At 46.5% G+C, this 144,179-nt stretch overlaps 2 protein-coding genes and 1 pseudogene across 3 annotated transcripts in view; 2 read left to right on the top strand and 1 right to left on the bottom strand.

The window, feature by feature from the left end:
- Nucleotides 1-15,997, top strand: part of DUSP5 (dual specificity phosphatase 5) — a 17,261-nt gene extending 1,264 nt beyond the window's left edge. Inside the window, exons 2-5 of one of the 2 annotated variants that reach the window (XR_008846484.1) lie at nucleotides 6,333-6,469; nucleotides 9,409-9,628; nucleotides 12,677-13,313; nucleotides 15,855-15,997. Coding sequence is in view for 1 of the 2 variants with exons in the window: in XM_056531154.1 (XP_056387129.1) it covers nucleotides 6,333-6,469; nucleotides 9,409-9,628; nucleotides 12,677-13,083 (764 nt within the window). In the remaining variant the exon portion in view is untranslated. Of the gene's footprint in view, nucleotides 1-6,332; nucleotides 6,470-9,408; nucleotides 9,629-12,676; nucleotides 14,882-15,854 lie in introns of those variants that run through there. The other variant, XM_056531154.1, reaches the window with a different exon arrangement.
- A 23,283-nt stretch (nucleotides 15,998-39,280) lies between these two features.
- SMC3 (structural maintenance of chromosomes 3) lies at nucleotides 39,281-94,574 on the top strand. The gene is made up of 29 exons (XM_056528976.1): nucleotides 39,281-39,586; nucleotides 41,807-41,882; nucleotides 44,055-44,093; nucleotides 46,238-46,305; nucleotides 46,775-46,846; nucleotides 46,943-47,022; nucleotides 48,891-48,969; nucleotides 49,913-50,030; nucleotides 50,111-50,286; nucleotides 55,272-55,352; nucleotides 55,455-55,619; nucleotides 55,778-55,899; nucleotides 56,124-56,337; nucleotides 56,687-56,790; nucleotides 58,030-58,129; nucleotides 58,443-58,603; nucleotides 58,843-58,984; nucleotides 64,699-64,849; nucleotides 76,819-76,971; nucleotides 78,328-78,479; nucleotides 78,623-78,781; nucleotides 80,844-80,951; nucleotides 81,060-81,168; nucleotides 84,305-84,552; nucleotides 84,787-84,999; nucleotides 85,083-85,274; nucleotides 85,505-85,682; nucleotides 86,076-86,182; nucleotides 94,130-94,574. The coding sequence occupies exons 1-29, from the start codon at nucleotides 39,572-39,574 to the stop codon at nucleotides 94,199-94,201; spliced, it is 3,654 nt and encodes a 1,217-aa protein (XP_056384951.1). The 5' UTR covers nucleotides 39,281-39,571; the 3' UTR covers nucleotides 94,202-94,574.
- Nucleotides 94,575-139,412: 44,838 nt separating this feature from the next.
- On the bottom strand, nucleotides 139,413-139,574 carry LOC130283730 (U2 spliceosomal RNA; annotated as a pseudogene).
- Between the last annotated feature and the right edge of the window lie 4,605 nt (nucleotides 139,575-144,179).

The following is a 144,179-nucleotide window of genomic DNA, read 5'->3' as shown; positions in this document are numbered from 1 at the left end:
ATATATTCAATAAACAGAGACCCCTGTATATAACCACATGTCTATCCACACTGTGTAACCTCATGTCTATCCAGAGACCCCTATACATTATATCCACAGACTCCTATTCCTGCCTTTATATCTATAGAGACCCCTATACATTGTATCCAGACTCCTATTCCTGCCTTTATATCTACATAGAGACCCCTATACATTGTATACAGACTCCTATTCCTGCCTTTATATCTATAGAGACCCCTATACATTGTATCCAGACTCCTATTCCTGCCTTTATATCTACATAGAGACCCCTATACATTGTATCCAGACTCCTATTCCTGCCTTTATATCTACATAGAGACCCCTATACATTGTATCCAGACTCCTATTCCTGCCTTTATATCTACATAGAGACCCCTATACATTGTATCCACAGACTCCTATTCCTGCCTTTATATCCACATAGAGACCCCTATACATTGTATCCAGACTCCTATACCTGCCTTTATATCTACATAGAGACCCCTATACATTGTATCCAGACTCCTATTCCTGCCTTTATATCTATAGAGACCCCTATACATTGTATCCAGACTCCTATTCCTGCCTTTATATCTATAGAGACCCCTATACATTGTATCCAGACTCCTATTCCTGCCTTTATATCTATAGAGACCCCCTATACATTGTATCCAGACTCCTATTCCTGCCTTTATATCTACATAGAGACCCCTATACATTGTATCCAGACTTCTATACCTGCCTTTATATCTACATAGAGACCCCTATAGCTGCCCTCATATCTATAGATACCTGCTATGTCTGTCGGGCTCTGGTACACAGGTCTATGTATATGCAGACACCATATGCTAATAATATTAATAATAAAAATACATTTTGTTACATGTTGCTGATTCTAGTACCGTAACATTATATCACGTATAAGATCCTTCATACCTGTCCGGATATTATATATTATGTAACCTTATACTGTATATATCTATGCAGACCTTCTCTGATACAGGATCTTGTATAGACTCCATATACTTACCCTGATACAATACATTATGTACCCACACACATATATATATATATGTATGTATGTATGTGTGTATGTATATATATGTGTGTGTATATATATATATGTGTATATATATATATATATATATATATATATATATATATATATATATATATATAAATTTCCTATACATACATTGTTCTATATTCTGTAACCTTAAAATACAGATACTATATACCTACCCTGATCCTGTCCCTTTATATCTATACAGGCAGACTTACTGTGTATTATGTTCCATTATATCTGTCTTTATACAGAATCTCGTATCTACTTTGGTACTGTATACATACCAATCCATTATATCTGTATATATCCATTCATACCTAAAATATGTAGTTGTGTACCTGTATGTATATACGTCCCCCTATGCCTCCTCTGAAACTATACATGATATAGCAGTGTTTCCCAACCAGCCTGCCTCCAGCTGTTGCCAAACTACAACTCCCAGCATGCCCAGACAGCCAAAGGCTGTCTGGGCATGCTGGGAGTTGTAGTTTTGCAACAGCTGGAGGCAGGCTGGTTGGGGAAACACCGTGATATAGACACATCTCCTAGATCTACCTCAATACTGTGTATGTAACCCATATGTTTATACCTGATCCTGTATACAGACACCCTGCTGCACTCTATATAGGATCCTCTCTATTAGAATGTACAATGTATCTCTGTATTAATAATTAGTTTCCCTGTGAATCTTCGTTCTGACTCAGATCCTGCATTCTCAGTTACACATCGCTTTACATTTCACAATAGTCTCATCGCCCTGATGCTTCTGCCCAGAGGACTCGTCACCCTCGCACCAACCACATACACCCCTTTGTGCTTACACTATGGTGCCCGGAATAGGCATTTTAAATTTTTTTTTTTATTTGTTTTTCTCCTTTTTTTTATATTTTATTTATTTTTAATGTTTTAAATTTTTTTTATTTTCTCTTTTTTTTCTCTCTTTTTTTTCTCTCTTTTTTTTCTCTCTTTTTTTATTTTCTCTTTTTTTATTTTCTCTTTTTTTATTTTCTCTTTTTTTTATTCTCTTTTTTTTTATTCTCTTTTTTTTTATTCTCTTTTTTTTTATTCTCTTTTTTTTATTCTCTTTTTTTTATTCTCTTTTTTTTATTTTCTCTTTTTTTTATTTTCTCTTTTTTTTATTTTCTCTTTTTTTTATTTTCTCTTATTTTCTCTTTTTTTTATTTTCTCTTTTTTTTTATTTATTTTCTCTTTTTTTTATTTTCTCTTTTTTTTATTTTCTCTTTTTTTATATTCTTTTTTTTTCTCTTTTTTTTCTTTTTATTTTTTTATATTCTCCTATATTTTTTTTCATTTTTTTATTTTTTTTTTATAGTTTATAATATATAATATACATTCTCTATGTACTGTCATTCTCTGCTCTGCCCCTTCTTCCAGAACAGTGTATCCCAACCAGGGTGCCTCCAGCTGTTGCAAAACTACAACTCCCAGCATTCCCGGGCATGCTGGGAGTTGTAGTTTTGCAACAGCTGGAGGCACCCTGGTTGGGAAACACTGTTCTGGATACCCAGCTCTGCTTTATATTCCCCGGTAGTAAGCATTGACTCCTGTACGGTGTTTGCAGATCTCTGGAGCCATTCAGTCCAAACTATGTTAATAGATTGTACATGACATTTTAGGACATTATGATCCCATTATGTGTGATTGATCATCACCGCTTGGCGCTCATCATATCTCCAGTACATTTCGGATATTTATAGAAAGGACAGAGGTGACTTGTCATAGAGATTGTCGGCTTGTCTGGGTTGGGTTCTCCTTCCTACTGTAGCTCATCTGCTTATGTAACTGTCCTGTGCGGATCTTGTAGAGCAGTGTTTCCCAACCAGGGTGCCTCCAGCTGTTGCAAAACCTACAACTCCCAGCATGCCCGGACAGCCGAAGGCTGTCCGGGCATGCTGGGAGTTGTAGTTTTGCAACAACTGGAGGCACCCTGGTTGGGAAACACTGCTATATCATGTATAGTTTCAGAGGAGGTATTGGGGGACGTATATACAAACGGGTATAAAACTACATATATTAGGTATGAATTGTTAATTACAAATATAATGGTACATATACAGTACCAAAGTAGATACGAGAGTCTGTATAAAACCAGATAATGGAACATGCTGGGAGTTGTAGTTTTACAACAGCTGGAGGCACCCTGGTTGGGAAACACTGATCTACAAAATCCGCTCAGGACAGTTACATGCTGGGAGTTGTAGTTTTGCAACAGCTGGATGCATCTGGTTGGGAAACACTGATCTGCAAGATCCGCACAGGACAGTTACATGCTGGGAGTTGTAGTTTTGCAACAGCTGCAGGCCCCCTGGTCGGGAAACACCGATCTAAAAGATCCACTCAGGACAGTTACATGCTGGGAGTTGTAGCTTTGCAACAGCTGGAGGCCCTCTGGCTGGGAAACACTGTTGTAGATTATCAGGTCAGGTTTACAGGTAGCAATATGTATGTCTGGAGAAGCCATAACCTAATGGTCTCCAATACAGTCATATGGCCATTCCTGGCGCAGTAGTATTGGGGGGGGGGGGGGCTCCCCTATGGGTTCCTATTCTACGGTCACATCTCGGAGGTCAGTGTGACATTGCAGTATCTATGTGATGAGGAGGGGGGGGATACATTGTATCCTGTACAGGAAATCCAGTTCCTCAGCCCCCACCGCAGATGAATAGGAGTCAGGAAGAAGCGTCTGTTAATTGAATCATCTCATCCATTAGACAGCTGCCATGTCCCACAGTGGCCCCCACCCCATAACTGGTGGCCGGGACCCCTGCAGCTTGTTAATGGGGCAATAAAGTAATGGCCCCCTGAGGCTTCTGCTCTCCGCCGGGCTGGGTTATGTGCAGGTCATGGGGGGGGGGGGGGGGGTCTGTGTGTCACCTCCGCCATGTAAATGTCTGAAGTGTGATGGTAATGGAGGCTGAACACAGGATTCTGCACTTATCTGCCTGAGCCTAATCCTTTACCCCCCCTCCCCTCCCCCCTCGCTCCTGTCTGTCCCGGGCACTACTGCTGGGACTGCATCATTTTTAAAATACTTTGTTTTTATACACAATTTATTTAAAAAAAAAAAAATATATATATATATATATATATATATATATATATATATATATATATATATATATCTCTATCTCTGCAGCACTTCAAAATTCTATTCAATTCTGCAGCCTAATACATGTATAGAGAGTGAGGACCCTGATCACAAGAGCTTACAATCTAAATAAATGGGGGGGGGGGGGGGGGGGGCAGCACAAGTAGTGAAAACCCTGCTTGCAATCTGAGGTATAGGACGCAATAGTAAGGACTTTGACCACAAGAGCTTACAATCTAAATAAATGGAGGGGAACTCGAGGACTGAAAACCCTGCTTCCAGTCTGAGTAGGGGGTCAAGTCCTGATAAAAAAAAAAGTGTAGAAACTCTCCCAAGATTTCAACTCAAGAGCTGGTCCATGCTAATGGGAATGGTATTCCTGCTGTTGGGGGGGAAAAAGTGCAGGAACTCAGTTCCCACGTGTTCCTGCAGGACTTGAGCCCTGAATCTGAGGTCTAGGTACACAAGTAGTAAGCACTCTGATCCCAAGAGCTTACAGTCTATGAGAAAATAGGAGGACACAGATGGTGAGGACCCCGCTTACAATCTAATGAAAACAAGAAGTGGGCACAAGAGCTTACAATCTGAGAAAATAGGATTAAGACAAATGCAGAAAGTAAAGCTGCCATCCTGAGTATTGTATCTGGCTGGTTATATAGATCTTCATCCTGACATATTCCATTTAGGATCGGACTCTGTAGTCGGGGGATATCTTACAATTATTGCTTAAAGGGGTTATCCAAGGAAAAAAAAAAATATGTATGTGTGTATGTGTATGTATATATGTATATATATGTATATGTATATGTGTGTGTGTGTGTATATTATTCAACTGGCTCCGGAAAGTTAGGCCCGGTTCACACTACGCGAGCGGAGATTCCGCCTTGCGGCCGCTGCCGAAAGTACTTCGGTGCTAGGGCCGTGGGGCACTGAGCAGTCACCATTGACGGCTATGCAGTGCTCGTGGAATCCGCGCAAAGAATGAACATGTTCTTTCTTTGCGCGGAACACTTTCAGCGGCGGAAATGTCCGCCGCTGAAATTCCGCAGTGTGAACGGGTCTCGCGGAGACCCGTTCACACCGCGGAATTGCGCCCGGAAATTCCGCGGCAATTCCGTAGTGTGAACGGGGCCTTAAACAGATTTGTAAATTACTTCTATTAAAAAAAATCTTAATCCTTTCAGTACTTATGAGCTTCTGAAGTTGAGTTGTTCTTTTCTGTCTATGTGCTCTCTGATGACACGTGTCTCGGGAACCGCCCAGTTTAGAAGAAAATCCCCATAGCAAACCTCTTCCTGAGACAAGCAGAGATGTCAGCAGAGAGCACTGTTGCCAGACAGAAAACAACAACTCGACTTCAGCAGCTGATAATTACTGAAAGGATTAAGATTTTTTTTTAATAGAAGTAATTTACAAATCTGTTTAACTTTCTGGGGCCAGTTGATATAAACATAAAAAAAAATTTCTCCCTGGAATACCCCTTTTTAAGTAGCAAAACTACAACTCCAAGCATGCCCGGACAGCCGAAGGCTGTCCGGGCATGCTGGGAGTTGTAGTTTTGCGACAGCTGGAGACACACTGGTTGGAAAAACACCGGGTTACAGTATTGAGTGTGTCCTAGGACCACAAGTCCCAGGACATCCCCCTTGTTTGCTTTTTCTTCTGCCATAAAGTGATCTACCCCCCTCCTGTGATGTTGTGATTCCCCAGACAATGAACTCGATGGCCCCTTCCCCTGGAGATCTCCTCCCTGTGTCCTGTTACCTTCCTGCCCCCCCCCCCACCACCCCCAAGTCCGGGAGGTAAATGCTAATCACATCCTCTCCCCCCTGGCAGCCACTTATCCCCCCTGAGCCCGGATTAGTGCAGGACATATGGCCGCTCTGTGATACGACAGGAATAACCTGCCCGGCCTCAATTTGCCACGGCGCAGGAAATTATAGCCTTCCGTTCCGCCGCCACCCAGCAGATCCCCAGATAATAATCACATTTCGCTCCGTCTTATTCGCCCTTACGCTAATCTACCGATAATCCCCCATGCCCGGTGTAATCATTATGTAAGTGTTCCCCAGGACGTAGCGGTTGTAACATTTCCCCTCCCCGGGAGGAAACAATGTATCAGTTTTAACCTGAATGATCTGAATTGTGTCTTTGTAGGAGGGTACGAGTCGTTTCACACGGAATATCCGGAATGCTGCGTCGACCAGAAAAGTTTATCTCAAGAGGATAATGAGAGCGACAGAAATATCCGGTGTGAGAAGCTTTCGTCCTTCCAGAAGCCGTCCTATGATGAGGTGAGGACAGAGGCTTTTAAAAAAAAAATAATAATAATAAATAAATTGCTTGGAGTTGTAGTTTTTCAACAGCTGGAGGTACCCTGGTTGGGGAACACTGATCTACATCACTGATTTGCAACCTGTGGCTCGTTAGATGTTGCAAAACTACAACTCCCAGCATGCCCGGTATTAAGCTTCTTCCTTGCAATACAAGTCAAACTCACTCTGGGAGAACTGCAAATTATAGATTAAGCCTTTTTTTTTTTTTTTTTTTTTTTTTTACCAGTGTGTCTAGCTGTTGCAAAACTACAACTCCCAGCATGCCATATTAAAGGTTGTCAGGGCAGAATGGGAGTTGTAGTCTTGAAACATCTGGAGTAACCTTAGCTGACCTGCAAACATCATTACTGCAGTGCTTGATCTACTATTAAAGGGGTATTCCAGGAAAAAACTTTTTTTTATATATATCAACTGGCTCCAGAAAGTTAAACAGATTTGTTAATTACTTCTATTAAAAAAAATCTTAATCCTTTCAGTACTTATGAGCGTCTGAAGTTAAGGTTGTTCTTTTCTGTCTAAGTGCTCTCTGATGACATCTGTCTCGGGGAAATGCCCAGTTTAGAAGAGGTTTGCTATGGGGATTTGCTTCTAAACTGGGCGGTTCCCGAGACAGGTGTCATCAGAGAGGATTTAGACAGAAAAGAACAACCTTAACTTCAGAAGCTCATAAGTACTGAAAGGATTGAGATTTTTTAATAGAAGTAATTTACATATCTGTTTAACTTTCTGGAGCCAGTTGATGGATGGATAGAGGTGTGTGTGTGTGTGTGTGTGTGTGTAATGTGTGTATTATGTGTGTGTGTGTGTTTGTATTATGTGTGTGTAAAAAAAGTGTTTAAAGTTTTTTTAGTTTTTTCCCCTGGATAACCCCTTTAATACTTCATCGCTGACTGTTTTCCAGCTTTTTGGTGATAAACCGATCCATTACAGTAGAGTGATTGTAATGATGGGGCAGGTTTGACGCATTAGTAGGAAGCAGGGATTGAAGTGTTAATGTGTGACTGACGCGTCTCCTCTCCGGGGATGCGGCGTTGTGCTGGGCTCAGCTACGCTTCCGGAGATCAATAAGAGCCCTCGAGGCTTCCTGCTCCAGGATTAGACTTTGCTAAGGAGATGGACTGGAAAGAAGAGATGACTTAAAGCAGCGTATGGGCTGTGACTCATCTCCTGCCCCTATAGACGGACACTCTATACCCCCCCCCCGGCCGCCCCTCCTGTAGATTGTTTTTACCGCTGAATTATTGATGGCGGACGGTGAATGTTTCATGACGTCTACGTTGTAACAGATTGTCGGCTCTTGAGATCGGTGTCATCGGTTCTGTTTCGGATCGTTCTTTATGCGGTGTTGAAAGGTTAAACCATTCGTTACGATTTAAGATGCATTATGGAGTCTGTTGCTGTGTACGTCCGCAGGACTACAACTCCCATCAGCCGAGGCAAAACGAGCAGGGGTCAAGTCCTGGGGGGGGAAAGTGTGGCAACTAACCCAAGATTTCCACTCAAGGGCTGGTCCTGCGGGACTCCAGCTAATGGGAATGGTGTTCCTGCTGTGTAAAAAAAAAAGTGCAGGAACTCAGTTCCCACGCGTTCCTGCAGGACTTGAGCCCTGATGTCAAGGCAAGCTTGGGAGTTGTGGTCTTGTTTGAGCTCGGGAGCTGCAGATTGGGTAATGCTGTTGCGTTACTACAACTCCTATCCTGTAGCTTTCAGGGCATGCTAGGCATTGTGGTCTTAAAGGGGTACCCTGCCCCTAGACATCTTATCCCCTATCCAAAGGATAGGGGATAAGATGTCTGGCGGGGACCCCCGCGATCTCCCTGCTGGACCTGACATTCGGTTACAGCGCCGTAGGCTCGTGATGTCAGGCCCCGCTCGTGTCTTCATGGCCACGCCCCCTAAATGCAAGTCTATGGGAGGGGGCGTGACAGCCGTCACACCCCCTCCCATAGACTTGCATTGAGGGGGCGTGACATTACGAGCCTCCGCATCGCCAGTCATTCGGCACAGAACAAAGTTTGCTCCGTGCATCGGATGTCTGGGGTGCCGCCGCAGCGATAGGACTCCTGCGATCAGACCTCTTATCCCCCTATCCTTTTGAATAGGGGATAAGATGTCTAGGGGCAGCGCACCCCTTTAAGGCTGCATTCACACTGCTGGCTGTCTCCGGCAGTGTGAAGCTTGTTAGAGATGAGCGAACTTACAGTAAATTCGATTCGTCACAAACTTCTCGGCTCAGCAGTTGTTGACTTATCCTGCATAAATTAGTTCAGCTTTCAAGTGCTCCGGTGGGCTGGAAAAGGTGGATACAGTCCTAGGAGACTTTCCTAGGACTGTATCCACCTTTTCAGCTTTCAGGTGCTCCGGTGGGCTGGAACTCATTTATGCAGGATAAGTCATCAACTGCCGAGCCGAGAAGTTCGTGACGAATTGAATTTACTGTAAGTTCGCTCATCTCTACTGATGTCCATAGACTGAGGGGGACAAGCAGACTGGTCAGGGTTGATTTAGGGAAAGCACCCCAAGTGTCGTCATGCCCTTGATTCAGAAGCCAGATTTGAAGAGGTAGTGTTTGGGATTGGCTGCCATCAGACGAGCACAAACCATTCCAGCTTTGGCTAATGGAGGAAGTCGTATAAGGCAGTAACGTGGGTGAAGCCGTGGGCCTGGAGATGGGAGGTCTACGTGGGCTCCGTGTGATTCACTGGCTTATAATTCTAGGGCGCTGAGTTACAGAACAACCTTCCATATTTAGAACGTCTTTTGTTTCATCATAGTGAGGGAGAATTATTACTCATTTCATCCGTAACCCACTTGGCCTCGGCGAATATTCAGCGCTTTGTCCTCTGAACCTTTTTTTGGGTTACTTTAAAATACGATTTATATTTTCTGTCTTCCAGGGCAGCCCTGTTGAGATCCTTCCATTCCTGTATCTCGGCAGCGCTTACCATGCTTCCAAATGCGAATTCCTGGCGAACCTCCGTATCACCGCCTTACTCAACGTCTCCAGAAAGTGTCCGGACTGCATCAAAGACAAGTACGATTACAAGTGGATTCCGGTGGAGGACAACCACAACACGGACATCAGCAGCCACTTCCAGGAGGCTATAGACTTTATAGGTAAGATTCTGAGCGGGTACAGAACACAGCTTCTACATCTATACCAGGGTTTCCCAACCAGTGTCCCTTCAGCTGTTGCAAAACTACAAATATTGAAACCCATAAACCCTACCCTTCCCTCCACCAACGTTTTCTGTTGAGCATTACAAGGCTCTATACCAGTGGTCTCCAACCGGCGGACCTCCAGATGTTGCAAAACTACAACTCCCAGCATGCCCGGACAGCCGTTGGCTGTCCAGGCATGCTGGGAGTTGTAGTTTTGCAACATCTGGAGGTCCGCTGGTTGGAGACCACTGCTCTATACCAACAGGGGTGCCTGCAGCTGTTGCAAAACTACAACTCCCAGCATAACACAGCTTCTACATCTACATCAGTGCTTCCCAATCAGGGTGCCTCCAGCTGTTGCAAAACTACAAATATTGAAACCCATAAAGCACTACCCTTCCCTCACCCAACATTTTTCTGTTGATGAGCATTACAAGGCTTTATACCATTTTTTTCCCAACAGGGGTGCCTCCAGCTGTTTCAAAACTACAACTCCCAGCATGCCCAGACAGCTGTTGGCTGTCCGGGCATGCTGGTAGTTGTAGTTTTGCAACAGCTGGAGGCACCCTGGTTGGGAAAAAATGGTCTATACACCAGTGTTTTCCAACAAGCTGTTGCAAAACTTCAACACTCACCATGATGGAGTTGTAGTTTTGCAACAGCTGGGGAGCCACAGGTTGCAAAATGGTGATCTAGAGAAGTTTCCCCAACCAGGGTGCCTCCAGCTGTTGCAAAACTACAAATATTGAAACCCATAGAGCCCTACCCTTCCCTCACCCATCATTTTCTGTTGAGGAGCATTTCAAGGCTTTATACCATGGTTTCCCAACCAGGGTGCCTCCAGCTGTTGCTAAACAACTCCCTCATGCCCGGACAGCCTTCGGCTGTCCGGGCATGCTGGGAGTTGTAGTTTTGCAACAGCTGGAGGCACCCTGGTTGGGAAACAATGGTGTATATACACCAGTGTTTTCCAACCAGTGTTGCAAAACTACAACTCCAGCATGGTGAGAGTTGTAGTTTTGCAACAGCTGGAGGCACCCCGGCTGGGGAAACACATTCTATACGTTCTGTTACTATAATGATGGGTCATATGCATTCTATGAGTGACTTCTATAATGCTCCAGATACTTGCCACGTGGTTATAATGACTCTGGAGTGAACTCTACCTTAGTCTGACCAGACCATCAGGGTGGACAACTGTACTTTATGACGGCAATAAGGGTCAAGGTGCTATGTGGGGTCAGCGCTGGGTTAGGGAGGTGAGGAATGCCTGTTTTTACTACCTGCCCTATAAAGACAGCTGCTCCCGGGGATCTCAACGTCTTTATGACTGCCGGCCCCTATTAATTAAAGTTTATTTCCCCTTCTGAGGCATTCCCCGAGGGTGGGGGAGGGGCACATTACAGCTTTCTAATGACAGGAACTCCTTCTCCATGTGTCCTTAGTAGCCAATAACTCCGGCCATCTCTTAGAAGAACAATAGTTTTTTCTGCTGGATAATAAAAGTGAGACGGAGATGACCCCCTAATTATTTGGTCATTAGCCCTGCGCCCTTATTGTTCATGCAGGTGTGCTGGGAGTTCAGACTAGGGCCAGGACTACTTCCTGTAACTTTGTCCTTACTAGAAGTTAGTCCTATGTTTTGCAGCATTTTGTACTCTTCTATTGGACGGCATTGGTCACGGAACACGAATAGACTTGACGCCAACTGCCATTTAATCCAATTTTGCAACCACTTCTCAGGGTGCCTCCAACTGTTGCGAAACTACAAACCGCACCATGCTGTGAGTTGTAGTCCTGCAACAGCTGGAGGCTCCCTGGTTGGGGAAACTCTGGTCTACATCATTTGTTTTGCAACCTGTGGCTCCCCAGCTGTTGCAAAACTTCAACTCTCACCATGCTGGAGTTGTAGTTTTGCAACAGCTGGAGGCACCCTGGTTGGAAAACACTGGTGTGTGTGTGTATATACCATTTGTTTCCCAGACAGGGTGCCTCCAGCTGTTGCAAACCTACAACTCCCAGCATGCCCAGACAGCCTTCGGCTGTCTGGGCATGCTGGGAGTTGTAGTTTTGCAACAGCCAGAGAGCCACAGGTTGCAAATTAGTGATGTAGCACAAGGTTCCCGACATGCTGGGAGTTGTAGTTTTGCAACAGCTGTAGCCACCCTGGTTGGGAAACAGACTGTTGGGTGAGGGAAGGGTAGGGCTTTATGGGTTTCAATATTCCCAATCTTTCGGTTCTGGCAGCAGACTTCTCGCCATTCCCAACTAACCTCTATATATGCATGGCCCACTTTATAGTCCCCACTGACTTTGATAGCAGGAGGTCTCACTTAAAGGGGTACTCTGGTGGAAAACTTTTAATTTTTTTAAATCAACTGGTGCCAGAAAGTTAACCAGATTTGTAAATGACTTCTATTAAAAAAATCTTTACCCTTCCAGTACTTTTTAGCAGCTGTATGCTACAGAGGAAATTCTTTGCTTTTTGTCATTTCTTTAGTCTTGACCACAGTGCTCTCTGCTGACACCTCTGTCCATGTCAGGAACTGTCCTGAGCAGCATAGGTTTGCAATGGGGATTTTCTCCTGCTCTGGACAGTTCCTGATACAGGCATCAGGTGTTAGCAGAGAGCACTGTGGACAAGACCAAAAAGAAATAGCTTTTTGTAAAGAATTTCTTCTGTAGCATACAGCTGCTAAACAGTACTGGAAGGATAGATATTTTTTTTAAATAGAAGTAAAGTACAAATGTGTTTAACTTTCTGGCACCAGTTCATTAAAAAAATAAAAAATATATATATATATATATATATATAATTTTTTTTTTAATGAACTGGTGCCAGACAGTTAAACAGATTTGTACTTTACTTCTATTAAAAAAAATATATAATTTTTAATAAAATATATTTTCATTCCACCAAATTATCCTTGATAACATATTATCAATTTAAGTGCGTGCTGATTTCTTCCCTAACCTTTTTTAATCTTCAATGTTCTCTTGCAGATACGGTCAGACTCGCAGGAGGGAAGGTTCTGGTCCACTGTGAGGCTGGCATCTCCAGGTCTCCCACCATATGCATGGCCTACCTCATGAAGACCAAGAGATTCCGCCTGGAGGAGGCCTTCGAGTACATCAAGCAACGCCGCAGCCTTATCTCCCCCAACTTCAGCTTCATGGGTCAGCTCCTTCACTACGAGACCGAGATCTTCCCTTCCAAACCCAGCGTCCCCTCGGTCTCCATCTCTTGCAAACGGGACACAGTGTCGTTCTTCGCCGAGGAGATGGACCTCGGGCAGCACTTCGAGGGGTCTTGTTTTTCCTTCCCAACTTCGGTCTTGACTCCTGTCCCACTCCGGTCTCCGGTGCACCAGTTAAAACTCAGTCCGATCACTGCTACGTCATCATGCTGATACGGGGGGGTTTCTGCTTCAATACGGACAATCGATGAACTCAATGTGCAATATATGACTGGTATCGCACCGTCCTGTGCGTCCGTACAGCTTGTGTCCAATGCTTTAATGACATTCACATTCCGACTACTCGGATTCAGCTGTTTACAAGTATCCCATCCTGATACGTGATATCCCTCCCCAATGTGCTTAGGTAGAGGTTACATGTTACCCCCATCACTAGAGCCAAGGTACAGAGTACCTTCCCTTCTATAACTATATATAATGTAACTTTACTTGAATGACCAACCCTTCCAAAGGTCTAACTAGTGACATGCTACTGTAGTGAATGGTATTGCTGCATGGGCAAGAGGTTTGTAGGCAGTTGCGAGCCGCCTGGCACGCTGTAGCCGGCCTGTGAAGACGTGGCAGGGTTGACACATAGGCGTTGCTATGTGTTGGTGTTTCTCACCATGGAAAGTAGGTGGAAGCCTGAGCTCCTCCCGGCCCTGCCTTCTCCTCTGGCAATTTCTCAGGCCATTGGGGGTGGTGGTGGTACTAGTAGTAGTTCAGACGTCTGCAGGGCTTCATTGCAACAAATTAAAAAATTTCACAAGGCAAGAGAATAAGCAAATTGCACGTACTAAATTCACACGAGGGTGTGGAGGATTATAATATATGGAACTGGAGAAATTATACATAATTCATGTATACAATTCACACCCTGGGGGTTATAATGGCTGGAAGAGCAGTGATTTGCAACCTGTGACTCCCTGGCTATGGCAAAACTACAACTCCCAGCATGGCTGGACAGTCACAGGCTGTCTGGGCATGCTGGAAGTTGTAGTTCTCCAGTACCCTGTTTGGGGGGAACCCTGTGCTACATCACTGATTTGCAACCTATGGCTCTCTGGCTGTTGCAAAACTACAACTTCCAGCATGCCCAGACAGCCTTCGGCTGTCTGGGCATGCTGGAAGTTGTAGTTTTGCAACAGCTGGAGGTATATTGGTTGGAAAACACTGCTACATCACTGATTTGTGACCCGTACGTAGCTCTATAGCTGTTGGTAAACTACAACTCCCGGCACGCCCGGACAGCCTTTTGGCTTTCCGGGTATGCCGGGAGTTGTAGTTTTGCAACAGCTGGAGGCACACTGGTTGGGGAACACTGCAGAGCATGCTATTTTCTGATCACTTTTATTGGTCAGGCTTCCCATACATGTAACCTATAGTGATGAGCAGCAGGGGCCATATTTGAATTCGAATATATTGACAATTATTCGTCCTATGGTCGCAAAATTTGCGATCTTTCCCTTTTTTTTTCCATATGAAAATTCGCATGAGAAAAAAAAACAAAAAAGTAATTACGAATATATAGCACTGTATTCTAAATATTTGCAAAATGCCGATATTCGCGATAAAAATTTGCATTACGAATATTCGTGTTCATCACTAGTAACTAGAGTTGTGCGTACAGTAAACTGGCTCGCGGCGAACCTCGCAGTTCGGCTGTTTATTACTTTAGTCTGCATAAATTAGTTCAGCTTTCCAAGGGCTCTGGCTGCCTGGGAAAGTCCGGGATGACAGTCTTAGGTCTCCCTAGGTCTGTATCCACCTTTTCCTGGCAACTGGAGCCCCTTTGGAAAGCTGAACTAATTCATGCAGACTAAAGTGAACAACAGCCGAGCTGCGAGGTTCGCTACGAGCCAATTTACTGTAAGTTCGCTCAACTCTACTAGTAACTAGAGATGAGCGAACTTACAGTAAATTCCATTTGTCACGAACTTCTCAGCTCGGCGGTTGCTGACTTTTCCTGCATAAATTAGGTGGGCTGGAAAAGGTGGATACAGTCCTAGGAAAGAGTCTCCTAAGACTGTATCCACCTTTTCCAGCCCACTGGAGCACCGGAAAGCAGAACTAATTTATGGAGGATAAGTCATCAACTGCCGAGCCGAGAAGTTCGTGACGAATCGAATTTACTGTAAGTTCGCTCATCTCTACTAGTAACCTATAGGTCTAAATGTTCCAAATTGCAACATTTGTATCCTCAGTAAAACCGATCTGCATCCTGCTGCTTATCGGCTGTGGCAAAACTGCGAGACTCGGCGTGCCAGTGCTCACGTCTTGCTGGGACTTGTAGTTTCACAATTGCAAACCCATACTCTTGATACATGACATAGCCACTGTATAATCAAAAGTATCGCCTTCTAGCAATGCCATAAACCTGACCTCGCGTTCCCGTCTATATGCGTAAACACTTTTTTTAAAAAATTTTTTTATTAAAAGGAGTTTTCACATTACACTGTCGTGGGGTTGTGTGGTAGCGGCGGCTTCTGCACCTACAAATGTATTGGACTAATGCACTATATATATTATATTATTATATTTTGTTGCAATAACCGAGCAATATACATCCTGAGAAGTTCCTTATCACTGAAGGGGGCATGAACCCCCTTAAAGCCTTTAGTTTGGCAGGCAGACCCACCCCCACCCCTGAATGGGTCTGTGCCAGTACTGAGAGGGTTAACACTGGATTGTTTACTTAACCCCTTGTCTGCCGGAGAAGGGGGGTTGACATTACTGTAGAATGAAGCTGTTGCTTGTTTGTTCTTCTTCTTCTTGACTTTTACAGGGTACAAGGCAATAATTCTCCTGTGTGTTTTTATAATGGGGGGTGTGAGCCTTCATTGTGCCAATAAATGTGTTTTTTATTTAAAATTAATGTCATGGTTTTTTATGTTTTTAACAAAAGAAGCTGCAATTTTTTTTTTTTCTTTTATCTGATACCATAGTCTCATCTCCAGGAACTTCAAAGGGCCCTGGGGCCCCTGACATCAGGTCTGCAGCTACAAGACTGGACATGCAGCAAACCAGTATGAAAAGGGAGTCGTTTTGGGGGATAATAGCCGGCCTTAAAGGGCCGGTCACAGTCTAGACTGGAGATTATAGGAGTGCGGCAGTGATATAAGAGGAGCGGCCATTATTCGCTATGTGTATCTGATAACTTGGGAGGATAGATTACATGGAGCGATGGAGAAGAATAAACCACAGTGTCCCTTTTAAAAAGAATATATGCTTAGAATTTCCCAACCAGGGTGCCTCCAGCTGTTGCAAAAACTACAACTCCCAGCATGCCCGGACAGCCAACAGCTGTCCGGGCATGCTTGGAGTTGTAGTTTTGCAACAGCTGGACACACACTGGTGTGTGTGTGTGTGTGTGTTTATATTAATATAATATAAAAAAAATATATAATTAGCAGATTCCTGCTCTGCAGGCTTTATCTATAATTTCCAGTTCTACCAGAGATTGACTTGTATTGCAGGGAAGAAGCTTAATACTGGTTGGGGAAACACTGGCTTAGAGTTACTGAGCCAATGGTTTTGCTGCTATTCCGTAACTATAACTCCCAGCATGCCCTGGTGCTTCCAACTGGTCATGGATACAAGGGGTTTCCCCATAAACGTGAATGGCTTACGAGTGGCTGCAGTAAACTTGCAACACGTGCGTCGTATCTCCTTGACACTAAGAACCAAGCAAATCCCTATGTCGTCCTAAAAAATAAATATATATATTTACACACACACCATAAAAACTTTCACCTCTAATATAGTAAGTAATACAGGTAGCCTGTGGCTCTCCAGGCATTCTGGGAGTTGTAGTTTTGTAACAGTTGGCAAACACTGCATTATGCCATCATATAGCTGGGATATTCCCTTTTGGTCCCCAACCCCCCCCAAATGAGCCAAACATCCAACCCAATGTGATGTTTACTTTATAATGATATTGGCTTCACAAAAAGGGAACCTTTACACATCCTACCCAAACAAGACCCAGAGGAGGAAGGAAAGAGAGGAAGCCGCGGACAGGAATTCCCACGCCATGTATTGAGTAATGGAAAAAATTTTTCCCCCCCCCCTATTGAAGTAAAGAGAGAAAAAAAAAATCCACCACATATGGAATATGAAAATTGCACAAAAATTTGTTCCTACTCATGCTATGAGTAAGAACCCATGAAGTTCGAAACCCGTCAGTTCAGTTCCAGCACTTTTTATATCTTTTTTTGTGTCTTGGATGTTGCTGTCCTGTTAAGTATTCCTTCTTTTTTATTTTTTTTTTTATGAAAAAACATTCAAAATCCTTAAGAATAAAGGAAGTTTTTTTTCAAATCAACTGGTGACAAAGTTAAACAGATTTGTAAATTATGTACAAAAAAGAAAGTTGCAGCAGCACTCGGTCAAAAAATGGAGGTTCTTAGCGCACTTTTTGATCAAAATGTGTCCCCCCCCCCCCCCCCCCCCACCTGCTGAGGTGAGTTATCATGTTAGGGTCCCAACCGATATGAGGCCACCTCCGCGTGGTGGATGGGGGGGGGGCACATTTTGATCAAAAAGTGCGCTAAGAGCCTCCATTTTTTGACCGAGTGCTGCTGCAACTTTCTTTTTTGTACATTTTGTTTTTGCCACAGCAGCGGGCACCTGTGTATTAGGTTGTTGTGCTGGCTATTTTTCCTTTGTTAGATTTGTAAATTACTTCTATTTAAAAGTCAATTCTTCCAGTACTTATCAGCTGCTGTATGCTCCAGAGGAAGTTGTGTAGTTCTTTCCAGTCTGACCGCAGTGCTCTCTGCTGCCACCTCTGTCCATGTCAGGAACAAATCCCCATAGCAAACCTCTCCTGCTCCAGACAGTTCCTGACACAGACAGAGGTGTCAGCAGAGAGCACTGTGGTCAGACTGGAAAGAACTACACAACTTCATGTGGAGCATACAGCAGCTAAGTACTGGAAGGATTAAGATTTTTATATAAGTAATTTACGAATCTGTATAATTTGCACCAGTTAATGTGATTTTTTTTATTTATTTTTATTTTTTTCCCCCTCCGGAGTACCCCTTTAATGGTATGTGCTGGCCCAGTCATCCATTTGTTCCTTTCTATTCACTGTTTTTATATGACGTTGAATGGTCTGATCTCGGGCAGCATTGTTCGTCACGCATATTAGTGAGGTTGTCGTTATCGTATTAAATACTATTTTCAGAGGTAATGACTAAGAAGTTTTAAAAAGAAGGTGATTCATCAAAGTAAAAATAATGGGTAAAGGTAAAGAAATTATAGGCTGGAGACGAGGGCCCTAAAGTGAGGAAATGTAAGCAAAGCATTGCGGAGCTATTAATATGTTCTCGGATGAGAAATCAGGCGATTACATCAAGAAAACGGACTGGAACCGAGGCGTTCGGCGCACATAAATGGATCAGCGCTGTTCTCCTGCGGAGATAACCCATGTAAGCAAAAGTGAGGGCCCCTGTAGACCCCCAATGTTATTTTAAGTAACAGACCACTTTATATACATAGCCGTATACCATCCGTCTTATAGACTGCTTGAAGTACTGACAGCTGCGCACCTGAACTAATAAGACCTCCACCTGTCATCTACAATGTATGGAGTGTGGGTGGTCCTGGTACAGTTTCCCAATCAGGGTGCCTCCAGCTATTCCAAAACTACAACTCCCAAACACGCACAGAATGCTGGAAACAACTGCATAAAGCATACGCTATAATCCGCACCATACTGCAAAAGTCAGCAATCTATACAGAAGTGTTTTCCAACCAGTGCAACTCTAGCTGTTGCAAAACTACAACTCCCAGCATGCCCGGACAGCCAAAGGCTGTCCGGGCATGCTGGGAGTTGTAGTTTTGCAACAGCTGGAGGCACCCCAGTTGGGAAACACTGCCCTATAATTACAACTTTGGGTGAGCAGGAAATTTTGCGGGGAGATTAGACTAGGGCTCCCCCCTATTTCCTCTTATCGGACTGGAACTTACAGCTGTAATATAGACGCTATGACGGCCTGGACAAAGGGGGACTCCGGAGAAAAAATTATTGTTTTCAAATCAACTGGCGCCCAAAAGTTTTGTAAATTACTTCCATATAAAAATCTTAATCCTTCCAGTACTAAGCTGCTGTATGCTCCACAGGAAGTTGTGTAGTTCATTCCAGTCTGACCACAGTGCTCTCTGCTGCCACCTCTGTCCATGTCAGGAACTCCTGGAGCAGAATCCTCATAGCAAACCTATCCTGTTCGGACAGTACCTGACATGGACAGAGGTGTCAACAGAGAGCACTGTGGTCAGACTGGAAAGACTACGTGACTTTCTCCAGGACAAACAGCAGCTAATTGGTAGTGGAAGGATTAACCACTTGGGGATGCAGGGCGTACAGATATGCTTCTGTTCCCAAGTCCTTAACCCCTTAAGGACCAGGCCATTTTATACCTTAAGGACCGGAGCGTTTTTTGCAATTCTGACCACTGTCACTTTAAACATTAATAACTCTGGAATGCTTTTAGTTATCATTCTGATTCCGAGATTGTTTTTTCGTGACATATTCTACTTTAACTTAGTGGTAAAATTTAATGGTAACTTGCATCCTTTCTTGGTGAAAAATCCCAAAATTTGATGAAAAAAATGAAAATTTTGCATTTTTCTAACTTTGAAGCTCTCTGCTTGTAAGGAAAATGGATATTCAAAATATATTTTTTTGGGGTTCACATATACAATATGTCTACTTTATGTTTGCATCATAAAATTTATGAGTTTTTACTTTTGGAAGACACCAGAGGGCTTCAAAGTTCAGTAGCAATTTTGAAATTTTTCACAAAATTTTCAAACTCACTATTTTTCAGGGACCAGTTCAGTTTTGAAGTGGATTTGAAGGGTCTTCATATTAGAAATACCCCATAAAAGACCCCATTATAAAAACTACACCCCCTAAAGTATTCAAAAAAACATTCAGTAAGTGTATTAACCCTTTAGGTGTTTCACAGGAATAGCAGCAAAGTGAAGGAGAAAATTCAAAATCTTCATTTTTTACACTCGCATGTTCTAGTAGACCCAATTTTTGAATTTTTGCAAGGGATAAAAAGGAGAAAATTTTTACTTGTATTTGAAACCCAATTTCTCTCGAGTAAGCACATACCTCATATGTCTATGTTAATTGTTCGGCGGGCGCAGTAGAGGGCTCAGAAGGGAAGGAGCGACAAATGGTTTTTGGGGGGCATGCCGCATTTAGGAAGCCCCTATGGTGCCAGGACAGCAAAAAAAAACACATGGCATACCATTTTGGAAACTAGACCCCTCAGGGAACGTAACAAGGGGTAAAGTGAACCTTAATACCCCACAGGTGATTCACGACTTTTGCATATGTAAAAAAAATATATATTTTTTTTACCTAAAATGCTTGGTTTCCCAAAAATTTTACATTTTTAAAAAGGGTAATAGCAGAAAATACCCCCCAAAATTTGAAGCCCAATTTCTCTCGATACAGAAAACACCTCGCATGGGGGTGAAAAGTGCTCTGCTGGTGCACTACAGGTCTCAGAAGAGAAGGAGTCACATTTGGCTTTTTGAAAGCAAATTTTGCTCTGGGGGCATGCCGCATTTAGGAAGCCCCTATGGTGCCAGAACAGCAAAAAAAAAACACATGGCATACCATTTTGGAAACTAGACCCCTCGGGGAACGTAACAAGGTGTAACGTGAACCTTAATGCCCTACAGGTGTTTCACGACTTTTGCATATGTAAAAAAAAAAATTTTTTTTTACCTAAAATGCTTGTTTTCCCAAAATGTTTACATTTTTAAAAAGGGTAATAGCGGAAAATACCCCCCAAAATTTGAAGCCCAATTTCTCCCGATTCAGAAAACACCCCATATGGAGGTGAAAAGTGCTCTGCTGGCGCACTACAGGTCTCAGAAGAGAAGGAGTAACATTTGGCTTTTTGAAAGCAAATTTTGCTCTGGGGGCATGCCGCATTTAGGAAGCCCCTATGGTGCCAGAACAGCAAAAAAAAACACATGGCATACCATTTTGGAAACTAGACCCCTCGGGGAACGTACCAAGGGGTAATGTGAACCTTAATACCCTACAGGTGTTTCACGACTTTTGCATATGTAAAAAAATATATATTTTTTTTACCTAAAATGCTTGGTTTCCCAAAATTTTTACAATTTTAAAAAGGGTAATAGCAGAAAATACCCCCCAAAATTTGAAGCCCAATTTCTCCCGATTCAGAAAACACCCCATATGGGTGTGAAAAGTGCTCTGCTGGCGCACTACAGGTCTCAGAAGAGAAGGAGTCACATTTGGCTTTTTGAAAGCGAATTTTGCTCTGGGGGCATGCCGCATTTAGGAACCCCCTATGGTGCCAGGACAGCAAAAAAAAAACACATGGCATACCATTTTGGAAACTAGACCCCTTGGGGAACGTAACAAGGGGTAATTTGAACCTTAATACCCTACAGGTGTTTCACGACTTTTGCATATGTAAAAAAATATATATTTTTTTTACCTAAAATGCTTGTTTTCCCAAAAATTTTACATTTTTTAAAAGGGTAATAGCAGAAAATACCCCCCAAAATTTGAAGCCCAATTTCTCCCGAGTACGGCGATACCCCATATGTGGCCCTAAACTGTTGCCTTGAAATACGACAGGGCTCCAAAGTGAGAGCGCCATGCGCATTTGAGGCCTAAATTAGGGACTTGCATAGGGGTGGACATAGGGGTATTCTACGCCAGTGATTCCCAAACAGGGTGCCTCCAGCTGTTGTAAAACTCCCAGCATGCCTGGACAGTCAACGGCTATCTGGCAATACTGGGAGTAGTTGTTTTGCAACAGCTGGAGGCTCCGTTTTGGAAACAGTGGCGTACCAGACGTTTTTCATTTTTATTGGGGAGGGGGGTTGTATAGGGGTATGTGTATATGTAGTGTTTTTTACCTTTTATTTTATTGTGTGTTAGTGTAGTGTAGTGTTTTTAGGGTACAGTCGCATGGACGGGGGTTCACAGTAGTTTCTCGCTGGCAGTTTGAGCTACGGCAGAAAATTTGACGCAGCTCAAACTTGCAGCCGGATACTTACTGTAATCCTCCGCCCATGTGAGTGTACCCTGTACGTTCACATTGGGGGGGGGGGGGGGGGGGAACATCCAGCTGTTGCAAAACTACAACTCCCAGCATGTACGGTCTATCAGTGCATGCTGGGAGTTGTAGTTTTGCAACCGCTGGAGGCTCCGTTTTGGAAACAGTGGCGTACCAGACATTTTCATTTTTATTGGGGAGGGGGGTTGTATAGGGGTATGTGTATATGTAGTGTTTTTTACCTTTTATTTTATTTTGTGTTAGTGTAGTGTAGTGTTTTTAGGGTACAGTCGCATGGGCGGGGGGTTCACAGTAGTTTCTCGCTGGCAGTTTGAGCTGCTGCAGAAATTTTGCCGCACCTCAAACTTGCAGCCGGATACTAACCGTAATCCTCCGCCCATGTGAGTGTACCCTGTACGTTCACATTGGGGGGGGGAACATCCAGCTGTTGCAAAACTACAACTCCCAGCATGTACGGTCTATCAGTGCATGCTGGGAGTTGTAGTTTTGCAACAGCTGGAGGCACACTGGTTGTGAAACACCGAGTTTGGTAACAAACTCAGTGTTTTGCAACCAGTGTGCCTTCAGCTGTTGCAAAAGCTACAACCCCCAGCATGTACGGACAGCGGAAGGGCATGCTGGGTGTTGTAGTTATGCAACAGCTGGAGGCATACTACTTTGGCTGGGGATGCTGGGGATTGTAGTTATGCAATAGCTGGAGACACACTGGTTTACTACTTAACTCAGTGTGCCTTCAGCTGTTGCAAAACTACAACTCTCAGCAGTCACCGACAGCCAACGGGCATGCTGGGAGTTGTAGTTATGCAACCACCAGATGCACTACTACAACTCCCAGCATGCACTTGAGCTGTTTGTGCAAGCTGGGAGTTGTAGTTACACAACAGCTGAAGGTACACTTTTCCATAGAAAGAATGTGCCTCCAGCTGTTGCAAAACTACAAGTCCCAGCATGCCCATAAGGGCATGCTGGGAGTTGTGGTGGTCTGCCTCCTGCTGTTGCATAACTACAGCTCCCAGCATGCCCTTGTTGCATGCTGGGAGCTGTTGCTAAGCAACAGCAGGAGGCTGTCACTCACCTCCAACGATCCTCGCCGCACCAGGTCAGTCCCTCGTCGTCTCCGCCGCCGCCGCTGCTCCTGGGGCCCCGATCCCAACAGGGGCGCCGGGGATCGGGGTCCCCAGCACCCGGGGTGCACGTCCCGCACCCGCTCACGTCCTCCGGAAGAGGGGCGGAGCGGGTTGCGGGAGTGACACCCGCAGCAGGCGCCCTGATTGGTCGGCCGGTAATCCGGCCGACGAATCAGGGCGATCGTGAGGTGGCACCAGTGCCACCTCACCCCTGCTGGCTATGGCTGTTCGGGGCCGTCTCTGACGGCCCCGATCAGCCAATAATTCCGGGTCACCGGGTCACTGGAGACCCGATTGACCCGGAATCCGCCGCAGATCGCTGGACTGAATTGTCCAGCGATCTGCGGCCATCGCCGACATGGGGGGTCATAATGACCCCCCTGGGCGATATGCCCCGATGCCTGCTGAACGATTTCAGCAGGCATCGGGGACCGGCTCCGCTCCAGATGGTTGCGGGGGGCCGGTAAAACACATGACGTTCTCATACGTCATGTGTCCTTAAGGACTCGGAAATGGAGACGTATGAGAACGTCATGTGTCCTTAAGGGGTTAAAGGGGTACTCTGGTGGAAAACTTTTTTTTTTTTTTTTTTTTATCAACTGGTGCCAGAAAGTTAAACAGATTTGTAAATTACTTCTATTAAAAAATCCTAATCCTTCCAGTACTTATTAGCTGCTGAATACTACAGAGGAAATTATTTTCTTTTTGGAACACAGAGCTCTCTGATGCTGACATCATGACCACAGTGCTCTCTGCTGACACCTCTGTCCATTTTAAGAACTGTCCAGAGCAGCATATGTTTTTTATGGGGATTTTCTCCTACTCTGGACAGTTCTTTAAATGGACAGAGATGTCAGCAGAGAGCACTGTGCTCGTGATGTCAGCAGAGAGCTCTGTGTTCCAAAAAGAAAAGCATTTCCGCTGTAGTATTCAGCAGCTAATAAGTACTCGAAGGATTAGGATTTTTTAATAGAAGTAATTTACAAATCTGTTTAACTTTCTGGCACCAGTTGATTAAAAAAAAATACGTTTTCCACCGGAGTGCCCCTTTTAATGACAGTAACGCTTTAACACCTAGACGACACAGGACACCCTGGTAGAGCACTATGCAAGACTGTTTTCTTAAAGGGGTACTCCAGTGGAAAACAATTTTTTTTTCTAATCAACTGGTGGCAGAAAGTTATACAGATTTGTAAATTACTTCTATAGAAAAAAATCTTATCCCTTCCAGAACTTATCAGCTGCTGTAGTTGGAAGTTGTAATGGACAGTGACTGAGCCTTTCCCTATTCTATAATTTCTATAGTTTCTTTTCTGGCCATTATTACAGCCGTATAAGAATTGACATCACTTGAATGTAATATGCACGCACACTTTATGCTATTTTACGCTTGCATTTTGTCAAGAGAGTAGAGGCCTGAATAAAATGTACATAATACAAGGGGGGGGGGGGGAGAACACTCCCATAATGTGCATAAAAATGCTCCAAAAAAGAATAAATAAATAAAGTAGAGGCTTGCATAAAATGCACATAATACAAGCAGAAAAAAAAACACTCCCATAATGTGCATAAAAATGTTCCTAAAAAGAATAAATAAATAAATAAATAAAGTAGAGGCTTGCATAAAATGCACATAATACAAGCAAAAAATAAATAAAAAACACTCCCATAATGTGCATAAAAATGTTCCTAAAAAGAATAAATAAATAAAGTAGAGGCTTGCATAAAATGCACATAATACAAGCAAAAAATAAATAAAAAACACTCCCATAATGTGCATAAAAATGTTCCTAAAAAGAATAAATAAATAAATAAAGTAGAGGCTTGCATAAAATGCACATAATACAAGCAAAAAATAAATAAAAAACACTCCCATAATGTGCATAAAAATGTTCCTAAAAAGAATAAATAAATAAAGTAGAGGCTTGCATAAAATGCACATAATACAAGCAAAAAATAAATAAAAAAACACTCCCATAATGTGCATAAAAATGTTCCTAAAAAGAATAAATAAATAAAGTAGAGGCTTGCATAAAATGCACATAATACAAGCAAAAAAAAAAAAAAAAAACACTCCCATAATGTGCATAAAAATGTTCCTAAAAAGAATAAATAAATAAAGTAGAGGCTTGCATAAAATGCGCAAAATACAAGAAAAAAAAACAAAAAAAAAACACCCATAATGTGCATAAAAATGCTCCAAAAAAAGAACCAAATAAATAAAGTAGAGGCTTCGTAAAATGCACATAATACAAGCAAAAAAAAACAAAAAACAAAATAACATTAAAAAAAACACCCATAATGTGCATAAAAGTGCTCCAAAAACTAATAAATAAATAAAACATGAATGAAAATTAGAGCACTGTATATGAATGCTACCAAAGTATTACACAGGATTAGTAAAATCTACCCTATATTTGGGGAACTCTGGTCTAAAGGACAAGATAGGCTGCTAAAGGAGATATATATATAAAAAAGAAGAGATGCGCTCCTAGTGGAGAATCATAAGGTGGGTTGACGTGTGGGCGTCTCTTTTGCACCTTACCGTGTAGCGTTGTGCTGAGGGCACAACACCTTGATGAGCTTGTAGACTCGCTGGGGTTTGTAGTTGAAAATACGGGCGGCAGCCTGGGCGGCCTTCACCGTGACCTCCAGGCCGTGGTGTAGCTTTAGTATGAGGAGAACCGAAAAGATAGGACTTGCTTAGCCCTTGGCGCCTATTCCTCAAGTACCGATTCCAGACGGTAGTAGTCCATAAAACAACTGGCCTATCAGCGGGGGACGCGGGCTCGGCATCCCCCGCTGATAGGCCAGTTGTTTTATGGACTACTACCGGCTGGAATCGGTACTTGAGGAATAGGCGCCAAGGGCTAAGCAAGTCCTATCTTTTCGGTTCTCCTCATACTAAAGATAGGCTGCTAGGACATGATGGGAGTTGTAGTTTTTGCAACAGCTGCCATAAATGTGCCAATTGGTAATCATTGGATTGCTTACATGGATGTTATACATGAGCATTACATCGATCTATTACAGTGGTCTTTAAACGGTGACCGGCCAGATATTGCAAAACTACAACTCTCAGCATGCCCGGACAGCCAACGGCTGTCCGGGCATGCTGGGAGTTGTAGTTTTGCAACATCTGGAGGTCCACAGTTTGAAGACCATTGCTATAAATCTACCCTATGTTTTCCCTGAAATGCTGACGCATTTCAGAGTAAAATGTGGTTCTTTGTAATGAGGAAGTCTGGTGGTATTTCATGCTCCTGTGCTTGGGGCAACATGAATCTTCAGACAGGTTCCCTGAAAACTATGACACCAGTGTTAGAGGGAAAAGATTGCCCCCTGCTGGCTGCTCTGTAACTTACTACATTGACTATGGTGAGGCGACTTTTGTCAGTGTTAGGATCAGGGATGCAGGCAAAAAAGTAATGGGATGACCCAAAACTATTCACATTACATCACTGTATTACCTTATACCGTATGGCTGGGCTTACACAAAGTACATTTTTTGGCTTGATTTCCATTTTATTTCCTGGAAAAATTGGTGCGTAAATTAAAATACACGCCAAATTTTACTGTGTTAACGCAGCCTATATATATATATATATATAAATATATATATATATATATATTTATATATCTATATATATCTATATATATATATATATCTATATATATCTATATATATATTTAGATATATATATTTTTTTATATATTTATTTATTCATATATTTATATATATATATTTTTTTATACATATATTTATTTATATATTCATTAATTTATATATATATATATATATATATATATATATATATATATATATATATAACTAAATATAAGTAAATATCAATAAATAAATATAAATTAAAAAAAATAAAATATATATATATATATATATATATATATATATATATATAAATAAATCATGAACATAATTCAGCAACGTAAGAGATATATATATATCTTACGTTGTTGAATTATGTTTATGAAAACTTTGCATTTTGGTTTTTCTCCAAACCGTTTTGTGACCCTTTATCTGCTCCTATGGACTCATGTAGTACATCTAAATAAAAAATAATAAAAATTAATAACAAAACCGCACCGCACCGCTGCTCAGCAAAAAAAAAAAAAAAAAAAAAATAAATATAATAATAATTTATACCTAAACAACAAAGATTTCTTTACTTTGTAATGGAGAATCTCTTGGGCAGCTAAATATTGCCACCTTGTGGTCACTTTCTGTCATTACTACTTGCATTTTAGATTTTACAGATTTTTTTTTTTGTATTTCTTTTTGGTCACTGATTTTGGATGTTTTGATCCTGCTTAAAAAATACATAAATTATACAGATAATGTGTGCTTGTCTGTACTCCTGACAATATAGAACCTTTAAGGCTGTGTTATGACATGATGGGAGTTGTAGTTTTGCAACAAATAAAAAAAGACACAGGATGGGGAACTCTGGTCTAGAGGTCTTAAGGCTGCTAGGACATGATGGGAGTTGTAGTTTTTGCAACAGCTGCCATAAATGTGCCACACCAACAGCTGGAGAGAAACAGATTGATAAACACTGGTGTAGAGGACAAAGATATGCTGTTATGGCATGATGGGAGTTGTAGTTTTGCTCAACTAATACTGGTCTAGAAGACCAAGATAGGGAGAAAGGGCATGATGTTGTTATAGTGAAAGGGCATGATGTTGTTACACACACGGCGCTGCTGTCCCCACATACACACAGCACTGCTGTCCCCACATACACACACGGCGCTGCTGTCCCCACATACACACACGGCACTGCTGTCCCCACATACACACACGGCGCTGCTGTCCCCACATACACACACGGCGCTGCTGTCCGCACATACACACACGGCGCTGCTGTCCCCACATACACACACGGCGCTGCTGTCCCCACATACACACACGGCGCTGCTGTCCCCACATACACACACGGCGCTGCTGTCCCCACATACACACACGGCGCTGCTGTCCCCACATACACACACGGCGCTGCTGTCCCCACATACACACACGGCGCTGCTGTCCCCACATACACACACGGCGCTGCTGTCCCCACATACACACACGGCGCTGCTGTCCCCACATACACACACGGCGCTGCTGTCCCCACATACACACACGGCGCTGCTGTCCCCACATACACACACGGCGCTGCTGTCCCCACATACACACACGGCGCTGCTGTCCCCACATACACACACGGCGCTGCTGTCCCCACATACACACAGCACTGCTGTCCCCACATACACACAGCACTGCTGTCCCCACATACACACACGGCGCTGCTGTCCCCACATACACACACGGCGCTGCTGTCCCCACATACACACACGGCACTGCTGTCCCCACATACACACACGGCACTGCTGTCCCCACATACACACACGGCACTGCTGTCCCCACATACACACACGGCACTGCTGTCCCCACATACACACACAGGGCTGCTGTCCCCACATACACACACGGCGCTGCTGTCCCCACATACACACACGGCGCTGCTGTCCCCACATACACACACGGCGCTGCTGTCCCCACATACACACACGGCGCTGCTGTCCGCACATACACACACGGCGCTGCTGTCCGCACATACACACACGGCGCTGCTGTCCCCACATACACACACGGCGCTGCTGTCCCCACATACACACACGGCGCTGCTGTCCCCACATACACACAGCACTGCTGTCCCCACATACACACACGGCGCTGCTGTCCCCACATACACACACGGCGCTGCTGTCCCCACATACACACACGGCGCTGCTGTCCCCACATACACACACGGCGCTGCTGTCCCCACATACACACACGGCGCTGCTGTCCCCACATACACACACGGCGCTGCTGTCCCCACATACACACACGGCGCTGCTGTCCGCACATACACACACGGCGCTGCTGTCCCCACATACACACACGGCGCTGCTGTCCCCACATACACACACGGCGCTGCTGTCCCCACATACACACACGGCGCTGCTGTCCCCACATACACACACGGCGCTGCTGTCCCCACATACACACACGGCGCTGCTGTCCGCACATACACACACGGCGCTGCTGTCCCCACATACACACACGGCGCTGCTGTCCCCACATACACACAGGGCGCTGCTGTCCCCACATACACACAGGGCGCTGCTGTCCCCACATACACACAGCACTGCTGTCCCCACATACACACACGGCGCTGCTGTCCCCACATACACACACGGCGCTGCTGTCCGCACATACACACACGGCGCTGCTGTCCCCACATACACACACGGCGCTGCTGTCCCCACATACACACACGGCGCTGCTGTCCCCACATACACACACGGCGCTGCTGTCCGCACATACACACACGGCGCTGCTGTCCCCACATACACACACGGCGCTGCTGTCCCCACATACACACACGGCGCTGCTGTCCCCACATACACACACGGCGCTGCTGTCCCCCACATACACACACGGCGCTGCTGTCCCCCACATACACACACGGCACTGCTGTCCCCACATACACACACGGCGCTGCTGTCCCCACATACACACACGGCGCTGCTGTCCCCCACATACACACACGGCACTGCTGTCCCCACATACACACACAGCGCTGCTGTCCCAACATACACACAGGATAGGGGATAAGATGTCTAAGTGCCGGAGTACCCCTTTAATGACATGGTATTAGAAAGTTGCTTCTAATACATTAATTAACAATATATAAAACATTTTTGTAATGACGGGTACTCTTTAACTACCGCTTGTTAGAGAGCAGAGTTCTTAACCCCTTAAGGACTCAGGGTTTTTCTGTTTTTGCTATTTCGTTTTTTTCCTCCTCACCTTTTAAAAATCACTACCCTCTTAATTTTGCACCTGCAGACTTATATGCGGGCTTATTTTTTGCATCACCAATTCTATTTTGTAATGACATCAGTCATTTTACCCAAAAATCGACGGCGAAACAAAAAAAAAAAAATCATAATAATTGTCCAACAAAATAATTAAAAAAATAAACATTTTGTAACTTTTGGGGGCTTCCGTTTCTACACAGAAAACTTTTCGCCAAAAATGACACCTTATCATTATTCTGTAGGTCCATACGATTAAAATGATCCCCTACTTATATAGGTTTGATTTTGTTGTACTTCTGGAAAAAATCATAACTACATGCACGAATATCAATACATTTAACCATGTCCTCTTCTGACCCCTATAACTTTTTTCCGCACACTGGGCGGTACGAGGGCTTATTTTTTTGCGCTGTAGTCTGACGTTTTTATTGGTACCATTTTTGTTTTGATCTGACTTTTTGATCGCTTTTTATTAATTTTTATATGGTATAAAAAGTGACCATAAATACTTTATTTTGGAATTTGTTTACGTGCACGGTTTAATTAACGATATATTGTTATAGTTCGGACATTTATGCACGCGGCGATACCACATATTTTTATTTACATTGTGTTGTTTTTTAAATCGGAAAAGGGGCGATTTGAACTTTTATTAGGAAAGGGGTTAAATCACATTTATTAACTATTTTTTTACACTTTTTTTTTTCTCTCGCAATGTTAAAGACCCCATAGGGCAGTGGTCTCCAACCTGCGGACCTCCAGATGTTGCAAAACTACAACTCCCAGCATGCCCGGACAGCCATTGGCTGTCCGGGCACGCTGGGAGTTGTAGTTTTGCAACATCTGGAGGTCCGCAGATTGGAGACCATTGCCATAGGGGCTATAACATGCATTGCACTGATCAATGCTATGCCATAGCATAGCACTGATCAGTGTTATCGGCGCTCAACTGCTCCTGCCTGGATCTCAGGCACGGAGCAGTGAATCGACGATCGGACAACGAGGAGGCAGGTAGGGATCCTCCACGTGTCCGTACAGCTGATCGGAACACCCCGATTTTACTGCGGCGGTCCCGGCCACCCCAACTTTCACTTTAGACACGGCGATCAACTTTGATCACCGCGTCTGAAGAGTTAATACTGTGCATCACCGTGATCGGTGACGTCCGGTATTATCTGCGGGTATGACCGACCGGATATGACTGGTAACCCTGCGTTATATCGCGGGAGCTGGCGCAGTACGTGAATATACGTCCTGTGTCATCAAGGGGTTAAAGCGTACCTTTCAGATCCCACAGAAAAAAAAATAAACTATTTATGTCTCTATCATCAATAGTTCACAAAAAAACGTGCAAATTACAGCTGCTCAATGTCTTCTCTAATGTCCTTCTCTTGCCTGCACTGTGATGACTCCTTCCTCTCCCTCACTCTGCTGACTTACTGCTCTCGGGAGCTTGGCAGCTCTGCTCTGTAACAGAGATGAGCGAACTTCCTGTAATTCGATACGTCACAAACTTCTCGGCTCAGCGTTTGCTGACTATAGCCTGCATAAATTAGTTCAGCTTTCAGGTGCTCTGGTGGGCTGGAAAAGGTGGATACAGTCCTAGGAGAGAGTCTCCAGCCAACCGGAGCACCAGAAAGCTGAACTAATTTATGCAGGCTATAGTCAGCAAACGCTGAGCCGAGAAGTTCGTGACGAATCGAATTACTGTAAGTTCGCTCATCTCTACTCTGTAACACTTTCCTCTCTGGTTTTATGCTGTACACTTACAATGATTATTGGAGATTGCCTGTACTCTACCACCAAAGACAATATGGTGAGTGTATAACTTACATCTTCCTAAATTAGTGCAAAGGTTTAGTGCTAAAAGTACAATGGTTTTTTTTATGCATACATTTTATATATTTTCCCGTTGTCATTCACATGTATCATCCTTTGGCAGTTCTGTAATGCTGGGACTTGTAGTTTTTGAATAGTTGGAGGTACAGTGTTTGGTTAACTTTTTTGCAGCAGTGTTGCCTTCAGCTGTATGCCTACAGCTTTTGCAAAACTACAACTCCCAGCATGCCCAGACATCCTTTAACTGTCCAGGCATGCTTGGAGTTTTAGTTTTGCAACAGCTGGAGGCACGTTTGGTAAAACTCTTGTTACAGCAGTGTTGCTGCAGGCTGTGTTCCTCCTGCAGCCTTGTCAATCAGCCATCTTGTGTGTGGGATTTTCAAAAGGTGGTTTTCTTTAGAGTACCTGTCATGATCTTGGTAAATGTTATAATCCTCCCAGGTCACTGCCCCCATCATGATAAACCACCCCCTGCCTTTATTTTTAATATTTTTTAGTTTTCTACCTTGATATTGCTCTGTATTTTCTGCTCAGTCTCATCAGATTCACAGACTGGGAAGGGGCGTTCCCCAGCAGGCTGTGACTTCATCTGAAACCATACAGGGGAGAACTTCCTCCCTCACTCTGCTACACAGCCCAGAGCAGTTCAGTGTCAGATGAGCTATGATTGGCTAAGGCTGGACCCCCCCCCCCCTGCTGGACCCCCCCCCCCCTGCATTTCCTGATTTTGGACTTCTGCCAGGCCAGTAGGAGTCCAAAGTCTGTGCAAGAGATGGTGGAAACGTGCTCTGGACAAATAGGGAGACACCTAGTGGCAGCTTTTTTTAAACACAAACAAAACATAGAAAACTTCATTTTTAAAAAAAAAAAACAAAGTACCGTATATACTCGAGTATAAGCCGACCCGAGTATAAGCCGAGACCCCTAATTTCAACCCAAAATCCCAGGAAAAGTTATTGACTCGAGTATAAGCCTAGGGTGGGAAATACCTCATCCCCCCCTGTCATCATCCAGACCCGTCATTAACATCCTCATCATCCCCTTGTCATCATCCCACACATCCCCCCTTCATCATCCCCTTATCATCATCCCACACATCCCCTTATCATCCCACACATCCCCCCTTCATCATCCCCTTGTCATCATCCCACACATCCCCCCTTCATCATCCCCTTGTCATCATCCCACACATCCCCCCTTCATCATCCCCTTATCATCATCCCACACATCCCCTTATCATCCCACACATCCCCCCTTCATCATCCCCTTGTCATCATCCCACACATCCCCCCTTCATCATCCCCTTGTCATCATCCCACACATCCCCTTATCATCCCACACATCCCCCCTTCATCATCCCCTTGTCATCATCCCACACATCCCCTTATCCCACACATCCCCCCTTCATCATCCCCTTGTCATCATCCCACACATCCCCCCTTCATCATCCCCTTGTCATCATCCCACACATCCCCCCTTCATCATCCCCTTGTCATCATCCCACACATCCCCCCTTCATCATCCCCTTGTCATCATCCCACACATCCCCTTATCCCACACATCCCCCCTTCATCATCCCCTTGTCATCATCCCACACATCCCCCCTTCATCATCCCCTTGTCATCATCCCACACATCCCCCCTTCATCATCCCCTTGTCATCATCCCACACATCCCCTTATCCCACACATCCCCCCTTCATCATCCCCTTGTCATCATCCCACACATCCCCCCTTCATCATCCCCTTGTCATCATCCCACACATCCCCTTATCATCCCACACATCCCCCCTTCATCATCCCCTTGTAATCATCCCACACCCCCCCTTCATCATCCCCACCCCCCTTCATCATCCCCACCCCCCCCCCCCCCCCTTCATCATCCTCTTCTCATCATTCGCCCTCAGTGGCCTTCAACATGCGGACCTCCAGAGGTTTCAAAACTACAACTCCCAGCAAGCCCGGGCAGCCATCGGCTGTCCGGGCTTGCTGGGAGTTGTAGTTTTGAAACCTCCGGAGGTCCGCAGGTTGAAGACCACTGCGGCCTTCAACATGCGGACCTCCAGAGGTTTCAAAACTACAACTCCCAGCAAGCCCGGGCAGCCATCGGCTGTCCGGGCTTGCTGGGAGTTGTAGTTTTGAAACCTCCGGAGGTCCGCAGGTTGAAGACCACTGCGGCCTTCAACATCATCCAGCCCCCTCTCACCCCCTTTAGTTCTGAGTACTCACCTCCGCTCGGCGCTGGTCCGGTCCTGCAGGGCTGTCCGGTAAGGAGGTGGTCCGGTGAGGAGGTGGTCCGGGCTGCTATCTTCACCGGGGGCGCCTCTTCTCCGCGCTTCCGGCCCGGAATAGAGCCGTTGCCTTGACAACGACGTATCTGCGTCGTTGTCAAGGCAACGTGACTATTCTGAGGCCGGGCCCGAAGCGCTTAGAAGAGGCCTCCCCGGTGAAGATAGCAGCCCGGACCACCTCCTCACCGGACCACCTCCTTACCGGACAGCCCTGCAGGACCGGACCAGCGCCGAGCGGAGGTGAGTACTCAGAACTAAAGGGGGTGAGAGGGGGCTGGATGATGTTGAAGGCCGCAGTGGTCTTCAACCTGCGGACCTCCGGAGGTTTCAAAACTACAACTCCCAGCAAGCCCGGACAGCCGATGGCTGCCCTGGCTTGCTGGGAGTTGTAGTTTTGAAACCTCTGGAAGTCCGCAGGTTGAAGACCACTGCGGGTGGGGGAGTTCACTCGAGTATAAGCCGAGGGGGGTGTTTTCAGCACGAAAAATCGTGCTGAAAAACTCGGCTTATACTCGAGTATATACGGTACATTAGAAAGATTTTTTATTTACCATAAGGAGTGCAATAGCAAAAATGTGTTACATTTTCTAACAGTGCCCACTTAATAAAATGTGAAAAATGTTTAAAGAAGTATATGAAAAAAACTTTTCTTTTGCCAAGATGTACAACATATAAAACGTTTTTATATCTGACAGTGCCCATTTATGACCAATGGAGCAGAGACTACTAAGGAGTAAGTGGTCACCTACAGTGTCAGAAGAGATTGAGGAGAATCAATAGAGAGAAATTACCAATAGATTTGGCCGTCAGATCATCAAGGACTTTGGTTCGGGACGATTCTGATGGGAGCGTTCCAGGCCAAGCATTCCAGGAGGTACGTAAAGTATATAGGAGTAATATATACAAAACTCCTATATACTTTACATATCTACACGTCTTCCTAAGGGCTCTTATACAGTATATGTGAGCAGTACATAGGTGTGTGGAGTCAGAGTCGGACGAAATTTTGGGTACCTGGAGTCGGAGTCGGCAAACAATTTAGATTGGAATAAAAAAATAAAAAAAAAGCAAGTTTAAATGTCCCAATTCACAAAAAGTTATAAGTAATGAATTCTCTACTATAAGAATAAAGACCAATGCATGCAGTGCCTCACGTAACCGCAAAACAAACACGTTAAGTGACCGTGAAGAAGCTTTTCATGTGCTTCACTATTTGGCACGCAACGCACAATTAGGAGCGGCAATACTTATACTTTCCATAGTGTTGTGTTCTGCTGTTACAGGGAACCCATGGGTAACCTAGCCTCTCACTGATAAGGGGTTAATGAAATATGTTTTTTGCAGGACTAGAGACACGTGTATAAGTGAAGGGAATGGAGGGTCAATAGTTCAAGACTGAAGCTGTAGACCATTGGAAAAACTGCTGCCATTCAGCTAAGGCTATAAAAACTTGTAAACTCGATTGTTCGCTTAAAGGGGTACTCCGCCCCTAGACATCATGAGGGGCGGAGCTGTGATGTAGCGACGCTCCGGCCCCTGTATCGCCCGTCATTACGCACAGAGCAAACTCGCTCTGTGCAGTAATGATAGCGCGGTGCCGCATCGGCGATCCCGGGGGTCCCCAGCAGCGGGACCCCGGCGATCTGACATCTTATGCCCTATCTTTTGGAAAGGGGATACGATGTCAGATCACCGGGGTCCCCCTGCTGGGTGCCCCCGGGATCGCCGCTGCGGCACCGCGCTATCATTACTGCACAGAGCGTAATGACGGGGGATACAGGGGCCGGAGCATCGTTACATCACGGCTCCGCCCCTCCTGATGTCACGGCCCGCCCCCTCAATACAAGTCTATGGGAAGGGGCGTGGGGGTCGTCACGCCCCCTGCCGTAGACTTGCATTAAGGGGGCGGGCAGTGATGTCACGAGGGGCGGAGCCATGATGTCACGCTGCTCCAGCCCCTGTATCGCCCATCATTACGCACAGAGCAAACTCTCTCTGTGTAGTAATGAAAGAGCGGTGCCGCAGTGGCGATCCCGGGGTTCCCCAGCAGCAGGACCCTGGCAATCTGACATCTTATCCCCTATCCTTTGGATAGGGGATAAGATGTCTAGGGGCGGAGTACCCCTTTAAACTTGACTATGGGATTCTACTAGGGAAATCATGTTTTATAATAAATGCCCCTTCCTGGATCCTCCCACTGCCCTATCTTCAGCAGCAGATCAGCACACAAACTGTTCAATACAGTAGACTGTTGGCTTCCCAGCCAGTATTCCTGTGGTAATGACAGGTATGTTACCTTTCTTTCCTTCAAGGAATGTATCAATTACATTCACATATTAATACAGAGGAGGCGGAAGCACAGAAAACTCTGGAGTCGGAACATTTATCTACCGACTCCACAGTCCTGGTTATATACACTTTCCCCCAGAGCTCTTATGTACAGTATATAGGTGTTATATGCAGTATATATACACACACTTCCCTCAGGGCTCTTATGTACAGTATACAGTGGGGATTAAACGTTTGGGGACACCAGGTAAAAAATTGTATTAATGTGCATTAAGAAGCTAAGGAAAGATGGAAAAATCTCCAAAAGGCATCAAATTACAGATTAGACATTCTTATAATATGTCACCAAAAGTTAGATTTTATTTCCATCATTTACACTTTCAAAATAACAGAAAACTGAAAAATGGCATCTGCAAAAGTTTGGGCACCCTGCAGAGTTAATATCTTGTACTGCCCCCTTTGGCAAGTATCATAGCTTGTAAACACTTTTTGTATCCAGCCAAGAGTCTTTCAATTCTTGTTTGAGGTATCTTTGCCCATTCTTCCTTACAAAAGTCTTCCAGTTCTTTGAGATTTCTGGGCTCTCTGTCACGCACTGCTCTTTTATGGTCTATCCATAGATTTTCAATTATGTTGAGGTCAGGGGACTGTGAAGGCCATGGCAAAACCTTCAGTTTACGCCTCTTGATGTAATCTCCCATGGATTTCGAGGTGTGTTTAGGATCATTATCCATTTGTAGAAGCCATCCTCTCTTTAACTTCAGCTTTTTCACAGATGGCATCAAGTTAGCATCCAAAATTTGCTGAAATTTTATTGAATCCATTTTTCCTTCTACTCGTGAGATGTTCCCTGTGCCACTGGCTGCAATACACCCCCAAAGCATCATTGATCCACCCCCATGCTTAACAGTTGGACAGAGGTTCTTTTCATTAAATTCTGTTCCCCTTCTTCTCCAAACGTACCTTTGCTCATTCCGGCCAAAAAGTTCAATTTTAACCTCATCGGTCCACAGAACTTGTTTCCAAAATGCATCAGGCTTGTCTATATGTTCATTTGCAAAGTCCAAACGCTGATTTTTGTGGTGAGGACGTAGAAGAGGTTTTCTTCTGATGACTCTTACATGAAGACCATGTTTGTACAAGTATCTCTTTATAGTGGAATAGTGCACCACAACTCCAGTGTCTGCCAGATCTTTCTGGAGGGATTGTGCAGTCAAACGTGGGTTTTCAATTGTTTTTCTCACAATCCTGCGAACTGTTCTTTCTGATATTTTTCTTGGTCTTCCAGATCTTGCTTTAACTTCCACTGTTCCTGATGAGTGCCATTTCTTAATTACATTCCGAACAGAGGATATTGACATCTGAAAATGTTTTGCTACCTTCTTATAGCCTTCTCCAGCTTTGTGAGCGTCAACTATTTTCAGTTTCAGATTTCTAGACAACTGCTTAGAAGAACCCATGGTGCTGATTGTTGGGGCAAGGTCAGATGAGTCTGGGCATTTAAAACGATTGACATCACCTGGTCTTCCCAGATGATGATTGAGAACAATCCATGACACTGGCAGGTCTCAGCTTTGCAAAGGGGGCAGTGCATGTTATAAATTCTGCAGGGTGCCCAAACTTTTGCAGACGCCATTTTTTTGTTTTCTGTTATTTTGAAAGTGTAAATGATGGAAATAAAATCTTTTGGTGACATATTATAAGAATGTCTAATCTGTAATTTGATGCCTTTTGGAGATTTTTCCATCTTTCCTTTGCTTCTTTATGCACATTAATACAAATTTTTACCTGGGGTGCCCAAACTTTTGATCCCCACTGTAGGTGTTATACGCAGTATATACACTTTACCACAGGGCTCTTATCACATACAGTATATAGGTGCTATATGCAGTATATAGATGTTATACACAGTATATATAGACTTTCCCTCAGGGCTCTTATGTACAATATATAGGTTTTATATGCAGTGTATAGATGATATAGACTTTCCCTCAGGGCTCTTATGTACAGTATAGTTGTTATATGCAGTATATAGATGATATACACAGTGTATTGTACAGTATATAGATGTTATATGCACTATATAGATGCTATACGCAGTATATACACTTTCCCTCAGGGCTCTTATGTAGAGTATATAGATGTTATACACAGTATATATACACTTTCCCTCAGGGCTCTTATGTAGAGTATATAGGTGTTATATGCAGTATATAGATGTTATACACAGTATATACACACTATCAGGCCTCTTATGTAGAGTATATAGATGTTATACACAGTATATATATACACTTTCCCTCAGGGCTCTTATGTAGTGTATATAGGTGTTATATGCAGTATATAGGTGTTATACGCAGTATATACACTTTCCCTCATGGCTCTTATATGCAGTATACAGATGTTATACACAGTATATATACACTTTCCCTCAGGGCTCTTATGTAGAGTATATAGGTGTTATATGCAGTATATAGGTGTTATACACAGTATATACACTTTCCCTCATGGCTCTTATATGCAGTATACAGATGTTATACACAGTATATACACTTTCCCTCATGGCTCTTATATGCAGTATACAGATGTTATACACAGTATATATACACTTTCCCTCATGGCTCTTATATGCAGTATACAGATGTTATACACAGTATATATACACTTTCCCTCATGGCTCTTATATGCAGTATACAGATGTTATACACAGTATATATTACACTTTCCCTCATGGCTCTTATATGCAGTATATAGATGTTATACACAGTATATATATACACTTTCCCTCAGAGCTCTTATCACGGACTCTTTCACTTTGGCGCCAAGCTCTCCCTGGACTGTACCATCTCCCGCGGGGGGAGTCACTCCTCTCCAAATCCCCTCACACAGCCGTCCGTGTTCCCCTGTCTCCACGCTCCTCCGTTCCCCCCTGTGATCGTGTCTCCGCCATCCTCCTCTGCCCCGGTTGAGGCCCCCCCGGTCCTCCCTGAGAGAAGCTCCTCCCCCGCCACTTGCTCCGGTCCTCTTCACCTCAGAAGCAGGAGACGGCCGCCATTTTGTCGGCTGGCGGGAGAGTGATCGGCGCCTGTGCACCCCCGGGAGAGCGGCCCGTGTACACCGAGTGGCCCGGAGCAGCAGAGCAGGGGCCCCCGGCCGCCCGCAGACATGTACATCAAGCAGGTAAGCGCCGGGGATGCGGCCTGTGAGCTGCCGAGAAGCCTGGGCCTGGAGGAGGAGATACAACCGCGTCCTGTGTCCTGCTCCCTGCGGAGACATCATTCCGGTGTGCTACCACTACCGGCGGGCGTGCTGGGACTTGTAGTTCCTCATCACCCGCTAGTGCAGCCTCACCTCCCAGCATACACGGGATTCCTGGTATGCTGGGAGTTGTAGTTCTCCAGCGTTGTTTTTGTGGTGACAACCTGTGACTGTACAGCGTGCTGGGGGCGGGGCAGGTGATTGTGAATGCGTTTTCTCTGCGTTTTTCTCTGTATACTCGGATTGTGTAACTTTCTGCTGTAATTTGTGTATTCGTTCCTCACCATGCTTGCTGTCAGTGAATAGGAACCAGCATTGTGTATGTCCAGGGGCTCACAACCCCAATACTGCTCACAGCTGAGGGGTTGTTACTGTTGCATCTGGTGTAGGCAATCTCCTCTGAGCTGTCACCTGATAGTTTGTTACAATGTGTCAGTCAGAAGTGCAGAATGTTTACAAAACTTTGCAAAACTACAACTCCCAGCATGCCCAGACAGCCATGGACTTCTAGCTGTTGCAAAACTACAACTCTCAGCGTGCCCGGATTGTCATAGAGCTCCTGATGTAGCAAAACTACAACTACCAGCATGCCCGGACAGCAATTTATCTACAGATGTTGCAAAACTACCAACAACCAGCATGCTGACCGCTGTGGACTTCCAGCTGTTGCAAAACTACAACTCCCAGCATACCTGGACAGTCATAGATCTTCAGCTGTTGCAAAACTACAACTCCCAGGTTGCCCGGATCTCTGGATGTTGCAAAACTACAACTCCCAGCATGCCCAGACAGCCCTGGGCTTCCTGATCTTGCAAAACTACAACTCCCAGCATGCCCAAACAGCCCTGGGCTTCCTGATTTTGCAAAACTACAACTCCCAGCATGCCCAAACAGCCCTGGGCTTCCTGATCTTGCAAAACTACAACTCCCAGCATGCCCAAACAGCCATGGGCTTCCTGATCTTGCAAAACTACAACTCCCAGCATGCCCAGACAGCCATGGGCTTCCTGATCTTGCAAAACTACAACTCCCAGCATGCCCAAACAGCCCTGGGCTTCCTGATCTTGCAAAACTACAACTCCCAGCATGCCCGGACAGCCGCTGGCTGTCCGGGCATGCTGGGAGTTGTAGTTTTGCAACATCTGGAGGTCAGCACTTTGGAGACCACTGGCCTAGACTGATAAAATTGTAACAAACCCTCAGCTGTAAAGGTAAACCATGAAGATTAGAAGCTGCAGAACCTTTATATACAGTGGGGTTATCCTCTATCCATAGCTGATCAGTGGGGTCCGACCACTAGGACCCCCACCCATCCCAGGAACGGAGGTCAGGTGTCCCCTCCCAAGTCTATGGGAGGGGGCGTGACAGCTATCGCACCCCCTTCCGTAGGCTTGCATTGAGGGGCGGATCGTGGTGTCACACGGGGCGGAGGCGGGACGTCACACGGGGCGGAGGCGGGACGTCACACGGGGCAGAGGCGGGACGTCACACGCCGTCGGCCCTGTGGTCGCCGGTAATCAGACCCGGAGCGAACACGCTCTGGGGACTGATTACAAACGGGGTGCTGCGGGCAAGATCCCGGGGGTTCCCGCGATCAGGCATCTTATCCCCTATCTTTTGGATAAAAATCATAGATGCTATATGTTTTTTATGTAAAACTTTTCAATAAAGATTTACATGTTTATACTTAAGGTGGTGTTATAACTCCAATTTTTCTGTATACATATATTTATGGAGTTCCCCTGTCCTTGACAGGATTAGTACACACTCCCCTATGGGTGTCATTGGGGCACATGGGAGTGTATGGTGCATTTTTTTTAGGACTTTGGTGTTCACAGAGTAGAAGAGGTTTGCTATGGGGATTTGCTTCTACTCTGGACAGTTCCCGAGACAGGTGTCATCAGACAGAAAAGAACAACTCTATTTTAGCAGCTCATAAGTACTGAAAGGGTTAAGATTTTTTTAATAAAAGTAATTTACAAATCTGTTTAACCTTCTGAAGCCAGTTGAGATATATATATATATATATATATATATATATATATATATATATATATATATATATAAAAAAATCAATAAAATAAAAAGTTATTTCCTGGATAACCCCTTTAAATTTATATCTGATGGTTTTTGTTCTCCCAGGTGATCATCCAGGGCTTCCGAAGCTACAGAGATCAGACCATTGTGGATCCTTTTAGTTCTAAGCACAATGTGATTGGTAAGTGTGTAAAACCAGATCTGCAAGGAGGAATGCTCAACCGGAAAAGCTCTGAACAAGTAGAGATCAAATATATATCATTTTCAGTGAGGAAGACGAGCCACTGCCAGACACCTCTTAGATTCTGGCTAAACAGCAGTATTGTCATGTTAAAGCGTTACGGTCATTGAACAAAACTTTTAATGTCATAAAGAATGTCTAAAATTTGGATGGTCTGGGTGCTCAGCCCCCCCACCGATTGCTAAAGAAAACCAGGAGAAGTGATCAGCAAGGCCCATTTCTTTTCTGTTCACTGCAGGATACAGGCTCCATAGGCTTTACTGTATCTGTGTCCTGCTGGGGAGAGAATTGCTCAGCTTTTTGCTGCTCAGCACTTGTTCTAGCTATTAACCGGGGTCTGAACACCCAGACCAATCAAAAATTTTGTCTGTAGGGCATTTAGTTAAGTTGATAGTTTTGTTAAAGTTGATATTTTTCTTAATGACGGTAAATCTGTTTAAAATTCATCATTGCCTAAACCTCATTTACACTGACATCTGCCTTCATGGGGAACTCCGGCACAGGACCCCAGAGGATTAGGGGATAAGTGTCTAATCGCAGGGGCGTCTGACTGCTGGGACCGCCTGCAATCTCCTGCCTGGCACCCCGGCTCACCTAATGTATGGCGCGACCTCCGCTCTGGGCACGGATTGCTGTCCCCTCTGTGTAACTATGGAAGAGCCAGAGATACAACGTGTGTGGAAAGAAGATTCCAAAAAAGATTGCACTCACCATCCACGGGCTTTATTCACAGGAGTGTAGGCATACAAGGGCAGAGGCATGGGGCACACCGGGACAAGTTGTTTCGCGCTAGTTTGCGCTTCAAGCCGGAGTGAAGAAGCGCAAACTAGCGCAAAACATCTTGTCCCGTTGTGCCCCTGCCCTTGTATGCCTACACTCCTGTGAATAAAGCCCATGGATGGTGAGTGCAATCTTTTTTGGACTCTTGTTTACCTTGATTTGCACCACCGATATCCACACTTGTGCCTCATCTGCACCGACTCCATCCCTCGTTGCTACATACTGCCCTAGTCCTGCAGGTGCCGGATCCCTGTGACTCCAGTTTTCCAGTGTGTATATTTGGCTTTCCCGTAGAAAGAAGTGTCTGATCGCAGGAGGTCCAACCTCTGGGACCCCCTGCGATTTGACACTTATTCCCTCTCCTGTGAATAGGGGGACAAGAACTTGTGTAGCATTGTTCCGCTTTAAAGGGAAAGTGAAAAGCCCCCTCATATCTTTTTTGATCTGTCAATATTAATGTAAATGGACAGCTTAAAGGAGTACTCCGGTGCTTACACATCTTATCCCGTATCCAAAGGATAGGGGATAAGATGCCTGATCGCGGGGGGTCCACTGCTGGGGACCCCCGGGATCATGCACGCGGCACCCCATTTGTAATCAGTGCCCAGAGCGTGTTCGTTCCAGGCCTGATTGCGGTCGACCGCAGGGCTGGCGGCGTGTGACATCACGCTCCGCCCCTCAATGCAAGCCTACGGGAGGGGGCGTGACAGCTATCACGCCCCCTCCCGTAGGCTTGCGTTGAGGGGAGGACGCTCCGAGCACTGATTACAAACAGGGTGCCGCGTGCATGATCCCGGGCGTCCCCAGCTGCGGGACTCCCGCGATCAGGCATCTTATCCCCTATCCTTTGGATAGGGGATAAGATGTGTAAGCACCGGAGTACACCTTTAACCTTCATTCTAAGAATCACTGGGGTCCTGGCAGTTGGACCCCCAGAGGATGTAAAGTCATGGGGAGGGGGGGGGGGAGATTTATCAAAACCTGTGCAAAGGAAAAGTTACCCAGCTGCTTATAGAAACCAATCAGGTCGCTTCTTTCATTTTTGCAGAGGTCTTGTTAAAAATGAAAGAAGCGATCTGATTGGTTGCTATGGGCAACTTTTCTTCTGGACAGGTTTTAATAAATCTCCCCATGGAGTGATTACGTGAGTCACTAGGATTTTGAGACCTCTTTATTTTGTCCCTGTTAAGGAATAGTATGGAAAATGTACGTAACAACTGTGATCACTTTCTTATGAGCTACTTATATTGTGCTGCAGAATGGAAATGCACTACTACAGTCACTGTGGTGTAGATTTACTGACATGTCTCTTGTTGTTTTTTACCATTATAGTGGGAAGAAATGGATCTGGCAAAAGTAATTTTTTCTATGGTGAGTTCAGCTTCTTCCTCTGCTGTATAGTCTTATATCTGACACTTTGTAAATCGCCTGCACATCCACATATTGTCATTTTCATCTCATTGGATTTATGTGCTATATTTTGCAGACTGTAATATAACTCCTTGATGTCTAAGGGGTACTCAGCGTTTGGAACAAAATTGTCCGAATGCTTAGAGCCGGCGCTGGGAGCTCGTGACGTCATAGCCCCACCCCCTCATGACGTCACGCCCGCCCCCTCAATGCAAGTCTATGGGAGGGGGCGTGACGAATGTCACGCCCCCTCCCATAGACTTGCAATGAGGGGGCGGGCGAGACGTCATGAGGGGGTGGGGCTATGATGTCACGAGCTCCCATCGCCGGCTCTAAGCGTTAGGAACATTTTGTTCCAAACGCTGAGCAGTGGAGTACCCCTTTAAGTTTTTACATTGGATGTTACACGACTTTTATTGAGCATTTTTTTTTTTTTTTTTTAACCATTCCTACCTCCTCAAAGATCTCCATACTAAGTGTCATGTGACATTGCTGCTGGATCTATCTAGCATAGTCACAGCAAGAAAATTACTAAGGCTGTCTTTGCCTGCAACTGGGGCGGCTATGACTTCTGAGATATTTATTCCTTTGATGGGTACCTGTCACTTTAAGATTTTGAATACAGAAGATCCCAGCACATCATTCTTGGTGTATGCTGGGATCTTCTTTATACTGCATTTGTGCTTTTGATGCAGCCAGTTGTGCTGACACCTTGTTTAGAGACATTGACTAAATTTAGAGACATGTGAAAAATTTTGATCAGCTGACCTTGTCTGATTGCTAGTATTAGCAGAAAGAAAACATGCAGGTGAGTGCTCTTCTCCCTGCTCTCTCACTCTGGAAAAGAGACTGTCCCCACAGACTTGCTTTATAAGATGTCTCAGTTACATGTTGTAGATCCAGGAGAAATCTAGAAATTAATCAGGGTCTCTTCTCTGGATATAGCTAGTAGGGATGGACCGATAACGATTTTTTAGGGCCGATACCGATAAGCTGTGACCTTTTTAGGCCGATAGCCTGAAAGCGGGCACTTTAAAATGAACTGCAGCGGCTAATTGCGGGGCCAGAGGCCGCCGCCGCCCGCTTCTCTCCCCCTGCCTGTCCTGGGGTCTTCCCTAGTCCAACCACCACAGCCGCTGCCCCATTGTCTCTCCCATTCCCGGTTTTATAATTACCTGTTCCCGGGGTCCGCGCAACTTCTGGCTCCGGCAGTTTCCTGAGCGGTCACTGTGCGCACTGACGGTGACGTCGCGTTGAGGACGTCACTCGTCATTGCGTTGCGCAGAACGCCGCAGGACGTCGCAGGAGCCAGAAGTAGCGCGGACCCCTGGCCCCGGTAATTATAAAACTGGGGATGGGGGAGGCAATGGGGTGGCAGCGGTGGTCTCTGGCCGGGGCGGTGGGGCATTATCGGCATATCGGCAAGGTAATTGCCGATAGTGTCCAAAATTGTGAATATCGGCCAAACCGATAATCGGTCGATCCCTAATAGCTAGAGAAGCACGTTGTTGTGTACTTCACTTTCCAACTCGCCGTTTGATCTGACTTGATGGATTAAGAGGCGAACCAGGGAGTGAGGCGCACAGCTGCGTGGTTCTCCATCCAATATTTAGAGATTGGTGGGGGTCACAGCACTGAGACCCCGACCGATTAAAACTTTTGGCATGTTTGTGTGACGTGTCAAGTGTTTAAAGAAGAGTGTGAGTATTTTTTGGAGGAAAAATTTCAGAATTATTTCTGTTGTCTTTTAAGTAGTTCCTTTTCTGTTTCTAATATAAGATTGGTTACATCAAGACCCGTGTTGAAGAAAAGTTGACCAGTTGCCCATAGCAACCAATCAGATTGCTTCATTCATTCATTCATTTATTTATTTATTTTTAACTTTTTCAGTCATCTGAGTGTGACGCTGAAACATTTTGCAACCTAAAAAAGAAATGCTGCTCTAAAAAACTTAAAGATTGTAATATGTACATATATAAAATACAGAACCATTTCTACACCATTGGGAAACAGGCTATAGAGAAATGTCGCCTGTTGTTCACTGGATTATCATTGTAGATGCCTCTGCATTGCTATTGTTGTTAATTTGTTTTTCTATTTTACAGCCATTCAGTTTGTACTTAGTGATGAGTTCAGTCACTTGCGCCCAGAGCAGCGTCTGGCTCTGCTGCATGTGAGTAAATCTTTTATGCTTTTCATTTTATCATTTTTTAATTTATTTTTAACATTTTCTTCTCAAATATTGTTGCTATATACACATTTTTCCACATTGACTGTAGTTGAAGGGGTTTCCCTTATCCCCCTCCCCATCTATCCCTGACTCTGCCTAAATCTATCCATGCATTTATTTTGCTTTAAAACCCCCTAAAAAATCCTTTTTTTCTATGCTCTTTAGTAGCTCAATTCAAAGCACAGTGCACAGGAGGTTGTCATAGCAATGACAAGTAGTGGAGAGAGCAAGATAAGCAGTGCATATATAATTAGCCATGTGGAAAGTGGACTGGGGTTTTCTTAAATTCTATCAGTGACAGGAGAGGCCACAAATTCTGTGTCCCCACTACTTTATCACCGGTTTTATCATCTGGAACAACCCCCAAAAATGTATTCTGTTCATGAGAAAAACATTTTTATTGTTTTTTCAGGAAGGAACAGGCCCTCGGGTCATTTCGGCTTTTGTGGAAATCATATTTGACAACTCCGACAACCGTCTGCCGGTGAGATATGTCCTGGATAAATGTTCCTTATCTTCTGCTCTTGTGGGTTGAAGCTCTTTCCTTATATAAAAGTATATATTTTTTTTCTTTTGCTAGATTGACAAGGAGGAGGTTTCCCTTCGAAGAGTTATTGGGGCCAAAAAGGATCAGTATTTCTTGGACAAGAAAATGGTGACGTAAGTGTTTTTCATGGGAAGTACGACAGTATACATATAGAAAGCAGCCATGTAATATTATTACACTACAGTGACCCCCCGACCTACGATGGCCCCGACATACGATCATTTCAACATACGATGGCCTCTCAGAGGCCATCGCATGTTGAAGGCAGCATCAACATACGATGCTTTTGTATGTCGGGGCCATCGCATTAACGGCTATCCGGCAGCGCAGACTGCTTCAGCTGCCACCGGATAGCCGTTTATGGTGCCCCGTGTGGTCCGCTGACGATCACTTACCTGTCCTCGGGGCTCCGGCGCGTCCTCTTCGGGATCCCCTGCATCGTCGGCGCTCTCCATCGTCGTCATCACGTCGCTGTGCACGCCGTCCCGTCATCCAATAGGAGCGGCGTACGTAGCGACGGAGAGTGAGGATGCTGGGGAAGTAGAGGCCTTGCCGGAGCATCGGGGACACTGTGGGGACGCAGCGACAGCGATGGGGGGCGACATCCAGGGCAGCGGTGACGAGCGGTGACGGTCCGGAGCGGCGGGGACACGTGGGTATAACCTCCAATACCAGTGGTCTTCAACCTGCGGACCTCCAGATGTTGTAAAACTACAACTCCCAGCATGTCCGGACAGCCGTTGGCTGTCCGGGCATGCTGGGTGTTGTAGTTTTGCAACATCTGGAGGTTCACAGGTTGTAGACCACTGTCCTATACTTTACATTGCACGGATCCCTCAACATACGATGGTCCGGATTACCATCGTATGTTGAGGGACCACTGTATTGTTATGTGACATAACAGTGCTACTTATTAACTTGTGTGTATTAACTTGTCAAGTGATGCACAAACGAACATTTATTAATATATTTTTCCTTTGGGCGGAGGGGGGGTGGGGGGGGGGGGAGGCATGATTTTTCTATTGTAGGGCTGGAAATGGGACTGCTGTAGGCTGTAATATGCAAAATGTGACTGTTATGATAAACTTAAACCATTGCCACAACTTGTGCACAGCCCCGTTGTTTCTGAAAACTTGTATGAATTAAGATGTCACCTATAGTTTTCCTGTAGGGAAACATTGAGGTCACGTGCACTTTTTATCCATTGCACAATGCAGCCATGATTCTCCATTGATTTGCTTATCAGTAATTTTCTCTTTACTTGTTACTTTTTAAATTATGTTTTAAAGAGTACCTGTCACCAAACTAAACTTTTAATATATATCCTTATGTTATTATAAGATACTTCGCTATTTACTTGCTGTTAAAATTCTCAACCTTTTTATATGTTTTTAATGTGATTGAAAAAACAGCCACTAGATGGCTCTGTTCTGTTCCCTGACGCAAGTCAAACAGTTAGTTTGGCCTCCACCCAGACTTGCAGAAGTCCAAACTCAGGAAGTGGGGGGCGAGGCACAGCTCTCACAGGCTTCAGTGACATTGTGCCTGCTGGGGAACGCCCACTTTCTCCTGCTGGGAGCTCACACAATGTGAGCAAGGGGAAAGGTATGATACACAGCTTTTTAAAGCTTGGAAATTTTTTTTTTTTTAAGCGGGAGGGGTGTTAGGAGTAGTTAGGGAATATAATCTGAGATAGTTTAGAAAATATGGTTTGATGACAGGCTCATTATAGATGAGGCAAAAAAAGATAAGACAAAAAAAATAGACTATCAAGAAGCACCTGACCTCTATTCTACAGGTTTAAGCTTGTATACAAGAAAATCTGTCAGTGTGTATGGTTGAGTGAGACCTGAATATAGTCCTGAAGCAACAATTTATATATTTCAGAACTTGTCGTGCACATAAATGACATAAATGTCTTTTTTTTATTTTTATTTTTTTGCGCATACTTAATTAAATTCTTACATTTTTTTTATTGCAGTAAGAACGATGTTATGAATCTATTGGAAAGTGCTGGTTTTTCTCGAAGTAATCCATACTACATTGTAAAACAGGGAAAGGTATGGTCAATTTATGCATTAATGTACAGCACATGCATACGAAGCAAACATGTTACCGTATTGTTCTGTCTGTTAATACAGTTAAGGTCCTTTAATCTGACATCTGTAAATCTACAACTTCTGATAATCCTGCACGAGTTCTCATTCCACCACATAACTTCATAATAAGCTTGCAAACAACTATGAGACTCTAGTTTTATGTGATAGTGTCTTATTGCAGGCTGTAGTGGCAGCTTTCTCTAACTTGTACTTATCATTTGGAAAAAACTTTTGACGTGTCGCAGAGAGACGGCCACAGATGAGGGGAGCAGTGGGGAGAAGTCTAACTTCTCTGGTTGGCGTCATAGACTTATAATGAGGACATAGGATGGAAATCGCTAGAAGCCAAGGAATGAACTAAGCTTCTCCTTGCTCCACGGGGACAGAGTATCGTGACGTCGCGACTCTGCCCCCGTGTGACATCATGCCCCGCCCCCTCAATGCAAGTCTATGAGAGGGGGCGTGATGGCCGTCACACCCCCTCCCATAGACTTGTATTGACGGGGCGGGGTGTGACCTCACACAGGGGCGGGGCATGACGTCACGATACTCAACATCCCCGTAGACGGGAGGCATAAGACCTGGAGCTTCCAGCGCTTCCTGCAGTGCTCACAGGTGGGTGCTGCATGCTAGAATGCGGGGGTCCCTAGCGGCGGGACCCCTACTATCAGACATCTTGTCCCCTATCCTTTGAATATAGGGCCGGAGTACCCCTTTAGGTTCTGAATTTCAAAATTAAAAATGACTGTCGAACATTGACTGTCACCACTCTATAGGACGAATGCTTTAAGTAACTGTGACATGGCGCACTCGAACCAACTAGTAGATACTATTTTAGTGACTGTCAATGTTCTCAAATCGCTTAAAAGATAATACAATAATAATGTAAAATTTTACATGGTAGATTAACCAAATGGCAACAGCCCCAGATTCTCAAAGGTTGAAACTGCTCCGTGAAGTTGCCGGGACCAGGGTATATGATGAGCGGAAAGAAGAGAGTATCTCGCTAATGAAGGAAACTGGTTAGTAATGTTTTTTTTTGTAAAGGACTGTGTCTGAGAGGCGTCTGCGGTTTGGTTATGTGGTTTGTGGTTTCTCTTAGAGGGTAAACGGGAGAAGATTAATGAACTGCTGAAATACATTGAGGAAAGGCTGCACACTCTAGAGGAAGAGAAAGAAGAACTGGCACAGTACCAAAAGTGGGATAAGATGAGGAGAGCCCTGGAGTACACCATCTACAACCAGGAGCTGAATGAGACCCGGGCTAAGCTTGATGAGGTAAGTCTATAATCTTCCCGAGTCTTCTGAAATCTAGTGTAGTCTAGTGTAGTGCATTCTGCTCTGGCTAAGCTAGGAAAAGGGCGTCTCAAGCTCAGGAACAATAATCTAATTTCTCTTCATTGGGGGACTCTTATACTGATGGGTATATGCTCTTGCCACTAGGAGGCACTGACACTAGGAAAAAAAGTCGGCTCCTCCCTGGCAGGATATACCCACCCACTGGAAGTGAGGTAATCACTTTTAGCTAGTGTCAGCAGCAGGAGGCGGACACAGGTCTGGTGCTCTTCAGACCTGGTCTTTTTTTTATTATTTTCTAGTAAGGGCTGTTTAGTTAGGTTCTTCCTGTTTCCTTTTTCAGGTGGGGGTTCAGGAGCATGACGCTTACCTGTTCCCCCATATGCGATGAAGGGGCTCAGACATAGAGTATGTACTGTTAACCCCCTTCTCACCAACGGCCAGTGCCTGGAGGTTGTACGCTGTGTCTGGGTCCCTCACTTGTCCCTGCTCGCCCCGCTATCTTAGCCTGGTATGATGTAGTGTGGCCATAAGCTGGTTGAAGACTTCAGGGTGAGTATGAGAAGACGGAGCCTGTGGGAGAGTATGTACTACAACCCCCCTTGCCCCTCTCCCTCCTTCCCTTTTGCTCATCCAGGGGGTCCCCTTCCTCTGCTGTGCCCAGCTCCTCAGCTGCCATTACACGTGGCTGTGCTGGGTCGGACCCCTCATGACCTCAGGTGCCTTCCTGGAGGGGGCAAGTCCGGTGGACCTGCCCCCCTCCCTTTTCGGGTCCCACATGTATTGCGGCCAGGCACGCTGCCCTGGCCGCGTTTTCCTCTCTATTGGCCAGAGACTCTATCCTGCTGCCCCAGTTTGTCTTCTGGGGAAGCGGGTCTCCAGTCCCACGTGGCTGCTTGTTTCCTCAGTGTGGGCACACCAGCCCGCACACTGCTATCTTGCTGCAGCCAGGCGCAATGTCCTGGCCATGCTCTTTATAGGCTAACCGGAGACCATCAGCTGCAGACAGTGGGTATCCGGTCCCACGTGGCCGACCACTCCACTGCGGGCACTAGCCCGCTTACTGCTCCGGTCCCACACGCCCGGGCGCTTCCCTGATGAGGGAGGAACCGGCCGTGTCCTTCAACCAGTCCCTCGGCCCTGTTGCTTTAAACGGCCGCTGATCCTGCGTCCAGGTGACGGAGGGGACGGCCGCATCTTCAAGTTCTCTGGCTCCCCATCCGTGCTCCTTACTGTATGAGGCCGGCTCCGGGGGCGGTGTTCTTCCAGTGCGCCCTCCCTGTCAAAGTTATAAATAAATAAGTTATAAATAAATAAAACACACCGCTGGTCTCTCAGACCATTTAGTGGTTTTAGGCACTCTCTTGTGGCCATCAATTATATTGCACCCTGGATTTTTTTATTATTGTGCTCCCCCTTGTGGCAACCAAGCGCTATTACAGCCTTGGTTTGTCACATCTGTTTTCCTCCGTTTAATATCTACAGGGTCCCTCTTCTTGGGACGGTATTGGGGGGCCACTTTATTCCTTCAGTCGCCCTGTACATTGTCAGTTGAGGTATGCCTCTGGCGTATCTATTTTCTGCACGATCCCATGGGAATTGTGGATGTATTCGGTGACTGTTCTCCCCTAACACTGAGTGCCATGCTGTGCCCATGGCCGAATATCAGTCCCTCCCTACTGAGGCAAGACACTGGTTGGGTGCCCCTGGTAGACACTAAGGTCGCTCTGTCAGGTCTGCCGGTCACCCATCAAGGGGGGGTTCTGGCATGTCATACAATATGATTCCCTCCTCCACAGGCTGCCGTATCTGCGGCTAGTGCTCCGGATCTTCACGTCTAGTGCGAGGTCTCCGTGGAAGTGTCCCTGCGTGGGCATGGATTGGCCCTGATGTCGATATGTCTGACAGTAGTCTTGCCTGCCACTCATTTCTCAAATGCTGCGGCTGGCACTCCGGTACCCCACTACTAGTGCAGGTGTCCAATGGAGTGACCCCTTGTCTACTATGGACCCATACCAGTAAGCCAGACAGTGGTCTGCGTGGTTTCCTCACATCACATAGCTGATGTATCTGTGGCTAGAGTTCCGGTACCCCACTTCCTTGCGATGTGTACAAAGTTGTGTCCTATGGACCCTGGATGGTTTAACAGGGATGCATTCCACGGCTCCTCAGCCTTCCCCGATCTCTCACGGTGGTGGGGATACTATCCATGGCTCCTAGGCCTCCCCTTCCTCCAAAAGGTGACAGAGGGGCACAGTGATCGCCTATCTGGCTGTCCCCCTTTTCTCCAGCGCCTGCACAGTCTCCATCGCTGTTGGTCTACCATCTCTGGGCTGCTGCGGGCACGGTCAGGTTTCCCGTATCTCACTGCTGGTGTAAGGACTCTGGATGAGGGTCCCTCCAGGTACTCGGGACTGATGTCAGTCAGCCAGACTTTCAACTGCTGGGTCTTACGCCGCCAGGTCATCCGTTAGGTCATGCTCCAATACCCCACTTTCTGTGGAGGGTTCGATTGAGTGACTGAGCATTCAGGAATCCTATACCAGTCAGCCAGGCGGTTGTCTGCATGGTCTACCACTGCTACGTCGAGTCCACTACTATACACTTCCCACACAGAGGACGGAAGTTCAGGTAACCCACTGCCACAGTGCAATTCTGAGTGAGTCTTCCCATGTTGCTCAATGGGCTCTATTCAATACTCCATATACTGGTTCGCAGGATTCCTTCCTTTACCAGGTCCCTCTCTACATATCTGCTGCTCTCCCAGCGGCCGATGGCCGGTAACCCACTTTCTGTGTGTGGTTCTGAATGCAGCACCCGGTGTGGCCATGGTCCCTTTGCCAGATAGCAGACTGTGTCTGCATGGTTTTCTACTCCGCCAGGTCACCTTCCCCATTTTTGCAGCTCCCGCGGCTACAATCCGGTGACTCATTTTCCAGAAGTTCCAAAGAGAGTGTCTTGGCGGTTTCATTCGGTCTTTTATACCTGCCTGTCAGACTGTGTCTGCATGTTTCTTTTCCCACACACATCCTTCGTCTCTTGCATCTGCGCAAGCAGTTCTGGTGTGTGGCACCATTAGGAGATGGGGTGTGGGCGTTTCCTGCAGGTTTCATGGACTTTCACATAAACAGCAGCATTCTCTGTTCCTCTTTCTAAGCGTGTAACTTTGGTCTCCTTTGGGCATGGTTGTGACACACTGTTGGGTGCTGAGCTGTCTTCCACTCTGCCAGACTTTTGGATGTCTGCGTTTTAACCATATCTTATCCCTACATATGCTAGGCCACTCTGCACGTGTAGAGCCCACCTTCCTGTGCCTTGGGCCTTCCTGATCTTGTTTCGACAGGTTTCCGACGGTTGAGCGCCTCTGTTCTGGCATGGAGCATGAATGGGCGACACAGTCGGTTCCTCTGTTGGGAGTTGATGTGATCTTGTATGGCTTGGCGACATACTGTCTAGCTCCGTCTGTTGTTTGGGTCCTGCCATTGCTCTCCTCCTCCCTCAGTGCAATCTCCCTGGAGCGGTTTGTTCCTCCTTCTTTTTGTTGGTGTCAGTTGCGCTACACTGACACTACAGTCTTCTGGAGTTACCTTCCCTTTTGTTCCTGTCCTGACGGGATGTTGCTTCAGTCCGCTCAGGCTGAGGTCCATGTCTGGTTAGTCTCCTTGTCTTGCACACTATCCTAGTATGCCATAGCGTGCCTTCTTTTCTAGGTCTGCCCTTCTGGTTCTTTGGGCCTTCGTGATGGTTGTGGTCTCGGGCAGGTTAGCTCTCCCACCTCAACTTCCCTGCGATTCCATTGTAAGGCGGTCTTTCTTGTCTAGACGTAGAAGTTTGTCACCCGGAGTGTTTCGCAGACATTGGGCTGACTTACTCTACAGGTGTACGTCTTCCAGGCGACTTGGGAACCTCCGTTTCCCATGTTTGCTGCACCAGTGTTCCGGGATGCTCCTTTTGGCCGTTTATTCTTGCATGTATGCCTTCCAGATGACCCGAGTACCTCCAGTTCCCATGTTGGTCGCTCCTTGTGTTCCGGGATGCTCCTTTTCAGGGCATTCCGCTCCCTTTTTGGCCTTATTCCTTCCTTCTCCACCTTCGGGGTCCATGTACTTCCGAGGCGGTGGGCATTTCGGTCATCCGGATTACGCTACTCGAGCTTATTTAGCCTCCCAGGTGCTCGCGACGGGCCCCTGGGACAGGGGTTTTTGGTCTGCAGCTGTTCCGGTCATCGCTTTTATGCAACAGGCTTCTCCAGAGCCAGTCTCCATCTTTCTTTCTTTTTTCCAGTGTTTTTCTGGTCTCCACCTCCTGTACTCTCCTTCTGCTCAGGTGTACTCTGCTCCCCCTGGGTTTTTTTCGGCCATGTTCTCTTGACTCGGTTGACTCTGGATGGGTTTCTCTTGTTTGTCCTTGTTGGACGGTCTCTTCTTGGCGTCCTAGACGGGGGTTCTTCCGGGAGCTCTGTTGGGCCTCGGTTGTCTCTGCCTGGATCTCGTCCCCAGGCCTTATGGTCGAGTGGGTTCGGTCTCTGGACTGATTCCCCTTTCGCTTTTGGTTGTTTTTTTCCATCCTAGGGGACTTCTTTGGACGTCCCATCAGTATAGGTGTCCCCCAATGAAGAGCAACCGAGAAAAGGAGATTTTTATTTTTTTGTATTCACCATAAAATCTTTCTCGTAGCCTTCATTGGGGGACACCGCACCCACCCATTCTTCATCTTTTTTCCGGATAATTTTTTCCGGTTCTTGTGTTCCAGTGGGCGGGTATATCCTGCCAGGGAGGAGCCGACTTATTTTCCTACTTTCCTATTTTCCTAAGAGCATATACCCATCAGTATAGGTGTCCCTCAATGAAGGCTATGAGGGAGAGATTTTCCGGTGAGTACAAAAAAATTACCTTTTCCCTATGACATACATGTTGACTTCCTTTTAATGTCTTAGAGTGTTGGTAACCAACGTTGTATTTTTGTAGCTTTCGTCAAAAAGAGAGACAAGTGGTGAAAAATCAAGGCAGCTGAGAGATGCACAACAGGATGCCCGGGATAAAATGGAGGTGAGCATGGATAACAAATGTTGTATTTGCTCATACTTGATTCAATTTTATTTAACTTTTTATTTTTCAAATGTGTTTGATTAATTATTTTTATCCATGTAGGATATTGAACGTCACGTACGAGAGATGAAGTCAAAGATCTCTGCAATGAAAGAAGAGAAGGAGCAGCTAAGTTCTGAACGACAAGAGCAGATAAAGCAAAGGACCAAACTGGAGTTGAAAGCTAAGGATCTGCAGGATGAACTGGCTGGGAACAGTGAACAGCGGGTAACTATTTGAGATGTAGGAAGCTGGGGCACTGTGACTGGGCCTATCTGACAGGGCTGTGTGCTGTGGCCTCATGCTAAATAGTCACAGGGCAAAATTCATGATCCATTGATTCATACGATCAGTAAATAACTTTAACTTTTTGTTTCCTTTTTAAGAAACGTCTTTTGAAAGAAAGACAGAAATTACTGGAAAAGATTGAGGAAAAGCAGAAAGAGCTGGCAGAGACAGAGCCTAAGTTCTCTAGTGTTAAACAGAAGGAGGAAAATGGCATTGCAAGGTTTGTATAGGATCCGTATACCTCTACATCATCACTTTAATATCTGTGTGACAGATGAAATTAAGTGGAAACACAGTCAATTTTCAATGGCACTGCTCAATTAGACATTTACTCAACTGCTACCTATTGCTGCAGTGTGACACAGTTATGCATGCCTTTTTCAATGGATATTGGATTTTTATTTATATTTTATAACTCACATTTACACTTTTATTTCTTTTTAGATTAGCACAAGCCACCCAGGAAAGAACAGATCTGTATGCCAAGCAAGGCCGTGGCAGTCAGTTTACATCAAAAGAAGAACGAGACAAGTGGATTAAGAAGGAACTGAAGTCCTTAGACCAAGCCATAAATGACAAGAAACGGCAGATAGCTGCGATACACAAAGATCTTGAAGACACTGAGGCAAATAAGGAGAAAAATCTTGAGCAATACACTGTACGTAAAATTTGTGATAAATATCTGTTCACCTCGGCCTTGGTATAACATTTTCTGCATTTTGGTTGTTTTGTTTGAGACACACACACACACTGGTTTTTAAGCGCTTCCTGCAGCTGGTGTTTGGTGTATCCTTAGGATGTTTAGGTTAAGTTTACACTAAGTATTACATAAGACTAGTAAATGTACCCCAGTTTTGGTGAAGTGTGAGGTCAAGACATACAGCTATGGGCTTTGGCACTTTAATCAGAAACTTATCCTTTTTATGAAATATGCACATATATATGGAATTTTTTTGATTCTGACAGGTTTATATTTATATATCTATATCAATGTTTTTGTTTTTTAGAAATTGGATCAAGATCTAAGTGAAGTAAAAGCTCGAGTTGAAGAACTGGACAAGAAGTACTATGAAGTGAAAAACAAGAAAGACGAGTTACAGAGTGAGAGAAAGTAAGGACCCAAAGCTGGGTTTAATATATTTTTTGCATATATTTGGAAAGACAAAAAGAAGAAACAGAAAAGTTCCATAGTTTTTATTTTTTTTATTTTTACTTTACCCCATCTTCTAGATTTGCATGACTTTTTCTGTTTCAGCATATTTTATCTTTCTTAGGGTACATTAATACATAATATGTTTACTGAAGATCTGATGTTGTATTCAATAATTTAGTTACATTGTTTTACATAGCATTAAATCGGCAGCAGACATGGTACATCTCTGCTGAGTGCAGTCACTGTAAACAAATAACTAAAAGAAATAAACTGTCCAGAAGCTGTTGTTGACACCTTTACAAATTGTTTGATGTGATACAGATGTGGTGACATTGACTGTAAAAAGCTTTGGTACAGTTACCGTATTTTTCATCCTATAGGACGCACCGGCGTATAAGACGCACCCAATTTTTAGGGGCAAAATCTAAAAAGAATAAAGATTTTGAACCCAATAGTGGTCTTCAATCTGCGGACCTCCAGATGTTGCAAAACTACAACTCCCAGCATGCCGGGACAGCCGTTGGCGGTCCGGGCATGCTGGGAGTTGTAGTTTTGCAACATCTGGAGGTCCGCAGATTGAAGACCACTGCAGGAGGAGGTAATACTCGCGTGTCCCCGCCGCTCCGGACCCGTCACCGCTGCCCTGGATGTCGCTCAATCGCTGTCGCCGTGTCCCCGTCGCTCCGGAACGTCTCTGCTGCCGGCCGGGTATCCTTGCTCTCCGTCACCGCCATCACGTCGTTACGCACGCCGACGCACGTACGCAACGACGTGATGACGAGGAAGGAGAGCGCCGGCCATACAGGGGATCCCTGAACGGAGAAGACACCGAGGAGGCAGGTAAGGTCCCTCCTGGTGTCCTGTAAGCACTAACCCGGCTATTCAGTCGGGCTGTTCGGGACCGCCGCAGTGAAATCGCGGCGGTCCCGAACAGCCCGACTGAACAGCCGGGTTAGTGTCACTTTCCGGTCAGCTTTGATCGCTGCGTCTGAAGGGTTAATACAGGGCATCACCGCGATCGGTGATGTCCTGTATTAACCACGGGTCCCGGCCGTTGATGGCCGCAGGGACCGCCGCGATAGGGATGTATTCGCCGTATAAGACGCACCGACTTTCTCCCCCCCCCAGTTTTAGGGAAGAAAAAGTGCGTCTTATACGGCGAAAAATACGGTATATCTTTTTTTTTTTTTTTCCAAGTTACTTATGGCGAGAAGAGAATGCTGAGCAGCAGGCACTTGCCGCTAAGCGAGAGGATCTAGAAAAGAAACAGCAACTTCTTCGAGCTGCAACAGGAAAGGTGAGATCTATTACCCTTATGTTTCCATCAGACAGAAATTTTGTCCCCCACACCAATGATGCAGTGCTACTGCCTATGGGGGGCATCCGGGCAGGAAAACACTCAATTTCCCTGCATATTGTCATTTCAGCAATGCAAACTGATATTGGACATTGAATAATTACACAAATAGGCCAATACAAATAGAATGAACCTGACCTGATGCAGTAGCTTAAAAACGTCTTTGTTACCACACATTAGAAAGCATTTGGGTGGAAAATCCATTTACTTAAAGTAAATTTTCATTTCTGACCGTAACATTTCTGTTTTATAGGCTATATTGAATGGCATTGACAGCATTAATAAGGTCCTAGAGCACTTCAGAAGAAAAGGCATCAACCAACATGTCATTAATGGCTATCACGGGATTGTCATGAACAATTTTGACTGTGAACCGGCTTTCTACACTTGTGTCGAGGTCACTGCTGGCAACAGGTAATGTTTCACAACCTAAGGGGTTGTTCAGGATTAGAAAATATAGCTGCTTTCTTTCAGTACAGTGCCACAGCTATACAAGGGCTGGGCCTAGTATTGCAGCTCATCGCTACTGAAGCGAATATATATATTCCATATAACTAATTTCTGATTGTGTCTGAACAGTATTATAAAACAGGGGTTTATATTAATATTGATAAGGGGCTCACAGTTATAAAATGCTGTGTGCTCCCAACCAGGCTGTTCTATCATATTGTGGAATCAGATGAGGTCAGCACCAAGATCTTGATGGAGTTTAACAAGATGAACCTTCCTGGAGAAGTGACGTTCCTTCCTCTCAACAAGCTGGATGTGAGAGATACAGCGTACCCAGAGACAAATGTAAGTCATTGTTTATAAAGGGTCTAAATCATGTCTCTGCTGTATATTCTAAGGAGCAGCAGCACATTGTATGCTGGATTACACATCTATTCAGGCTTTTCACTGACTGAAAATATTGCATTAAACAAGATTAACCTTGTCCATTATTAAACGTCTTTCTACAGTTTAATATGTCATAAATGTTGGAATCCCCTACTTAAGATGCAAAACTACAACTCCCAGCATGCATGGACAGCCAATGGCTGTCCAGGCATGCCAGGAGTTGTAGTTTTGCTACAGCTAGAGGGTCACAGGTTGAAAACCACTACCCCTACTGAGTATTAGTGTAGCAGATCCACCTTTCTCTAGTGAGAATTTGGCTGTACATATGTGGTCACTCAGTGTGCAGAACGTTCCTGCATGTGTGTCAAGACTTATAATAAGTTCTTTCTCTGGTGCTCTTCATTGGGGGACACCAAACTGATGGGTATATGCTCTTGCCACTAGGAGGCGCTGACACTAGGAAAAAAGAAAAGTTGGCTCCTCCCTGGCAGGATATTCCCGCCCACCTGCAGTGAGGCAACCAGTTTTATCTAGTGTCACTTAGGAGGTAGACACACAGGTCTGGAGCTCTCCAGACCTGGTCTTTTTTATTATTTTCTAGTAAGGGCTGTTTAGTCAGGTTCTTTTCTCCTTTTTGTTTCCCTTTTTCAGGTGGGGGTTCAGGAGCATGGCGCTACCTGTTCTCCCATATGCAGCTAAGGGGCACGGGACATAAAATACAAATGCACCATTAACCCCTTCCCGCCAACGGCCAGCGCCTGGAGTTGCACCGTGGGTCCACGTCCCCCTATTTTCCCTGCTCGTCTTGGGCTGTAGCAGCATGACGTGATGCAGGTGACTAAAAAGCTGTCTGAAGACGTCTCTAGGTGAGTAGGTCAAGATAGGTGAGTATGTGTGATAGGTGAGTATGTTCCTGCCCCCCCCCGGACTTAAGGGGTTAATAATCTCTATCGGGGTCGTGTCTCCCTGGTAGTCTCACCTTAAGTTTTCATTTTCAGGGCAGCCACCGACCTTTGCGGCGGCTCCCTGTACTTTTCTTCAGTCACCACTCTCCGCCAGCCGCCCGGCAGGAGCCGTAATGGCGGCGGGTAACTCCGCCCCTCTTCTTCCCTACTTCAGAGTGGGATTCTGAGGGTCAACGGCGTGCTGACCCTCTCCCTGCTCTGGCAGCGCAACCTTCGGAGCGCTCGACTGGGAGGGATATGTGCTTTTACTACGGAGCTTAGCTCCGCCCCTCTCCTCCCCGCAGTAAGTCCTCCGGGACTCGGCACGCTGCGGGGGTCCTACCTGGGATGTCAGAGGCTGTTTCCTCTGACTCCCTGTCTTTTTGGACCGTAGTCTTCCAGCCCGCTGGCCCCTTTGCCAGCCAGGCACCGCTTCCCTCTACCTTCGCTGGAGAGCCACGGACTCGGAGCGTAGCTCCGCCCCTGTCCTCTTTTTCAGAGCGGGACCCGGTGTGGTGAGAGGCTGCAAAACTTTGTGATTTGTGCAGTGAGCATACACGCCCTCCTATCAACCAATCACAGTGCAATCTCAGTGTCTGTGCTGGCAGCTCTGCTGTCTCAGCACTTTTATCAGCTGATCGGGACACAGAGCTTGCCGGGACGCCGGAGTTCCTCTTACACCGGCAGTTTCCCTTTTTCTCCTCACCAGCAGCCATTATGCGGGGGTATAGATGGGGCCGGCGACTGTGGTGTGCTGGATGGGGACTCGGAGCATACCTCCGTTCCCCCTCCCCCCCCCCACCACCACCATTTTCATGGGGCAGTATTGGTTTCTATTCCCCAATTTTTTGGGGAGGGGTGGGGAGTTGGGGGGGGAATGGGCATTATCTGCCCTCTTTCTCCTCCCCCCTGGAGGCAGGCAGGTCACTTTTACACAAAAAGAAAGATATATAATCTCTCTCAAACCATTTCTTGGAGTTTGGCTCCCTCTGGTGGCCAATACTTGTCTTACAGTTAGAGGTCTGTGGTAGCTCATCCAGGGCACGGTCCTCAGAGGAGTATTCCTGCGTACATGGATTAGGCCTATTTTTATTATGCAAGACTGTAGTCACCTTGTCCCTCTTTTCATGACTGCCGCTTCCGCGGCCCACCCTCGGTCCACTGCTGGTGCGAGGTGTCTTCTACTCCGCCTGTCTTGCGGCTGCAGTTCCGGTCCCCTCACTACTATTAAGGGTGCCCTACGGAGCGTCCCATTGTCTTCTATGGAACCTTCCCAGTAAGCCCGACAGTGGTCTGCCTGCTTGTCTACAATGTCTGTCATACATCAAACGGTTGATATATCTGCGGCTGGAGTGCCGGTGCCCCACTGCGGTGCGAGGTACCGATGGAATGACTCTACTGTGGACCCATACCAGTAAGCCGGACAGTTGTCTGCATGGTTTCCTGCAACTGCCTCTCACCCATCATACGGCTGATACACTGCGGTTGGAGTTCGAATACCTCTCCACTATGCAAGGTGCAGACGGACAGACTCCTTGCCTGCTATGGACCCATACCTGTAAGCCAGACAGTTGTCTGCATGGTTCCCTGCAACCGCCTGTCACACGGCTGGCATATGTGCGGTCGGATTTCTGGTGCCTATCTACTGTGCAAGGTACAGATGGACATACTCCTTGTCTACCATGGACCCATACCATTAGTTCTTTGCATGGTTTCCTACTCCTACTGTCACCCATTTATTGGCTGACGTATCTGCGGTTGGAATTCAGGTACCTCACTCCTGTGAGGTGTCCCATTGTCTCCTATTGGCCTATACCAGTGAGCCAGACAGGGGTCTGCTTGTGGGTCTACTCCGCTGTCATACATCGAACTGCTGAGGTATCTACAGTGGGTGTCTCGCTACCCTGTTTTTGTGCGGGGTTCCAACGGAATGCTTCGGCATCTCCTATTGAACCATAACAGTTAGCCAGACAGTTGTCTGCTTAGTTTCCTACATCCACCCGTCACCCACCACATGGCTGACATTCCCACGGTTGGAGTTCCGGTACCTCACTACCCTGCGAGTTGTCCGTCGGAGCGTCTCATTGTCTCCTCTGGATCCATATCAGTGATTACCTGCACCGCCTGGCATACATTATCCAACTGATGTATCTGCGGCGGGAGCTTAAGTTTCCCACTGTTTTATGTGGTGCTGACGGACCGGTTCGTTGTCTACTCTGAACCCCTACCTGTTATCCAGGCAGTGGTCTGTTTGTTCCCTACGCCACCTGTCACACATCGCATGGCTGGTGTATCTGTGGCTGGAGTTATGGTACCTCACTGCGGTGTAGGTGCCTGTTGGAATGACATGTTCTATACCACTGTGCTTCTCAGTGGGCTGCTTTTTTCCTCTGCTGCCCGTCACGGCTGACGGCTTTGAGCTGGAGTTCCGGTTCCTCGCTACTGTTCATGGTACGCACGGAACTGATCGGTAGTGTTCCATGGACCCTCTAGGGATGACAGTGATGCATTCCATGGCTTCTCTGCCTCCCTCTATCTGTAGGGGGCGGGGCTTCTGTCCATGGCTCCTAGGCCTCCCAGCTCTCCCGCCTATGTCTATGGGGCACAGTTACTGACTTTCTGACTGTTCCCTTTCTTTCCACGCTTCGGGCAATGTCTGTATTCAGCCAGTCTGTTGTCTACTCAGGTTCCGCTGGCAATCGGTCCCTGTCCTCAGCGCCGCCGCAGGCATAGCCAGTTTTTTTCCATACCTCACTGCTGGGTGGGGAAATGAGGTAAGGTCCCTACGGGTACGCAGGTTTGGTGTCAGTCGGACTTTCTTCCGGCTGCTGGGTTTTCTATTCCGCCTGGTTACCCGTTTGTTCGGACTGCACTCTAGTACCCCACTTTAGGCGGGTCGCTGGCTGGAGTCACCTTGGGTGCTCTAGAATTCTATTCCTGTAGGCCAGTCGTTTTTTTCCGCATGGCTAACTTCTGGTTCCAGTCATCTGCCATACATTTCCCGTGCTGATGACGTAATTTCAAGTACCCTGCTGCCAGGATGTTGTTTTCAGTAGATCATCCCGTGTTGCTCTATGGTTTTTGCATCATCCCGTTTTGCTCTATGGATTTTGTTCCTGGCATTTCATTCTGAGTTGCAGGGTTACCCCTGCCTGAAGGCTGGTATCTCGCTTCTCTGTGCGTCTTCTGTATGTGGAACCGGGCTGGCCCATGGTTCCTATGCCACATAACCGGACTGTGTCTACCTGTTTTTCTAAACCGCCTGGTCGCCTTCCTCATTACTTCGAGGCTGCGGCTGCAGTCCGATGTCCTTTTACAGGGGTGGTTCCGCGGTGTGTGTATCTGTGTGTTCTTGGGACCCTTTCTACCTTTCAGTCACTCCGTGTCTGCAGCTTCCTGCTCCACATACCTTCTTGGTTGTCTGCGCTTTTTTTTGTGTGGAAGTCTTGGTACTCCACTACTGTCATGAGGTCCCCATGTCAGTGTCCCTATGTATACTGGGGCCGCCCGGTAGGTGTGGGGCCCACTTTTCCATATATTGGGGGGGTAAGCCTCAGAGTTTCCAGTGCTTTTGCTTCCGCGGTTCTGTGGCTATCCACCACTTCGGTTCTGACATGGGGCCATTCAGTTCAGTCTCTCCCTGTGCTTACAGGTGTCTCTTCCAAGATTTTTTCTTGGGTTGCCTTTTATTTTTTTCATTTTTATTTATATTTTTTTCATTTTTATTTTTATTTTTTTTCCCCCCATCGGGTTTGGCTCTCTACACGTTTTGTGTTTTTTTTTTTTGTTTTTTTTTTTGTTTTTTTTTGCCCAGCTCCAGTGTACAGCTTCCGATCCCTCTGGGGTCTCCTAGTGGCCCCTCGGGACGGCGTTGGGCTGCCTCCAAGCCTGGGGGGCTCTGCCCACCCAGCACTTGTTCCATGGCCGTGGGGCAGCATTTCCTTTTGGCTGCTCTGCCCGGCACACTTGCCCTTCCCCTTTCCACAGGGGGTTTGGGGATCGGGGTGCTTGGCATGGATCCCTACTGTTTTCTTGTCAAAATTTGACCCTGACATATTCAATTTCTTTCTGGTCTCCCCCAGTGGTCGGACTTTTATTGGGGGTCCTAGTCCATCTTCCTGGACGGGCGTTCTTTTGGGAGCTCAATTTTTGGCTTAAGTTTGTCTCCGACCTGGGGGCTCGTCCACGGGCCCTGTGGACACATGAGTTCAGTCTTGGGACTGATTCCTCCTCTCTGGTGGTTGTATTTTTCCCACCCTAGGGGACTGCTTTGGTACGTCCCATCAGTTCGGTGTCCCCCCAATGAAGAGCGCCAGAGAAAAGGAGATTTTTGTACTCACCGTAAAATCTTTCTCGTAGCTTTCATTGGGGGACACCCTACCCACCCTTTTCTTCTTTTTTTCCGGATTATTCTTTCTGGTTCTTGGGTCGTTCTCCGGGATTCCTTTCTAGGGTCCTTCGGACGTATTTCTTCTTGGCTTCTCCTACTGCTTTGTGACCAAACTGGTTGCCTCACTGCAGGTGGGCGGGGATATCCTGCCAGGGAGGAGCAGACTTTTCTTTTTTCCTAGTGTCAGCGCCTCCTAGTGGCAAGAGCATATACCCATCAGTTCGGTGTCCCCCAATGAGAGCTACGAGAGAGATTTTACAGTGAGTACAAAAATCTCCTTATTCTACATGGTATAGTTTTAATATTATTTACTGTGTGTCTTCTTTTTTTCTTCCTAGGATGCTATTCCAATGATTAGCAAGTTACGGTACAATCATCGGTTTGATAAAGCTTTCAAGCATGTTTTTGGAAAGACTCTTATATGTCGCAGTATGGAGGTATCCACACAGCTGGCCAGGGCATTTACAATGGATTGTATCACCCTTGAAGGTTGGTGTGGCCTTGTTTATGCCCATTTTTATGTGCTACCTTGCTGTCTCCTGTTAGTAGAGAAGTTTAGCATATTAAGTTGTAACCTTTAATTTGTTCTTGGAGGCAACCCTACATAAATAAGAATTTCCAGCAGCACAAGATAGGATTAGGTGATCAGATTTCATATTTTTATACAGCAGCTGTTGCTGAGAACTTGAAAAGATCAGCAGTGTCCTTAAATTAAAGACTCCACGTGATGAGAGCAATGAAGCTTCTTAACAGCAGACTATCTGTTCACATTGGATTTTTTGTTTTTTTTGTTTTGTTTAATGCCACCCGAGTAGCAATTGCTCTTAAGTCATGTATGGATATAGGCTGCGCCACAATGGATTTGAAAGTATGTCTCCTAAATCTCCTAATTTTTTTCAAATTGCTGGTGGACCGCCATTAAGTAACAAATTACAAAAAAATTAAAAATAAATTACATACGAATACACTTTTTGGGCTCAAACAGCTTATTGTAAGGCTCAAACATTAGTGACAGATTTCCCACCAAATTCAAAGTTAAGTGTGGCAAAATAAGTAGTTGTCACTTCTGCTCTTGTGAAATCATTCACTTTATCCTGCGGTAAAGTGGTTACAGAAATATGGGATGTAATAATGTGTGAAGGGGTTATAAATGTCTAATCAAAATTAATCAAAACCAAGAAAGAAATTAAAGGTGAACTGCAGCCGAAAAGGAGATTTTTTTTTTTTTTTGTGCTCGCCGTAAAATCTCTTTCTCGTAGCTTTCATTGGGGGACACCTAACTGATAGGTATATGCTCTTGCCACTAGGAGGCGCTGACACTAGGAAAAAGAAAAGTCGGCTCCCCCCTGGCAAGATATACCGGCCCACCTGCAGTGAGGCAGCCAGTTTTGTCACAAAGCAGTAGGAGAAGCCCGAGAGGAAAAAACGTCCGAAGGACCCTAGAAAGGAATCCCGGAAACAACCCAAGAACCGTAAAAAGAAGAAATGGGTGGGTGCTGTGTCCCCCAATGAAGGCTACGAGAGAGAGAGATTTTATGGTGAGTACAATGAGTACAAAAAAAATCTCCTTTTCTCGTTCGCACTTCATTGAGGGACACCTAACTGATGGGACGTATCAAAGCAGTCCCCTAGGGTGGGAAAGAAACAACCACCAGCGAAAAGGAGACAGTCCAAGACTGAACTCGCATGCCCACAAGGTCTATGGACGAGTCCTCAGGACAGAGACACACTAGGCCCAGAACCATGAGTTCCCGTAAGATCTCCCATCCAAGGAGAAGGACCAGAACACCAAGGGAAAGGTCCGTCCTCTGTAGAGACCCAAGGCACCTGGGTCAATAGAGAGACGAGAAACCACAGGAAAAAGGGAACCAGATGCCCGCGAACAGACTCTCCTGCGAAAAAACTTCTAGAAAGAAGGGAAGGAGAGATGAACCAGAACACTGCTCCGACCAATGGATCACTGAGGAGTCGGGGGCCGGCTGCTACAAAAGTCCAAGAGTCCAAATGGAGGAGAACCAAGAAGAGCCTAGCTTGGCCTCCCAGGGTCCGAGCATAGGAAGGATTGCCCCAGAATACCTGGAGTCAATGCAGTATGACTGACCCAGACAAAAAAGGTAAGAAGGACATACAGAGCACTAGGCTGTACGCAAAGCACACAAACCTAGACTGTAAAATCCACCGTTGAATGTATCTTAGCAAAAAACAAATAGTCCCTCCAGGAGGGAAAAAACAAGGGTGGTCGAGACGACAACTGAAGTAGAGACCTACGACAGCACCCTGATCCCTGCACCCCAAGTGAAGAGGGGAGCTGCAAGCGCGCTAGGCGCAGAAGGAGCAGGGAAATGCAAATACTGGGTGGAGGAAGCCCCCCGGCTCCAGCGGCAACCCTCGCCGCCGGGAGGAGCCACCATGCGATCAAAGAGGGATCGGAGCCCCGCACTCCGAAGCTGGGCAAAAAAAATACAAGACCTGTGGAGGGGCAATCCAGATAGTGACGATAGGGACGAGGAGGCACCTGAGTCACCCGGACAGAAACCCTGGAAAAGAACACCCGGAAGTACAGGGAGGGGCTGAACCGACAGGCGCCCCAGCAGGCCCCATGTCAGAACAGAGGAGCTCAACTGCCCCGGGAATGCTGATACAACAGCACCAGAAGCCCCTGGGCGCACTACCGAGCAAAGAATGTGGCTCTACACCTACGAAGCGGTCCTAGCACATGTAGGAACACAGACATAAGGACCCTACGACAACCGCGGTGGACCAAGACTGCAGACACTGTGAAAGCATCCACTGGACCAGCAGGAAAGGAGTTATGCACACAGCAGCCCAAGAGAGCAACTTAAGAAAGGAGAACAAGGCGACGCTGCTGTTGCTGCGAAAGGCCCCGGAATCCACGGACAAAAAAACAAAAACCCACACCCCATCTCCTAATGGTGCTAGACACCAAGGCTGCAGATGCAGATTTAGGAGAGGAAGAATGGATGTGGAGCAGGAAAAATGGCCGACATGGTGAGACCGACCGGAAGAAGGTACCCAAGAACCCACATGCACACACTCTGTGGGACTGCACCTGAGAGAGAGACACCGGACTACAGCTGCAGTGGCAGCCAGATGGATTGGAACACCAAGCAGACATAGTCTTGCCATAGGGCAAAAAAGACCATGGCCACGGCTGGTCCCGCCCACAACGACGCACAGTGGGGAGAGATACTGGCCCGTAGTCAGAGTAGCAGGCATACAAGCAGGCCACCCAGTAAACCAGTATGTGGTGCGGTGCATAAGGCACATGGGGCAAATCGGAGAGACTCCCACGAGAACTACCAGGGCAGCGGTGAACTACCATCCACGGGGCGACAATGCATGGTAGATGACCCAAAGCAGCAGTCTGGCTGAGCAAGGAACCCCCCCCCCCCCCCCCCGAACCGGAGATAACTGAGCACCTACGACAAAGGTGGAAGGGCGGGGATGCCAAGAAACCCCGCCCCTTGGAGAGATAGAGAGAGAGAAGCAGAGAAACCGAGTAACGTATCCCTGACATCCAGCATAGTGTCCGTGGGACACGCCGGGTCAGTTCCACATATACCACGCACCACAGTGGGGTACTGGAACACTAGTCGGGAAAAAAAAAACATCTGCCGAGAAATAGCCGGCAGAAGAAAAATGCAGACAACGGTCAGGCCTATGGAAAAACAAGACAGTGTATTGGCACCTCGCTCAGTAGGGAGGTACCAGAACCCCAGCCTCAGATACATCAGACGTGTGATGTATGACAGGTGGTGCAAGTAACCACACAGACGACCAGCTGGCGCACAGGCATGGACCAGGGCAGATAATGGAACACTCCGTCGGACGCCACCCACAATAGTGAGGTACGGAAACTGCAGAAGTAGAGGCAACAGGTGGTGTAGACCACCAAGCAGACGAATGTCTGGCTTACTGGTAAGGGTCCAAGACAACGATGCATCCCATCGGCACCTCACCAGCAATGAGGTACCAGAACTCAAGCTGCAGATACAGAAGACGTTTGAAGTCTGACAGACGGTGTAGGCAACCTTGCAGATCACTATCTGGCTAGCCGGCATGGATGCACAGAAGACAACCAGGCATACCACCGGCACTTCACTGAGCAGTGAGGGACCGGAACCGCGGACGCAGATACATCAGCCATCTGATATGACAGGTGGTGTAAGCAACCACGCAGACCACGGTCAGGCTTACGGAGAGGGACACACAGACGACAAATATTCATCCCATCAGTACCTTACTCAGAAGAGAGGGACTGGAACACAAGCTGCAGACACATCAGCCGTGTGATGTGTGACAGGCGGGGTAGTCAACTATGCAGACCACTGTCTGGCCTGGAATGGATCCACGGAAGACAACCATACACTCCAAGTTTTAACCACAAGACTGTAACACTGTCCCACCCCGGGACTCGAACCCGTGGTGGTCTCCCATTCCCCTGTGCTGCCGAGACGGTCCTGCTTATCTTACTGTTTTTTATGCCGTGAGATCCCCATAGACCACAATGGGCCTATTGGTTCAGATGCAGCAACCGAGAATCGTGTGACCGGCGATGTAGGAAACCATGCAGACTACTGGCTTACTGGAAATGGTCCGTAACGAGCCTGAGGTCCTCATGATACAACGGTTCAGTCCTCCACATACCGCACACAGCAGTGGGGTCGCCACAGACACCTCAGCTGTGACGCGTGTGGCAAATGGCAGAGGAAAATCATGCAGACTACTGTCTGGCTTACCGGTATGGGAGGACACATCGGGTCAGATCTCCATATACCTCACCCAGCAGTGGGGTATCGGAACTGCCGCCACATACACCTATCCGTGAGATGTGTGATAAATGACAGAGGAAACCATGCAGACCACTGTCCGACTTACTGGTATGGGTCCTGAAGGCACATCGCTCAGTTCTCCACATACTGCACCCAGCAGTGGGGTATCGGAACTGTAGCGACAGATACATGAGCCGTGATACGTGTGACAAACTGTAGAGGAAACCATGCAGTACACTGTCTGGCTTACTGGTATGGGTCCTGAAGGCACATCGGACAGTTCTCCATATACCGCACCCAGCAGTGGGGTATCGGAACCCCAGCAACAGATACATCAGCAGAGAGATGTGTGCCAAATGGCAGAGGAAACCATGCAGACCATTGTCTGGCTTACTGGTATGGGTCCTGAAGACACATCGGGTCAGTTCTCCACATACCCAGCAGTGGGGTATCGGAACTGTAGTAACAGATACATCAGCCAAGAGACATGGGGCAGGCAGCAGAGGAAAACCGTGCAGACCACTGTCCGGCCTACAGATATGAGTCCAGAGCAGACAGCGAATCACTCCATTGGACACCACACACAGTGGAGAGGTACTGGAAGGCCAGCCACAGGTACTCCAGCGGTTAGAGAACCCAGGGCTGTAGGCATTAAATTTAAGGCAAATACAATGCAATGCAAGGAATGGCCACGAGGGTGCCAAAGTACACCAAATGGCCTAAAAAGCTGCCTTTATTTTTTTCTTATGCAAGATTGCCACCCGCTGGGAGAGGGGGGTAGGGGAGGGGTGGTAGAGTTAAGCCCACTCCCCCACTGTGGTGGGAAATATAGACCCCCCCATTTTACTGCTGTAAGGACGAGGACAAGTACCAGTCCCCGTCCAGCAACACACCCGCCCAAGGTTGCAGGAGCGGACGGGACCCGCTCTGAAGACGGGGTGGAGCAAAGCTCCGAGTCCCCGTCCGGATAGGGGACAGGTGACACAAACAGTGAGAGCCCCAACCCCATAAAACATCGGGCCCATGACCCCATAAACCGCCTGCACAAGATTCAGGAATAAACCCTTAAGCCCCGTGCAGGGAGGGGAAAATACTCACCCGACCAACTTTACATACTCACCTAGAGATATCTTCAGCCAGGATTTTAGTCACCTGCACACGTCATGCTGCTACAGCCCAAGACGAGCAGGGAAAATAGGGGGACCTGGACCCACGGTGCAACCCCAGGCGCTGGCCTTTGGCGGGAAGGGGTTAACGGTGCATTGGAATCTTCGTCAATATCCCGTGCCCCTTAGCCGCACATGGGGGAACAGGTAGTGCCATGCTCCTGAACCCCCACCTGAAAAAGGGAAACAAAAAGGAGTAAAGAGCCTGACTAAACACCCCTTACTAGAAAATATTAAAAAGACCAGGTCTGGAGAGCTCCAGACCTGTGTGTCTACCTCCTAACTGACACTAGATAAAACTGGTTGCCTCACTGCAGGTGGGCGGGTATATCCTGCCAGGGAGGAGCTGACTTTTCTTTTCCTAGTGTCAGCGCCTCCTAGTGGCAAGAGCATATACCCATCAGTTCGGTGTCCCCCAATGAAGTGCGAACGAGAAATTAACTTTTCTCTATCGGCTCCATTGGGGGACACAGACCATGGGTGTATGCTGCTGTCTCTAGGAGGCTTCACACTATGGCAACAGAAAAAGTCTGCTCCTCCCAGTAGGATATACCCGCCTCCAGGCCACTGAGCTAATCAGTTTTTAGCTTAGTGTCTAAGGAGGTAGACACTGGTCTGGGTTTCTCCCCAGACCAGGTCTTTTATTTTTTATTTTCCCTAGTTAGGGAACGTGTTAGTTCTTTTATTCCTTTTTCTTTCCGTTTTCAGGTGGGGACTCAGGAACCGAGGTTCACTGTTTCCCCTTTTGCGATTGGGGGGGGCAGACATCTGGGATGTACTGTTAACCCCCTCTCGCCAATGGTCAGCGCTTGGGGTTGTACCTCATGGGTCCGGGTCCCCCTACCTTCCTGTTCGCCTCGCTATGGTAGCTCAGCATGCTGCAGGTGACAATGCTGACTGAAGACTTCTATAGGTAACTTCTTCTGGCTAAGGTAAGTATATTTTCCCTTCTCCCTTAGGTGCGGACTTGCAACATCTGGAGACCCCCAGTTTTGGGACCACTAGCTCATAATCGGGCAGTGTGGGGATGGGGCTGGCCATGAGGTTTTTCCCTCTTCTTTCCTGCAGGGGGACACCTTTATTATTTTCTGGGGGGCAGTTTTTTTCTGAAACAGGCAGTGTCCTGTGGTGCACAGTTATAAAGCGGCTGCCTTTAGCAGCCGCGGCACGGCACTTCTCCCTACGCGCGCATAGCGCTCGTCTTACTTTAGTTTCGGCGGCTGTCGGCGGCGCCCTCGTCCACTCCTTTCCCCCGGACGCATATGCCTTTACATGTTCGCTCGGGGTCGGGAGCGGTCGCCATTATTTTTTTATAATGTGTCTCTTGAGCGGCCGGGGTACATTAGCTCCGCCCACCCGGGCAGCCGGAGCTTCTACAGGGGCGCAAACTGGGCATCAATCAGCGCTGTGCGTGCGCATTTGTGCTGCAAGGGTCAATCAGAGAGCCCTTGCACCTGGCACGGCCCTCTATTAATATTGGCCAGCGTCTCTCTCTCTAGCTCTCTCTGACTGACTTTAAGCTGAGTTCTCCTCAAAGCAGCTACCCTGGGGACACAGGCTTGGGTGATATTGTTAATTTTTTACTATGTCCGTGCCCAGAACTGTTCCTACCTCTAAACAGTTAACTGGAGTATTTATTACTCATTACACCTGTAAGAGCTGTAATTCAAAAATGCCAGGTTCTGCTGAGCCCACTTGTTCTGACTGCTCCCCCAGACCCCCCTGCTATTTCTGCCCCGGATGCTTTAACAGCCCCCGTGGATTCGGCCGCCCCTCCAGCCTGGGTTTTTTCCCTCTCCCAGTATATATCCGACTTGGCTCAGGTCTCCCGTTCTGTGGTGACTGCCTTGGAGAGGTCCACCTTGCACCAGCCCTCCTGTGGGACCCGCTCCCCCTCTCCCTATGTGTCACGCTCTCACAAGCGTTCTAGAGGTATCTCCTCTGACTCATCCCCTGGGTCTTCTGGTGGACTTGGGCGATCCCCTCGTAGGTCTCACTGCTCCTTCGGGCCACAAACGTCGTTCCTCCAGAAGACCTTCCCGTGGTCGCCGCTCTGGCTCCCCAGAGCCGTGCACCGGTCGGAGTCTCACTCCTCCAGGGCTGCCTCCACTCGTTCATTCTCCTGGAGAACATGGGGATGAGATTTCCGATTTGGCATCTGACTCAGAGGACCGATCGGACACAGTGGACACGGTGAACTCATTGGTTTCGGCCATAAGAGACACCTTTCCCCTAGAGGACCCAGAAACTTCGGACGTTGCTCCAGAAGTTTCCTTTCATCGTGCCCGACCGGCACCCAAGGTGTTCAGCTCTCACGCTGAATTTGACGCCATTCTGGAAACTGCCTGGAGACATCCTGACAGGAAGTTTCAAGGAACAAGGAAAGTTCAAGCGCGATATCCATTCGCCAAGGACCTCCTCTCTAAGTGGACTTTCCCCCCATCGGTGGACCCACCTGTTTCCCGCCTCTCTAAGGCTACTACGCTGGCGGATGCGGCTGTCTTCAAGGATCCGGCAGACAAGAGGGTAGAGGCTTTAGCAGAGCATGCCTTCGCAGCAGCGGGTTCCTCCCTGCTCCCTGCCTTCACTTCTGCCTGGGTGTCGAAGGCCCTATCGGTTTGGTATTCCCAACTCCATCAGGGTATTCTTTCAGGATCCCCTCCAGAGGAACTGTCGGCTCTAGCTCTCCAATGTTCTAAAGCCGGGGACTTTTTGTGTTCTGCTTCCATGCAGTCGGCCCGCTGTGCTACCTCTGCCACTGGAAACCTGGTAGCCCTCCCTCGCTCGCTCCATATGGCTTAAGGCATGGAACGCGGATGCCGCCTCCAAGAAATCTCTCACTGAGATTCCATTTACCGGTTCCCGGCTTTTTGGCAAGCGCCTTGATGAAATTATCTCAGGCGACAGGAGGCCAGAGTTCTTTGCTGCCCCAAAACAAGGCTAGCGCTTCTTCCCGTATGAAGTCCTCTTCTTTCTGGTCCTTTCGGTCCCAATAAAGGGTCTGGGCAGGCGCCTTCGCGGGACAAAAGGTCCCTACCTTCCGGGCGCGCCCCTCTTGGAAGTCGGACAACCGTTCCTGCCGTTCTGGCTCTCACATTCCAGGCTTTATCTAGTTTCCGGTGGATGGTCAACCGGGACAAGTCTGTCCTCTCCCCCACCAAGTCTCTGGTCTTCTTGTGGCTCCAATTCGACACGGCCACTGCTCGGATTCACCTTCCGCCGGACAAGTGACTGACTCTCTTGTCGGGAGTCCGCTCTCTTTGGAAGCCGGCCCCAGTCTCCATCCGTCTTTGCATGGAAGTCCTGGGTCGAATGGTGGCAGCCATGGAGGCCATGCCCTTTGCCCAGTTTCATTACTGCCCTCTTCAACTGGCGATTCTCTCCCGGTGGGACAGGTCTCCTCTGTCTCTCGACCGCAAGATTCTTCTCTCTCAACGGTCTTGTCCGTCTCTTCTCTGGCTCTGGTCTCCCCCCCCCTTGCTTCTTCAGGGGTGATAATTCCTTCCCCTCCACTGGCAGGTGGTCACAACAGATGCCAGTCTGTCGGGCTGGGGCAGGGTCTTCAGGGACCGGATGGTCCAAGGCCACTGGTCTCCCCGAGAAGCCCTTCTTCACATAAACATCTTCGAACTGAGGGCGATCCATCTCTCACTCTCAGCTCAGTCGCCATGGCCGAAGTGAAAAAGATTCTCCTCTGGGCGGAACACATGGTTCCGGCCATTTCGGCGATTCACATCCCGGGAGTGCTCAACTGGGAAGCGGATTTTCTCAGCCGGTCCTAGGCCCACCCCGACACAACCGGAAGATTCCTCCGTTTGTGTCGAAGTCCCGGGACCCCCTGGCCCTAGCAGTAGATTCCTTGGTGATTCTGTGGTCGGGCTTTGCCCTGCCCTATCTGTTCCCTCCCCTTCCTCTCCTTCCCAGGGTCTTTAGGAAGCTCAAAGCAGAGGGCGTCCCCGCCATTCTCGTGGCCCCCGAGGGCGTGGTACGCAGACGTGATCAGGCTCCTGGACGACGTTCCGTCTTCCTCTTCGTCCAGACCTTCTGTCACAGGGTCCCCTCTGCCACCCCAGTTTACAGTTGCTGCGTTTGACGGCGTGGCGGTTGAGACCGCGATTTTAAGGGCCCGCGGTTTCTCATCACAGGTGATTCGCACCATGCTGAGGGCTTGCAAGCCCTCTTCTGCAAAAATGTACCACCGTACCTGGCGTTCTTATTTTCGTTGGTACGAATCTCAGGCCTTCTCTCCTGTTACTTTTTCTGTTCCCCGTCTTCTCTCCTTTTTACAGTCGGGGTTGGAACAGGGGCTGGCTCTTAGCTCCCTTAAAGGGGTACTCCGCCCCAGGCATCTTATCCCCTATCCAAAGGATAGGGGATAAGATGTTAGATCGCCGCGGTCCCGCTGCTGGGGACCCCAGGGATCGCCGCTGCAGCACCCCGCCATCATTACTGTACAGAGCGAGTTCGCTCTGTGCGTAATGACGGGCGATACAGGGGCCGGAGCAGCGTGACGTCATGGCTCCGCCCCTCATGACATCACGGCCAGTTCCCTTAATGCGAGTCTATGGCAGGGGGAGTGACGACCGCCACGCCCCCTCCCATAGACTTGTATTGACGGGGGCGGAGCGTGACGTCACGAGGGGCAGAGCCATGACGTAACGATGCTCCGGCCCCTGTATTGCCCGTCATTACGTGCAGAGCTATCTCGCTCTGCGCAGTAATGATAGCGGGGTGCTGCAGCAGCGATCCCCGGGGTCCCCAGCGGGACCCCGGCGATCTGACATCTTATCCCCTATCCTTTGGATAGCGGATAAGATGTCTAGGGGCGGAGTACCCCTTTAAGGGTCAAGTTTCGGCCTTTTCCATTCTTTTTCAGCGTCCTCTGGCGTCCAATTCTCATGTCCGGACCTTTCTCCAGGGGGTGGCGCATGCTGCCCCTCCTTATCGTTCCCCTTCTCCCCCTTGGGACTTAAAGCTGGTTCTGGGTGCCCTGCAAGACGCACCCTTTGAACCTCTCAGAGCTATTCCTCTTCACCTCCTTTCCTGGAAGGTGGCGTTCCTTTATCGCTATTACCTCCATTCGGAGAGTGTCTGAACTGGCAGCTCTTTCCTGCCACTCTCCTTTTCTGGTGATTCACCAGGACAAGGTTGTTTTCTGTCCGGATCCATCCTTTTTACCGAAGGTCGTTTCGCCTTTTCATCTCAATGAGGACATCATCCTTTTGTCCCGCTCCTTCTCATCCCAGGGAGCGCTTACACCACAAACTGGATGTGGTGCGGGCGATTAGGACCTATCTCTCTGTTACCTCTTCCTTTCGTCAGTGCGATTCCTTTTTCGACCTTACGGAAGGTCGTCGCAAGGGACAGCCTGCTTCCAAGGCCACCATTTCTCGGTGGATCCGACCTGCTATCGGAAGCTTACCGCTGCAAAGGGAAGATCCCACCTTTCAGGGTTTTGGCTCATTCCACCTGTTCTGTTGGGGCATCCTGGGCCCTCCGCAACAAGGCCTCAGCCTCGCAGATCTGCAAAGCAGCCACCTGGTCGTCTTTGCACACTCTCAAGGTTCTACACCTTCGCATCGGCTGATGCTAGTCTGGGCCGTAAAGTGCTGCAGGCGGCAGTGGTACAGCAGTCTGCCTGACTGATTCTGTGCCCACCCAATGGACTGCTTTGGTACGTCCCATGGTCTGTGTCCCCCAATAGAGCCGATAGAGAAAAGGAGATTTTTATGCTTACCGTAAAATCTTTTTCTCGAAGGATCCATTGGGGGACACGGCTCCCACCCTTTTCTGGTGTTCCTTTTTGGTTATCTGTCCGAGGGTGTGTTCAGTTACTTTTTTTTCTTCTGGGTCTCTGACAGTTCATGGTCTTGCTTTTGACCGGTCAGTCTTCTCCTATTGCTCTGGGACTAAAACTGATTAGCTCAGTGGCCTGGAGGTGGGTATATCCTGCTGGGAGGAGCCAACTTTTTCTGTTGCCATAGTATAAAGCCTCCTAGAGACAGCAGCATATACCCATGGTCTGTGTCCCCCAATGGATCCTTCAAGAAAGATTTTACGGTAAGCATAAAAAACTCCTATCCACCGGGACCCGGCTCGGAGTAAGGAGCTATGGGAGCTCCCAAGAGACCCAACTCCAGCACTCAGGCATCATCGGCGCTCCCATAGAAATGAATGGAGCATGTGAAGTCTAGCCTGTCTCTTTCTGGTGATCACGGGAGGTCCCAGCGGTTGGACACCTTCAATCAGCTACTTATAAGTTAATCTCGTCTGCAGTACTCTTTTAAAGAGAGTAGCAATATACTTTGTCTGTTACCTATATAAATACCCAAAAGCTTCTTTTTTTTTTCTTTATTGCATGGTAGCTACAATTTTCCACCATCCGGTTACAGAGTGGTAGAAACCACTTGTAAACATGAAATAGCCTGTGTGTTATGTTGAGGTTTCAAAGTAGTTTTTTTCCCCTTGAATTTTATAAATTGATTCTTCTTCACAACAGGGGATCAGGTCAGCCATCGGGGTGCACTGACTGGTGGTTACTACGATACAAGGAAATCTAGGTTGGAACTGCAGAAAGACGTGCGCAAGGTAGAAGATGAGCTCCATGCTTTGGAGGCTAAACTGAATGAGAACTTGAGGAGGAACATAGAGAGTATCCTTTTATGTCTACAGAAATCTGAGCAGACTGACATGTCTGAGTGCGATCCCAGATCACCAGGGTTCACCTACAGGAATAATTGTATTTCTCGCATTTTATTAGGGGTCACAGGAGACTAAGGGGTATGGGCTGTTACGACTAGGGGACAACACTTAGGCTCCTTTCACACTATACTGTTGCTCCGTTACAAAGACCCGTTACAATGTCCCGTTAAGAAAACCCTTAAAAACTGCTTTAAAAAAAATCCCATTCATGTCTATGTGATTTTTGATTATCAGTTCTCACCAGTTATAGCTTGTTATGAATAACAGACATTATTTGTGACTGGAGAAAAATCGGTGCATGTGACTTTTTTTCTCCCGTCACAAATAATGTCCATAACGGGCTATAACAGGTGAGAACGGATGATCAAAAAATACCATAAACATAATTGGGAATTTTTAACGGCCAATTTTAAGGGTTTTCTTAGCAGGACTTTGCAGAGCCTAAGCAAGGAAGTGTTAGCCCCTCCTGCACAGTCTACTACTGCAGATACTGAGCTGCTAATCAGTTTTCATTTAGTGTCTGTAGGAGACAGACCGCTCCTGCTTTATTTTGCTCTTCATATGGTGATGGAGGTTTATTCTTTCACCTTATTTAAAGGGTCGAGAGTGTGGGCTGACACACTAGACCTAATTCCTTGAGGTAGTCAGAAGCAGGTGACCAAGCAGCATGCTGTCCTGTTCTTTCCTCAGTCTCTGATCATTTGCACCCTTCTGAACCCAAAATGTGCAAGGTTACTGAAGGGGTGACCTATCATGCACCAAGATAATTTTAGCGACATCAATGCAGGGAAGACATTGCTAAAAGTACTGCAAAACTAATTAGCATATTTCTTATAAAAATTTAACAAAAATGGCATAACAAAGAAACAAAGGTTAGCATAGTGATTAGCGTCACTAGCGCTATTTAGGTAACTTGTTGACAGATTCTCTTACTGTTTTTAGTCTTGCCTTTCTTTCTCCCTTGCCTTTTGCTTCTCAAAACCAAACTCTGATACTGCATAGAAGGCAGAAAATAAAGTATGGAGTTAGCAATAATACTGTGTAATGTTGCAGCTCCTAGCACATGGTTAAAGTCGATGCATATAAGCATCAATTCTGAGTGTGCTGGCATCTTCGATGTAAACATCAGTGGGCATCTTGGTATTCACACCCTCACTGATCGGAAATTGATTGCAAGTTCACTCAATGCTTTCAATAGAGGGAAACAACTTTCTCTTATCCACCGATGCTCAAGCATTGTTGTAGCTAGTCTGATACAAACCTTCTATATTTTCCACAATGTAAGATGTTCCTTAGCGCTGTGTAGGGATTAATAATGAAATCGACCAGCTGATGAATCAGATGCAGCAGATCGAAACACAACAGAGAAAATTTAAAGCTTCCAGGGACAGTATCTTGTCAGAGATGAAGATGCTGAAGGAGAAACGACTTCAGTCAGAGAAGACATTCATGCCAAAGGTGAGACATACACTGGTCTTTCTGTGTCCAGCTTCTAGTAAATTGGATTGATTTAGGCAGCTGATTGGTCACATTTAAATCGGGTTCCATATGAAATGTCAAATGGGGGGATACATTGTAATATTCTTTATTATTGCTTGCAGCAACGTAGTTTACAAAGCTTGGAGGCCAGTTTACATGCAATGGAGTCAACCCGGGAGTCGCTAAAAGCCGAGCTGGGAACAGACTTATTATCTCAGCTCAGTCTGGATGATCAGAAAAGGGTGGACGCTCTGAATGATGAGATCCGAAGTCTGCAGCAAGTATGTTTACTCCATTACCCATTTATATCAAGTTCTAATGTAAAAGAGATTTGTGTGAAGCTAAAAAATTATTCCGACAATAGGTTGTTCTGTAGGAAAAAAACACTTATTTGCAGTCATCTCATTATCATCAGAGGCAGGATTACATTGACAGGCAGCACCACTATTTTAAGCTAATATCTGGTAACGTAGGATTAACCATTGACAGGAGATGATGGTCCCAGCTCTCCTCCTCCTTATCTCTGCAAAGGTCACAAAGCATGCCTACTACTCATCCGTAGTGGTCAATGAGCCGGCTCCAGACTACAAGGTCCTATGGTCCGTGTGGTTGCTGTGATGCAGATCTCTAAATTGCTGTAAACTAAGCAGCAGCTCAGGCAAGATGGCTGCCCCTGTAATCATGTACAGACAACAAAAGTTGAAAATTGATAATAAAAACAATTAGAAAGGGAATATGTAGAAGTATCTGGATATAATCAGTAAAAATAAGAGATGCATTACCTCAACATCTTAAGGACGCTGGGCGTACAGGTACGCCCTGCATCCCTGTTCCTTAAGGATGCAGTGCGTACCTGTACGCCCGTGGGAAATCCATTCCCCGTCGCTCGCAGGCAGGGACCGGACCGGGATGCCTTGACATCGCAGAGGGGGGTCCCGAGTACGGAAATACCCCATATGTGGACCTAAAGTGCTCTGCGGACGTACAACAAGGCTCAGGAGTGAGAGCGCACCATGTACATCTCAGGCCTAAATTGGGGATTTGCACAGAGGTTGCTAGTAGTTGCAGCGGTTCTGACATAAACCATAAACACAAAAAATAACTACACCCCTCACAGAATGTAATAAGGGGTGCAGTGAGCATTTACACCCCACAGGTGTTTGACAGAAGACTCACGGGCCAACCCTGGGCCAAGAAGCAATGGAGGCCCGGAAGCTGAGGGTCAGGAATATCCCACAGTCCATGGAGACAGATGAAGGGACTATCCTTTGTAGAGACTCTGAACCAAAAGGCAACAGAGAACAGAAAGGTCTCCTCGGAGGCCCAATGGCCAGTAACCATCCTGGAAGGAGGCAGAAAAACAAGCCACCAAACTGACAGAGGGCTAGCCCGGACGGTAAACAAAAAAAGGGAATGACAAGAGAACCCCATCCAGAAAACCAACCGAAGCATGAGAAACATGGCGAGAAAACGCCAGGTAGAGCCTCGCACGCCTGAGCAGAAGGCGAGCACAGTCAAGGTGGTACCGTCTCCTGGAGAGGCATGGGGCATACGACTGATGACCTGAACCAAAAAACAACAGGCTCCAAACTACTGTCCCATGGGCACGTAGCGAGCACCCGGGAGGAAGAACGGACTGAGAGAATGACACAGAGCTTGAGCAGCCGTAAGGAACATGACGGGGGAAACCACGTCCACACACACAAGCTGAAATAGGCCTGACCAGCTAAATCCAGTTGACCGGAACGTCCTCCATCCCCAGTACATGGACCCCGAAGGAGAAGGAAAGTGAAAACGGGAAGGCCCAGGGGAGGTGGGCCCTATACGTGCAGTGTCCGTAGTAGGGATCGACCGATATGTTTTTGTTTTTTTTAGGGCCGATTCCGATATTCTGTGGAGGTTAGGGCCGATAACTTATACCGATATTCCGGTATAAGCTATCGACTATTTATCCACCCCGGCGACTCGAAAATGGGCTGAGTCCCTAAGGGGTTAAACTTCTTGAAAATACAGTACTCTTTATTGCACATTGGGGGGGGATGTTTTAACGCTGTTCACTGTGCAGTATAATTATGTTCTCTTCTTTCGACCCCCCTTTTAACTTTTTTTACTTTTCTGTCTATGAAAGAACATGGGGGCTCAGTTGTTGTGCCATAATCAGTATTTTTTTATTGTGGAATGTGATGTGACAAATAATATCACTGGCAGTTCTGGCAATTTTTTTTTTTTTACAACTAAATGTCCCCTAATATTTGATGTGTAGCAGAAATGTATTAATTATCGGAGATGTCACGTTAATCGATCCCGCTCGAGACCTTATTAAATGTTTTTTTCTTCTCTAAGGAAAACCGACAACTTTTGAACGAGAGAATCAAACTGGAAGGAACAATCACCCGTGTGGAGACCTACCTGAATGAGAATCTGCGGAAGAGATTGGACCAAGTGGAGCAGGTTAGTCTCCAGTGTATTAGGGTGAAGAGCCTGGGAAAGTCTCTGTATTATGGTCTTGTATGTTTGGTTATTTTATTGCAGGTATTAATGTTATTTGATGCATTGCAGGAACTGAATGAGTTGAGGGAAACCGAAGGAGGGACCGTTCTTACAGCAACTACTTCAGAACTGGAGGCCATCAACAAACGGGTGAAGGAAACATTGGCTCGGTCAGATGGTGAGTACAGACAGGAACCTAATATTTCTCTATTGTCAGTCACCCTCTGCAGATGTCACCCATTTGTTTAAAGATGACTTTAATATAGCTTTCTCATGAATCTGTATCCCAGTAAGATCGATGGTCTAATAATCCATAGTATGTACCTGACCGAGACGTGTACAAATATTTGTTTATAGGGATGCACCGATATATCGGCGGCCGATACATATCGGCCGAAAATAGCTATTTCGGCAAAATGCCGAAACAACAAAAAAGTGCCGATAATTACCCACCTCCCCTGCCCGCCCACAGCACAAGTTACAAACACTGCCAGTGGCAGAGGCACTCGTGGGGGGTGCAGGGGGGGCCGGCCGCAACATCTGGGGGGGGGGGGGGGGGGGGGGGGTTGCGCTCTCCGTGATAGGAATACTTCTTTTTATGTGCCCGGGCCGGCTCCCGTGTGTGGCTGCAGGCGGGAGCCGGCCAGAGCATATAAAAACTAATACTGTATACTAAAAACCAGGGGGCCTCCAGCTGTTGTGAAACTACAACTCCCAGCATGCCCGGACCGGCAAAGTCTGTCCGGGCATGCTGGGAGTTGTAGTTTCACAACAGCTGGAGGCCCCCTGGTTTTTAGTACACAATATTAGTTTTTATATGCTCTGGTCGGCCCCCGCCTGCAGCCACACACGGGAGCCGGCCCGGGCACATAAAAAGAAGTATTCCTAATCCTATCCCGGACATCCCTGTGTCCTGAAAAATCTTTTCGGGACATAAGGATGTCCGCCGGTCACTCACCATTCCCCGGCGTCCTCCTGCGATCCTCCTTCGGTCCCTCGCTTCTCCGCCTCTATGGTCGTACGCACGGGACGTCACTGACGTCCCGTGCGTACAACCATAGAGACGCAGGAGGACCGCAGGATCGTCGCAGGAGAACGCGCGCTGGCCAGGGCCTGGTAAGTGACCGCGTCATCTTCTTCAGTGTTCCGGTCACAGCTCCCCCGGTCCCGGCACCTACTGCTATGGTCCATAGGCCATAGCAGTAGATGGGACCCCGGGCCGGAGGAGCGGTGACCGGAACACTGTGGGGGCAGCAGTACAGACATACAGCCTCCAGCCATACACTGTATATGGCTGGAAGCTGTATGTCTGTGGGGTGGGGGAACTGCTGACCTAATGTGGGGGGGAGCTGCCTACAAATGTGGGGGGAGCTGCCTAATATTGTGGGGGGGGGGGGGGGGAGCTGCCTAATATTGTTGGGGGGAGCTGCCTGATATTGTGGGGGGGGGGGGGAGCTGCCTAATATTGTGTGGGAACTGCCTACTATTGTTGGGGGGAGCTGCCTACTATTGTGGGGAACCTGCCTACTATTGTGGGGGAAATGCTGACCTAATTTGGGAACCTGCCTACTGTTGTGGGGAGCTGCCTACTATTGTGGGGGAGCTGCCTACTAATGTGGGGGAACTCCCGACCTAATGTGGGGGAGCTGGCAATCTAATGTGGGGGAATCTAATCTAATGAGCGGAGCGCTGCATTTTACCAGAAGACGGGGAGAAGTTATTTTCGGTATCGGTTTCGGCTGGACATTTTTTTTTTTATTTCGGTTCGGGGGGAGCTGCCTAATATTGTGGGGGGGGGGGGGAGCTGCCTGATATTGTGGGTGGGGGGGAGCTGCCTGATATTGTGGGGGGGGGAGAGCTGCCTAATATTGTGGGGGGAGCTGCCTAATATTGTTGGGGGGGGAGCTGCCTAATATTGTGGGGGGGAGCTGCCTACAAATGTGGGGGGGGGCTGCCTACAAATGTGGGGGGAGCTGCCTAATATTGTGGGGGAACTGCCTACTATTATGGGGAACCTGCCTACTATTGTGGGTGAACTGCTGACCTAATGTGGGGGAGCTGCCTACTATTGTGAGGAACCTGCCTACTATTGTGGGGGAACTGCTGACCTAATGTGGGGGGGAGCTGCCTAAAAATGTGGGGGGAGCTGCCTAAAAATGTGGGGGGAGCTGCCTAAAAATTTGGGGGGAGCTGCCTAATATTGTTGGGGGGAGCTGCCTAATATTGTGTGGGAACTGCCTACTATTGTTGGGGGGAGCTGCCTACTATTGTGGGGAACCTGCCTACTATTGTGGGGGAAATGCTGACCTAATTTGGGAACCTGCCTACTGTTGTGGGGGAGCTGCCTACTTTTGTGGGGGAGCTGCCTACTTTTGTGGGGGAGCTGCCTACTATTGTGGGGGAGCTGCCTACTATTGTGGGGGAGCTGTCTACTAATGTGGGGGAACTCCCGACCCAATGTGGGGGAGCTGGCAATCTAATGTGGGGGAATCTAATCTAATGAGCGGAGCGCTGCATTTTACCAGAAGACGGGGAGAAGTCATTTTCGGTTTCGGCTGGACATTTTTTTTTTTTTTTTTTTCGGTTTCGTTTCGGTTCTGAAATTTCCATTTCGGTGCACCTCTATTTGTTTATATTTGGGAGTTAAAACTCTCTGGATGCTTTTGGCTCATTCTGTATTAGTTTTTAGGAGAGGTCAACGGCTACAAAATAGTGGTGTAATTCACATACCAAATCCTAATTCTTAAACCGTGCAAACTAAAGGTAAATGCACACTAGACTGATTTGATGCCGCAAAATTTAGCAGACCCAAATAAGTCCATCTGGATTTTGGTGCAGATTTAGATTTTCAGTTTGGGATATCCACAACCTAAATACAGAAGTTGCAGATTTTAAATCCGCACTGCAGGTCAATTCACTCAGTAAAATTTCTGCTGTGTGTAGATGAGATCAAAAAATCATATTTAATTGGTAGAGTTATCTGTTAATTTACAATACTAATTTCCACACAAAAAATCTGCAGCAAATCAGTCTAATGTGCGTTAACCCTTAGTCTTTTTATAATGTTCCAGTTTCTCAAAGAATATTAGGCTGTTTGGTACATTTGCTGTATATGAAGATAGTAAATATTGCAATAGTAAATCTGTCCCAGTGACTCTACTAGCAGAATAGTGAGTGCAGCTCTGGAGGATAATTGACAATGTAACTTGGAATCAGTACAAGACCTATATTCTACTGGGTGGTCGTAGGTATAGTCTTTTTAGGGTTGTACCTGCTGTATGCATCTATAGCCTCTCATGACAATGCTTTTTTAGGTCTTGATGTTACCATTGATAAAACCGAAGCTGAGATAAAAGACCTTGTAAAGAGTATGGATCGGTGGAAAAATATGGAGAAGGAGCATATGGATGCCATTAACCATGACACAAAAGAACTTGAGAAAATGACCAACAGGCAAGGAATGCTTTTAAAGAAAAAAGAGGAATGTATGAAGAAGATACGAGAGCTGGGCTCCCTTCCTCAAGAGGCCTTTGAAAAGTATCAAACCCTAAGTTTAAAACAGGTAACCCAGAGCCCACTGCACATAGGGATAAGACTGAGCTACAGTACCGAACACAGCCAAACACGTACACAGTTTGGATAGGCTATCACCATAAAAACCACCTACTATATCCAAACATAAAACTATTTTAGATACAATTAAATCTCTCTCAATGATTTGCAGGATTTGAAAATGCAGATCATTGTCATGATAAAGATATATCTATAATCATACTGTCTTGTTCTTCCCCCCCAGTTATTCCGTAAATTAGAGCAGTGTAACACTGAGCTGAAGAAGTACAGTCACGTGAACAAGAAAGCTCTGGACCAGTTTGTAAACTTCTCAGAACAGAAAGAGAAGCTTATCAAGCGTCAGGAAGAGCTTGAACGTGGCTACAAATCCATCATGGAGCTGATGAATGTTCTGGAACTTCGCAAATATGAAGCCATCCAGCTGACGTTCAAGCAGGTGTGAAGCTTTATCTGGTTTGTTAGTTCTCAATGATTTACTCCAATCTGTAGAGCTTGTAACCTGAAAAACTGTTCTTCTAGGTGTCAAAGAACTTCAGTGAAGTGTTCACAAAGCTAGTGCCAAGTGGTAAGGCCACACTGGTGATGAAGAAAGGAGACGTGGAAGGAGGCCAGTCTCAAGATGAAGGGGAGGGCAGTGCGGAGAGTGAGAAGGGTTCCAGCTCCCAGAGCAGCGTCCCTTCTGTCGACCAATTCACTGGCGTCGGGATTCGGGTAACTAATCTTTGTGTTATAGCGGAAGGAGAACATGTGTTGAGATGACACGAGTGACTGCGCACCTATATAGTGAATGTTATATTTGTTCTAAGAGATGTGTAGCTATTGTGTGGACTAGATTTATATCTGATCATCCAGATGGCAGTAATATGGTGTGGGATGTGGAAATGTTTACTGTTTGTTTTGTGAAATGTGTATTCTGAGCCTCCCCTGACTCTCTCTTGTAGGTCTCGTTCACAGGGAAGCAAGCGGAGATGAGAGAGATGCAGCAGCTTTCTGGTGGTCAGAAGTCTTTGGTGGCGTTGGCTTTGATTTTTGCTATCCAGAAATGTGATCCTGCTCCCTTTTACCTTTTTGATGAAATTGACCAGGCTTTGGATGCTCAGCACAGGAAGGCCGTGTCAGGTAATGATACTACAGCTGAGCAGACATAGCTTGGTGCAGACATTAGGAAGGAATGGCATACAGTAGGCATGTTCGCCATGCTTTCGTTGATTCAGGAAAGTACCCAGTCACTAGTGTTGTGAAAGAGCTTATGAAATCCCATTCTCACTGTAAAGTTGAAGCAACATCCCCAGCCCCCCAGCATGGACTGAAACAAATGGATAAAATGTTTTGGTCAGAAATAGTTGTGGTTTGTATCCGCCTCACAATCCTGTCTGTCCTACAGGATTTACAGCCTAGTATCATGAGTTTTATATTTACCCAGAGATACAATTCTTATAGTGCTAATTGATTGTTTCAGCAAGAATCTCCTGAAAGGCTTGTATATGTAAATGTATGTTCTTCCACCCACAGATATGATCATGGAACTTGCATCTCACGCACAGTTTATCACAACAACCTTCAGACCTGAACTGCTGGAATCTGCTGATAAGTTTTATGGAGTAAAATTTAGGAACAAGGTGAGTGTCAGAATAGAAATGGTGAAAATTTTAATGATTCTGTATAATCAGTATTTATTCTGTACAGGGTGAATGCATGTATGTAATGTGTCACTATATGTATGGTGATATAATGGCAGGGAGACAACTGGCAGGGATTTATTTAACCTGTTCTGGACAGGTGTAGGCCCTTGCCGCCTGGGACTTAACACACCAGGGCATACCTGTATGCCCTGAAGCGTTAAGTGACTTTGAAGCAAGCGCAGGAGTTTTTTTAATAAAATTATATAATTGTCCCCCCTCAATAAAAAATTAAATCACCCTTATCTTTACTCTTTTTCTATTTGGTATGTGTGTAATTTTCCAAACTATTAAAATATATTAAAAAAATTATAAAAACTGATCAAAAAGTCCCATCACTACAATGTTAGCAATTAAAAACTACAGATCACGATGCAAAAAAAAATGAGCCCTCATAAATCCCTGTATATATATATATATATATATATATATATATATATATATATATAAAAAGTTATAGTGTCAGAAAGGACAATTTTAAGTATAGTGATTTTGTTAAAGTTTTGACTTTGTTAAAGTAGTACAATAATAGAAAAAGTAGATTTTTATGCTTATCGTAAAATCTTTCTTGGAGGATCCATTGGGGGACACATAGTCCGTGGGTATATTCTGCTGACACTAGGCAAATAAAAGAAAGTCTGCCCCTCCCAGCAGGATATACCCCGCCTACAGACCAACAAAGAAAAAAAAAAACAGCAACAGGAAACCACAGACAAAAAAAAATAACCAAACCAACCCTCGGACAGGCAACCGAACCAAGGACACCAGAACAAATGGGTGGGTGCTGTGTCCCCCAATGGATCCTCAGAGAAAGATTTTATGGTAAGCATAAAAGTCTACTTTTCAAATTCGGCTCCATTGGGGGTCACAGAGACTGGGGGACATACCAAAGCAGTCCCCCAGGGGGTGGGAGAGAACCCAAGAAACTCAGGTGGAAGACTGGGCCACAGCCACCTGCAACACCTTGCGACCCAAACCATCATCAGTGGATGCAAAAATGTGCACCTGGTTACATTTTGTAAAAGTGTGCAAAAGCCGAAGCCCTGTTGCGGAGAGCCTAGGAGGCCCCGACGGAACGAGTGGAATGAGCAGAGACCCGGAAAAGCGGAGTCTTCCCTTTGCAACGGTAAGCTTCCGAGATAGCAGAAAGGATCCACTGCGGAATGGTCGCCTTCGAAGCAGGAAAACCCTTACGACGACCCTCCTTAAGCACAAAGAAAGAGTCATAATGACGAAAGGATGAAGTGACAGAAAGGTAAATCCGAACGGCCACTACCACGTCGAGACCATGAAGCAACCATTCCCTGGGATGGGACGGAGCTGGGCAAAAGGACAGGAGGACGATATCCTCATTTATGTGAAATGGAAGTGACCGCAATGAGAAAGGGACACCTTCCAGGAAAGAACACGAAGAGAAACGTTCCGGAGAGGTTTGAAGGGATTACCCTGCAAAGCACTGAGAACCTGATTCAGATTCCATGGAGGAGTAGGGGATCTGTACAGCGGAGCCGGTGAGCTACACCCTGCGGAAAAGTGCGGATGTGAGGGTCAGACGCCAGGGCGCGCTAAAAGAGAATGGAGAGAGACGCTGTATTCTCCTCTGACTCCCTGGTTCAGGGCCGTGGTCCCCTCCAGCCCGGCAGGAGCCCTCCCACCCGGGTGCTACGGTTACCCCCCTGACTCAGAGCGACAGGCACTCCTACAGTATGCTCCTTGCCGCTCCTGTAAGGCAGCTGAGCACCCGCACCCGACTCTTCCAGTGGCGGCTGCTTCCGCATCAGACGCCCACATGCCTTCTATTTCCCCATTAACAGCTGGGGTTGGCTCCTCTCCTTTCCACTGCTGGCTGGCCAAGGTCTCAGAGCTTAGCTCCACTCCTCTCTCCTTTAGAGCGGGGCCCGGGGGTTTTGTTTTCTCCCCCGCCAGTGGCCATTGTGGCTGGGGGACAGATAGCTCTGCCCTCCTCCCCTCGCAGGTGCCGGCAGCCATGATTGCTGGACAGGGACTCGGTCCATATCCCTGCCCCCTCTCTTACAGAGCAGGATAGTGGGGTTTTCCTTCTCCCTGGCCGGTCGCTATTATAGAGGTGGGGGAGTCAGCATAGCCCCGCCCTCCTTAACCTCTCCTGCAGTGCAGGAAGAAATTTTTTTTTGTTCAAACTCCCCCTTGTGGTCATTTGCTGTATTCCTCTTGGTTTTATTCTCACCAATGAGCTTCCTCTGGTGCCAACTTTGGGTACTGCATCCCTACAGTCAGCACCATGTCGGCCCTGTTTTTTTTACCCATCTAGTTGAGCCTCTGTCCACAGGTAGACTTCATGCAACCTGCTGTGGCGGGTCATTTCCATGGAGGTATGCTCCCTTAGTAAACCCTGGGGATACATGTTATGTCTGTTTTTTCCCCCTATTGCCTGTTACATGCCCCTGTGCCTAGGGAGTCCGCATGCGGTTTTTCTTCCGGAAGAGTACTGGGCATCCGGAGCAGTGGTTCCTCCTCTGCCAGTCGTCCATCTGGGAAGGTTTTTTTTTTTTTTTTTTTTTTGGGGCGTGTGCATACACTATGATTCCCTCCTCCACAGGTCACTAATCTCATAGCGGCCGCATCCGCGTTTGGCATTCTGGTACCCCACTGCTTGTGTGAGGGGTCCGGAGGAATGACCCGTTATATACTATGGACCCATACCAGTAAGCCAGACAGTAGTCTGCGTGGTTCCCTCCGCCGCCTGTCATTTCTCTCATGGCTAATGAATATGTGGCTGGCATTTCGGCACCCCACTGCTTGTGCGAGGTGTCCGAAGGAGTAACCAGTTATATACTATTGACCCATACCAGTAAGCCAGACAGTGGTATCTGTGGCTGGAGTTCCGGTACCCCCATTGCTAGTGTGCGGTACCTGATGACATGGCCTGGCTTGTCCTATGGACCCTATGCGGGGCGGCAGAGATGCAATCCACAGCTCCTCAGTCTCCCCTGATCTCCCATGGCACCTAGGTCTCCCCACCCTCCCACATGCTTCAAGTTGACACAGTTCTCGCCTATCTGCCCTTTGCCCCCTTTTCGCCAGCGCTTGGAGGTGTACTCGCTAAGCCAGACTGTTGTCTTCCGCCGCAGTCGGCCTCTCATCTCTGGGCTGCCGTGTGCATGGCTGGGGTTTTCCCGTATCTCTCTGCTGGTGGGAGAAATCTGGTCCCTTCCAGTACACAGGACTGATGCCAGTCAGCCGGACATTCGTCTGCATGGTCTCCTAGAGTTTGAAGGAGTGACCCTTTGTGTTCAAGAATCCTATTCCAGCCAACGTGGCAGTTGTCGTCATGGTTTACTATTACGTCGGATCACCCACTGTACATTGCCCACATCGTGGCGGAAGTTCAGATAACCCACTGCCATGCTGTGGTTCCGAGTGAGTGACCCCATGTTGCTCCATGAGCCTTATACCTACTTTACCAGTTCCCTCTCCACATGCCTGCCGCTCTCACGGCTGAGGGCTGGTAACCCACTTTCAGTGGTTCTGAATCCAGGACTTGCTGCATCCACAGTCCCTATGCCTTATCATTAGCCAGACTGTGTCTGCTTGGTTTTCTAATCCACCAGGTCACCTCCCCCATTCCTACCACTCCCACGGCTTAAGTCTGGTGGCTCACTTTCAAATTTGCAGTTCGACAAAGGACCTTCTGGGTTCATTGGCCCTTTATACCTGAAAGTCAGACACTATCTGTATGTGTCCTTTATCTCTTTCGTCTTTTACCACAGTGCTGGTGTGTTGCACCATTGAGAGATGGGGTGCGGCATTTTCTGTGTGTTCTTTGGTCCTTCACAGCAACAACGGCACTCTCGTTTTCACTTTCTGGAGGCGTAGTGTTGGTCTGCTAAGGGCATCGTTTTGACACGCCGTTGGGTGCTGAGCCTGTTTTCCATACTTCCGGACATTTTGATTCTACGGTTCCTTTAGTGGCTGCATTCTTGGTGCCCCACTACTATCGTAAGGTGCCCATGTCGGTGTCCCTACATATGCTTTTGATGCTCTGCACGGGTAGAGCCGTCCTCCCCTCCTTTTCAGTGGGATGTACCTTGGGCCTTTCTGTGACCTTATTAATACGGATCTGCAGCAGTTGAGCACCTCTATTCTGGGGCCTGATGGGACGACAGTCTGTTCTGTAGCCCAATGCCTCCAGGTGTCTTCCTGATTTCCTGTGCAGTGTGGCTCAGGCTCCTGCTCTGTTGCCTTAGATAACGACCTGGATGGCTTAGTTGGGGGTGTTCCTCCCAACACTCCTTGCTGCATGTGCTGCTTCTTTGCATTCGTGGTCACGTCTTGTACCCCTGCCCAGCTCCAGAGTCCAGGTTTCAGATCCCTTTGGGGATGCTTATGTATCCTCCATGCCTTGATTTGTGTTTCCAGGGTTCCTAGGGGCTATGACCTCCCAGTACCTTGACCATTGCCGCAGGGCAGCATTTCCCCACTCCTACAGTACCTTGCGCCCTTTGGCATCCCCCCTTCCACAGGGGATTCGGAGATCAGGGAGTTTGACATGGTCAGTGCCTGAGTTTTATTTCCACCACCCCTTGTTTTCCCCTCCACCAGGGGGAACTGTTTCGCTGAGCACTTCTTCTACCCAGATGGCGCCATCTCTCGCTTCTCCCTACATTTTTTTTTTTTTTTTTTTTTGCTGCGAACATTCATTCAGAAGAGCTTTTTGCTGGCTATGCTTGTAGGCTTACTGACCACGATTGCAGCTTGGCTCTCCTCCTGTTTTGTTGGTTGTCTCTACTGCTCATGCAGCCGAGGCACTCTCCTCTGTGGGAGGGGTTTATGCATTCATGTTTGGCTCAGCGACAGCCGGTCTAGCCACTGTCTTTTGTTTGGGTCCAGCCATTGCTCTCCTCCTTCCTTGGCACACTCTCCCTGGAAGGTTGTGTTCCCCCTTCCCTTTGACAGTGTCAGTTGTGCTGCACTGGCCAAATGGTCTTTTAGAGTAACCTTCCTGTGCCCAGATTCTGGGAGCCCCTTTCCTTTTTGGTTCCTCCTCCGTTCCCACTCTGAAGGGATGTTGCGGTTCAGGCGCTGTGTTATCCTCTCAATCTGTTTTTCCCCCTGAGTGTTCGTGCTGTGCTCTGGGACAGTGGTTTTTGGAGACCACAGTTTTTTGGTTCAGGTCTTTGATCTTCTGCACCGTGCCTCTCTGGAGACTGTTTTTGTCTCTCTTTTCCAACAGTTTCTGGTCTTCACCTTGACTAAGCTCACCTTCGACTCAGGCGTCCGCAGCTCTCACTGACGTTTTCTCGCCTTGATCTCTGGTTTCTGGTGGGGGTGCTCCGTATGGGGTTCTCTTGTCGCGCCCTTTTGCTTTTTTTTTCTTTGCCAGCCAGGCTCTCCCTCTGCCTAGTTCTTCACTTCTTGGAGTTGGTTTGCTACCTCCTTCCACATTGGTTACGGCCCTTCGGGTCTCCGAAGCGCCCCTTTCTTATCTCTCTATGTGGCCTATTGGTTTAGAGTCTCTCCTAGGATGGTCCTTTCATGGCATCCTAGTCCATTTCCATGTATGGTGGGCACTGCCGGACCCTCAGTTCCAGGCCTCAGTTGCCTTTTTGCCTAGGTTCTTGCCTGTGCGCCGTACGGCACACTGGGGTTCAGTCTCTGGGCTGACCCCCTTTCTCTAGTGGTTGTTTTTTCCCACTCCAATGACTGCTTTGGTGCATCCCATCAGTATGTGTGTCCCCCAATGAAGAGTGACCGAGAAAAGGAGATTTTTTTTTTATTTTTACTCAACGTAAAATCTTTCTCGTAGCCTGCATTGGGGGACACAGCACCCACCCATTTCTTCATGTCCTGTCCAGATGATTTTTCCCGGCTCTGGTGTTTTTATCCGGGATTCCTTTCCATGGTCCTTCGGACATATCTCTTTGTTGGCTTCTCCTACTGCTTTGTGACCAAACTGATCACCTCACTTCCAGTGGGCAGGTATATCCTGCCAGGGAGGAGCCGACTTTTTTTTCCTAGTGTCAGTGCCTCCTAGTGGCAAGACCATATACCCCATCAGTATAGGGGTCCCTCAATGTACGCTACGAGAGAGAGATTTTACGGTGAGTACATAAAATCTCCTATTTTTATTTTTTTTTACCATAAATGCTAATTTATATTATTGATTCACAGAAAATGTGCGTCAATTCCCCCATGTCTGCAAAATTAAGCACCTTTTTAAATAAAACATACTTCTAAGTCAAGCAGATGCAAAAGTGTCTAACGCATATTAAATGTGTTTTTGGGGGGCAAATTCTGATGTGTGGTGCTTAGTGTAAGACACAATCTGTGGTACTGCACTAGATAAAACACCGCAGATCAGTTTCGTACGAAGTGTTGCTTTAACTCTTGGTTTCCCAATCAAAGTGCCTCCAGCTGTTTCAAAACTACAATTCTCAGCATGCCCGGACAGCCAACGGCTGTCAGGGCATGATGTGAGTTGTAGTTTTGCAACCACTGGAGGCACACTGGTGGTGTACCTTAACTGAACAAAAACTTATAAAATAGCATGTTTAAATTGTCGTAAAAACCACTTTAGTAATACAAGGACTATTAGTAAACCTAAGTAGCATAAATACAATGACATTGCGAATTAATATGGGTGGCTCTCACTATAATTTAAATAATATATACCGTGGTAACTGTGATGCATGATACCCTACATGCCAAAAAAATAACAATTGAAAAACGGAGAATAGAAGACAGACCTACAAGGTGTATGTATGTAATATAGCTAGATAGATAGAGCTAGATAGATAGAGCTAGATAGATAGAGCTAGATAGATAGAGCTAGATAGATAGAGCTAGATAGATAGAGCTAGATAGATAGAGCTAGATAGATAGAGCTAGATAGATAGAGCTAGATAGATAGAGCTAGATAGATAGAGCTAGATAGATAGAGCTAGATAGATAGAGCTAGATAGATAGAGCTAGATAGATAGAGCTAGATAGATAGAGCTAGATAGATAGAGCTAGATAGATAGAGCTAGATAGATAGAGCTAGATAGATAGAGCTAGATATAGAGCTAGATAGATAGAGCTAGATAGATAGAGCTAGATAGATATATATATTAACTATATAAACTACAGAACTGCTTACTTAGTTTTAATAGTTCAGCTTTCAGGTGCTCTGGTGGGCTGGAAAAGGTGGACACATTCCTAGGAAAGAGTCTCCTAGGAATGTATCCACCTTTTCCAGCCCACGGGAGCACCGGAAAGCTGAACTAATTTACGCAGGATAAGTCATCAACTGCGGAGCCGAGAAGTTTGTGACGAATCGAATTTACTGTAAGTTCGCTCATCTCTAGTGGTAATACTTTTTATAATATTTATCTAAGTTTATATGCTTGCAATTCTGTTATAAACTATTATGTATAATTCTACTGCATCCAATGCAAGGGCCCTGCTAGGATGTCAGTGAATTATGGTCCAATAAATATGTTTCTTACATTTGATACTAAACCAGCCATATCAATTATTGTATAGCAGGTTAGACCAATAATAAAGAAAACCCATCTGTGTATTAACCTCCGCTGTATAAAAATAACCCTTCCAGAAATGCGCTCTATAATCTCTGCGGTGTGTCCTGTATTTTCGCAGCCTGTAAGTATGCGCTCGGTGATATAGGAAGCCGTCCTCGCTGCAGAGATCTGGCTGTTATTATGGGGGGGGTGAAGAATTCCCTGCCAGTGTCAGATAACGGAGCCGCTCGCAGGCATGTGCTGCCCTTCACTCTGATAACATGTTCACAAACACACTTGAAATGCCAGGCTTGTTGATGGGGGCATGAGTGATATCGCTGTCAGCTCAGACAAGGAAGTCATTTATTTAACTTTTTTTTTTTATTCCCCTCTTTCCTTCCCCCTTCAGGTCAGTCATATCGATGTGATCACAGCTGAACAGGCCAAGGACTTTGTGGAGGATGACACGACCCACGGCTGATCGCTGCCACCTCCCCCGGAGGACGTTGTACAAAGTGTTACCTGTTGTTATATTTGCAACAGGTTCTGTATATTTAAAAACTGTAAAATTTTGCGCTCGTCTACTCTTGTTTTAGGAGCTGTTTTAATATGTTGTAGCGCAGGTTTTTTTTCCTTTTTTTGTACCATGAATTTGCGCTATTTTGTCTATATGACGCTGTTTTATGTAACTGTTGCCTTCTACTGCCCTGTGAGCGATTTGCCGTGTTTTTATGCTTTACGATTTACATTTCATGCCTCGTTTTTACTGTTACTGCTTTGTGTGAATCTTCTTTTAAAGTAGCGTCAATAAAGTGTTGATTTTACGGCTTTGGTAAATAAAGAGGTTGTACGAGATTTATTTTCTTATGTGCCTGTCCATCGGGAAGTGTCTGGGTAATGGCCTTTCCTGGTGGAGAGCTTCCACTTGTAGCTCCAGACATCAGGCATTTAATCATCAGGCAGCAATCCCAGAGCTCATTCCAGAGAGTCATATGAGGTTGAGAGAGATTACAGGAGCCGATCTGACATTCCTGATGTAGTGCACAGACCTCTCTGGGGCGTATGGGTCATACTCCGCACATCAGTCTGTGTTCATACATCTTTCATTATTACACATTTTACTGCTTTATATCTGTGGGGGTCTGAGAGTTGTGTAAAATTGATGCACTGGGCATTTTCTCTCCTAAAGGGTCCTCACGATGGTGCTGTGTGTTGTTTTTGAATTAGCAGAGGTTCCTTCCTTCACACTCAGCTCTTCTGGTATACGGAGATGTCACATCGTGAAGGGTTTACAATTGTATTCTGACCAGTTTGGGAGCCATTTAGTTCTTATAAAGGGAACTGATAGAGTAACCTCCCACCTTTAAATGCCATGAGCAGCATAAAACACTGACAGGCTCCCTCTGTACAATGATATATAATTTACTGTGAAGTGCTGTGTTACAGAGGAAATGTAGTTATAACTCCTACCCAGAACAGTAGGGTGGTCCCACCAGCTTTGATGGATCTCGTCCTGTTTTGTATAGGGTGAGGAGAAGCTTACAGGGATTATCCCAGGGACTTGGAGCACTGTTCCAGGCCGTCCTTATAATTTTGAAAACTTCCCTTTTAAATCGTACATCTTGTCCCCAGATAAGCCCAGACACAGCTATATTGTAGTTGCATTTGGAACTCCCTGGATTCTCTGCTGCTGTGGATTTCGGTAGCAGTTGTTCGGTATTGGGAAGCTTGCATTTGTTTTTGTTTGGCGCAAATTAATGAATGGGGATTTGCACCTCAAACATCCATCAGTGTAGAAGGTCAATTAGCACTTGGATAATGGAGGAATTTCCTCATCAGCATATGGGAGAGTCGTGAAGCATCCCCCTGCACTGGGGACATTATCCTGTAATTAAATGTCAACTCCGTCATAAGGTCATCTCAGTCCATCCGGGTCCTCTACAATATAATCTATACTGAAGGATAATGACAACATACTGTAGTGACAACTTCACCTAGTCTGGGCAAAATTTGAAAAAACTCTGAAGCTCTTTAATCGTAATATTTCTGTTGTAGTATGGTATTGTGAAATTACATTTAGATATCTGCAGTTTAGATTTTCTCAATTTTTATTGCTTCCTGGATTCCTGTTCTTGTGTTACAGCTCCGATCTATGTAATGTACACCTAGGCCAGTATCCACGACAATGGGGCATCCTCTACGTCTAGAGGAAAGAAGGTTTCACCATCATCACTGACAGAGATTTTTTACTGTAAGAGCAATGAGACTATTGAACTCTCTGCCACATGATGTGATGTCTGAGTTAATAAACAAGTTCTAGGGGGGGGGGGGGGGGTCTGGATGTTTTCCTGGAAAAATATATTACAGGTTATGGATACTAGATTTATGGGGATAGAACATTGATTCAGGAACTTATTCTGAGTGTTAGGTTGAGCTTGATGAACTCATGTAACTATGTCATAGTGTCATATTGTTTGTCGCTTTGCCCACGACAGCACCCATGGAGAGACTGCTTCCTCATCCACAGGATCCAGCTCCTATCCCCCAGTTCTGTTTCCTGTCCTGCAGAGGATCAGGACGGGTCTCCAGTGAAGGCATGTAATAATGGGGACATGTGTGACAGTCGCAGTGAAGCACCTTCCTCTCCGCTGTGTAACGCTCTGTGTTACTGGCAGGGGTGGAGCGCGCAATTGGGGGGGAAAAAAAGGTTGCTGGAGGGAGGAGGCATTCTAGCCACCGGAATCATGGAGAGGGGAAGTCAGTTGACTTCCTGCCGGGGAAGGGTGGTAGTTTGGGCGTGGGAAACTATGAAAGGAGAGGTGCCCATCCGGTCTAGAGACCTCTCCAGGACCTAGAGAAGGTGGACTCCAGTCTTAAGGACTCATGGAGCCAGTGTCCCGGACTGATAGCATAGAACCTTCCACTGTGGTAGAGACGGGACCTGTTGGTGGGGTAAGGGGGCTGTCCCAGCCATTTTTTCTTTTGCTATATGACCTATCTGATGGTTGGTTTGTCCATAGGCTAAGGATGTTCCTAAGAAAGCGAAATGCAAGAGCAGAGAATGTGGGTTGTGCAGGAGGAGGCTGGATGCTGCTTATGTGGGCTCCCATTGTGTAAAAAAAAAATTGTGGAGGATTTTGCTCCTGCATTTACTAAGAGTATGCAAGAGGTGGTCAGAGAGGAAATCGGAGTGTGCATGTTGGCATGGCCTTCACAACAGCCCTGTACTATCAGGATGGCAGAACATGACCGCCCAGCCCTAGTAGTAATTCCAGATGAAACTGAGTCTTATGTTGTGGAAGAAGGGCAGCTTTACGTATGTACGTATGGTCTGACCCAGCTTTGGATTAGTGCTTGAGGGAAGATTTTTGTTCCCTGTTGAGGGGCTTAAAAGAGTGGTTAGATCTACCATGAATTTAGAAGAAAAGAGAGTTTAAATCCATACAAGATCGCATGTTTCACGGCTTGGCTCCTAGGAGCAGATTTTGGCTCAGTGCGACAGGTCAGACAGTTCATTAGAAGACCTGTTGGTTATATTGGCCCCAGTAAAGAGGTCACTTACTTGGTGGTTGTATCAGAAGAACCTAGAGAGGAGTCCCCTGGGTAAAGAAAGAGGAATTCTTACCACGGATGCAAGCCCTTTGGCGTGGGGGGCTCATGGGGGTCCTCTAATACTGCAGGGTCAAAGGAGTCCATAGTAATGCCTAGAATCCCAGAACGTAAGATAACTAAAGGCTTTTATACCCTCTCCCAGTCCCTTCCCTTGATTTCGGGCAAAGTTTTGAGGGTCATGACTGACAACTCTATGGTAGTTGCATATATAAACCATCAGGGGGGTACCAGGTCTCCCGTGCTTATGAGAACCTGTCATCACTTGTTCAGATTAGCAGAGATACATCTGGCGTCCCTGTTTGCGCTCCATCTGAAAGACTCTAAGAACCACATAGCAGACTAAGCAGACATCGCCTGAACCAGGGGGAAGTGGGAGTTTGATCAGTTATTTTTTTCCCAAATTTTTCATTTGTGGGGATCTCTTTTCTTCCAGAATGTACCAGAAGCTGGAAGGATTTTTCTCCCCGTCTCCAGCAAATCGCCCCTTAGTGATAGATGCCTTTTCCCAGAATTGGGGAAATCGTCTGCTTTTCCTGCCATTGGGCTTATAGCAAGAGTATTGAAGAAGATAAGACAAGAGAAGATAGAGTGATGTTGATAGTTATCGCCCCCTTCTGGCACAGGAGGATCTGGTTCACATGGCTCCGAAAGTTGTCCATAGCTCCCCCCTAGATCCTGCTAGATTCCCTGAACCTACTCCGGCAAGAGCCGGTTTTCCATCCCGAGATCTCCAATCTGCATCTGACTGCATGGCTGCTGAGAGGGATATCTAAGAACTTGGAAGGCGTTCTATAGATTTGTTGACTCTTCTATTAATGTGCTAGAAGCCCCTGACATTCCTAAAATCCTAGACTTCTTGCAGGCAGATTTAAATAACCCAAAATCCTAACACTATAAAAGTTCTGATTTCTACCTTCCAGTGCTCTGTATGACTACAAATTGGCTGATCATCCATGGATAAAAATATTTAAGGCAGCAGTTATGATGAGGCCGGCGATTAAACCTACTTCTCCCCCTTGGGATATGAATCTAGTTTTATCTAGTCTTACTAAATCCCTGTTTAAGCCTTTTGCAGGATTTGTCCTTAAAATTTCTTATGCTTAAGCTTACTTTCCTGCCAGCTATAACATCAGCGAGAAGGGTAGGAGAAATTACTAGTTATTCTATAAATGAACCTTTCATGACCGTTTTTGATGACAAAGTGGTGGTGTCCCCAGACCCAGCTTTCCTTCCTAAGGTGGTTTCTAATTTCCATAGGTCACAGGGGGCAGCCTTGCCTTCCTTTTGTAGCAGCCCTAGGAATGAGATAGAAGAGGGGTTTCATTTCATAGAGATTGTCACCTCAGCCTTTACTCCAGTTCCAGGGGGTAAATAAAGGAAAGGCAGCTTCCCCTAGTACAGTTCCTAGGTGGCTTAGGCTACATTCACATCACGTTTGCAGCCCACGGCTGCCGGATCCGCCTGGGGAAGGGAAAACCGGGTGCTCCCGTACCCCAGCCGGACCTGTGCCGAAAACCCATTCACTTTAATGAGCTGACCGGAGTCAAACAGTGACTCCGGTCAGCTAATTTTTCCCCTGTATCCGGTTTTGTGTCCGGACCTAAAACCGGCAGCCATAAGCTGCAAACGGAGTCATCAGCCTTGCACTGCAGCAGGGTTAGTCTCAGCTCATTCCACCAGGACAGTTTCCACTAGGTCGGCAGAAAGGGCCTCGACATCCCTAGAGCAGATATGTACGGCCGCTACCTGGAGTTTACCTCACACTTTAGACATTATAGGCTTAATCTAATGAGGAACAAAGATCTTTCCTTTGGTAGGAAGGTCCTTCAGGCTGTGGTTCCCCCTAAAAGCTAGACTATTAGTGTACTCTTCATGGGTGACAAAGCGGAAAACATAAAGTACTCTTACCGGTAATAGTTTTTTTTTTGTAGAGCCAACGATGGCGCCCATTAATACCCACCCTGTATATATGTATAAAATATAAGTAAAAAAAAAAAAAAGGATCCTAAAGGATTATCTAGGTTTCTTATGAAGTTATAGAATTTTTTAATTTGTTTTATTGGAACAGTAAAAAACCACCGGTTTACAGAAGTCAGAGCAGCAATTCAAAGGTAGTAAATACAGGGAAAATACAGCAAAACATGTATACCAATGTACATAAATAATCATTCTGACTGTAGACTTGTAGAAACTATGCAGGATAGTTCGGCATCAACGGTAAAAGAGAACATAAAATATAACAATCCAGTCTTGTGAATAGACAAAATATCTCTGTCCCACCTTACCCACCAGCAACAGAATACGAGAACAGACACTTGTGTCAAAGCTGCCTGAAAAATAAGGGGATAAAGGGGAAGGAAAATGGAGACACACAGAGGAGAGGAGAAGACATGGAGCAAGGGAAGTAAAAAAGCATATACGTAGGGAAAATGAACACATACTCATGGTACCAAAGAGCACAAGTTGTGCACCTCTGCAGGTGTACACTGTGTGAGGAGAAGAGCACCAGTCTCCCCATACTTTATAGAATTTATCAGGACGCTTCCTATTCTTGTAGACAACATGCATGAACGGGATAATCCCATTAACCAACTCCTTCCATTTACAGCATGTAGGAGGTCTAGGGTCCAGCGAAGGGCCATCGGTTTACGTGCCATGAATAGAGACTCCCTGAGAAGCACACAAATATGATGTGGCCACACCTCCTCCTCCAAGACAACGAATAAGCAAAGAAGATGATCTCTAGGATCTAAAAGCTGGAGGACCTCCGTCCAGAACTGCACAACATAGGAACAGGATCCAGAGGAAGGCAAAAACCCCTCATACTAGAGGTAAAAATTCCTTCCCGACTCCAAATTTGGCATCATAATAAATCCCTGGATCAACGTTCCTTCCCTATAAATCTAGAATACATAACCAGCGATGTTATTATTCTCCAAGAATGCATCCAGACCCGTTTTGAACTAGTTCACCATGACCACCTCCTCGGGCAGAGAATTCCACAGTCTCACTGCTCTTACAGTAAAGAACCCCCGTCTGTGCTGGTGTAGAAACCTTCTTTCTTCTACACGTAGAGGATGCCCCCTTGTTATAGATACAGTCCTGGGTATAAATAGATCATGGAGAGATCTCTGTATTGTCCCCTGATATATTTATACATAGTTATTAGGTCACCCCTAAGCCTTCTTTTTTTTCTAAACTAAATAACCCTAATTCTGATAATCTTTCTGGGTACGGTAGTCCTCCCATTCCCCGTATTACCCTGATTGCCCATCTTTGAACCTTCTCCAGCTCCACTATATCTTTCTTGTACACTGGTGCCCAGTACTGTACACAGTATTCTATGTGTCGTCTGACTAGTGATTTGTACAGCGGTAGAATTATTTCCTTGTCGTGGGCATCTATGCCCCTATTGATGCACCCCATGATTTTATTAGCCTTGGCAGCAGCTGCCCGACACTGGTCACTACAGCTAAATTTACTATTAACTAAAACTCCCAAGTCCTTTTCCATGTCAGTCGTCCCAAGTGTTCTCCCATTTAATACATAATCCCAGCCCGGATTTTTCCTCCCCATGTGCATTACCTTACATTTATCAGTGTTGAACTTCATCTGCCACTTCCCAGCCCAAACCTCCAACCTATCCAGATCCATTTGTAACAGTGCACAGTCCCCTATAGTGTTATCTACTATGCACAGTGCACTGTCCTCTATAGTGTTGTCTGCTATACACAGTGCACTGTCCTCTATAGTGTTCTCTACTATACACAGTGCACTGTCCTCTATAGTGTTATCTACTATACACAGTGCATTGTCCTCTATTGTGTTTACCGCTTTACAGAGTTTAGTATCATCTGCAAAGATTGCTACTTTACTATTCAACCCCTCTACAAGGTCATTAATAAATATATTAAACAGAACAGGACCCAAGACTGACCCCTGTGGTACCCCGCTAGTAACAGTCACCCAATCAGAATAAGTACCATTAATAACCACCCTCTGTTTCCTATCACCCAATTACCCACTTGGACACAATCTCCCCCATCCTCATCTTTCTCATTTTATGCACCAACCTTTTATGAGGCACCGTATCAAATGCTTTGGAAAAATCCAGATATACGACATCCAGCGATTGCCCCTGGTCCAGTCTTGTGCTCACCTCCTCATAAAAGCTGATCAGGTTAGTCTGACAGGACCGATCCCTCGTAAAGCCATGCTGATATGGTGTAATACATTTATTTTTATCAAGATAATCCAAAATGGCATCCCTTAGAAAAACCTCAAACAATTTACATACAACGGAGGTTAAACTAACAGGCCTATAATTCCCTGGGTCACCTTTTGTTCCCTATTGGTACCACATTTGCTATGCCCCAGTTCTGGGGAACAGTACCTGTCACTATAGAGTCCCTGAATACTAAAAATATGGGTTTGTCTATTGCATTACTTAATTCCTTTAGATCTCGGGGGTGAATGCCATCTGGACCTGGTGATTTGTCTATTTAGATTTTTGTAGATGGCACTGTACTTCTTCCTGGGTTAGACAGGTGACCTGTACTTCTTCCTGGGTTAGACAGGTGACCTGTACTGGGAAGTTTACCTTATCACACTGTATTTCACCTGGCATTTCATTTTTTTTAATTTGTTTAATATATTTGCTTTTGGAATTATAATTTCTTCCTCATCATTTTTTAAGGGGCCAACACTTTCATTTTTGACCTTTTTGCTATTTATATAGTTAAAGAACATTTTGGGGTTAGTTTTACTCTCTTTGGCAGTGAGTCTTTCTGTCTCTATTTTTGCGGCTTTTATCTGTTTTTTACGTATTTTACATTTTCCTCTATAGCTTTTTAATGCTTCTTCACTGTTGTTCTGTTTTAGTATTTTAAATGCTTTATTTTTGTCATCTATTGCCCCTTTAATGTTCTTTTTCATCCATATTGTTTTTCTTTTATTTCTGACCCTTTTATTTCCATAAGGTATATATTTATTACAGTGATAATTTAAGATATTTTTAAAAGTCCCCCATTTAGTGTCAGTATTCATATTTTTGAGGACATTATCCCATTTTATATTGTTAAGGGCTTCTCTGAGTTGATCGAACTTTGCCTTCCTAAAGTTCATTGTTTTTGTGGCCCCTCGAGAGATTCCCTTATTGAAGAACAAGTTATAATGTATTATATTATGATCACTATTTCCCAGGTGTCCTTCTACTTGCACATTAGTTACTCTGTCAGGTCTGTTGGTTAATATTAAGTCCAGTAGGGCGCCCCCTCTGGTCGGGCCCTGCCCCATTTGGGACAGATAATTGTCTTTAGTTATAGTCAGAAACCTGTTTCCTTTATGAGATTCACAGGTCTCAGTCTCCCAGTTTATATCAGGATAGTTTAAGTCCCCATTATTATCTCCTCATTCTGATTTGCTGCCTTGTTTATTTGCCTCAGTAATTGATCTTCTGCCTCTTCCATTATGTTTGGTGGCTTATAACAAACCCCTATCAGGATTTTTATAAGATTCCTGCATTTGGGTAAAGGGCATCAGTACTCCATCAGTATAGATATCAGACAAAGAAACAACGCCCACCCCACTCCAGAAGCTAGAGTCCTGGGACCCCAGTAACTGAGGCAGGTGAGGGTTATGCCACAGCGGTAGGTCAGACTGCACATCAGTATAGGCATGTATCCTCTTGGCCGCCTTCCAAACTTGTATTACAATTTTGTGAAGGGGAAGCAAGCCTCACAATGTGGAGCCCTCCAAGAGAGGACGCAGTGACATGGTATGCATAAATCTCGCCAAGGTTTGCTCAGAACCGGGCAAGGGGTGAGTTAATAACCAGGACTGTAGGTAGCAGAGCTGACCAGCTAAGTAGTACATATGGAGGTCAGGGAGCGCGGCCCCGCCCACTGTTTAGGGTGTTGTAAAATCAAAAGGGCAACCTTAAGTCCCCATATGAATGGAGAAATCTGGGACTGGACAGAATCAAAAAAGGGCCAGCAGAATGCTCCAGACAATATAGGCATTTGGGAAGAATAATACATTTTATCAGAATAATATGGCCCCCTACCACCAGGGGGAGAGAACTCCATATCTTAAATTTAGTACGGACATAAGAAAGCAAGAGAAAAATATTAGAATGTAGATCTAATGAGGGGTCTTTATTGATAAAGATGCCCAGGTAATTAAAGGACTGGACAACCGGTAGGCCACATACCACTGAAGGCCAATCTCCCTCCAGCAGAGGCATGAATACTGATTTCGTCCAGTTGATACAAAGGCCCGAGAAAACTCCAAACCTGTCCATCAAGCAGATAACATGAGGCACAACAATCCTGTGTCTGGGCATGAGTAAAACCATATCATCTGCATATAGGCCTATACGTTCATCCCCCCCCCCCCCTCCCACACATGCCCTCATAAGTAGAATCCTCCCGAATGAGGAGCACCAGGGGCTCCACTGCCACCACAAACAAAAGCGGTGACAGCGGGCACCCCTGTCGCGTCCCCCTCCCCAGGGAGAATGGAAGGGAGGAAATACCATTAACCATGACCTGCGCTGTAGGATATTTATACAAGATAGAAATCCACTTCTGAAAAACAGGGCCGAAGCCAAATCTACAGAGCACCTCTTGCAAGTAATCCCACTCAATGGAGTCAAAAGCCTTGGCCGCATCTAGCGCCGCCAAAGCCCAATCACCCCCATCACATGAAGAAAAGGAAATCCAGCTCCCGTTAAGGAAAAAATCCAGTAAAACCTAACGTTAATTAGTGCACATTAAAAAAAGGTAGGCCACAGTAGTGGCAAGTGACATGTCACTCATAAAAACAAGAGTGAAATGCTGACGCGTTTCGTGCAGACGCTCTTAGTCATGGCCATGATTGAGCATCTGCTCGAAACGCGTCTGCGTTTCACTCCTGTTTTTATGAGTGACATGTCACTTGCCACTACTGTGGCCTACCTTTTTTTAATGTGCACTAATTAACGTTAGGTTTTACTGGATCTTTTCCTTATCGGGAGCTGGATTTCCTTTTCTTCATTCCTTTAGTAAATTCTGTTTGTATTCTCTATTTTCTGCATAAGCGCTTAGAAAAACGGTTGAAGGCGGCAACTCTAAAAGTTCATGTGTCAGCTTTGGTGGCCTTGTTTAGCCGTAAGCATGCAGATCATAACTCCCCCCTTGGGATCTAACTGTGGTCCTCAACTCATGTAAAGAACCTTTAGAGACAATTTATGTCATTGCCCTTACGAGAACCTTTACAGTCCATGATCCTATCCAAGCAGACCAAAAATTCTTCCATCCTGGACAAAAAAAGATTGATATTCTGTCCACAAAAAATTATTTCTTCTGGTAAAGGAACCCAAACAATTTATTGTACGTAATCGAATAGATCCAGTCTTCAATCCTTCCATTGACCATGAATGTGAGCAGATCAGGCTAGGAATCTCATATACCCAACAAAAATCAATGGTCTCAGGAAATCAGTCTAAAGCAGTGTTACCCAACCAGGGTTCCTCCAGGTGTTGCAAAACTACTACTCCCAGCATGCCTGGACAGCCAAAGGCTGTCCAGGCATGCTGGGAGTTGTAGTTTTGCAACACCTGGAGGCACCCTGGTTGGGAAACACTGGTCTAAAGTCACCTGCTAGGTAAACCTCGTCTACAGGAGATAGCCAGGGGTTTTATTTTAGCAGAAAAAAGTTTTTCTCTCTACCTAAAAGGGTCAGAGAACACAATAATGGACCAGGGAGAGTGAGAAATTCTTCAAGACGCTCTCAACCTGACAACAGATGGCAGGAGAATCCCCAGATAGACCTTTTTGCCTCTTGAAAAACAAAAAAGTTTCTCTATTATTTTTTTTCTAAAGCCCAGTGGATGCTTTATCCCAGAACTAGACAAGACTATGGCATATACTCTCCTTTAGTTTATTTTAGGTAAATAATGACGAAAAGAAAATGCCTCAGCTGCTGGCAAGGCAAATAAAATCATGGGGGGCATCAATAGGGGCATAGATGCCCACGACAAGGAAATAATTCTACCGCTGTACAAATCACTAGTCAGACCCCACATAGAATACTGTGTACAGTACTGGTCAGACCACACATAGAATACTGTGTACAGTACTGGTCAGACCACACATAGAATACTGTGTACAGTACTGGTCAGATCACACATAGAATACTGTGTATAGTACTGGTAAGACCACACATAGAATACTGTGTACAGTACAGGTCCGAGCACACATAGAATACCGTGTACAGTACTGGTCAGACCACACATAGAATACTGTGTACAGTACAGGTCAGACCACACATGGAATACTGTGTACAGTACTGGTCAGACCACACATAGAATACTGTGTACAGTACTGGTCAGATCACACATAGAATACTGAGTACAGTACTGGTCAGACCACACATAGAATACTGTGTACAGTACTGGTCAGACCACACATAGAATACTGTGTACAGTACTGGTCAGACCACACATAGAATACTGTGTACAGTACTGGTCAGACCACACATAGAATACTGTGTACAGTACTGGTCAGACCACACATAGAATACTGTGTACAGTACTGGTCAGACCACACATAGAATACTGCGTACAGTACTGGTCAGACCACACATATAATACTGTGTACAGTACTGGTCAGACCACACATAGAATACTGTGTACAGTACTGGTCAGACCACACATAGAATACTGTGTACAGTACTGGTCAGACCACACATAGAATACTGTGTACAGTACTGATCAGACCATACATAGAATACTGTGTACAGTACTGGTCAGACCACACATAGAATACTGTGTACAGTACTGGTCAGACCACACATAGAATACTGTGTACAGTACTGGTCAGACCACACATAGCATACTGTGTACAGTACTGGGCACCAGTGTATAAGAAAGATATAGTGGAGCTGGAGAGGGTTCACAGACGGGCAACCAGAGTAATACGGGGAATGGGAGGACTACAGTACCCAGAAAGATTATCAGAATTAGGGTTATTTAGTTTAGAATAAAGAAGGCTTAGGGGCGACCTAATAACTATGTATAAATATATCAGGGGACAGTACAGAGATCTCTCCATAATCTATTTATACCCAGGACTGTATCTATAACAAGGGGGCATCCTCTACGTCTAGAGGAAAGAAGGTTTCTACACCAGCACAGACGGGGTTCTTTACTGTAAGAGCAGTGACATTGTGGAATTCTCTCCTGGAGGAGGTGGTCATGGCTCTGTAAAAGAATTAAAAAAGTGGTCTGGATGTATTTTTGGAGAATTATAACATTACAGGTTGTGTACACTAGATTTATACGGACAGAACCTTGATCCAGGGATTTATTCTGATGCCATATTGGAGTCGAGAAGGAATTTTTACCTCTAGTAAGAGGTTTTTTTTTTTACTTCCTCTGGATCAACTCAGTAGGGACTCATTAGGTTTATAGGTTGAACTTGACGGACTACGGTCTTTTTTCAACCTTATGAACTATGTTACTATCCTGTTTGCCCCCTTTTAAATCAACAGGAATTGAACCACACATCTCAGATTCCAACACCAGAGATAATTGTCCTCCCTGGATTGCTAAGCACAATGGGTAAATTGTCTTACCTTCATTGTACTTTCCTAGAGTACAAAGGCAGCATCGATGATATACGTGTACTGCCCGTGGACAACGAGGAAAGAATACTATCATAATGAGATTCTCAGGTATCAAATCCAAAAGTTCTGTAGACTTTGGGAACAGACTTCTTATACCTTATCATATCCCTCATGTATTTTTGAGCTGGTTGTTAAACCAGTTTGCTGTTGGATTGTGTCTTTAAAGGGGTACTCCGGTGGAAAACATTTTTTTTTTTTATCAATTGGTGCCAGAAATGACTTCTATTAAAAAAAATCTTAATCCTTCCAGTATTATTAGCAGCTGTAAAATACAGAGGAAATTCTTTTCTTTTTGGATTTCTTTTCTGTCTGACCACAGTGCTCTCAGCTGACACCTCTGTCCGTGTCAGGAACTGCCCAGAGCAGGGGAAAATCCTCATAGCAAACATATGCTGCTCTGGACAGTTCCTAAAATGGACAGAGATGTCAGCAGAGAGCACTGTGGACAGACAGAAAAGAAATCCAAAAGAAAAGAATTTCCTCTGTAGTATTTAGCAACTAATAAGTACTGGAAGGATTAGGATTTTTTTAATAGAAGTAATTTACAAATCTGTTAAACTTTTTGGCACCAGTTGATTTAACCTCTTCAGGACGTGGGGCGTATGCATACCCCCTGCATCCCGAGTCCTTAAGGACATAGGGCGCATGCATACGCCTGGGGACCGGACCAGGATGCCTGCTGGAATCATTGAGCAGGCATCTTGGCACATTGCCGAGGGGGGTCCTGAGACCCCCCCCATGTCGGCGATCGCAGAAAATCGCATGTCAATTCGGAAATGCGATTTTCTGCTATTCCGGGCTGATCGGGTCTCTGGTGACCCAATCACCCGGAAAATAGGGATGATCAGAGCTGTCAGTGACAGCCCCGATCATCCTGAGGGATAGGAGCGAGGTCGCAGTGCTATGATCTCCTCCTATCCCCTGCCATTGGTCAGAACTGAATTCTGACCAATGGCAGCGCAGGACAGTGGGTTGCCATGGCAACCCCCGCTCTGCCCACCCCTGGATGTTGGGCAAAACGGGGGGAGAAGATGCGTGGGGACCACCAATCGTCGCTGGAGACAGCAGAGATCACGGCGCAGGTAGGGAAGCGACAGTGGGGGGGGGTAAGGAAGGGGGCAGTAAAGCGATATTTACTGCTGCCTTCCTAGTGGGTGCCAAACTGCAACTCCCAGCATGCCCAGACAGCCTTTGGCATGCTGGGAGTTGTAGTTTTGTAACATCTGGAGGGTCACAGTTTGGAGACCACTGTTACAGTGGTGCCCAAACGGTAGCCCTCCAGATGTTGCCAAACTACAACTCTCAGCATGCCTAGACTGCCCAGGCATGCTGGGAGTTGTAGTTCTGTAACATCTGTCCCTTCAGATTTTGCAATTTTCATGACATTTTTGAAAATTGCTGCTCTACTTTGAAGCCCTCTAATTTTTTCAAAAATAAAAAATATGTCCATTTTATGATGCCAACATAAAGTGGACATATTGTATTTGGGAATAAAAATAAAATTTATTTGGAATATCCATTTTCCTTACAAGCAGAGAGCTTCAAAGTTAGAAAAATTCAAAATTTTCAAAATTTTGTGAAAAAGGGCTCAGTCCTTAAAGGGTACCTCTCATCAAATAAACTTTTGATATATTTTAGATTAATGAATGTTGAATAACTTTCCAGTAGCATGTTAATGAAAAATATGCTTCTTTCTATTGTATTTTCCCCGATCAGTCCTGTCAGCAAGCATTTCTGACTCATACTGGAGTCCTAAACACTCAGAGCTGCCAGCCTGCTTTGTTCACAGCCAAACAGGCTGTGAACAAAGCAGGCTGGCAGCTCTGAGTGTTCTCCTTTGTGAACAAAGCAGACTGGCAGCTCGTAGTGTTTAGGACTCCAGCATGAGTCTGAAATGCTTGCTGCCAGGACTGGTAGGGAGACCCCTAGTGGTCATTTCTTCAAAGTGGAAAATTAAATAGAAAGAAGCAGATTTTTTAATAACATGCAATTGTGAAGTTATTCTGCATACATTAATCAATAACATATCAAAAGTTTTTTTGATGAGAGGTACCCTTTAAGGTGAAAAAAGGCTGCGTCCTTAAGGGGTTAAAATAATGTTTTCCACCGTAGTACCCCTTTAAGCCGTTTGCGTCTTTTGTGTGTTTATGAGGACTATAAATCCACCTTTATCTACAGACTTGATTTCTTTACTGCTTCATAAGGTGTGAATAACCATTTTTCTTGCACACTGATGTTATATGTTTCTTCTTGCCCTTTAGTTTTACTTGTGTTCAGCAGCTTAAAGGTTCTGTCTCCTAGAAAACTTTTTAGTCTTAGTTTCTTGAAGGATTCCTCCATGTCAATTCAGAGTCCTGTTTTATCCAGAGGCTTAACAGGATCAGAATGTGAGTATCCTGGACGGCCACTGATCTCCACATTAGCCGGTTTGTGAGATGACACATTAATGACACTTCTAACTTTACCTGTGTCCTGTTGGGAATTCTGCGCCATATTTCCAGACTTGGGCTGTTCCAGCTAAAGTCTGTGGAGTTTTTTATTCCTCTTGTTTGTTAAATATAACTGTAATGTTGTACGTTTTTGTATTGTTGCATTTTCTGTTTCAGAACTTTAATACTTTCCACCATATGGTCAGCGTCTTGGTGCAGAACCCTGCAATGAACTTTTCCTTATTCCGCTCCTGCTGGATTTCTGACCATTACCGCCCGCTCCCGCAAGGTGTTTGCCTGCTGCCATTTTATCACCCTCTGGTGCCATTTCATCGCCACCTCGTGCCATTTCATCACCCGCTTGTTATATTTCGTCCCCCATGCGCCATTTAATTACCTCCAGGTGGCCCTCTATCACCCACTTGTGACATTTCATTACCCCCTTATGCTACTTTATAGGTTTGCGGGAATGCATGTGATTTTGACCAGCCGCTCCCGCCAACAACAACCTCATCACCCCTCTGCATCCGCAAGTTTTTTTTTTCTTGGGTTCTGTGGTATCTCAACCCTGATGCAGGGATCTACCTTGGTGGGATAGTTCTGTCCTACAGCTTGTATAATACAATTCTAAAGACATTTTGAAGAACTCATCCAGTCTTTGCATGAAAGGTGTAGGTGAAAAACAAAGGAAATTTGTACAGTAAGGACATGTGTATATGGCCAGAAAATACGGGCGGACCTTCTGCACATTTACTTGATTCGGAGGCACTAGGACCATTCGGAAATGTGGACGGCAGTAAATTTCAGAGCGCAATCAGCAGAAACATTGAACCGTTTCAACGTTTCTGTGAACACCGTTGATGTAAAGTTTTCCTTGATTCATAGAAAACTTAGAGCGCATGCGCAGCACTCCGCTGAAAGCATAGGGCCAACATAGGCAGCATTAGGAGCGTAGCCCTGCGCATGCGCAGTTGTCCGTACCGCGCAAGTAATTTTCTACAATTCATAGAAAACTAAGAACCACACAGTTAAAAAAAAAAAAATTTTTTTTAAAAGAAACGTGTGGTTCCCCGTCTTTTCATATTTAGTCAGATACCAACCAAACAGCAACAGCCTGACGTTACCAGGGTGGCAAGGACCATTGTTACTGGCCCTCCCCAGCCTAAATAATGCCAGCCTGTTACCGCCTAGGCCCAAGAGCGCCATATTTGGCGCTCTAGGTCTGTTGGTATCGGCTCTTCCAACACCCCTGTGGCGGTGGGTACAGGGTAATAATTGGGGGTTAGTGCTAGGTGTTTTGGGGGCTAACGCTAAGCTCCGGCTTAGTAATAGACTCCGTCTATAAGACAGCTTCCACTACTAAGCCTGTAAAGTAATAAAAAAAAAACATACACACAAGTTAAAACATTTTTTTATTAAAAAACTCTCCCCCCACAGCCCTCATTAACCATTTTATTAAAACAAAATACAGGTTATCGTCCTAGTCCACCAAATCCGATATAGTCCTTCACATTCATGTATCTGAAACGAGAAGAGAAGAAAAACACAAAAAAATGGGTTAGTACATTTTTGGGGGTTCTTCCCCTGGAGAGCCTAACTTACCAGCCCCGTTCCAGCTCTGTCATCTTCTTGTGTTGCTCCATATCTAGTGACGGAGCAGGAACGGAGGTGGGTAAGTGGTCTTCTGATCACCGTATACAGCCATCTGTATAAATGGCTGTATACCCCTAATGAATTAACTAGCGCAGCTCAAGGCGCACTCGCCTCTGCTACATTAACACAGCAGTGCGCAATGGCCTCTGCTACATTAACGTAGCAGAGCACAATGGCCTCTGCTACTTTAATGTTGCAGAGCGCAATGGCCTCTGCTACATTAACGTAGCAGAGTGCAATTTCCTCTGCTACTTTTGCAAAACTGCAACTCCCCTTCTGCCTGGACAGCCTTTGGCTGTCTGGGAATGCTGGGAGTTAAAGCCCCTTCACTGTTTGACTAAGCTAAGCTACACCATACGCTAAACTCTCTAAACTATACTTTATCTGCCTGTAAAACTAAGTTAGCTACACTACACCTGTGTAATCCTACACTAACGCTACGCTAACTACACTACACCTGTGTAATCCTACACTAACGCTATGCTAACTACACTACAACTGTGTAATACTACACTAACGCTACGCTAACTACACTACACCTGTGTAATACTACACTAACGCTATGCTAACTACACTACAACTATGTAATACTACACTAACGCTACGCTAACTACACTACACCTGTGTAATACTACACTAACGCTATGCTAACTACACTACAACTGTGTAATACTACACTAACGCTACGCTAACTACACTAAAACTGTGTAATACTACACTAACGCTACGATAACTACACTACACCTGTGTAATCCTACACTAACGCTACGCTAACTACACTACACCTGTGTAATCCTACACTGACGCTACGCTAACTACACTACACCTGTGTAATACTACACTAACGCTACACTAACTACACTACACCTGTGTAATACTACACTAACGCTACACTAACTACACTACACCTGTGTAATCCTACACTAACGCTACGCTAACTACACTACACCTGTGTAATACTACACTAACGCTACGCTAACTACACTACAACTGTGTAATACTACACTAACGCTACGCTAACTACACTACACCTGTGTAATACTACACTAACGCTACGCTAACTACACTACACCTGTGTAATACTACACTAACGCTACGCTAACTACACTACAACTGTGTAATACTACACTAACGCTACGCTAACTACACTACACCTGTGTAATACTACACTAACGCTACGCTAACTACACTACACCTGTGTAATACTACACTAACGCTACGCTAACTACACTATACCTGTGTAATACTACACTAACGCTACGCTAACTACACTACACCTGTGTAATCCTACACTAACGCTACGCTAACTACACTAAAACTGTGTAATACTACACTAACGCTACGATAACTACACTACACCTGTGTAATCCTACACTAACGCTACGCTAACTACACTACACCTGTGTAATTCTACACTGACGCTACGCTAACTACACTACAACTGTGTAATACTACACTAACGCTACGCTAACTACACTACACCTGTGTAATACTACACTAACGCTACGCTACACTACACCTGTGTAATACTACACTAACGCTACGCTAACTACACTATACCTGTGTAATACTACACTAACGCTACGCTAACTACACTACACCTGTGTAATCCTACACTAACGCTACGCTAACTACACTACACCTGTGTAATACTACACTAACGCTACGCTAACTACACTACACCTGTGTAATCCTACACTAACGCTACGCTAACTACACTACACCTGTGTAATACTACACTAACTACACTACACCTGTGTAATACTACACTAACGCTACGCTAACTACACTACACCTGTGTAATACTACACTAACGCTACGCTAACTACACTACACCTGTGTAATACTACACTAACGCTACGCTAACTACACTACACCTGTGTAATCCTACACTAATGCTACGCTAACTACACTACACCTGTGTAATACTACACTAACGCTACGCTAACTACACTACACCTGTGTAATTGTTACGCCGAGCGCTCCGGGTCCCCGCTCCTCCCCGGAGCGCTCGCTTCACTCTCCCCGCTGCAGCGCTCCGGTCTCATCCTCTGAGCCGGGGCGCTGCGATTCCGCTGCCTGCCGGGATGCGATTCGCGATGCGGGTAGCGCCCGCTCGCGATGCGCACCCCGGCTCCCGTACCTGACTCGCTCTCCGTCTGTCCTGTCCCGGCGCGCGCGGCCCCGCTCCCTAGGGCGCGCGCGCGCCGGGTCTCTGCGATTTAAAGGGCCACTGCGCCGCTGATTGGCGCAGTGGTTCCAATTAGTGTGTTCACCTGTGCACTTCCCTATATCACCTCACTTCCCCTGCACTCCCTTGCCGGATCTTGTTGCCATTGTGCCAGTGAAAGCGTTCCTTGTGTGTTCCTAGCCTGTGTTCCAGACCTTCTGCCGTTGCCCCTGACTACGATCCTTGCTGCCTGCCCCGACCTTCTGCTACGTCCGACCTTGCTTCTGCCTACTCCCTTGTACCGCGCCTATCTTCAGCAGCCAGAGAGGTGAGCCGTTGCTAGTGGATACGACCTGGTCACTACCGCCGCAGCAAGACCATCCCGCTTTGCGGCGGGCTCTGGTGAAAACCAGTAGTGGCTTAGAACCGGTCCACTAGCACGGTCCACGCCAATCCCTCTCTGGCACAGAGGATCCACCACCCGCCAGCCGGCATCGTGACAGTAGATCCGGCCATGGATCCCGCTGAAGTTCCTCTGCCAGTTGTCGCTGACCTCACCACGGTGGTCGCCCAGCAGTCACAACAGATAGCGCAACAAGGCCAACAGCTGTCTCAACTGACCGTTATGCTACAACAGTTACTACCACAGCTACAGCAGTCATCTCCTCCGCCAGCTCCTGCACCTCCTCCGCAGCGAGTGGCCGCTCCTGGGCTACGCCTATCCTTGCCGGATAAATTTGATGGGGACTCTAAGTTTTGCCGTGGCTTTCTTTCCCAATGTTCCCTGCATCTGGAGATGATGTCGGACCTGTTTCCCACTGAAAGGTCTAAGGTGGCTTTCGTAGTCAGCCTTCTGTCCGGAAAAGCTCTGTCATGGGCCACACCGCTCTGGGACCGCAATGATCCCGTCACTGCCTCTGTACACTCCTTCTTCTCGGAAATCCGAAGTGTCTTTGAGGAACCTGCCCGAGCCTCTTCTGCTGAGACTGCCCTGTTGAACCTGGTCCAGGGTAATTCTTCCGTTGGCGAGTATGCCGTACAATTCCGTACTCTTGCTTCAGAATTGTCCTGGAATAATGAGGCCCTCTGCGCGACCTTCAAAAAAGGCCTATCCAGCAACATTAAAGATGTTCTGGCCGCACGAGAAATTCCTGCTAATCTACATGAACTTATTCACCTAGCCACTCGCATTGACATGCGTTTTTCCGAAAGGCGTCAGGAACTCCGCCAAGATATGGACTCTGTTCGCACGAGGCGTTTCTTCTCCTCGGCTCCTCTCTCCTCTGGTCCCCTGCAATCTGTTCCTGTGCCTCCCGCCGTGGAGGCTATGCAGGTCGACCGGTCTCGCCTGACACCTCAAGAGAGGACACGACGCCGTATGGAGAACCTCTGCCTGTACTGTGCTAGTACCGAACACTTCCTGAGGGATTGTCCTATCCGTCCTCCCCGCCTGGAAAGACGTACGCTGACTCCGCACAAAGGTGGGACAGTCCTTGATGTCTACTCTGCTTCTCCACGTCTTACTGTGCCTGTGCGGATGTCTGCCTCGGCCTTCTCCTTCTCTACTGTGGCCTTCTTGGACTCTGGATCTGCAGGAAATTTTATTTTGGCCTCTCTCGTCAACAGGTTCAACATCCCGGTGACCAGTCTCGCCAGACCCCTCTACATCAATTGTGTAAATAATGAAAGATTGGACTGTACCATACGTTTCCGCACGGAGCCCCTTCTTATGAGCATCGGATCTCATCACGAGAGGATTGAACTTTTGGTCCTCCCCAATTGCACCTCGGAAATTCTCCTTGGACTTCCCTGGCTTCAACTTCATTCCCCAACCCTGGATTGGTCCACTGGGGAGATCAAGAGTTGGGGGTCCTCTTGTTCCAAGAACTGTCTAAAACCGGTTCCCAGTAACCCTTGCCGTAACTCTGTGGTTCCTCCAGTAACCGGTCTCCCTAAGGCCTATATGGACTTCGCGGATGTTTTCTGCAAAAAACAAGCTGAGACTCTACCTCCTCACAGGCCTTATGATTGTCCTATCGACCTCCTCCCGGGTACTACTCCACCCCGGGGCAGAATTTATCCTCTCTCTGCCCCAGAGACTCTTGCCATGTCTGAATACGTCCAGGAGAATCTAAAAAAGGGCTTTATCCGTAAATCCTCCTCTCCTGCCGGAGCCGGATTTTTCTTTGTGTCCAAAAAAGATGGCTCCCTACGTCCTTGCATTGACTACCGCGGTCTTAATAAAATCACGGTTAAGAACCGCTACCCCTTACCCCTCATCTCTGAACTCTTTGATCGCCTCCAGGGTGCCCACATCTTTACTAAATTGGACTTAAGAGGCGCCTATAACCTCATCCGCATCAGAGAGGGGGATGAGTGGAAAACGGCATTTAACACCAGAGATGGACACTTTGAGTATCTGGTCATGCCCTTTGGCCTGTGCAACGCCCCTGCCGTCTTCCAAGACTTTGTCAATGAAATTTTTCGTGATCTGTTATACTCCTGTGTTGTTGTATATCTGGACGATATCCTAATTTTTTCTGCCAATCTAGAAGAACACCGCCAGCATGTCCGTATGGTTCTTCAGAGACTTCGTGACAATCAACTCTATGCCAAAATTGAGAAATGTCTGTTTGAATGCCAATCTCTTCCTTTTCTAGGATATTTGGTCTCTGGCCAGGGACTACAGATGGATCCAGACAAACTCTCTGCCGTCTTAGATTGGCCACGCCCCTCCGGACTCCGTGCTATCCAACGCTTTTTGGGGTTCGCCAATTATTACAGGCAATTTATTCCACATTTTTCTACCATTGTGGCTCCTATCGTGGCTTTAACCAAAAAAAATGCTGATCCCAAGTCCTGGCCTCCTCAAGCAGAAGACGCCTTTAAACGACTCAAGTCTGCCTTTTCTTCGGCTCCCGTCCTCTCCAGACCTGACCCTTCCAAACCCTTCCTATTGGAGGTTGATGCCTCCTCTGTGGGAGCTGGAGCTGTTCTTCTACAAAAAAATTCTTCCGGGCATGCTGTCACTTGTGGTTTTTTCTCTAGGACCTTCTCTCCAGCGGAGAGGAACTACTCCATCGGGGATCGAGAGCTTCTAGCCATTAAATTAGCACTTGAGGAATGGAGGCATCTGCTGGAGGGATCAAGTTCTCCTGTTATTATCTACACCGACCACAAGAACCTCTCCTACCTCCAGTCTGCCCAACGGCTGAATCCTCGCCAGGCCCGGTGGTCTCTGTTCTTTGCCCGATTTAATTTTGAGATTCACTTTCGTCCTGCCGATAAGAACATTAGGGCCGATGCTCTCTCTCGTTCCTCGGATGCCTCAGAAGTTGAACTCTCTCCGCAACACATCATTCCACCTGACTGCCTGATCTCCACTTCTCCTGCCTCCATCAGGCAGACTCCTCCAGGAAAGACCTTTGTTTCTCCTCGCCAACGCCTCGGAATCCTCAAATGGGGTCACTCCTCCCATCTCGCAGGTCATGCGGGCATCAAGAAATCTGTGCAACTCATCTCCCGCTTCTATTGGTGGCCGACACTGGAGACGGATGTTGTGGACTTTGTGCGAGCCTGCACTATCTGTGCCCGGGATAAGACTCCTCGTCAGAAGCCCGCTGGTTTTCTTCATCCTCTGCCTGTCCCCGAACAGCCTTGGTCTCTGATTGGTATGGATTTTATTACTGATTTACCCCCTTCCCGTGGCAACACTGTTATTTGGGTGGTCGTTGATCGATTCTCCAAAATGGCACATTTCATCCCTCTTCCTGGTCTTCCTTCTGCGCCTCAGTTGGCTAAACAATTTTTTGTACACATTTTTCGTCTTCACGGGTTGCCTACGCAGATTGTCTCGGATAGAGGCGTCCAATTCGTGTCTAAATTCTGGAGGGCTCTCTGTAAACAACTCAAGATTAAATTAAATTTTTCTTCTGCATATCATCCCCAGTCCAATGGACAAGTAGAAAGAATTAACCAGATCTTGGGTGATTATTTGCGACATTTTGTTTCCTCCCGCCAGGATGACTGGGCAGATCTCCTCCCATGGGCCGAATTCTCGTATAACTTCAGGGTCTCTGAATCTTCCTCCAAATCCCCATTTTTCGTGGTGTACGGCCGTCACCCTCTTCCCCCCCTCCCTACTCCCTTGCCCTCTGGTCTGCCCGCTGTGGATGAAATTTCTCGTGACCTTTCCATCATATGGAGAGAGACCCAAAATTCTCTCTTACAGGCTTCATCACGCATGAAGAAGTTCGCGGATAAGAAAAGAAGAGCTCCTCCCGTTTTTTCCCCTGGAGACAAGGTGTGGCTCTCCGCTAAATATGTCCGCTTCCGTGTCCCTAGCTACAAGTTGGGACCACGCTATCTTGGTCCTTTCAAAATTTTGTGTCAAATTAATCCTGTCTCTTATAAACTTCTTCTTCCTCCTTCTCTTCGTATCCCTAATGCCTTTCACGTCTCTCTTCTCAAACCACTCATCCTCAACCGTTTTTCTCCCAAATCTGTTCCTCCCACTCCTGTTTCCGGCTCCTCGGACATCTTCTCTGTCAAAGAAATCTTAGCTTCCAAAAAGGTCAGAGGGAAAACTTTTTTTTTAGTGGACTGGGAGGGTTGTGGTCCTGAAGAGAGATCCTGGGAACCTGAGGACAACATCCTAGACAAAAGTCTGCTCCTCAGGTTCTCAGGCTCTAAGAAGAGGGGGAGACCCAAGGGGGGGGTACTGTTACGCCGAGCGCTCCGGGTCCCCGCTCCTCCCCGGAGCGCTCGCTTCACTCTCCCCGCTGCAGCGCTCCGGTCTCATCCTCTGAGCCGGGGCGCTGCGATTCCGCTGCCTGCCGGGATGCGATTCGCGATGCGGGTAGCGCCCGCTCGCGATGCGCACCCCGGCTCCCGTACCTGACTCGCTCTCCGTCTGTCCTGTCCCGGCGCGCGCGGCCCCGCTCCCTAGGGCGCGCGCGCGCCGGGTCTCTGCGATTTAAAGGGCCACTGCGCCGCTGATTGGCGCAGTGGTTCCAATTAGTGTGTTCACCTGTGCACTTCCCTATATCACCTCACTTCCCCTGCACTCCCTTGCCGGATCTTGTTGCCATTGTGCCAGTGAAAGCGTTCCTTGTGTGTTCCTAGCCTGTGTTCCAGACCTTCTGCCGTTGCCCCTGACTACGATCCTTGCTGCCTGCCCCGACCTTCTGCTACGTCCGACCTTGCTTCTGCCTACTCCCTTGTACCGCGCCTATCTTCAGCAGCCAGAGAGGTGAGCCGTTGCTAGTGGATACGACCTGGTCACTACCGCCGCAGCAAGACCATCCCGCTTTGCGGCGGGCTCTGGTGAAAACCAGTAGTGGCTTAGAACCGGTCCACTAGCACGGTCCACGCCAATCCCTCTCTGGCACAGAGGATCCACCACCCGCCAGCCGGCATCGTGACAGTAATCCTACACTAACGCTACGCTAACTACACTACACCTGTGTAATACTACACTAACGCTACGCTAACTACACTACACCTGTGTAATCCTACACTAACGCTACGCTAACTACACTGTCACGATGCCGGCTGGCAGGAGGTGGATCCTCTGTGCCAGAGAGGGATAGCGAGGACCGTGCTAGTGGACCGGTTCTAAGACACTACAGGTTTTCACCAGAGCCCGCCGCAAAGCGGGATGGTCTTGCTGCGGCGGTAGTGACCAGGTCGTATCCACTAGCAACGGCTCACCTCTCTGGCTGCTGAAGATAGGCGAGGTACAAGGGAGTAGGCAGAAGCAAAGTCGGACGTAGCAGAAGGTCGGGGGCAGGCGGCAAGGTTCGTAGTCAGGGGAGATAGCAAAGTTCTGGTACACAGGGTATAAACACACAAAAACGCTTTCACTAGGCTCAAGGGCAACAAGATCCGGCAAGGAAGTGCAAGGGAGGAGACTAGATATAGCCAGGAAACAGATGGGAACCAATTAAGCTAATTGGGCCAGGCACCAATCATTGGTGCACTGGCCCTTTAAGTCTCAGGGAGCTGGCGCGCGCGCGCCCTAGAGAGCGGAGCCGCGCGCGCCAGCACATGACCGCAGGAGACGGGAACGGGTAAGTGACCTGGGATGCGATTCGCGAGCGGGCGCGTCCCGCTGTGCGAATCGCATCCCCAACGGCCATGACATGGCAGCGCTCCCGGTCAGCGCTGACCGGGGAGCTGCAGGGAGAAAGGCGCCGTGAGCGCTCCGGGGAGGAGCGGGGACCCGGAGCGCTAGGCGTAACAGTACCCCCCCCCTTAGGTCTCCCCTTCTCTTTATCGGGTAACTGCCTCCCCTGGGATGAGGACACCGGGAAAGGATGGAGGGATTCCTCAACGGCAGGCAGAACCGCAGGAGTAGGAATGGGGAGAGAGGGCAGAGGGCGAGACCTGGCACGGGGCAGTGTGACACCAGGACGAGGGCCATGAGGGGACACAGAAGCTTGCCTGATGGAACTGGGAGGGGGGGAGGGGCATTTCCTGTGGCAGGCAGAGTCCTTAATGACCTTAGGGGGACCGGATACAGGAGGAACCACAGAGTTACGGCAAGGGTTACTGGGAACCGGTTTTAGACAGTTCTTGGCACAAGAGGACCCCCAACTCTTGATCTCCCCAGTGGACCAATCCAGGGTTGGGGAATGAAGTTGAAGCCAGGGAAGTCCAAGGAGAATTTCCGAGGTGCAATTGGGGAGGACCAAAAGTTCAATCCTCTCGTGATGAGATCCGATGCTCATAAGAAGGGGCTCCGTGCGGAAACGTATGGTACAGTCCAACCTGGCTCCGTTGACCGCGGAAATGTGGAGTGGCTTGACAAGACGGGTCACCGGAATATGGAATTTATTCACAAAGGACTCCCGAATAAAATTCCCAGAAGCTCCAGAGTCCAGACAGGCCACGGCTGAGAGGGGAGAGCTGGCTGAAGTGGAAATCCGAACAGGTACCGTGAGACGTGGAGAAGCCGACTTGGCATCAAGAGACGCCACACCCACGAGAGCTGAGTGCGAGCGTGCGTTTCCCAGACGTGGAGGACGGATTGGGCAATCCACCAAAAAATGTTCAGTACTGGCACAGTACAGACAAAGATTCTCTTCCTTACGGCGATTCCTCTCTTCCAGGGTCAGGCGAGACCGATCCACTTGCATGGCCTCCTCGGCGGGAGGCCTAGGCGCAGATTGCAGTGGAGACTGTGGGAGAGGTGTCCAGAGATCTAAGTCCTTTTCCTGGCGGAGCTCTTGATGCCTCTCAGAAAAACGCATGTCAATGCGAGTGGCTAGATGAATGAGTTCATGCAGGTTAGCAGGAGTCTCTCGTGCGGCCAGAACATCCTTAATGTTGCTGGATAGGCCTTTTTTAAAGGTCGCGCAGAGAGCCTCATTATTCCAGGATAGTTCAGAAGCAAGAGTACGGAATTGTATGGCGTACTCGCCAACGGAGGAATTACCCTGGACCAGGTTCAGCAGGGCAGTCTCAGCAGAAGAGGCTCGGGCAGGTTCCTCAAAGACACTTCGAATTTCCGAGAAGAAGGAGTGTACAGAGGCAGTGATGGGGTCATCGCGGTCCCAGAGCGGTGTGGCCCAAGACAGGGCTTTTCCAGACAGAAGGCTGACTACGAAAGCCACCTTAGACCTTTCAGTAGGAAACTGATCCGACATCATCTCCAGATGCAGGGAACATTGGGAAAGAAAGCCACGGCAAAACTTAGAGTCCCCATTAAATTTGTCCGGCAAAGACAGGCGGAGGCTAGGAGTGGCCACTCGCTGCGGAAGAGGTGCAGGAGCTGGCGGAGGAGATGGTTGCTGCTGCTGTAGCTGAGACTGAATCTGCTGTAGCTGCGACTGGAGTTGCTGAGTCATGGTGGTCAAGTACGACAGCTGGTGATCTTGTTGGGCAATCTGTCGGGCTTGCTGGGCGACCAGTGTGGGGAGGTCGGCGACAACAGGCAGAGGAACTTCAGCGGGATCCATGGCCGGATCTACTGTCACGATGCCGGCTGGCAGGAGGTGGATCCTCTGTGCCAGAGAGGGATAGCGAGGACCGTGCTAGTGGACCGGTTCTAAGACACTACAGGTTTTCACCAGAGCCCGCCGCAAAGCGGGATGGTCTTGCTGCGGCGGTAGTGACCAGGTCGTATCCACTAGCAACGGCTCACCTCTCTGGCTGCTGAAGATAGGCGAGGTACAAGGGAGTAGGCAGAAGCAAAGTCGGACGTAGCAGAAGGTCGGGGGCAGGCGGCAAGGTTCGTAGTCAGGGGAGATAGCAAAGTTCTGGTACACAGGGTATAAACACACAAAAACGCTTTCACTAGGCTCAAGGGCAACAAGATCCGGCAAGGAAGTGCAAGGGAGGAGACTAGATATAGCCAGGAAACAGATGGGAACCAATTAAGCTAATTGGGCCAGGCACCAATCATTGGTGCACTGGCCCTTTAAGTCTCAGGGAGCTGGCGCGCGCGCGCCCTAGAGAGCGGAGCCGCGCGCGCCAGCACATGACCGCAGGAGACGGGAACGGGTAAGTGACCTGGGATGCGATTCGCGAGCGGGCGCGTCCCGCTGTGCGAATCGCATCCCCAACGGCCATGACATGGCAGCGCTCCCGGTCAGCGCTGACCGGGGAGCTGCAGGGAGAAAGGCGCCGTGAGCGCTCCGGGGAGGAGCGGGGACCCGGAGCGCTAGGCGTAACATACACTACACCTGTGTAATACTACACTAACGCTACGCTAACTACACTACACCTGTGTAATCCTACACTAACGCTACGCTAACTACACTACACCTGTGTAATACTATACTAACGCTACGCTAAATACACTACACCTGTGTAATACTACACTAACTACACTACACCTGTGTAATATTACACTAACGCTACGCTAACTACACTACACCTGTGTAATACTACACTAACGCTACGCTAACTACACTACACCTGTGTAATACTGCACTAACGCTACGCTAACTACACTACACCTGTGTAATCCTACACTAACGCTACGCTAACTACACTACACCTGTGTAATACTACACTAACGCTACGCTAACTACACTACACCTGTGTAATACTACACTAACTACACTACACCTGTGTAATCCTACACTAACGCTACGCTAACTACACTACACCTGTGTAATACTACACTAACGCTACGCTAACTACACTACACCTGTGTAATACTACACTAACTACACTACACCTGTGTAATACTACTCTAACAATACGCTAACTACACTACACCTGTGTAATACTACACTAACTACACTACACCTGTGTAATACTACACTAATGCTACGATAACTACACTACACCTGTGTAATCCTACACTAACGCTACGCTAACTACACTACACCTGTGTAATCCTACACTAACGCTACGCTAACTACACTACATCTGTGTAATCCTACACTAACGCTACGCTAACTACACTACACCTGTGTAATCCTACACTAACGCTACGCTAACTACACTACACCTGTGTAATCCTACACTAACGCTACGCTAACTACACTACACCTGTGTAATCCTACACTAACGCTACGCTAACTACACTACACCTGTGTAATCCTACACTAACGCTACGCTAACTACACTACACCTGTGTAATACTACACTAACGCTACGCTAACTACACTACACCTGTGTAATACTACACTAACTACACTACACCTGTGTAATACTACTCTAACAATACGCTAACTACACTACACCTGTGTAATACTACACTAACTACACTACACCTGTGTAATACTACACTAACGCTACGATAACTACACTACACCTGTGTAATCCTACACTAACGCTACGCTAACTACACTACACCTGTGTAATCCTACACTAACGCTACGCTAACTACACTACACCTGTGTAATCCTACACTAACGCTACGCTAACTACACTACACCTGTGTAATCCTACACTAACGCTACGCTAACTACACTACACCTGTGTAATCCTACACTAACGCTACGCTAACTACACTACACCTGTGTAATCCTACACTAACGCTACGCTAACTACACTACACCTGTGTAACATTACGCTAACACTACGCTAACTACACTACACCTGTGTAACATTACGCTAACACTACGCTAACTTCACTACACCTGTGTAACATTATGCTAACACTACGCTACACTTGTGTAAAACTACGCTAATACTACGCTACGCTAACTACCCTAAACCTGTGTAAAGCTACGCTAACTACACTAAAACTGGGCTAACACTACGCTACGCTAACTACGTTAAACTGCGCTAACACTACACTATGCTAACTACGCTAAAACTGCGCTAACACTACGCTATGCTAACTACGCTAAAACTGCGCTAACACTACAATATGCTAACTACGCTAAGACTGTGCTAACACTACGCTGCACTAACTACTCTAAAACTGTGCTAACACTATGCTACACTAACTACGCTAAAACTGGGCTAACACTATGCTACGCTAACTACGCTAAAACTGGGCTAACACTATGCTACGCTAACTACGCTAAAACTGCGCTAACACTACGCTATGCTAACTACGCTAAAACTGCTCTAACACTACACTATGCTAACTATACTAAAACTGGGCTAACACTACGCTACTTTAACGACACTAAAACTGCGCTAACACTACGCTAACTTCACTACACCTGTGTAACATTATGCTAACACTACGCTACACTTGTGTAAAACTACGCTAATACTACGCTACCTGTGTAAACGCTACGCTACCTGTGTAAAGCTACGCTAACTACGCTAAAACTGGGCTAACACTACGCTACGCTAACTACGTTAAACTGTGCTAACACTATGCTATGCTAACTACACTAAAACTGGGCTAACACTATGCTATGCTAACTACGCTAAAACTGCGCTAACACTACGCTATGCTAACTATACTAAAACTGGGCTAACACTACGATAACTATGCTAAAACTGCGCTAACACTATGCTATGCTAACTACGCTAAGACTTTGGTAACACTATACTATGCTAACTATACTAAAACTGGGCTAATACTATCCTACGCTAACTACGCTAAAACTTCACTAACACTACGCTATGCTAACTACACTAAGGCTGTGCTAACACGACGCTGCACTAACTACTCTAAAACTACGCTAACTATTCTATACCTGTGTAAAACTACAACTCCCATCCTGCCTGGACAGCCTTTAGCTGTTTGGGCATGCTGGGAGTTGTGGTCCCTTCACTGTAAAACATGCAAAACTACAACTTCCAGCATGTCTGGGCATGCTGGGAGTTGTAGTCTCTTTACTTTAAAACCTATAACCTACCTCCTTCCACTATAAAACCTAAGCTATGTTACAATCTAAGCTAGCTACGCTACATTAATGTTAAACTATGCTAACCCTACGCTGATTTCCCTCTCTCCCTGCCTGCTACACTATGTAACCTACTCTAACTACATATGCATTGTTTTCTACGGACTACTCTGAACAACTGTGCATGCGCTAATATACGCTACCCTCCCTACGCTAACTGCGTAGCGGTGGAAAGCTGCGCATGTTCTCTTAGTTTTCTACAAATCGTAGAAAACTGCTTGCGCGGTACGGACAACTGCGCATGCGCAGGGCTACACTCCTGATGCTGCCTACGTTAGCCCTATGCTGTCAGCGGAGTGCTGCGCATGCGCTCTAAGTTTTTTATGAATCAAGGAAAACTTTACATCACTGGAATCAGGATTCTCGCAGGAGAAACATCTGTTATGGAAATTCCGCTGTGTGCACAATGCAGTAGAATCCCATTGAAATCAATGGTACTCTGCTGCAGTGGAATGTCGGTGAGGAATATTACTGTGGAATTCTGCTAGGAAATTCTGCTGTGTGAACTTAGCCTAGCAAAACTCTGCAGGTATACAGGTGATAGGGATGACCCTTATGTTTCTAATGAATGATCAATATATTAATACAAATATGCCATTGCTGCTGGAAAAATATATATTACCTACCCCTTAACCCATATACATCAGCTTGCAATATGCTCGTGACTACGATGGAGGCCTTGCCATGACGCCGATACAACTGAGATAAGGAGTAAAAGACAAAATATTTGAAGGACAGAGAACTCTGGAACTTCCCAGAAGAGGAACTTCTGCCAAGAAATTAATGGACACTAGATATGCTAAGATATACGGACACAATAATGAAACAACCAATCAAAATGTAACAAGCTAATTTTGACGTCATAACTAAACCTCCTTCTTTGTCCAATGTAAAAACTAAATGTACTTCCTGGATTAAACAGAACTCTTTTGGGGAACAGCTGAGTTTCCTGATAAGAGAGAGTTTATACCAACAACCTGTCTGGTGTATATTTTCTCATGTCGACGCTTAGCAGTATGTAGCAGCACAGTCAATCACATTTGAAAGCCCCACCTCGAACCATCCCTGACCTGACACAGGTGCTGACACCAAGGAACAGGTGATTTGTCTGGCTTATTACGCTCCTCCTATGCTGCTTAAATGGGCACTGTCACTTTAAAAAAATACATTTTGACATGTTGTAGAACAGTGTTTACCAACCTGGGTGCCTCCAGCTGTTGCAAAACTACAACTCCCAGCAGCATGCCCAGACAGCCTTTGGCCCCTACCGATCACAAGAACAAGCTGGGAGTAGAAAGAAATAAGCTCAATCTCTCATGGCTCTTTGTCACGTGACAAACTTACAATGGGATTGTCACCAGGGAGAGAAGACCCTGACCGATCAAAACTTTCTGGAGACAGGTCAAAAGTTTTTTTTAAGAGACAGGCACACTATAAACCAAATAGGGATGTGTGCTGTTTCTGTAAAGAATATGCAGAGAAAAGTAGTCTAGTTCCACAAACGCTGAACAACACTGCCATGTGCACAGGTAATTCTTAGTGACCACTGAGTAGGAGATCCAGATAGCTCCCAGCCATTCAGCCACTTCCCCCTATAATGTATATAGTACAATCCATGAAGAATGAGAAGTGCACTAGCTGTTCTTTCCAGTAGATGTCAGGCTGGAGCAGCGTATGTTATAGGCCCGGTCATATGTCCTGTCTTACTATACGACAGCCGTAGATAATGGCCGCACGTGGGCAAACAAATGACTCTCCCCTAGGTCCCCCCCATGTTCTCACTCCTTTTTTATAACTACTTTATTAGGCAACAGATGCGACATTTAGGAGCTGTTTAAAAGCTTTGAACTTGTGTTGCAGCTGTTGAGAGTTGCAAGAACGTAAATGTTTTATTTTACCCAAAATGTCTGTAGGTGACTAGTGAGCTTTAAAGGCTGCCAACATGATGGGAGTTGTAGGTTTTCAACAGCTGGAGAGCCAAAGTTTGGGGATGTTGCTTTAAATGATTGTTGAATTATCATACCAAGAACAACCAATACTGAAACTCTTACGGTTAATTTTAAAGACATTTCATAGATATGAATGGGGTTCATAAAAAGCAATGCACATGCTGCAGAAAGAACCTTATTCACATGTTAGGGCTCGTTCACATTGCCCTCGGACTTCGCTATTCGAAGTGTGGTGAGCCACGGGGGTGCGGTGTGATGTGTATGGGGCAGATGGTATTAACCCCTAAATGTTCGTGATGCCAGGGCGTGGTTTGCCCATGTAGCCACCAGAAGGTAGCTCCGCTAGTCCTAGTTAGGCAGGGCAAATAAGAGTCCAAGGCCAGGTCAGGGTTAACGGTAGCTTTACTGAGGTAGACAGATGGTACAATCTTTACAGCTAGGCCAGGATCCCAGAGAGATGACCAGTAACACAAGGGACCTCGCAGCTTGCTGGGACTTGCGGTGACTTGACAGACTTTAGGACAGCCACGCTGACTATAATAGACTTGACTGAAGATAATGACAGCAGACAGAGATGACTTGACTTACTGATTTGTGAGACGTCTACTCTGGACTGAACTTGACCTCAGGATCTAAGAGAGAGAGATTGTAGTACCTCCCCCTCTTATAAAGGGGGGCTGAGCAAGGAGCCCATAGGTCAAGCTGCAGGTCACCTGGTTAGCTGGTGCTCTCTGGGTAACAAAACATGTGACTTGAACATGTGACAACATTATCATGTGATTAACTCAAAGGTCCTCAAAGGTTCTTTATACATAATACATATAACACTATGGGGGAGACGCTGCAGGAGAGCCCCTAGGATGCAGTCCTGGGGTATTGTAACCCAACATCCATTCCAGGCTGTTGTTTAACAAAAGCTGATAATGCAATAAAGTCTCTGTATAAATGTCCATACATGCTCTGGTAGATTTTTGTATTTAACGGAGAATAAGGATTATGTATAATAATAACATACCTATGACTATGGTATAACATGACTTATGGACTATGACTATGCATATCATAGCATTTGACTATGGCTAGGCATACTATGACATTTGGCTATGCATATTAAGACATTTGACTATGCATAACAACACTTTATCCCTGACTAGACATGACACTGGCGGATTGGGTTGTCGGAGCCTTTCTGCCCAATGCCTTGGCTACTGGGGTCCCTTGGCATTACACACTTCTCCCCAGAACACTAGTTATTTTTCTGCTAGACATTTTCTTTTGCTAGACATTTTTTTTAGATAACATTTAACATTTTATTACCTTTGAATTTTTGTTGCATGCTTTTGTAACAGGAATACCTTCTTGCCAGCAAAGTATCCTGAGCACGAGGACACAAGAAATATCACATTTGACATTTTAGACATATGATATTTTTATGGACTGTGTGGTTGTGAGTGTTACAGTCCTACTGTACATGAAACATGTATACATGACTTTATGTGTACTTTATGTGTACTTATGACTATGTGTGGTACACAACTTTACTGTTTACTGTACATGATGTTGGTGAAGGGGTGACATGTTGCTTCTCCTGATTAGTTCAGGACAACCCCTACAAGAAAACTACCAGACATCAAAAACATGGTACACTATGGGGGAGATTTATCAAAGGATTTAGACTGGTTTTTCCTGTCTAAATTTGTCGCACAGAAAGTCGCAGTCTAAATATGTGCGACTTTTCTGCAACTTTTGCTCTAGAGAATTTTTAGAACATGATGCATGCTAGTCTATTTTAGACTGAAATGCATTGAAAAACGCATTGGTGCTGAATTTATCAAGTGCAACTTTTGTGCGACAAGTCGCATCTGCCCAAAATACGCTGAAAAGTCAGACAATGTTGGAGCAGGTCTAAATGCAGTTTAAGCTGTAGACCCTGAAGTCTGAGCACAGAATTTATCAAGGGCTGTGAGACCCGTCCACGGGGTGTCCCCGTCTCTCCGGACATCTCTGCTGCCCGGTATCCTCGCTCTCCGTCGCCGCCATCAAGTCGCTACCCACGCCGCTCCTATTGGATGACGGGACAGTGCGCGCGATGACGTGATGACGACGAAGGAGAGTGCCGGCCATGCAGGGGATACCAGAACAGAGCAGACACCGAGGAGGCAGGTAAGGTCCCTCCCGGTGCAGCCGGGTTAGTGTCACTTTCGCTTCAGACGCGGCGGTCAGCTTTGATCGCTGCATCTGAAGGGTTAATACAGGGCATCACCGCGATCGGTGATGTCCTGTATTAGCCGCGGGTCCCGGCCGTTGATGGCCGCAGGGACCGACCCGATAGGACAGGGTTTTAATGTTTATTCGCTGTGTTAGACGCACCAACTTTCCCCCCCCCCAGTTTTGGGGAAGAAAAAGTGCATCTTATACGGCGAAAAGTACGGTAACTCACCATCCCAGAGATCTCTCCACATACCCAGTGGAGAAGAAAGAAAAGCAATACTGGGCATATTCATCCACCGTAACACTTCCTGAGGTGGACACTGTAAAGGTATTGAAAAGAAACAGAAGGTGGTGCTCTACTAATAGTATCCTTGGAATATGTAGTGAGATGGGCTTTTTTTTTTAAAGGTAAATAAAAAAAATGTTTTCATAATTTGGGTCTGGATTTGCCTATAAATAATATTTTCCGTGAGACAAACAGTTTAATAAATTTGACTTCTGGCATAACCTCTAGTGTAAATTATGTTAAATGGGTTGTCCAGGTTTTAAAAAAAAAAATAAAATGTATCCCCCCATTCCACAGAATAGGGAATACGTTCTGGATGGAAAACTCCATCAAACAAAACACAGCTGGGGCAAATATTTTTGACTTTTGTATTACTGAAAACTGCCATGCTAGTTGATAATTGATCATTTATTTATTTTTCGTTCAGTGACAGCAAGCAGAGATCTTAAAAAAAAAAAAAAGCTGAAGATTTATTTAAAACTCAAAAAATAGCAGATTTATTAAGTCCCATAGCGCTAGATGACAACCTGTATAGAAGACACAGAAAATCCCAATAAAATGACTGTTCACTATTGATCTTGGGAATGAAGAAGTGTTATAGTGGGGGCTGCTCAGATCATTGCCCCTCTAGGTTTTATTAGTGATAACAAGTAGTGTAATCTTGGTACCCTGGTGGGGATGGGTCGGGGGGCTCAGTGTAGGTGGTCTTGGCTCCCATCCTGTACTTTGCCCCCATTTGAGAGCTGCATCGGGTAGTGGAGATCCCATGTTACACGCTGAAACCTCTTCCATTCTGCTGTGCCCCATCTATAATGATCCCCATTGTTTTGTGTCACGTGTCAAGGCCGGGAATGTGAGCAGTCATGGAGAATAATACAGGAATCTTAAACAAGGCTGTGATGAACAGGTGCCGGGGGAGACACACAGCTGTATGGCCGGCTCTTCCTGCACAGAGCATCACACGAGTGGCACTGTACCAGCCAAGGCCAGCGTGTAGTGACCACAGGGGGGCCAGCACTTGCCAACTGGGCTGCTCATAAATCTGCCAAATGTTCCTTTAGGTTTAGGTATAGAGGGGTGGACTCACGAAGTCTCTGGATATACTGTGTATAGTCAGTGTCCAGTTCATTAGTGATCATACTACTCACTACATACAATTTTTACACACCAACTTGGTATACCTCTTGTTAGTAAAGCTCCACAGATTTTCGGTCCCCTGGATTAACTGTACATGCCTCTTATTAAATTCAGCGGCATCCGGCTGCTCTCGTGTCCAGCACAGAAATATAACCAAGCCAGGAACTGACGTACCGTATATACTCGAGTATAAGCCGAGTTTTCCAGCACGATTTTTCGTGCTGGAAAAAAACCCCTCGGCTTATACTCGAGTGAACTCTCCGCCCTCAGTGGTCTTCAACCTGCGTACCTCCAGAAGTTTCAAAACTACAACTCCCAGCAAGCCCGGGCAGCCATCGGCTGTCCGGGCTTGCTGGGAGTTGTAGTTTTGAAACCTCTGGAGGTCCGCAGGTTGAAGACCACTGCGGCCTTCGACATCATCCAGCCCCCTCTCACCCCCTTTAGTTCTGTACAGTACTCACCTCCGCTCAGCGCTGGTCCGGTGCTGCAGGGCTGTCCGTTGGGGAGGTCGTCCGGTGGGATAGTGGTTCCGGGCTATCCATCTTCACCGGGGGGCCTCTTCTCCGCGCTTCGGGCCCGGCCCCGGAATAGTCACGTTGCCTTGATGACGACGCACAGGGATGTTCATTAGTAACGTCCCTCTGCGTCGTCGTCAAGGCAACGCCTCTATTCCGGGCCCGAAGCGCGGAGAAGAGGCCCCCCGGTGAAGATGGATAGCCCGGAACCACTATCCCACCGGACGACCTCCCCACCGGACAGTCCTGCAGCGCCGGACCAGCGCCGAGCGGAGGTGAGTACAGAATTAAAGGGGGTGAGAGGGGGGGGGGGGGGGCTGGATGATGTCGAAGGCCGCAGTGGTCTTCAACCTGCGGACCTCCAGAGGTTTCAAAACTACAACTCCCAGCAAGCCCGGACAGCCTATGGCTGCCCGGGCTTGCTGGAAGTTGTAGTTTTGAAACATCTGGAGGTCCGCAGGTTGAAGACCACTGTATCAGACATTGACAAGCGGTGATGATGAAGGGGGGGGGGGCTGATGACATGTGGTGATGATGGCAAGGGGATGATGAAGGGGGGGTGTGGGATGATGACAAGGGGATGATGAAGGGGGGGTGCGGGATAATGACAAGGGGATGATGAAGGGGGGGGGTGCGGGATAATGACAAGGGGATGATGAAGGGGGGTGTGGGATGATGACAAGAGGATGATGAAGGGGGGTGTGGGATGATGGCAAGCGGATGATGAAGGGGGGATGTGGGATGATGACAAGGGGATGATGAAGGGGGGATGTGGGATGATGACAAGGCGATGATGAAGGGGGGGTGCGGGATAATGACAAGGGGATAATGAAGGGGGGGTGTGGGATGATGACAAGAGGATGATGAAGGGGGGTGTGGGATGATGACAAGAGGATGATGAAGGGGGGTGTGGGATGATGACAAGAGGATGATGAAGGGGGGTGTGGGATGATGACAAGAGGATGATGAAGGGGGTGTGGGATGATGACAAGGGGGATGTGGGATGATGACAAGGGGATGATGACAGGCGGTGATGATGAAGGGGGGATGATGACGGGGGTGTTAATGACGGGGGTCTGGATGATGACAGGGGGGATGATGTATTTCCCACCCTAGGCTTATACTCGAGTCAATAACTTTTCCTGGGATTTTGGGGGTGAAATTAGGGGCCTCGGCTTATATTTGGGTCGGCTTATACTTGAGTATATATATTGTGTGTGTGTGTATATATATATATATTGTATGTATATTGGCCCAGATTTATGCATGAGAGAAAAAATTGAGGGATTTTCCCACAACAACCAATCACAGCTCAGCTTTCACTTTACCAGAGCTTGTTAGCTGTGATTGGCTCTCTACTTTTTCTCTCACACAGTTTGATAAATCTGGGCCATTGTGTGACTTATTTTAAATGTTTATTTCTGCCAAGGCTACTGCAATAAAAATAATAAACTTTAACTTATATTTCACTTCTTCCATGGTGCTGCCAATATCGCTCTCCTGTCCTCCAACCCCTTCTTCCTGATTTTGGGGCCCAACACGTAACACAAAGAATGCAGGGGCAATCTGTGTATAACTAGCTTTCCCCCTGACTGTAGAGCTAGTTAGTTTCAGCCCCCCCCCCCTTCACTTATGTTGGTTTGACCCCCCCCCCCCCCCCCCCCTTGCCCCCTTCGGTTAATCTGCCTAGCTACTGCTGGCCAGTAGGAGATGAACTGGATTTCACCCTATCAGAGGGGTTTCTTGGTTCCCGGGTTTTTGGTTCCCCTCCCACTGGGTTTATAGGCTTGGGACACTACTACTTTGGTGCAGGCATTTACTGCCCTTGCTGATCAGTTGTTTCGGGTTCTGCTGTAGTTCCTCCCCCGTCCCATCCATCCCCCAGGGCTAGCATACTGAAGGATACTTTCTTATGTGGGGTTAGCCCTTTGGGTTTGCATTTGTCTGAGGAGGTTAAAGTTAAGATTTGGGAGAATGGTTATGTGGATATTTGGTCCCTAATTTCTGCTGATCAACACACGGTGGATAAGGAGCGGAGAGCTTTGGGTGATAGGTCTTTTGATCGTAAGCTGAAGGTGGCTACGACCATGTCTAATTGGCTGCAGGCCTTTAGCGTTTTGGGGTGTGTGATGGGGCAGACGCATCCTGATGGGTTTGGTTCCTAAGAAGGAGGAGGGGAAATTCCGGCTGATCTATCACTTGTCTTATCCCAAGGGTACCTCGGTCAACGACAGTATTCCGGTGGAGGATTCCTCCGTACAATACGTGTTGTTTGACAGGGTGGTTGACTTGGTCAGTAAAGCGGGTTGGGGTGCTTTGATGGCTAAATCGGACACGGAGTCCGCTTTTCGCCTTCTGCCTGTTCCCCCTGATTGTCACCTTCTGTTAGGTTGTTTTGTGAATGGCGATTATTTCTATGATGCGTGCATCCTGATGGGTTGCTCTATATCTTGCCACTATTTTGAGCTTTTTGGCTCTTTTCTTGAATGGGTGGTTCGATATGAGACCAGTTCCTCGTCAGTCATGCATTATTTGGATGATTTTCTTTTTGTTGGCCCTCAAGGTTCGGATCATTGATGTTTTTTGCTGAATACATTTCGCTTTTTCATGGAGCGTTTTAGTGTTCCTTTGTCTGGGGATAAAACGGTGGGCCCTAGCATGGTGTTGTCCTTTCTGGGGATTGAATTTCATACACTGGCTATGGTTATCTGTCTCCCTGTGGATAAGGTGGAGAGGCTGCATTCCTTGCTGCTTGGTTTCCTGGGCGCTGCTAAGGTTTCTTTGGTCCAGTTCCAGTCCTTGCTTGGTTTGTTGAATTTTGCATGCAGGATCATGCCTATGGTCAGGGTTTTTTCTCAGTGGTTGTCATTGGCGTCGAGAGGCACCAGGCGCCCGATTGGCACCAGGCGTCATTGCATCCATGTCACTAGAGCCATCAAGACCGATATTTCGGATTGGTTGCAATTTTAGAGTCTTACAATGGCCGGACTTGTTTTCTGTCCCCAGTTGCCACTAATGGTGAGCTAGCTCTTTTCACAGATGTGTCTGGCTCGGTCAGTTTCGGTGCAGTGTATGGCTCCCGGTGGTGTGCGGGAGAGTGGCCCAATTCCTGGCGTTCTGCTGGCTGGTGCGGGGACTTTGTTTTGTTGGAATTGTTTTGTGGAATTGTGTAACTGTGGGGGGGCACTTTGAGCGACCGGCGGGTGTGTTTTTGGTGTGACAACATGGGCGTGGTTTGCACTATTAATGGTCTTTCTTCCAGCTCCCCTCAAGTGCTTGGATTGCTGCGTCACCTTGTTCTTCGCTGCCTGGAATTTAACGTCTTGTTCCAGGCCCAACATGTTCCAGGGGTTGAGAATAGGATTGCTGATGCTATATCTTGTTTTCTTTGGCAGGACTTTCGTCAGCTGCTGACCCAGGCGGAGCTGGAGGGCTGTCCGTGCCCGGGCATCCTGTGGGAGATCGTGGAGAGTGTTTGATGTCACTGGTTAGATCTCCTGTGGCTCCAGCCACCTTGTCTTCCCACGGTAAGGCATTGGTCAGAGTGGTTGGAGTTGGTGGGGTCTTGTGATGTGTTTAGCGTCGCGCCGGACAGGCTTGAGTTTACTTTGGACTATGTGTTGCCGCTGCGCAGGCGGGGGGTTGTGGGTTCAGTTGCTGCTTGCCAGATGGCTGGGGTTGCTTTTTATTTTCAGCTTTTGGGTTGGTCAGATGTCACCAAGTTTTTTGTGGTCCGCCAGGCCCTGAAGGGCTGGTCTTGCGAGTGGGTCTGCCTCGATGTGCGTCGCCCGGAGTGGTTTCCGCTGTTGACTAAATTGGTTGCGGCATCGCAGCGGGTTTGCTCTTCCTTTTTCGAGTCAGTTTTGTTTTCAACGGCTGTTGTGCTGGCTTTTTTTCGGGGCAATGAGGATCGGGGAGCTTGTCCCCCCTTCTCGCTTCCGTCCGGGAGGTATGGGCGAGTCAGACATTTTTCTTGCCGATGGGTTTGTGCAAATGCTTATCCGCAAGTTCAAGACTGATCAAGTGGGTCGTGGGTCCTGGCTGTTGCTTTATGCTGTTTCCAGTAAAGCATGGCCTTTTCGGTTGTCGTCTTCTTATTCGGCGCTGCCGCCTCGTGGTCCCAATTTTCTTTTGCACGAGGATGCTTCTCCTCTTACTCAATTTCAGTTTTTATCTGTTCTTTGGCGATGTCTTTCTGTTGTGGGTCTTGATTTTCGTGATTTCGAGATTCACTCTTTTCGGATCGGGGCTGCCATTGAGGCTGCCCATGCTGGTTTGCCGGAGACGGAGGTTAAGCGCGTCGGGCGCTGGCGGTCTGCTTGCTATTCTCGTTATATTTGCCCTGATTTGTTGATTGATTTTTGAGTTCTCATTTGCAGGTTACACTCAGCTGGGACACTATGTATTTGGATGCTGGGACACTATGTATTTGGGGCTGCTCAGCGAGCTGAGACGCATCCTGGTGGCAGGAATTTGGGGTTCCAAGGAGTCGAGGTGTGCTGGCGTGGCATTCGAGGGCTGAGGTGGCCCCAAGTATTGACCGAGGTGGTGGGCATCAGCAGGTTGTCCAGAGGGCCAGTTCTGTTGGCCTTACATGTTGGTGATAATGATCTGTGTTCCACTCCTTTACCTGAACTCCTTACCATGATGAGTGCCAATTTGTTGAGATTTCCCGGGTTTTTTCTTGTGGTTGGAGATTGTCCCCTGGGTTTTATGGACAGGGGCCTGGGATCCAGCTGCAGTAGAGAGGGCACGCCGCACGGTGAATGCGCGAATGTCTTGTTTCGTGCAGCTCCGTGCTGGTGTGGTGGTCAGGCATGTCCAGTTAGAGGGGGATAACAGGAGGTTGTTTAGGTCCGATTAAGTGCACCTTACAGATATAGGTTTGGACATCTTCTTGTCCAGTTTGCAGGATGGCATAGAGCATGGTCTCTACCTTTTGGGTGGGAGTCTGAGCCCAGTGTAGGCTTAACTGGTCTACTTCTTGGCGGTAAGAAGATAGACCTGGGGTAGACCTGTACACCGTTGGGTTTGGCAGTACCTCTCCATTTGAACAGAAGACAATAGTGCCTTGTTTTACGGTTATTTAATGTTATTTATATATTTATAAATAAAGCTATGGCCTATCCTCACCCACAGATAAAAGTTAATTGGTTAATGTCTTTATTCAATTACTTAAGTTTGGGGAAAGGAAAACAATAAATGGTACGGTATAAGGTATTGGGGGTCTTGACAGTCTGGAAGACTGATATCAGCAGAACTGGGGGAGTGCGGAAGGTAAGTTAAAGTTCATTATTTTATTGCGACATCCTGGGCAGAAATAAATAATTAAAAAGATGCTGGATAACCAACCATCTCTAGGGTAAACAGAGATGATCCCAAAAAGAGAAAAAATATCCAGTGAGCAGCAGTCGTGTGGAGGAAAATGTCTTGTTGATGTCAGAGGAGAACAGGCAGACTGGTTAAAGATGACAGAAAGGCAACAGTAACTCTGGTAATAACCACTGGTTACAACCAGGATCTGCAGAATACCATCTCTGACCACACAACACGTTCAAAACCATACCAGGTGCCACTCCTGTAAGCTAAGAGCAGGAAACTGAGGCTACAATTTACACAGGCACCAAAATTGGACAATCTGGAAACTGGAAGAATGTTGCCCGGTCTGATGAGACTCCATTACAGCTATGACATCCCCTTTTCCATTCTGTTGCTCTGTTTGAACTTCAGCAAATTGTCTTGACAATGTCTACATGCCTAAATGCACCATGCTGTCATGTAATGTCTTTTTAGGTTATGAGGACAGGTTGCTATGTCAGTTTCACAAGCGACAAATTCCATGGATAAAATAAAGGAAATAAACATAGGGTCAGGTCACAATTTTCAGCATGGCAGCTATCTATTAGGGTCAGACATATAGGGGAGGTATTATTGGAAAAACTCTATAAATCCTTTCCACCTACCATTTTGTATTTTTTGTGGTTACTCATATGTTGATGTTTCTATTTGCAAATATCATTAAGCAGCAGTGCAATATCATTGACGGTGAAATGTACACATATTGGCAGTGGCGTAGCTATAGAGGTCGCAATCGTGACCGGGCCTCATAGCCTAGGGGGGCCCCCCTGCCACTACACTATGCAGCTGCAGCAACAGGTCCGCCACTCGGGCACAGCCGGCCCCATTGCCTCCCCCATCCCCGGTTTTATAATTACCTGTTCCCGGGGCCCGGGGTCAACGCTACTTCTGGCTCCTGCTGCGTCCTGCCTTATGCTGTGCGCAAAGACGAGTGACGTGACGCGAGGTGACGTCACCGTCAGTGCGCACAGTGACAGCTCAGGAGGACGCCACTGGAGCCAGATGTAGGGTGGACCCCGGTAACAGATAATTATAAAGCCGGGGATGGGGGAGGCAATGGGGCCGGGGCGTTACGGTGCGGTGGGGCGGTAGGGGGCACAGAGCGGTGTGGCAGGGGGGGGGGGCGGTGACGGTGATAGGACTCAGGACCCCCGGACAGGCAGGGGGAGAGAAGCGGGTGGCGTCGGTGGTCTATGGCACCGCAAAAGCCACTGCAGTTCATTGATTTAAAGCGCCCGCTTTAAATCAATGATCTGCAGCGGTGGGGGGGGGGGGGGGGGGGGAGTTTGGGGGTTGAATAGCCGTTAACTTATACCGGAATATGGGTATAAGTTATCGGCTATCGGCCCTAGCCTCCATAGATTATCGGTATCGGTCCTAAAAAAACGATATTGGACGATCCCTATTCAGTATGCCTTCAATTTTGAATAAATCCCCAACAGTGTCCCCAGCAAAGCACCCCCACACCATCACACCTCCTCCTCCACACCATCACACCTGGGAAGTGAAAACCATTTCAGGTGACTACCTCTTGAATCTCAACAAGAGAATGCCAAGAGTGTGCAAAGCAGGAATCAAAGTAAGAGGTGGCTACTTTGAAGAACCTAGAATATTACATATTTTCACACTTTTTTGTTATGTCTATAATTCCACATGTGTAAATTCATAGTTTTAATGCCTTCAATGTGAATCTACAATTTTCATAGTCATGAAAATAAAGAAAACTCTGAATGAGAAGGTGTGTCCAAACTTTTGGTCTGTACTGTATATATATATATATATATATATATATATATATATATATGTATATAATATATATTGTGATGACTCGCTCTTGCAAATAGGTGCGGTTGCAGTATAGAGGTAAGGAAACAGTACTTTTCAAATCAAAGTTCAGTGTTCGGTGTTTATTCACACTTGGCACACAGCAAATAGTCTTTAAATGCAGAACCAAGGAAAACGTAACAAAATTCCACCTGTATTCCTTAGGTGTTTGTTCACACCTGAGTCCATGCCATGCAGCATCAAGCAAGTCTTTTCCAAGCCTCCAGGCAGTCTGCTGACCAGCTTCCAAACTCTCAGGGAAGAACTCTGCACTCAGCTCTCTCTGGCAGTGTGAGCTGCAACTAGCAAATCCCCCTCAGCTGGTGAAACAGGTTGCCTTTAAGGCCAACAAAAGGCGGCTTGGATTGTGGGGAATGACCCCCGCCCTGCACTTGGTCATTCCCAGTAAGAGCCGTCCCGGGTTGGCCTTCCAGCCATACTACGGCTACAGTGTCAGACTGCAACGCAGCACAGACAATGACTAAATACCGGCTCTTACTTCACCAAGGCCAGATACCTTGGTGACACATATCGCCCATCCACCACAATGCCTTTCACCTTCTCACAATTTTTATATATATATATATATATATATATATATATATATATATATATACGGGATGAGTATTTAACTCAGGGAGAGTTCACCACTCCTGGTGTGACAGAGCTTTCAAGGGCCACTAAGCACTGCGCAGGCATTCTGGGTAGGGAAATATGCAAATCAGCTCATTACATCACCTTTTCAGGCAATGTTCCCTGGTATCAGCTTAGCTGCAGGATATAAAAAGCTAATCGGGATTAATGCCAAGCCAGAACTCTCTCTCCAGAAGGAAAGAACCCCCATCTGCAGACAGCTGTTTCTTTTTTTTTTTTTTAAAGCCGAGGAACGTGCTCTCGAATCACCCAAAGTGCAAGAAAAAGTGCAAATGTGTTACACAAAAAAAAACGTGCACAAAGGATGCGGTCTATAGGAGAGAGGCCCCCCAACAAACCTTACCCTTCGCCTCCGGACCAAAAGGTACCTGCGAGGTTCCAGGTTCGATGTCCCTTTTCGCCGAAGCTACTAGGGGACCACAAATGCTCCCGGCATCCCCCTTGGCGTTAGCCAAGGTATCTGCCCGCAGAGCCGATAACGGTAGGTACCCTGCCAAAGCAGGAGTACCCGGGGTGTTTGCAGAGAGGTGCGGAACCTAATGACCACACACACCTCCCCTAGACCACCAGGAGGGACACCCAGAAGTGCTACCGCATCCTGACAAATCCTGTGAACAACACGCAAAAAGTGACACAGTGAGACAAAAAGAAATAAATAAGTGAATGTGTGCAGATATACTGCCCGGACATCCGGCCGGATCTATAAAAATTTCTCTGATCCTAGCCAGAAGGCCAGGAATCAAGAGGTGAGTGCCACAAGGTGAAGAGATTATGGTGCCCGTGCTTCAACTCAGTGAGCCAGTATTCCCAGTGAGTTTCGGCACCTTGTGGTCACCACTCCCCGAGGCATAACAGTACCTTGGCTCTAGACCCTCTCAGCCTCGTGGCAAGACCCGGAGGGAACGGGTCACATCGGGGCAGCCATCAAGCTGATTCCTCAGAACCAGCCCCGGAAAGCCCTGGTACACCTGCATCCTCCATGCAGCACCCATCCCCACACCAGCATGAAAACTGATAAGAACAGATACTACACTTGATCTTAGCCAAAAGGCCGAGAAGCGATCTGCAGACAGCTTTTTCGGGGTACTTGTCCCTCATCAGTACAGAGCAGGGTAATCTGGCTTGGCTGAGATGAGGGGACTTAGACCAACTAAACGGAATGAGTATTTAACTCAGGGAGAGTACATATTCCCCTACTGTATTTATATATATAGTAAATTTGAGTAGCCGTATTAGTCCAGTGATGCAGATGCAAATCATAAAATGTTGCAGTATCTTGTAATACCTTTTATATTGAACTAACAGCATTTTGTAGAGATTTGCTTTGGACTTGATAAAGGGAGGAATCTCGAAAGCTTGTCTCTACAAAATGCCGTTAGTCCAATAAAAAAGGTATTACAAGATACTGCAACATTTTATGATTTGCATATATATATATATATATATATATATATATATGCAACGAGAGCATAGAATGTTGCAGAATTTTTTAAATATCTTTTTTGGACTTTTTTGGACAGTATTATTGGACTAACAGTATTTTGTACAGATTTTGACTTGATAAAGGGAGGACTCCCGAAAGCTTGTCTCTACAAAATACTGTTAGTCCAATAAAAAAGGTATTACAAGATACTGCAACATTTTATGATTTTGCATCCGCATCACTGGACCAATACAGCTACTCAACACTACTATATATAATCATTTTGTTAAAAAAAAATTATCCAGTTCAAGATGAGCCACCTGCAGAAACCACCTTAAACATGTGGTAACCATTTTGTGTTTGTTGTGTAAAAGGATCGGTTCCTGTATCTTTGATGTGACGATGAGTAATAGTTAATGGGCTCCTCAGGGCAGCTCAGTTGAGCCGAGCCAAGTGACTTGATGAAAATCCTGCTGATGCCGACCATATGCTGCTCACTGTCCTGCAGCGCCTGCCGTGAGAACCGGCTGCATACAACACTTCACTGCTTGTAAAACAGAGGCCAAGAAAGAGGAGCGCCATTTGTCAGTGAAGCATGACTGGAGCCCACCGGGACGGGTCCATGATGTCATAGCATCACTATATGCAGACCCCCCTTATTCATTGTGTGGCACCTGCAGGAGATCTCTCTGCCCTAATTCTGTGTAAGGCTGGGTTCACATTCTGGATTTTGTCAGTATTTACATCTGGAATGGGTCCAGAAGACAGACAAAGGTGCAAATCTTTCCACTTTAGCCAAAGGCTGTCCAGTCATGTTGGGAGTGATAGTTTTGCAACAGCTGGTGGCACCCTGGTTTGGAAACACTGTTTCTAATGATAAACTATCCACCTATAAATAATTAAAATCTACGTCTATTATCATATATTGAAAACTTTAGACACAAACTTATTTTATGAAGAATCCTAGGACTCTGCACAGTTAGAGCAGAACTCACACGGCGGAATGTGTGAATTTAGCCATTACGTTTTTTTCTAGTTGCACCCTTAGCAAAAATAAATAAATAAATGTGAATTGAACCTGATTGATAACACAATTGCGCTTTACTGTTTATCACCATTTGTTTCTTTTCTTTTTTTTAAATGAAATGTTAAAGGGGTATTCCACGCAAAACCTTTTTATATATATATATATATATATATATATATATATATATATATATCAACTGGCTCCGGAAAGTTAAACAAATTTGTAAATTACTTCTATTAAAAAATCTTAATCCTTCCAATAGTTATTAGCTTCTGAAGTTTTCTGTCTAACTGCTCAATGATGATGTCAAGTCCCGGGAGCTGTGCATGATGGGAAAATATCCCCATAGGAACTGAAAAGCTCCCGGGACGTGAGTCATCAGAGAACAGTTAGACAGAAAACAACAACTCAACTTCAGAAGCTAATAACTATTGGAAGGATTACGATTTGTTAATAGAAGTAATTTACAAATCTGTTTAACTTTCCGGAGCCAGTTGATATATAAAAAAAAAAAGTTTTGGCCTGGAATACCCCTTTAACATGTTAACGACAATTACAACGGTACCCAATTTATATAGTCTTGTTATGTTTTCAAATAAACATTTTAAAATCTTTTTTTTTTTTTTAAACTGCTTCGTATCACTTTTTCATCCATGCAATCTTGGGAGGTGACAAAAACGGTGAAACCATTGGTGATAATTTTTTATTTTATTTACAGCATGTACAGTGTGGGAAAAATAACATTCTAATCATTCAGACATTTCTGCAGGAGGCAATACTAATTATGCTATATTGTCATATGTTTTATATTATATTTATTAGAGATGAGCGAACTTACAGTAAATTCGATTCGTCACGAACTTCTCGGCTCGGCAGTTGCTGACTTTTCCTGCATAAATTAGTTCAGCTTTCCGGTGCTCCGGTGGGCTGGAAAAGGTGGATACAGTCCTAGGAAAGAGTCTCCTAGGAATGTATCCACCTTTTCCAGCCCATCGGAGTACCGGAAAGCTGAACTAATTTATGCAGGAAAAGTCATCAACTGCCGAGCCGAGAAGTTCGTGACGAATCGAATTTACTGTAAGTTTGCTCATCTCTAATATTTATATCTATTTTTTTACTATATTTTTTAGTATGGGACTTTTTTTATATTTAAAAATCAAATTGTAGCACTTGGGGACTTAGTATTTGCTCATGCAGTACACTACAATGCCCAGTGTACTCTCATTTTTTTGATGGCGTTCAGCAATTGTATCATGGGAGGTGGGGGGGGGGCAATGCAATCTGAAGCTGAACAGGAACAGTCACAATCCCAGTTGACAATGGCATCTAAAGGGTTGAAACAGCCGTGACCAGAGTCATCTTCGATCCCAGTGACTGTAGTTAGTAGCTGGCACTTGTGGTGTAAGGAGAGAACTCAGCTTCTATACATTTGAATCTGACATATGAAATACATGTATATCAAATGTTGGTAAGGGGTTAAAAAACACCCTCACAAAATATTTTATCCTTCTGCTTGTTAGCCACCTAGATGATATACATTGCAGCGCAGTCAATTTCTACTCACATCAATGCTGGCCACAAAAAAAGACCATTAGTCAATTAAACTTTGATTTCCAATACTTACCGTATTTTTCGCCCTATAGGACGCACCGGCATATAAGACGCACCCAATTTTAAAGGTGCAAAATCTAGAAAAAAATATTCTGCACCCAACAGTGATCTTCAACCTGCAGACCTCCAGATGGTGCAAAACTACAACTCCCAGCATGACCGGACAGCCAACGCCACTCCGGACCAGTCACCGCTGCCCTGGATGTCGCTCCATCACTGTCGCCGCGTCCCCGGGGTGTCCCCGACGCTCCGGACGTCTTCTTCCCCGGGATCCACGCTCTCCGTCGCCGTCATCACATCGCCATCATCACATCGCTACGCACGCCGCTCCTATTGGATGACGGGACGGCGTGCGTGGTGACGTGATGACGTTGAAGGAGAGCACCACCATGCAGGGGACCCCGGCGTGGAGCAGACACCGAGGAGGCAGGTAAGGTCCCTCCCGGTGTCCTGTAAGTTGTTCGAGACGCCGCGATTTCACCGAGGCTATCCCGAACAGCCCACTGAGCAGCCGGGTTACTGTCACTTTTGCTTTAGACGTGGCGGTCAGCTTTGATCGCCGTGTATGAAGGGTTAATACAGGTCATCACTGCGATAGGTGATGTCCTGTATTAGCCGCGAGTCCCGGCCGTTGAGGGCCGCAGGGACCGCCGCGATAGGTGTGTGTATTCGCCGTATAAGACGCACCAACTTTTCCCCCCCAGTTTTGGGGGAGAAAAAGTGCGTCCTATACGGCGAAAAATACGGTATGTCTACCGTATATTTCCACAAAAAATTGGTGCCAATTCCAGGCAAGAGGGAATTCATTGTGGAATTGCCTAATTGTGCCTGGGCCCTTATAGTGTGTTATGTGTGGACCAGAACAATAAAGGCACTTGTATGAAAATGCTTTGCAATGCAATGTAAATGTTGTAGGTAACTAACAGGACACAGGATAACATTTTGTAGCCAGGTTTCTTTAGCATTCACCATGGAACACTTTAAATCTGCTCCCTATAAGGTAAATACTGCTACAGTCCAGAACACAGACACATGCTAAACCTATACTCACAAGGAGATCTAACCACATAATAGGGCACTTTAATACAAGTATCATATACATGGCTTTCTGAAGTGGTAATAGGCTGATGTCCTATGACAGATCTAAATACCATCCGCCGCTGAGCATTGTAAAAAAATAAAATAATCCAATACAATTTAAATATGACATGGACAAAAAAAATGGCAAGCACAAAAATGTTTGGGGAGTATAGCCTTTCTCTGCTAGGAATACATGGGAAATATTCAACTGGTAGATCGCTTTATTTATTTTGTAGTAGATATGTAAGAAGTAAGAAGATAACATAAAAGTAGTATTTTAGCTCAGTCCACCACCATTATCCAAAATTAAGGATCTGCGTTGTTTCTTGAACCCCTTACATCTATGCTGTCACTACAGGCTTGTCAAACCAGTGCAAATAGTAGGAATCAGATCTCCAGCCTACCATAAACTCGTGTCCTATGTTATGTTAAATTTTAATTGTCACAGTTGTTTCAACAAACGTTGCATCAATTAACTGTACAAATAGTTGTAACAAGCTTTGTAATATATCTTCTTTCTCTCCTAT

The sequence above is a fragment of the Hyla sarda genome, chromosome 7, assembly GCF_029499605.1.
Source record: "Hyla sarda isolate aHylSar1 chromosome 7, aHylSar1.hap1, whole genome shotgun sequence".
Lineage (NCBI taxonomy): Eukaryota > Metazoa > Chordata > Amphibia > Anura > Hylidae > Hyla > Hyla sarda.
Note: the sequence above shows the minus strand (reverse complement) of the source record. Positions and strands in the feature narration are given on the sequence as shown.

Excerpts from the sequence above, each read along its gene's own strand:
- SMC3 (XM_056528976.1), top strand. Across the intron at positions 58,985-64,698 it reads CAGCGTACCCAGAGACAAAT|GATGCTATTCCAATGATTAG; the intron begins GTAAGTCATTGT and ends TTTTCTTCCTAG. Across the intron at positions 80,952-81,059 it reads GATTGGACCAAGTGGAGCAG|GAACTGAATGAGTTGAGGGA; the intron begins GTTAGTCTCCAG and ends GATGCATTGCAG.